The sequence below is a fragment of the Rhododendron vialii genome, chromosome 3a (genome assembly GCF_030253575.1).
Source record: "Rhododendron vialii isolate Sample 1 chromosome 3a, ASM3025357v1".
NCBI lineage: Eukaryota > Viridiplantae > Streptophyta > Magnoliopsida > Ericales > Ericaceae > Rhododendron > Rhododendron vialii.
This window is the reverse complement of record NC_080559.1, coordinates 4,636,407-4,780,585: the sequence shown is the minus strand read 5'-3', so window position 1 is coordinate 4,780,585 and position 144,179 is coordinate 4,636,407. Positions and strand designations below refer to the sequence as shown.

At 37.9% G+C, this 144,179-nt stretch overlaps 8 protein-coding genes and 3 long non-coding RNA genes across 12 annotated transcripts; 5 read left to right on the top strand and 6 right to left on the bottom strand.

Annotated features, from left to right (window-relative positions):
• Nucleotides 1-20,731: 20,731 nt before the first annotated feature.
• LOC131321063 (uncharacterized) lies at nt 20,732-22,251 on the bottom strand. The gene is made up of 3 exons (XM_058352080.1): nt 21,796-22,251; nt 21,306-21,423; nt 20,732-21,120 (listed from the first exon to the last, which is right to left on the bottom strand). The coding sequence occupies exons 1-3, from the start codon at nt 22,249-22,251 to the stop codon at nt 20,804-20,806; spliced, it is 891 nt and encodes a 296-aa protein (XP_058208063.1). The 3' UTR covers nt 20,732-20,803.
• An 18,569-nt stretch (nt 22,252-40,820) lies between these two features.
• On the top strand, nt 40,821-42,377 carry LOC131319393 (uncharacterized). Its single transcript, XM_058349621.1, has 3 exons — nt 40,821-41,297; nt 41,756-41,876; nt 42,019-42,377. The coding sequence occupies exons 1-3, from the start codon at nt 40,869-40,871 to the stop codon at nt 42,258-42,260; spliced, it is 792 nt and encodes a 263-aa protein (XP_058205604.1). The 5' UTR covers nt 40,821-40,868; the 3' UTR covers nt 42,261-42,377.
• Nucleotides 42,378-58,754: 16,377 nt separating this feature from the next.
• LOC131319158 (uncharacterized) lies at nt 58,755-59,495 on the top strand. The gene is made up of 2 exons (XR_009197910.1): nt 58,755-59,322; nt 59,370-59,495. It is a non-coding gene; the product is annotated as an uncharacterized LOC131319158 (long non-coding RNA).
• Nucleotides 59,496-72,841: 13,346 nt separating this feature from the next.
• LOC131319376 (putative invertase inhibitor) lies at nt 72,842-73,576 on the bottom strand. Its single transcript, XM_058349602.1, has one exon. It carries the CDS (start codon nt 73,511-73,513, stop codon nt 72,872-72,874), a length of 642 nt encoding a protein of 213 aa, XP_058205585.1. The 5' UTR covers nt 73,514-73,576; the 3' UTR covers nt 72,842-72,871.
• Nucleotides 73,577-84,979: 11,403 nt separating this feature from the next.
• Nucleotides 84,980-93,635, bottom strand: LOC131319253 (uncharacterized). Its single transcript, XR_009197934.1, has 4 exons — nt 93,443-93,635; nt 91,321-91,522; nt 86,702-86,884; nt 84,980-85,814 (listed from the first exon to the last, which is right to left on the bottom strand). It is a non-coding gene; the product is annotated as an uncharacterized LOC131319253 (long non-coding RNA).
• On the top strand, nt 85,091-91,076 carry LOC131319252 (uncharacterized). Its single transcript, XM_058349426.1, has 8 exons — nt 85,091-86,043; nt 86,326-86,458; nt 86,656-86,871; nt 87,639-87,794; nt 87,996-88,248; nt 89,277-89,677; nt 90,329-90,445; nt 90,532-91,076. The coding sequence occupies exons 1-8, from the start codon at nt 85,091-85,093 to the stop codon at nt 90,865-90,867; spliced, it is 2,565 nt and encodes an 854-aa protein (XP_058205409.1). The 3' UTR covers nt 90,868-91,076.
• A 1,551-nt stretch (nt 93,636-95,186) lies between the features above and the next one.
• Nucleotides 95,187-116,692, bottom strand: LOC131319002 (DNA gyrase subunit B, chloroplastic/mitochondrial-like). Its single transcript, XM_058349090.1, has 21 exons — nt 116,382-116,692; nt 115,516-115,657; nt 113,296-113,376; nt 113,077-113,190; nt 110,296-110,352; nt 109,856-109,957; nt 109,005-109,155; nt 108,193-108,269; nt 107,100-107,210; nt 105,149-105,219; nt 104,649-104,790; nt 103,485-103,583; nt 103,066-103,194; nt 102,771-102,885; nt 98,640-98,707; nt 97,773-97,886; nt 97,549-97,665; nt 97,369-97,422; nt 97,176-97,281; nt 96,132-96,262; nt 95,187-95,696 (listed from the first exon to the last, which is right to left on the bottom strand). Exons 1-21 carry the CDS (start codon nt 116,540-116,542, stop codon nt 95,628-95,630), a joined length of 2,211 nt encoding a protein of 736 aa, XP_058205073.1. The 5' UTR covers nt 116,543-116,692; the 3' UTR covers nt 95,187-95,627.
• A 1,048-nt stretch (nt 116,693-117,740) lies between these two features.
• Nucleotides 117,741-126,250, bottom strand: LOC131319441 (microtubule-associated protein 70-2-like). The gene is made up of 11 exons (XM_058349678.1): nt 125,851-126,250; nt 124,142-124,227; nt 123,796-123,861; nt 123,516-123,686; nt 121,992-122,162; nt 121,720-121,875; nt 121,463-121,609; nt 120,057-120,128; nt 119,133-119,660; nt 118,879-119,027; nt 117,741-118,084 (listed from the first exon to the last, which is right to left on the bottom strand). Exons 1-11 carry the CDS (start codon nt 126,053-126,055, stop codon nt 118,066-118,068), a joined length of 1,770 nt encoding a protein of 589 aa, XP_058205661.1. The 5' UTR covers nt 126,056-126,250; the 3' UTR covers nt 117,741-118,065.
• Nucleotides 126,251-136,884: 10,634 nt separating this feature from the next.
• LOC131319439 (flavonoid 3',5'-hydroxylase 2-like) lies at nt 136,885-138,894 on the top strand. Its single transcript, XM_058349675.1, has 2 exons — nt 136,885-137,823; nt 138,069-138,894. The coding sequence occupies exons 1-2, from the start codon at nt 136,924-136,926 to the stop codon at nt 138,699-138,701; spliced, it is 1,533 nt and encodes a 510-aa protein (XP_058205658.1). The 5' UTR covers nt 136,885-136,923; the 3' UTR covers nt 138,702-138,894.
• Nucleotides 138,895-139,600: 706 nt separating this feature from the next.
• On the top strand, nt 139,601-142,516 carry LOC131319440 (uncharacterized). 2 transcript variants are annotated; one of them, XM_058349676.1, is made up of 3 exons: nt 139,649-140,970; nt 142,027-142,205; nt 142,260-142,516. In XM_058349676.1, exons 1-3 carry the CDS (start codon nt 139,901-139,903, stop codon nt 142,334-142,336), a joined length of 1,326 nt encoding a protein of 441 aa, XP_058205659.1. In that variant the 5' UTR covers nt 139,649-139,900; the 3' UTR covers nt 142,337-142,516. The 2 variants fall into 2 exon arrangements, with proteins under 2 accessions (XP_058205660.1, XP_058205659.1); XM_058349677.1 differs by having other exon boundaries at nt 139,601-140,970; nt 142,027-142,516.
• Nucleotides 141,126-142,020, bottom strand: LOC131319444 (uncharacterized). The gene is made up of 2 exons (XR_009197968.1): nt 141,397-142,020; nt 141,126-141,339 (listed from the first exon to the last, which is right to left on the bottom strand). It is a non-coding gene; the product is annotated as an uncharacterized LOC131319444 (long non-coding RNA).
• Nucleotides 142,517-144,179: the final 1,663 nt, after the last annotated feature.

The following is a 144,179-nucleotide window of genomic DNA, read 5'->3' as shown; positions in this document are numbered from 1 at the left end:
AGAAATTTTGCTCTCAAAGCAATGAGGACATAGCCCAAACAAATTTAATTAATTTTGAACTTCTTTAGCTTAGAAAGTAGACAAAAGGTGATTAAGAAATTTAATATTAGTATTCAGTTGTCTTTGATCTTGGGAAAAAAATCTATAATACGAATTGTACAATAATATGGGATTATCACACTAGCTAGGTTTTAAAGTTAACTGAGATCTTGAGTTGGGCTCTCTCTTCTCCGTCATTTTAGTTTTATATTTTGTCGGGGCAATATAGAGAGAGACTAATTGGCACCCCATCTGTCTGATTGTGCAACGTTGACACTCTATAAAATTTTCGGGTTGTATCTTAGAGTATCATTCAACGGTCGAAACCTACACGAAAGAAGAAAAATGCGACTTTAGGACAATGATATGGGCTTCGTCTATTTCATGGTCCTCACGGGTTATTTTTTTGATTAATTGCGTTCGTGATTTAGAATTTTATGATTATTGTGTATATATGTATATGTGTTTGCAGGTGGTTGCGGTATGGTGGCCTCATGTTGGCTGTGAGTGCTCCTTGGTGGTGCATGTACGTGGTTGGGTCGATCAATCTTTGTTTTTGGTGGAAGAAGGTTTATCTATCTTTTCTTTCTTATGCTAGCTTCCAGTTATGTTTTTTTTTTTTGTTGGTAACTAGCTCCCAGTTTCTAGGCCTTATGCGGGCGTGTCAGGATTGGATTGCTGTCCAACTTTGTGTTAAGGCTTGAATGCCAATGTTTTTCCCCAAATGTAAAAATTGGCCTGGGAACAACGAGTAGTGCAGTTCTAGGTCTGATGTAGGTGTGCCAGGACTAAATTGCAGTCCAACTTCGTGTTAAGACCTGAATGCCTCAAAGTGCCAGGACTAGATTGCAGCCCGAATTCGTACAAAGGCCTTTGTGCCTCAAATCTGATTTCTTTTAGAGCGATTGCATACAACCTAAGGAGTAAGGCATGATTCGTGGTTTGCCTTGTCGGGATAAGGATTTAGAATTTTCCAATCGTGTAGAAAATGGAAAGAAAAAGAAACAAGGTGCGATGAAATTAAAAGAACTTCATTAACGGTTTAACGAAGTTGGTACAAGGAAATAAAAAGAAATAAAATCTAGGCTGGACTAAATTGGACTACAAGATAAAGACATTTGCTGGAAATGTAAAGATAATTGAAATGTAAGTTGGATAAACCGTGGGCTTGTTGGTGCTAGGACTCTTGCCAATGCCTGAAATTCTGGTATTTATAGTTAGAGGTCTCAGGTCTTGAGCTGCTTCAGAATGCTCCAATGGGAAGCTGTCACCTGTCCAAGCCTTGCTCTCCACTCCAAGAAAACGGCTGCAGGTCTGAAAAGGTTCCTTTTTGCCTAAAAACTAGTTAAAGCAAAAGGAATTTGCAGCAACACAACATCCCTAGGCCTTTTGAGCTACTTGTGAATAGCTTGTGCTCATGAATGCCCGTAAAAAGAGATATTTGGGTCCACCAAGGCCAAAAACACAGGCCTAGTTAAGCTAGTTGTGAGCAACTTGCATGCATGCCATGTGTTATTGATCTTGCTTCATCCTGAAGAATAACAGTTGTGCAGGCCTTAAGCTACTTATAATCGTGACTAAGCAGCTTATACAGACCTGATTGAGCTGCTTGGGCCACATGGGCTGCATGAATGCATGCCATGTGTTCTTGCTTCATAACGAAGGAAAATAGCTGCAGGCTTTTAAGTTGCTTGTGAGCAGCTTGCTAAAGAGGACCTTCTAGGCCTTTGAGCTGCTTGCTTTCTAAGTATGACTAAGCAGTTTATGGCTTTCTTGGCTTCTTCATTTTCAAGCCTGTATAAATTCGAAAAACTGGCCCAAACCTAATCCGGACTTCAACTCAATTGGGCCGAATAAGCCTAAAACTGGGCCCAGACCTGAAAACTAATTTGGGCCTTAACTAACTAGGTCATGCTCCAAATATTAATGCGGCCCATAAATTCCTTTCAACCCCTTTTGTGGCCCACTATAAATTCGACCAAAGGCCTAATTCACCCAAGGCCCAAAATGTTAATTTGGGACATTAATCCATTAACGAATTTTCTGCTGATTAGAAAATTCAAAATTAATCTTTAAGGAAACAGAAGTACGGGCTATGGGTTGGCATGGCCAATATCGTATCGTGTTTGTGTTGATTCGGGTTAACAAGTCGACACGAAAGTTAAACGGTTATCTGTGTTCTTTTCGAGTTATGCAAGTGTAATCCATGTTCATTCCGTTTAATTTTCTTGCTGCTGGGTCGTGTTATATTCGTATTCATGTCAAAAAAAATTGCCGACCCCAACCCTCCAATTCCGTATCATGTTAACAGATTGTGTCCGGAATTACCATGGCATTTAAATGGACCGATCGAGAATGCGTATGATAGACGGTGGAATCCGTGGAGTGAAGGGGTCGTAAGAAAACAGGAACACGATGAGGTTTACGTACCCCAACCTTTGAAAGAGGCCAAATTATTCAAGCCAATTTTAAACACTAAAATCCAACCAATCTCAATCCAAATCCAACTCAACTTAAGAGTTTACAAATCCCTTACGAACTCAAAGCCGAAAGAACCCAAACAACAACAGCCAATAAGAGCAATTAATTCAGCAATTTAACGAGTTACTCAAATATATGGAAAAATGACGGCACATGACGTGTTTTGATAATTAATACCCACCAATGACAAGTTAAGAATATTTGTTAATGCTGAAAATATACTTAGCGGGTATTAATTATCAAAATACGTTATTAATACCCGCCAAGAATAGATTTTTTGTTCTTTTGGTTTGGTCTCCTCATCGATGTACCCTTTCGAGCTTTAATATATAGTTTCGTTTGCCGAGAAATTTTTTTTTTATCAAAACACGTCATTGACCATCATTTTCCCCATATATATATATATATATATATATATATATATATATATATATATATACACACTACCCATGTTTGAAGAGAGATACATACATGTGCGTGTCTTCTTTGATCATCATCATCGATATACCCATAAATATTCATCATAAGTCGTTTCTTTTCATCCTTTGTGGGGATTAATTCAGCAATGAATGTTGTCAAGATAATACTCCTACTTGGTCTGCTGCCACTTTCATTCACTTCTTCTCCAACAGATGAGGCCATAGGCCACCCTCTGCCATCCCGATCCCACAAAATCCGATGAATTCCCCGGCGTAATACGGTTCCCAATCCCTCACGATTCCCATTCAATCTCTCTAGAGTTTCGTGCTTTGGTGGGGACCGAATTTGCCCGTCCAGAGGATCACCTATACCCCACCGTTCGCTTTTGCCGGGTCTCCATCCTCGTTATCAATCGAACATCACCCTTCTCGCCTTTTCGAAACCACCCAGTTGACAATGAAGTTCATCGGTTTTTTGGGTTAGTGTATTACTATTTTTGAACTGGATCTAATGGGGTAAGTATCATGCTCTGTATTCGCTCTCGATGTTCATTACCGATAGTCTATTAAGGTAAATATGTTAATTTCGTATTCATGACATTAATTGCATTAGTTTCTTTTTTCGTTTGATTAGCTTATAGAATTATAGACAAGCTTACAAACAAATTCAACTTCTATGTTGTAAAATTTTTGTTAACTTGAATAATATTCTTTCGAATTTTAGTTCACCATAAATTTTTTATAGAAATGCTTATCTTAAAAAAAAATAAAAATAAAAGTCCGCTCTAACCTATTCATCTCAATTTCTTTCAAAACGGTACCAGTAATTTAATACGTCAGCTTAACGTTAGCATAAATAATACTCAAATCGGTACTAGTAGTAATTAATTGTTGGAAATTGTAATGTTATTAGAAACTAACCCAAAGCGTTGTTCCGCTGAAATACACGGATACCTTAGAAACAGATGAACTTCATTGTGAACTGGGTGGTCTCGAAAAGGCCAGAAGGGTGATGTTCGATTGATAACGAGGATGGAGGCCCGGCAGAAACGAACGGTGGGGTACAGGTGATCCTCTAGACCGGCGAATTCGGTCCCCACCAAAGCACGGAACTCTGGAGGGATCGAATCGGAATCGTGAGGAATCGGGAACCGTATTATGTCAGGGAATTCATCTGTTTTTGTGGGATCGGGATGGCAGAGGCGGCCTATGGCCTCGTCTGTTGGAGAGGTGATTGAAAGTGGCAGCAGACCGAGTAGGAGTATTATCTTGCCAAGATTCATTGCTGAATAAATCCCCACCAAGGATGAGAAGAAACTCATGATGATTTAGCGTGGTGATTTCGGATACAACCCGTTAACACGACATGGAGTTAGAGTCTAAGAGGGTTGGAGTCGACAATTTTTTTTGACACGAATACGAATATAAGACGACCCGACAACACGAAGATTAAACGGGACGACTACGGCCAATGCAACTTGAATCGACACAAACACGACACGATTTTGGCCAATGCAACCCATAGCCTGTACTTTTGTTTCCTTAAAGATTAATTTTGGAACTTTTGAAAATTTATGGTAATGAAAATTTACTTTGGCGATACAAGCATATATAGGTATTAATTACAAACCAAACCTGAGTTTTTCTTTCGGTGGATTTAACTACTGTTTAACCACCTTCTAACAATGATTTTTGTGTTTCACCTAATTGTTATCTACCTACCCATACCTAATTTTGTTAGTTGTACCTACTTTTCTATCTACCTCTCTTATTTATTTTTTAATCTACCTCATGTTCCTGCCTAATTTTTTATTTTATTTTTTTATCTATCCTTCCCTACCTAATTTTTTTTAAAACTCTGTAAATTAATAAACAATTCATTTGTTGAATAAAGAACACACAAAACAATGAGCCAGTTAAAAAATGCAATTCTGATAGGAAATTTTGACTCTTCTTCCGATGACAATTCCGAGAGGAGATTTTGCTAGTACTATATGCTCTAGATGTGCTACCGAAGGGCTTAATTCACTGCTTAAGTTGCTGGCTGATTGAAGGTTACTCTAAAGATTTCATCCCTGAGAGTTTGATGATATTAGGAGCTGATAATGAGGTCTTTTTTTTCAACGGCGAAAAAGGATATTATATAAATAAAGAAGAACAATAATAAGAGAGCACTAGGATGGGAGCTGATAATGAGTTAGGTGTTTGTTTGTGCTGGGTTGAGTTGTCTCCTCTTCTGTAGTGGTTTTTTCAATTTCTCATTGATCTCTTTTCTTTTCTTTTCTTTTCCTTTTTCCTTTCTTGTGGCCATCTCTTTGAACCAAGTCCTTCTTGTATTCGGAGTTTGGCCTCCTCAATGTACCATTTGTCCAGTAATAATAATTTTGTTGCCTATCAAAAAAAAAAAGTTCGTCACTATGGTGACATCGGATCCAGAGTATCACATAATTGAAACACCACAATCAAGCCGTAAAAGCAAACATGGTGGCTCTTCAAGGGGTCGCCGACACATCCATCGAGATAGAGAGAGAGAGAGAGAGAGAGAGAGAGAGAGAGAGAGATATCCGTGTATAATTCTCCGTATGATTTAGTGGTCCTGATAGAAATCCGCATAGTATAAAAAAAGATTTACGTGGTCGAGAGAGATAGAGAGAGAAAAGTATATATGAATTATTAGTGTATCTGATACTCCGTATGATTTTGGTTCTGAAAAGTGAATCCTGATTGAAATCAGTATATATCAATACATATGTACACATGTGACATGTGGTCCTACCAAGTACTATTACCTAGAGATATCTCAGAGAGAAGTGGGATATGTGAGCGGAGGGAAATTCTAAGTGCAAAAAAAACGTACCCAGAAATTATCCCGAAAGGATAAGTTAATAGTACAGATACAGTAGAGAGGAAGTCAAATGATACAAGTCCAAATACAAGAGAAAAGAAAAATACTTACTGAGTAGAAGGGAGTGTTTATTGATGGTGATGGGGATCGAGTTTCGGATCCGAACACCTTCTTTGACGGTCCCGACTATAGGGATGCTTGCCCGGTGTGCCACCGCGTCGAACCCGCAAACCATTACTCCGTTGATGGATTGAAAGGCTTGACCATGAGCGTCAACTAAGCGGAGTGGGCCGCTAACGAACAGTTTATGGTTGGAAACTTCCTGCGTACGTAACTCATTAACTTAAACTTCTCTTCCTTAATTTACTCTTCTCTTAGTTATATCAGCTATCCTTCATGTAAAAAACGTAATGCTCCCAGGCATGCCCTTTAACTTTCCGTGACTTTTGTAGTGTTTGTTTACACACAAATCATTACAATACGCGGGAGGTAAGTCGAAGCGGTTACGATACTTGTAATGACGAAAATTTTCTTATGAACGTGACAGAGGGTGAAGACAGTGTTTTTGAACCGACCGAGTCTAAATCTTACTACTTTATAAGTTATAGAGATTACTGCCTCCAAGGTCTTAAACTGACGATCATTGGACATTGATCGCCAGCTTAAGACCTTGGAGGCAACGATCTCTATTACTTAGAATGATTTAGCTTTAACTATTGTTTAATCACATTCTAACCATGATTTTTGGGTTGCACCTATTTTTTTTTATCTACCTCCCCCTCCCTAGTTTTATTGATTGTACCTAATTTTCTATGTACCTCTCCTACCTAATTTTTTATTTACCTCATGTCTCTGCCTAATTTTTTTATTATCCATCCTCCTCTACCTAATTTTTTAAAACTCTATAAATAAACAATTCATATGTTGAATAAACGACACACAAAATAATGAGCAAGTTTAAAAAAAAAATGCAAATCTGAGAGGAGATTTTGACTCTTCTTCTGATGACGATGACGATCGTAGAAGAAAGTTCGTCACTTTGGTGGCATCGGAGTATCACAGAATGAAAACACAACAATCAAGCCGTCAAAGCAAACATGGTGGCTCTTCAAGAGGTTGCCGACACATCCCACGAGATAGAGCCGGCGCGAACGAGCAACTAAATCGAAGAGAAGGAGATAGCACCAGGCCATCCTCTAGCTTAAATCTACAGATGTATTCAGAACAATAGAAGCTGTTAAAAGCAAATCTTTGAGAGAAAGATATAACGATGTGGTTATTTTCGAGAGAAACATATCTTGGTTTTGCTCAAAGCCTTATTGCGTGCATGAATTAATCTTGCTATAGAAAGTATTCAGGAAATAAAATGAATAATCCAGATGACCGTACTAGGCCTCGAAAGAAGCACATGAAAGAAGAATCTAAGGCCACGTTCCAGAACACCCTAAAACATAAGTAATTATTTCACATTTTCAAATTCAAAAATAATGTAAATGAAAAATAATTTTTTAATTTTTTTTGCATCATATAAAATTATTTGATATCTATTAAAAAATATTCATATTGGTAGGAAAATTGTTAAGCACCCGTTAATGCAATGCAGGGTGCACTAGTATCTAGTTTTAGTTAATTTCATCGCTTAATTAGTTGCTTCTTAATTGCGTTTACTCATAAGGTATGTTTTTAGTGCTTTCAGGTAAATCGTGTGAATAAGACATATTTTGACATCATCCATGGCCCGAGTGCGTCCAAGTACCCGAGGAACCAATGAAGACCCTGTCGGCCCTTGAAAATCTGTCTAAATATGGAAAAATCACTTTTCGAAAAAATATCGATTTTCGAGATAAAAAATGGCGGTAATTGATCCTTGAATTTTTCTAAGAGCAATTTCAAAATTGCAAGGTTTTATTCAAAGATTAAGGTCATGTTTTGAGCCATTTATTCGATAGAAAAGTGTGCTGTTTTCTGTTTTACACTAAAAGCTGGGGGTCAACATTTTGATTGGATTGAAATCTCAAAATTCTGGTAATGCCATTGTTTACAAATGGGGGGTACTTCCTTATTTTCATTAAATAAATTAAAGTAAAGAAAAGGTAAAAGAAATGTTTAAAATGCAGAGAATGAAAATAAAATGCTATGAAAGCTGATTTGCCCGAGCAGAAGCTAATTTGCCCGAGCAGAACCAGAATTGCCCGAGCAAGAAGCAGGCAGCCAAGGCAGAATTCTGAGCTATTGAGCTCGGCATCGATGTCAAGGGAAAAGTTCCATCGATGTCGAGCCCCTTAATGGTCCAGCCCCTTAATGCGCTCGGCATCGATGTCAAGTTCTATGTTCCATCGATGCCGAGCCCCTTAGTGGTCCGGTCTCTTATCCATCTCGGCATCGATGGAAGGAAATGTTTTACATCGATGCCGAGCCCCTTAGTGAAGCACTCTAAGGCCGTTGCCATTGATGCCGAAGGACTTCAGGGCGAATTTTCAGAGCATCTAGGGAATATTCCAGGCGCGGATCTTAGAAATATAAAAGCTTATTTCATTGTTTTGTACAAACAAGTAGATTTAGATTTAGATTTGTGATTGTTCTTGTTGTTCTTCATTTTTTCAGCACTTATCTTTTAATTTCCTGCCTTAACTAGTTTAGTTTTGTTGTTATTGTCTTTATTAAAGTTGTTTATCTTTTCCCAATCTATCTTAATCTCTAATTTTCTTCTAGTCTTGTTATTTCAATTATGTCAAGTAGATTTTCACTTGCTCCTATCTCACTAGATATGGGTGAGTAGTTTTCCAAGGTTAGGTCATGGGGTGATTAGCACCTCATGGCTCGGGCGAAAATTGTATTTTGCACCCAATAAAACTTTAATCGTTGATTTGAAAATTGATGTGGGGTTCGGGTTTGTTTGTCAAATTACCGAGGTGTTAACCTCTTTGATCATGTGTAGGTGGGAGCATCGCCTACCCATCACACATGATGCTTAGAGCTCTGTCGCTCGTGGTATTTGCCAAATGAATTCTTGAGCTAGCTTGGTTCTCAAATTATTTTATCTTCCGATTTGAGAACTACAATCAAGTATCTTAAATTGAGTAGTTGGGTGAAGAGTGTAATTTAGCTCGAGTCTCGGGTGTTAATAATTCCTAGACCTAGCCTATCTTTTCTCTAGTTAATTCATTTTTAATTTAGCCTTTTATTTCCACCGTTAAAAGTAAAACAAAGTTGGCTGTCTAAAAGCCGAAAGCCCTTACTTGCATCTACAAATCCGATCAAGCTATATAATTATTTCCTTGGGTACGATCCCGGATTTCCGGTTTATTATGCTTCAACCGACGTGTTAAGCCCTACGCTTGGGGTATTATTCCACATTATCATCGGAGTAAGCGAAGCATTTTTGGCGCCGTTGCCGAGGAATGTTATGAAAGAGCAAAAATGAATTCGAAATAGGGTTGAATACTTTGATAAGAGAATTGGTTGACTTATGGGCTAGCATACATTCTAGATGAGAAAGAATCCGATGGAAATGGGGAGCTTGAGGCACAATATCATGAGAAGCCGGATGAGGATGGCGACTATGTGTGATGGAGTTGGTGGTAGTAGTTTTAGTAGGCCTTTTCTCATAGTATTCTTTATTTTTTCTTCGTAACTTTGTTTGGTGCTTGGCCGGCGTGTGGTCATGTCTTGGGTAGTTTAGGGTCAGTAGTAACCAAGGGTAGATGAACCATGCTAGCATATGGTCACTACACTTTTTGTAGTTCATTTTCTTTTGTATCCAAGGTCATTACAAGCTAATGAAGTCCTTAGTTGATCCTTAGCGCGCATGAATTCCATTTTGATTGATTGTCTGATAGTTGCATAATTAGTTGCATGGCATGCTTTCCTTTCGTTATCCAAATATCATCTGCTAGTTTTCAATTCTGTTGAATAAGTGCTTCGTTGTTTGAGGCATAGTATTTCTTGTTCACTGTTGCCTGTTTGTCAAGCACTTCTTCGGTGGATATGCTTTAGTCTGAATTCACAAGTTTTGTGTCCGGTATCCTCCCATTGTTCGAGGACACAAACTATTTTTAGCTTGCTCTTAACTTGCTTGATACTCAGCCTATTTAGTTGGATGCTGAAAATGTGAGTTGTAGAAATGAAATAAAAAGCCGGGTTGTTGAACTCTTGTTAGTTTACAATGTTGAGCATGTTTTAAGTTATGATAGCGGAATGAATTGCAAGGTTGCTAGTTTTCAAATTTCTTCGTATTTTATTTGCTAGGGACTAGCAAACCTCAAGTTGGGGGGTGTGATAAGCACCCGTTAATGCAATGCAGGGTGCGCTAGTATCTAGTTTTAGTTAATTTCATCGCTTAATTAGTTGCTTCTTAATTGCGTTTACTCATAAGGTATGTTTTTAGTGCCTTCAGGTAAATTGTGTGAATAAGACATATTTTGACATCATCCATGGCCCGAGTGCGTCCAAGTACCCGAGGAACCAATGAAAACCCTTTCGGCCCCTGAAAATCTGTCTAAGTATGGAAAAATCACTTTTCGAAAAAATATCGATTTTCGAGATAAAAAATGGCGGTAATTGATCCTTGAATTTTTCTAAGAGCAACTTCAAAAATTCAAGGTTTTATTCAAAGATTAAGGTCATGTTTTGAGCCATTTATTCGATAGAAAAGTGTGTTGTTTTCTGTTTTACACTAAAAGCTGGGGGTCAACATTTTGATTGGATTGAAATCTCAAAATTCTGGTAATGCCATTGTTTCCAAATGGGGGGTACTTCCTTATTTTCATTAAATAAATTAAAGTAAAGAAAAGGTAAAAGAAAGGTTTAAAATGCAATTTTTACTTAAGTTTAGAGAATAAAAATAAGATGCTGTGGAGATTTGCCCGAGCAGAAGCAGAATTGCCCGAGCATAAGGAGATTTGCCCGAGCAGAAGCAGATTTGCCTGAGCAAGAGGCAGGCAGCCAAGGCAGAAGATGACGGCCAAACATCGAGCTATTGAGCTCGGCATCGATGTCAAGGGAGAAGGTCCATCGATGCCGAGCCCCTTAGTGGTCCAGTCCCTTAACTATCTCGGCATCGATGGGATGTACCGTGTTACATCGATGCCGAGCCCCATAGTAGAGCACTCTAAGACCGTTGCCATCGATGCCGAGGGGCTTAGAGGCGAATTTTCAAAGCATCTTGAAAATATTCCAGGCGCGGATCTACATAATATAAAAGCTTATGTCATTTTGTAAAAAGAACAAGTAGATAGATTCAAGTAGCATATTTTCTAGATCTAGATTAGATTTCATTGCAATTCAAATTGTTCTCGAGTGTTCTTCATTTTTCAGTTTTAAATACTTTAATTTCTGCCTTTAGTTGTTAGTTTTTGATATTGTTGTTTTAATTAAAGTTGTTCATTTACTCCCGATCTATCTTAATCTCTAATTTTCTTCTAGTCTTGTTATTTCAATTATGTTAAGTAGATTTTTGCTTGCTCTTTTCTCTCTAGATATGAGTGAGTAGTTTCAAGGGTTAGGTCATGGGGTGATTAGCACCTTATGGCTCGGGCGAAAATTGCATTTTGCACCCAATAAAGCTTTAATCTTTGAAAAATTGATGTGGGGTTCGGGTTTGTTTGTCAAATTACCGAGGTGTTAACCTCTTTGATCATGTGTAGGTGGGAGCATCGCCTACCCACCACACATGATGCTTAGAGCTCTGTCGCTCGAGGTATTTGCCAACTGAATTCTAGAGCTAGCTTGGTTCTCAAATCATTTTATCTTCCAATTTGAGAACTTTAATCAAGTATCTTAAATTGTGTAATTGGGTGAAGAGTGTGATTTAGCTCGAGTCTTGAGTGTTAATAATTTTTAGACCTAGCCTATCTTTTCTCTAGTTAATTCGTTTTTAATTTAGCCTTTTATTTCCACCGTTTAAAGTAAAACAAAGTTGGTTGTTTAAAAGCCGAAAGTCCTTACTTGCAACTACAAATCCGACCAAGCCATATAATTATTCCATTGGGTACGATCCCGGATTTCCGGTTTATTATGCTTCAACCGACGTGTTAAGCCCTACGCTTGGGGTATTATTCCACATTATCATCGGAGTAGCGAAGCAAAAATTATTTGCGCAAACACATTATTTTTGAGCTTGAAATTGTCTTATTAAAAAATAAATACTTATATCGAGTTTCGGAACAGGGCCTAATTATAAATTATAAAGAGCGTCTCGATTCCGACTGGACCCAAGACTGTACGACCGATAATCATACAGGCGTTGATACAATTAATGACCAGAACGATTAAGTCTGGAAAAGCAAAGGAAAGAAACCACCTCTGAAAAAGCCCAATAGAAATACGGTTCTGCTAACAAGTGCCCTTAGGGCACAAGTTTAGGTGCAATAAATATGAAATAGTTTTCAACATTTCCTAAAAGAAAGTCTTACAATAAATAATTTTCTTTTCCCTCCACTGCATTTTCTACTTTTTAATCTCTTTCCATTTCCCTCCCGCATTTTCCTTTTCCACTTTGTCTCTAGTTTTGTCGTGGACCATTTTCTCGACTTCATCATGCTCTAAGATTTATCAAGTATAGCATTAGCAGGTGACTAAAAACCAATCCACGCATCTAACATAAAAATTAAATGACAAAAAAATACCATGGAAGGACATAAATAAAATGCGACATTTATAATTTAATTTTTCGCAAAATCCTACAAGAAAAAAAGTTCCTCTTATTGATCCAAAGCAAGGTGATGTTTAAGAAAAGAAAAGAAAATACAGTATTCAAAAAGAGTCATCGTCTAATACTTCAACGAAAATATAGGATTCAAATAAGATGATTGTATACGTGGAACCCCCTATCGGTTAGTCATTTTATGTTGGAAGATGTCATGGGGAGGGTTTGTGACGCGGCGGAATTCACGAGAGACTAATTAGCGTACTAGTCCAAACGAAATAAACAACTCGTTGCAATGAGCAATTCTTGCGCACAAGAAAAAGAGAGAGAATCTCTGCAATATTATTGATAAAAGTTTAAAAGTTGAATAATTGAATAGGTTACAGCCCTTTTTATAAGACCCTAACTCTAGAAATCCTACTGTAAAAGAAATAATAAATCATGCCAAAACAAGCGGCATTAAATAAAACATATTTCCTAATTAATTATAATAAAATATTAATTCTTGTAGACCAAGAATCCTAATAAAGGCAAAAATCAAAATCAAACCGAATACGGAAAGTTAATAATTCTAACCTAAACGAAAATATTCCTAGTCAAATTCTTATTCTAAAACAATAAAAATAAAATACAAAAACTCTCCATTTTTGTCCTACATCAGTCTCTTTTTCTTCAAAAGAACTCGCCCTCGAATTCTCATTAGAAACTTGCCATCTGCCTTTCCAAATAAATAAATATTTGGAATACTTCAACTTCTCGCTCGTCTTCCAATAAAAGTACACTTGCCGAGATAGTTTTTCTGCACACTTCAATTGATTGACAATTTTCACAATACGAGAATTGAGTGAAAACTCAAACTGCTCCAACCCAAGAAAATCAATAAATTGAACGTCATGCAGAAATTCCAATTTCTCTTTATGTTGATCCATCGCAGAATTAATTGGTACATCATGTATGAATGATGTAGCATTAAGAGATCTTGTACCAAATTCACCATTGGGACCACTCATACTTCCGTGTGGCTCACAAGGCTCAATATTAGGGAAGACATCATCATGTCGAGAAATTATAGGTCCTGATTTATGACTTTCCTCTTCCTTTGGTTCTCGTACTTGATACAATGTTGCGATATTTTCATCTTTGCTTGCAATTACCTCATTGGTTGCACCTCCATCTAAATCCAACCGATGTTCGAGCATAGGGGCACTCAAACATTCCTCTTTGCCACCAACTTCTTCATCACCAGCTTCTTCTTCGTCACCAAGTTCAATCCGATCTCCCTCCTCTTTTGCAACTTCTTCAACATCTTTGACAATAATGGTTGTATTCTGTTGCTTTGGCCCATATTTTTCCTTCAGTAATTCCTCATAGTTCCAGGGCAAAAATCTCTCCACCAAAAGTTTTTTAATTCTCGACCATGCATGAATTCGACGCTTGCCCAATCGATCTCTTGACGATTGTAATTTTAACCACCATTGTAGCGCCGGGCCCGTAAGCTTCAATAATAAAAACCTCCACCTTTGTTCAAAAGGAGTTTTCGTATACTCAAAAAAATCATCAATGTCCAATATCCAATCCAAACGATCTTCAAAAAATTCAAGACCACTAAATTTTGGCAACTTATTGTAATACCTGAAATTTGTTTGTCGCTTTATCGACTGATAATCATCATGGCCCTCGAATAACTCGCCTTCAAATTCATTCCTACTATCGTAGTGATAATAAGAATATCCTCCGGAGACGTTTTGGTGAATAGGTTGGTTGCGGGCAAATCCCTCAACGCGGTTCCTATTCTGGTTAAGAGGTTGGCGATGGGCAAATCCCAACGCGCGATCCTTCTCAACCCTTTCTGGCCTTTGGCGAATTTGTAGAGTCAACCCATGCAGTAAATCACGGATCTCTACAAACTGAGTGCGAGTATCTTGACGGATTTCGGCTAACTGAGTGCTTCGATCCTGCATTTGTGTTCGGGTATCCTCCATCATCTTCCTTAGGTCAGCACGCCCACGACCAACGTCAATGGGTGTGTCTTCAACTTTGTTTGGTGACATCGAACCAGGCAAAGCCTTGCTCTGATACCACTTGACGCGGCGGAATTCACGAGAGACTAGTTAGCGTACTAGTCCAAACGAGATAAACAACTCGTCGCAACGAGCAATTCTTGCGCACAAGAAAAAGAGAGAGAATCTCTGCAATATTATTGATAAAAGTTTAAAAGTTGAATAATTGAATAGGTTACAGCCCTTTTTATAAGACCCCAACTCTAGAAATCCTACTGTAAAAGAAATAATAAATCATGCCAAAACAAGCGGCATTAAATAAAACATATTTCCTAATTAATTATAATAAAATATTAATTCTTGTAGACCAAGAATCCTAATAAAGGCAAAAATCAAAATCAAACCGAATACGGAAAGTTAATAATTCTAACCTAAACGAAAATATTCCTAGTCAAATTCTTATTCTAAAACAATAAAAATAAAATACAAAAACTCTCCATTTTTGTTCTACATCAGTTTGGTTTAGGAATTGTCCTAGTTAATTCCTAAACAAAGTTGATTCTCTAATCTACATCGGACTAATAAGGGCATATGAGAATAAAATACACAAATTAATTACATGAAATACTCATTGAATAATGTTTCCTTGTGATATTTGTGCATATTCCATATTTATTACATCTTCCATATTTATTATACCAAAACTTGTAAATATTCTATACATATCGCATGTTAACTTGTGCCCCGGAAGCATTGGTTAGCCTTTGCCATAGAAATATAGAACTACTTCTCACAGGGAGACATTACACAGTAAGTGAATTTACCCTAAACAAGAATTAAGAAAGAACCAACCAATATAATTTAATTTGGAAAAAGAAAAAGACTACTACTACGAATCATAATCTAAATACAATCCATTACTAATAATAACTGATGAGTATATGAATTTTTATCACTAATTGCCATGCTTTTCGGCAGCCGGCGGTACTGCAGGATGGCAGGCTCCGTCCGGACGGAAGGGGGCAAGTTATGGTTTATAAGAAAAGATCATTCTTACTTGTACAAGGCCTTTTAAAGCCGTGAGGACAGGTCAAAGCGCATAGGAACTTTGCAGTTAAGCGTACTCATCCTATTGCAATCCAAGGATGGGTGACCTCACTGAAAAGTCTATGGGCTTTGAGCGTCCAAAGCGGACAATATTATACAAAGATGGAGCGGGTCGTTACACAAAATGCTTATGTTTCTTTTGGCTTTTGTTTAATTTGGTTGGGTCCGCGTTGAGGGGATGCTTATGTTTCATCGTTGGGTTGTGTTAGCTAGAGTTTTATGAGTATGGTCTTGTTTGTATAGACAAGTATGGATGTTCTTTATAGTTTGATATAATGGGATGTTTGCCGGAAAAAAAAAAATGATGGGAGAAACATGTACAAGAGCTATCCTTCGTTTTTAGGAGACAAATAATATATAGGGGTGTATTACATATGAGTCTATAGACTGTAAAGGAAAGTGCAACGAGGGCTGGCCCCTGATACTCACATGCCAATTCTCTCCGAACTTTTAAACTCCTTTTTTTTTATTTTTATTGTAGTTTTTCACGTAATGCCATTAACTATTCAAATATCATTATTATGCAAGTATTCCAACAAAAGTTAGGTGTAATTATGGTCTTATCTAAGCCTTATGTGAGCCTTTTTAACTGTTAATAGATCTTCTGGGTTTACTGAACAATTTATTTCCTTTCTCCATTCTTTGGTTTCATAACTACTTTGCTAATATTGGGGTTAGGCCTAAGCTATCTTGCGATAGCTTTTTCCCAAAATGGACCGTCTTTGAAGTTATGAAGCTAAAAGTGGCATACCGGAAAACCGCCATCGTTTCTGTACCGCAGCATGTCATACAATGATTATGAATTTAACTGATCTTTTCTTTCGATCTTGGGATGTGTGGGGGGCTGAAATCACCCTTGACCCTTCTTCCCCTTGTTGACTGATGAGGGTGCTTGCCGAGTCTGGAGAGGTTTCCGCCTAATCTGGAGAGGTTTCCACCGAGCCTATGGAGGTTGCCACTGAGCTTGGGAAGGTTGCCACCGAGCTTGGGGAGGTTGCCACCGAGCCCGGGAAGGTTGCCACCGAGCCTGGGAGAGGAGCTTGCCGGGCCGTGGAGAGGAGCTTGCCGGGCCTGAGAGGTCTCTACCGAGCCTAGGAGGTCTCTATCGAGCTTGGGGAGGTCTCCACCGAGGTAGGGAGGTCTCTACTGAGGCTGGGAGGTCTCTACCGAGCCAGGCCACTGAACCTGGTACCTGCAAATCGGAGGGGGGTGTTCCTCTGGGGAGAAGCTCCGATGAACAAGTCAGTAAGTAGAGAAAGGACAAGTCAGTAAGTGGAGAAATGAGAAGTTTAGAGAGAGAGAGAGAGAGAGAGAGAGAGAGAGGCGTGTTCCTTTTCTCTTTTTCCAGACCCTTTCACATGAGGGGGTGGTCTTGTATTTATAGGCAAGCTTTGGAGTGCTGAACCGGTAGGCGGTACGCCCACGTGCATCGTACTGTTCGGATGACGTAATATGTCAAGAGATTTGCTTTATCACACCTGTTCCCCACCTGTTCACAAAAGCTTATAGAAGCTTCGAAACCGACCTTTGGATATTTGTTAGATCTTTAGGGAGCAAAATTCAGCTGAATGTTAGGGAAAATGATCGCCTAACATTAGGGACATGACCGCCAAACGTTAGGGAAATGACTTCCGAACGTTAGGGAAACGACCTCCGAATGTTTGGAACGTTAGGAAAAAGACATCCGAACGTTAGGGAAATGTCAGCCGAGCGTTAGGAATGTTAGGAAAATGACCTCCGAACGTTAGGAAAACGACCTCCGAACATTAGGAACTTTAGGGAAAAGACATCTGAACGTTAGGGAAATGTCAGCTGAGCATTAAGAACGTTAGGAAAATGACTTCCGAACGTTAGGGACGTTAGGAAAAAGACATCTGAACGCTAGGAAAAGACCAGCTAACTTTAGGGAAAGACCTGCTAACGTTAGGGAAACGACCACTTAACGTTAGGGAAAGACCAGCTAACGTTAGGGAAACGACTGCCTAACGTTAGGGAAAGACCTGCTAACGTTAGGGAAAGTCTATCTAACATTAGGGAAAGACCAGCTCACGTTAGGAAAAGACCGCCTAACGTTAGGGAAACACCAGCTAACGTTAGAGAAACAACCAGCTAACGTTAGGGAAACGACCAGACCAGCTAACGTTAGGGAAACGACCAACTAATGTTAGGGAAACGACTGTCTAACGTTAGGGAAAGACCTGCTAACGTTAGGGAAAGTCTACTTAACGTTAGGGAAAGACCAGCTAACGTAAGGGAAACGTCGCCGAACGTTACGCCTCCTGTAGCTCTTGATGCGAATGGATCCACAAAGTGACGTGTCTGTAGCAAAGACTGAATTGGTTCATGACCCCTCTGGATGATCCAAAATTGTGGATTTTTCGGCCCCCTACGGGATGCCATTTAATGAGAAGATGATAATTTCAGCCATTTAATTGTGATTCTTTATTAGTTAAAGTTAAGACTCGCAACAGCCAAATTTAATTTGCCGGAGTGAGTTGGAATTTTGCGAGATTCCAATGCTAACATGGAGTATTTTGGATGGTTGTTTGGAATAAGAGTAATGAAGCAGGCCGATAATAAAAACTAGCAAGATATTCACCTTACTTCCAACATAGTTTTTCATCTTTCCTATTCTAAATACACAGCATTTTCTATGAGGTGGCGCATGGCCGTATATGATAGGTGTGTTCTGCTGTCCATAGATTGAGTGGCTCTGTTTGCAGGTTTATATGGCCATCATCCTCAAAGGTACCACAGAAAAATTCCAGGCACCTCCTAACAGGTGATTGTGCGTGATTGAATATGGCTTTACATGACATAGCACTCCTTGAGATGTTTTTCCCATTGTCTGCTCCTATGTCTGCAAGTTAAGAATAGCTTCGATCAAAATGGTTAATTGTCCGAGTATAATTAATATTTTTGAGCTTTATGAAAATTAAAGCATCTTTGCTGTCAGACTTTGGTACATTTCTCTGAGTCCTTTACAAAGTAGCAGAATTCAATTCTGGGATTACTGCCAAGGTTGTTAACGAATTGCACTACTTCTGCAATCTTGTATCTCAGAGAAGTACTGCATCCTAAGGCAATGTTTCTGTCTTATCCAGCCATTTCTCTAAGAGCTCAGAACAAAGCAAACGGGCATCACATAAAATCTAAATGCAATTAAAATCATTAAAAAAAACAGATCATGAAATTCGCCTTAGGATCGCCAAATCTAAATAATGGCATTTGGTTTTCTCTAACTCACTGGAAAAAATGAGCTCCCACCAATAGTTATCCAACGCATACTCCAACCAATGAGCACGACACTAAGCAATGAGCACAAGACGACATGCTACGCACATTGCAAAAAAGTGTCTACAAAATGTCGTTGTTAAAGACAGGACTCCATGGTATGACATAACAACTACGAAATAAGCATGGCAATAAAGAAAAGGAAGGGTAAAGTTCTCCATCAAATGGAAATATGAACTATCTTAGATGGATGAAGATGCTAAACATATTCAGTCTTGATACTTCCACATAGGAAGGAACTGAGGCTGTCTATGAAGTGTACCCTTCCAAAGTTCCAATAGTAAAGATGCTATGTGATGCCCATAAAGCAGTATTCAGAACAGTATTCAAAGAAGTGCCAATTCCTATTTATTGACGCGATTTTAGGAGTGCAATTTTGTCCACCCTCTCTAAAAGAGGGTGAACAAAAGAGGGTGAACAAAACCCTCTCCCCTACTAGCTAAGAGGGGAGGGAGGGACCACTCTTAACCCAACCTAAGTTTCTATGCCTAATTTCAAAAAAACCCCTGAACAAGTTAGTTTTTACTACTACTCCCTCTCCTGAACAACACTTTACCCTCTCATTCATAGTTATGAAAAAAAAACTAAGTAAGATCACAAAATTAGCAATTTTTTGATGAAGCAATTTGATGCCGATAAAAGATGTACAACAGTAGAAGGTAATCAAAGGCCAAGCTCTGTGGTTCGCACCTTACTTAAGGACGACTCTAGTTCACCTTACAAAGAAGTTAGTCCATCTGCTTCTAGCAGCAGATTGGACAGTCAACTCTACCATTTTGCTGAGAAGTTCCCTATGGAGAATGAGCTTATTATGAACGAAGTTCAACATGAGCAACATCATACATTTGCAGATAATTTGAATGTCACTTCTGAAGACCAAAGCAGGATGAAGGTTAGTGAGTTGTTGTGATCATTAAATTTGAATCAGCATAAGTAAATGACTGTTGCCAATACAAGCACCATTTGTAGTCCTCTGATCTCCATTCCAAAAGCTGAGATATGTCCATTTCCATAAAAAGCAAACTTGTTTACATTAATTTTCAAATGCCGAACCAGCTGGCACTGGTTTTGGTTGAGTCGTTGAGAATGGAATTTTGCATGTTTAGAAACCGATAGATAGCAGAATGGGAAGATGGCCTACTGATAGAAACATAAAAAATAAAGCGTTCTTTAGGAGAGAAAAATAAAGTGTTGATCAGGAGAGGGAGTTGTAGTAAAAACTAAATTTAAAGAAATAACAAAGGTTCTAAAAACTGAAAACGTATCAGAAATTTAAGTACATATATCACACACGATTAAATTTTTGTTAATTATCGAAGTGCAGTGATCAATACGAGAAAATGAAAGTATCACTCTTCTTAATTGCACTTTTAGCAGCAAAAGTAGTGATTACACTAGCATAATCAATCTTTTCCTGTCTAAAATAGGCTTTTTTTTATTTTATATGTACGTAGTGTGCCATCCTATAAACAAAAATGCTATGAACATATCCAAGTGTACATCAATTTGTACATCTTTTTTCAAAAGCGATTGTGGAACGTCCCTCTCCATGTTTACTTTTCGAATCTCTGTCATGTGATTCCCTTCTTATGCTTTCGAATTCCATCCTTTTATCATTTATGGTAATGAAAAGTTTCTTTGGGGATAAAAAAGGGAATTAAGATGAGCCAAATATATTAAACACATAATACAAGCATTGGAATGAACAAAAAGAAACTAATAATACAAGCTTATATAGGATGAACCGGAGTCGGCATGCATAGATATTACAAACAAAAATAACCTAAATTGTGTACTTGCATAAAATTAAAAACCAAGAAATTATGGATGTGGCTCCCCAACAACATAACTGGGAGGCCGAGCAAAAAAAAAAAAACAACATAACTGGGAGCATAAGAAAGAAAAAGATAAGATGTTCTTCCACTGAAAAGAAGGATTGATCGACCAAACCTACTGCACCAAGCAGCACTGATCAGTTGAAGACCCCAGCCCACAGAATCAGGAGTGAAGTCAAGATCATGTTTAGGATGCATGTGTTTGCAGATGAGTACTCCGTCTGTGGAGTTGGAGGTGGAGGAGGAGGAAGCGTATTCACATTGATCGCCATCTTAAGACCTTGAAGGCAACGATCTCTACTGCTTATAAAGTAGTAAGATTTAGCTTCGGTTAGTTTAAAAATATTGTTCGCGTCTTCTGTCACGTTCATAAGCAAATTTTTGTCATCGCAAGAATCGTAACCACTTCGACCTACCTCTAACACGTCGTAATGATTTATGTTGTAAACAAACACTGCAAAAGTCCCAGAAAATTAAGAGCATAGGAGCATTGTGTTAGAATGATTGCATAAAGGATAACTGATATATAACTAAGAATCTTCACAATATATATATATATATATATATATATATATATATATATATATATATATATATATATATATATAACTAAGAAGGTAAAGTTAATGAATTACGTACTTAGAGAGTCTCCAACCATAAACTGTTCGTTAGCGGCCCACTCCGTAGAATTCAAGTTCATGGTCCAGCCTTTCAATCCACCAACTTGGTGATAGTCTATGGATTCGAGTTGGACAGACTGCGCAGGAAACAGAGACATCGTTAGCATCCCTATAATACAAGCAGTAAGGTACATCTATATATACTCAGTCACCCAGGGATATATTACGCAGTAAGTGAATTTACCCTAACTAAACACTAATTAAGAAAGAACCAACCAATATAATTTGGATACAAAAAACGACTACTACTACGTACTATGAATCATAATCAAAATACCATTACCATTACCATTAACAATCATAATAGAATCAATTAAGAAAAGTTTTTTTCCCATATCAAATTCTGATGTTATGCAGAATTTTCCCCTCCGAAAAACTTCCAAGACGTTGTTATATATAGGAACTACCTTTGGGAAATCAGGAGATCTGACTTTAGGCCGGACACGTACCTGAATTACTGCTGGAAAAGAGTTATCAAAGAGTTGTTCTGCTGAAATATACGGATACCCTAGAAACTGATGAACTTCATTGTCAACTGGGAGGTTTCCAAGAGGCGAGAAGGGTGATGTTTGATTGATAACGAGGATGGAGACCCGGCAAAAGCGAACGGTGGGGTATAGGTGATCCTCTGAACGGGCGAATTCGGTCCCTACCAAAGCACGAAACTCTGGAGGGATCGAATGGGAATCGTGAGGGATCGGGAACCGTATTATGCCGGGGAATTCATTGGTTTTTGTGGGATCGGGATGGCAGAGACGGCCCATGGCCTCATCTGTTGGAGAGGTGAATGAAAGTGGCAGCAGACCGAGTAGGAGTATTATCTTGACAATATTCATTGCTGCTGAATTAATCCCCACAAAGGATGAGAAGAAACGACTCATGATGATCAAAGAAAACACGCACATGTGTGTATCTCTCTCCCAACATGCATGGGTAGTATATATATATTTGAGTAACGCGTGCCACGGGGATTCCATATTCCATCAGGACCTGGTTTTAAAAAGATGGAGTAAATTATTAATTGCTCTTATTGGCCTATTGACTGTTGTTTGGGTTCTTTCGGTTTTGAGTTCGTATGGGATTTGAACTCTTAGTTGAGTTGGATTTGGATTTGGATTTGGATTGAGATTGGTTGGATTTTAGAGTTTCAAATTGGTTTCTTACAACTCCTTCACTCCACGGACTCCACCGTCTATCATACGCTCTCTTGGTCCATTTAAATGCTGTTAATTGGCGTGGTAATTCTGGACACAATCCGTTAACATGACACGGAATTGGAGGGTTGGGGACAGCAATTTTTTTTGACACGAATACGAATATAACATGGCCCAACCGCACAAAGATTAAACGGGACGAACACGAGTTACACTCGCATAACTCGAAAAGAACACGGATAACTGTTTAACTTTCATATCGACTTGTTAACCCAAATCAAGATGAACACGATATGGTGATGCCAACCCATAGCCCGTACTTTTGTTTCCTTAAAGATTAATTTTTTGATTGATCCGTTGACGCATACGTGGAGGGTGGAACTACTGGAGCTAGTGCTACTCCCAGATGATGCTCAAATGGTTAAAGCAACAGATATGGAGGATCGATGGGTTTGGCATCACGCTAATTGGGGTGCTTATATGGGATTTTGTTATATGCATGTGGGAGGCAAATTCAACGTTGTGCGCGGAAGCTTTGGCACGGAGAGCAGCTTTGGACTTCTCAATAAAGTTGTCTGAGATCAATTGTGGTGGAGGGGGATTCTCATCAACTGGTTAGGATTTCAGCCAGAGAAACTGCATGTATGTCCGGCAGGGGTGGATGGGATTGCATGTAGAAGATATTCGAAGGGCAGTGCCTAATTTTATGGGTTGTGAATTCCGGTTTGTTCATCGAACGGCTAATTCAATTGCTCACGTTTTAGCTAGTTCGGGTTTGCGAGGTCCTCATATTAGGATTTGGAAATTAGCTAGGTCTTCTTTTTAGTTATTCGGTTCTCTCGAGCACGCTAATCACTTACGTTGATGTATTATTGTTGATTATTTAATAAATGCCATTTTGAAAAAAAAAATTAATTTTGAAACTTTTGAATTTTCTATTCAGTAGAAGATTTGAATTTTCAAAATCATGCTTGATCGATCAACATGCGTAGTAAAAAATTAAGGTAATTATAGAAAAATAAATAGTGCACCCGTCCTAAGGCTGAACCACGCCGTTTTGCTGTTTTCATACCACCCCTTTAGTTCAACAACTTTACCGTTTAAGAAAGTGTACGTATTGGAATACGATTCGTTTTTAAACTGAAAACATATTAGAGACTTAATTACACTACACGAGATTAAAAGTCAGATTTTCACCTACTCACATCAATTTGCATAACGGATCAACCGTGGTCCTAGCACGCCCGTGCATTTTCTCGATCACACGCCAACTATCGTTGAGTTCTCTTTCTCTTACTTCTTGGAGAAAAGTGCATCAACAGAAGTGCATGTGTGTTGTGAGTCCGAGTGTGAGTCAAAAAGAAAAAGGGTGAGAGTGCAGCCCCTTTGGGAGTTGCCGAGTTCGCTTGTTGTGAGATGAGAGGAGAATAGATGGGAGGAAAAAAAATAGAGATATGGAAGGTGAGTGGAAAACATTATAAAGAGCCATGGTGTTAGGTGCTTGATCGATTTCTAAACCTAAAATAATGGGTTGTCCCGAGTGTAAAGCTGAGACTGATGTAGTACAATACCCAGAAAGACCGGAATCGAATCCACTAAGGACGGTGAAATGTGTGCTGTGAAAACTCGAGTTGTAGTATTAAAAATAGCTCTTAGGTAGCCACCCCTTGTTTTTTTTAGTTGATTAATTAACTAATATTAACAGATAACTTGCTCAAATGATTAAAAAGAGAGGCACGGTCGTAGGGAATCTGGCGCTCACTACCCAATCAGAATCCACTCGCTTTTCAAAGTTCTAAAATGGTTAAATTTTAGGGAGAATTGGAAACTCCGAAGAATGCGAATCCTAAGGTTGTCGGTCCCGTACACAGCGACGAACAGATTTTGGTCTCCCGTTCCCGCTCACATGAGTCCCAACAATGCCTCGGATTCGTCCAACGGACGTAGTTTTCACTAACTAAAATTATTTAATTAAATTAATGTACTGAAAAATTGCGAGACAAATCCTAATTGGGTCGCGGCGCGCCTTTACCTAGCGACCAAACCTCAGAAAAATTACTCACACATTATTAAAAATAAAAAGAATAAAACCCTAGAATTAATCATGCTTTTTAATTACGCGAGATAAAAATAAATAAATAAACAAAAGATAACAACTAATTGAATACCGACAAACAACTTTAATAAAGAACAAAAATCAATATGAATTACCGGAGTGCGAAGATTTACACAAAACTTCAAAAACTTGAAATAAAAAGAAAATCTGAAAAGAAGAATACGAAACTGCAAAATAATATTCGAAATAAAAAACGATTTGCGAAGCTCTCGTTCTCTGTTTCCCTTGTCAGCCCCGTTCTTCGTTTGTATTTTACTGTAAAAAATGTGCTCCCCAAAAAAGAGATCTCTGCAGATCCCTTTTTATATTTTTTTCCGTCCGAAAAAATTCTCTTCAAAGCTGCTGCTGCTGCTGCCTTCCTTTATATAATAAAATAAAATATAGGAGTAAAACCTATTCCTCCTTTTGTTCCAGCCGACTTCAACATTTTTTCATGGCCCACCATTTAATCAAACCAAATCTAAAATCTGGGGCCATCTAATACATATATATAAGTCCAATTCTTTACTTTCCCTGAACCAACCTCGGCCAATTACTTCCGAATTATTACTCGGATAGCAGCCCATACCTTCCACTTGATTGAATTCGAATGGCCCAACTTCAAACACCGTTTAATATTTAACTTTGCATATTTTCGTATCCAACTCTCCAAATACTTACAAAACAACAATTAAGCATTAAATTTCAAGTAACAATATTAAAAAGACTTAACAAAAATAAATTAAAGGGCGTTTATGTGAACATTTATGTGCCTATCATTAGGAGCATGGAAAGGGTTTTTTCATTTCACTTTGTTGGTCCTGAGCTGACTCCTATCAAAATTAACAAGCAAACAAGTACGTACTATGCACCTTTTTGTTTTTTTAAAGAGAATAAATTTTTTACACCGCCAGTGTAAACATGTGTTTTCTTCAAATCAATTGCATTGCGACACGTATCAAAACAATTATCCAAATTAATAAAACATAACGATGTGGCGTAATACATTGATTTAAAGTAAACACATATTTACATTTGACGGTGTAAAGAATTTATTCTCTTTTTAAAAACAAACTTACAGCCTGAAAGTTAACCAAATACTCCTACTAGTTGCTAGAAATTTTCTAACGAACCCATCTATGGATACCGACCATAGATGCACCAATGGTGCACATATTGGTGTGTGGGGACCCATTATTGGGTCACGCACAAATAATCTGAACTGTTTATTAAGTTTAAAATATTTCTTTGAGTGGTGTTGTGAAAAATTAGATCAATCAGATCTCTGGAAGCGCTTAATCCAATGCAAGTTTGTTTCATTCCAAGATAGGATCTTGAATTTTGAACGAAAAATTGGTATATTAGATCGATCACTTTTAGTTATCTTATTGAGCTAATTTGTCATGAAGCTACTTAAAAAATATTATAAAAATTACTGATTGGTAAGAAATTTGTGTGGAACCCAAAAGTGGGCCTTGTTCGCCGACTTATGCACTATTTGTCATGATCCGAAATAGGGGCTAGAAATCGTGACCGGCCAATGAGTGCATCTCACCACATGCCAGACCAATGAACCGCATAACCAGATCAAATAAGACAGTTTTGTCCGGACGGATTTGTTTTGCGGTTAGGGCGGGTTTTTTTGAACAACCCTGCACTTACCCATCAATTCATAAACTGAATTGAAGGCCTTGTAGTCGAAAGGTCTCCCTCATGCATGTATCGAAATGCCAGAAATTGCAGAGCTTCAAATTCTCCTGTTTCTAAATTTTGCTTTGTGCGTTTCTATGTGAGAGATTAAGAAGTCGGTTCAGTTTGCCGAAGCATTTCCAAGTGGTGATGACACAAAATCTTAGACAGAAATATATTTTACATTAAAATCGACAAGTTTTTAAAAAGGATGATGATGGTCTTCTTATGACTTTCTTAATTTTGAGATATTTCTCCACAACGATCAAAGCAATTAATACGTACACACGTTAGAAGCAGTATTCTTGAATTTTGCAAAGAAATTAATAAGTCTCATTCAGAAGATGAGTTCCAAAAGGTGTTTTAGTTAACATCAAATGGAGAAAAATATGGAATTCCTCTTTATGAAATTCCTCAATGAAATTTCTGACAGTAAACTTACCTCATCGTTGGCATATTTCATTGTTTTTTTTTTTTTGCTCGGCAAAAGGAAGTTTTATAAATCTCGAAAGGATACATCGAGGGGGAAGTTGAGGAGCATAAGTGCCCAAAACTCAACCGGGGGAGGGGGAAACGTAAATCATCCAGCACGAAGTTGAATGATAAACGCCAAAACATATTTCATTGTTGCTTGGATTTGTTTTTCTATGATTAAGCTTATCAAATATTTTGGGTTCTACGTGTCCCCGAAGTATATTTACCGTCACTTTTTCTGCTTTGAAATGTGATATATATATATATATATATATATTGATATATTTCCCTTGGTTCTTTGGCAATTCTAGTAAAATATGGAAGAATAGGAGACATGATACTCTACACCAGGTAATACAAAGGTATCAATTAGTCATCTCAAGGTGGCGGACCTGGTGGTTCTTCTTCTTCTTCCTCTTTTTTATATAACCGAGGAACAGCCCTACCTGGTGGTTCTTTACTGTCCTTCTGCTCTTGTGATGGTTTTCATAGCCATCACATTCTATTCTAAAATTGGGCCAGCGATCCAATTTCATATAATCAACATAAGAGTTGCCTTAGCGGTTGCTCTCGTGTTTATTCCTCCTGTAGAAATATTTGTAGTGACTACAAATCATGTGACCTACTTTGGCCTTCTAATCCCATCACTTTCAGATTATTGTAAGGTGCCACAATCAATTAATACTCCCTCCGTACACATTTATTAGTCTCTTTTTGAAATTTGTGTTATTTTTGATTGCTTAAAAATAGTAGTGCTTCAAATTCTCCTAAAAATTAAATTAATCTTCACGACACAATTACGTATATAATAAGTCACACTATTCCTGAAACAAATTAGGAGGTGCATGTCACAAATCTTATTGCTCCATGTAATCATGCACTTCTGTTATTCTATATTGAAATAACTTTAGTTTATGGCCTTCATCAGCTTGTTGGAACAATTGTCGCGGGGATTGTCAGCTTTGAGACCGTATGGATTGAAGTAAATAAGCACCCAATTTGATTGCCCATTAGTGACAACATATACCTATACGACTATGTGGGGACTTTTCAGCTTCAAATAGATTATCCCAGATGGGCAAAATCTTACAGTACGTACGTGTTGGGATTATCTGTTTTCGTCACGACAATATTATTTGAAGTTTTCAAGATTCGATTTTTCGGGAGATGGCCCTTTTTCTGTGACAAAGAAACACTCCGGTCATATTGTGCATGACGTCTACCACCAACTAATCCATCGTACATCAATTTGTTGTTGGTGATTGGGATTTTGGCCCCAAAGACTATATGCGCTGGTGCCTTAATGATTTTAGCCCGTCACATCAATTCCTAGTTGGTGCTGCAATTAATAGATGTAGGCACTACCAGGTGTTCGGAAGCCTCTTCAAGCTTTGGTTTAAAATGCCCAAATGGTGGGGAGTGGAAGTGGACCATTGACCATGTGTCCCCATCGCGCCAGGCGTGGTGGTTGAAGGCTGCATGTGAGGTGTTGTGTGGAGTGGCGCCGTGTGCTTTTGTGTTGGGGGTGTGGAGTCACACAACCATCTATTTTTCCAAAGCTCTTTTGCTGTTATAGTGTGGCATGCATGAACTCAGAATTAAAAGTGGCTGCATTTCTCATTCTTTGGATCTACAAATGAACTGTTGTGGGGGTCAAATATCTGTAAGGAGTCATTTAGACAGTCAATCTATAAATTGTGTCTAGGATATTTAGCATCTGGGTATTGATTTTGCTACACAAGTGCCCTTGTTGTGCGCATGTCGAGCACGTTTCGTGCTCATGCCCACGTCGTATCTAGATTGTGCCCTTGCAACACCTAGATTGGCGGGTGCTGCTCCAAGATTCATATTGTAACCTCTTGTAATTGAACTATGCTTAATAATTTCTAACTCTTCTAAGAATGTAATTAGCTCTGACATTCAACAAATTATGCGTACACTAGATGCCTGCATGTTTGTGAATGCCAGTTTTTATAGGGTAAAATGTGTCTTTCAAGGTGGACTCATGTCTAGTCCTCCGTGTATACTGGATTTGCGAGTGCGAAACACCCATTTATGGTTCCTTAATTAATTAGTTAGGCAAATTTCAAAACAAAAAATTAGTTCGGTATGTTTCAATTTTTCGTAAAGCATATATACACACACGTACCTCTGTGTCTATATACCTAAATGATCAAATGCCTACGTGCATGTTGATGAATGCCAGTTTTTAGTAACAATGTCTTTCAAGCTAGCCTCATATCGAGTCATCCAGATATACTTTGCATGCGACATCAAGCTATGGTTCCAAAATGGTAAGAGAATGTTGGTGGTAGGTAGCTTTTCACTCTCAGCTTCCCTTAATTATCGCATCGGTATTGCCTCTATATATAGCTTTCTCTAGTGGAGTAGTATCTCATTTCTATCTTTCTTTTGACTCTCCCCTTGATAGACGCATAAATGTTCACATACGTGCTTTCTAATTTATCTTTGTTAAGTCTCATTTATATTATTATTCGAAGCGTAATGCTTAATTTGTGTATTGTAGGTATTTAGAGAATTTGGTAAAAAAAAAATGCAAAATTACAATATTATACGGTGTTGGAAGCAAGTTCGTTTGAAGGTCATATGTTTAGCACGAAACTAATTAGTCCACAGGCTGATAGGTGGCAAAACAATTCTATTTACTTTGCACAGATCTTGGTGGGCTCAGAACCAATGGATTTATTAGTTAGATCAAAGAAAAGAAAGGCCCTGGAAAGGCAATTGTGGCCGGGCCCAAGTGACTGAGATCCCTAGGTTTTTACAAGTGAAGTCGGCAGCAGCTTTAAAAGGAAGTTGCCGTGTAACGGACAAATGAGGGCGGAACGAAGAACGGGACGATGACAGAAGTTCCGAAGTAATTATTTTACAGTTTTAGACTAAGAGTCATCATCGGGCCGGGCCAGGCCGGCCCAACCAGCAAAGTCGCTACCAAGCCCGTTCACGGGCCGGGCCGATCGGGCTTTTTCTTTTTGGCGGGCCGGGCTATCTACCATAAATTGAAGCCCAAGCTTGGCCCACGGGCTAGCCCAATTGGCGGGCCGGTGGGTCAAAAGCCGGGCGGGCTTAAATTTCCTTGGGCAAAACTAAACCAAGGGAAAAAAGAAAGGATTTTGGGGGATTTTGGGCTAATAGGCGGGCCCGTTGGTGGGCTTTTGGGCGGGTACCACGGGCGGGTTGCCGGGCGGGCTCACGGGCCGGGCCTACATTCATTTACTTGCATCCTAGTAACTTGTTTTAATTTCTGTTTTGTGGGATTTTAGACTTACATTCATTTAGAGTTTTCTTTTCCTTTCAATTTTATTTGAAATTTAGTTCAATTACTTGCATCCTGGTAACTTGTTTTAATTTATGTTCTTTATAAAAGTTGTTCGTTGGTTCTTGTTTAATTTAAATCTTTTATTTATTTTTCATCTTGCGTAATAGAAGCATGTTTCAAACTAGGATTTCTTTTGTTTCTTGCTTAATAATGAGTGAGTAGTCGTATAGGTAGAGTTGCAGAGTGATTAGCACGCCGTGACCAGTTCGGGCACTGCTCTTATTTTCAAACAATAAAAGAAAAGCAATTTTAGGTTAATAAAGAACATTCGTTAGACGAATCTGGGCATTGTTGGAGCCCATGTGAACGGAGGTCCAAAACTCATTCTTCGCTGCGAATGGGTGAATGGAGACCATAATGATTCGCATCTTTCGGGGTATCTTTTTCTTACTAAAATCGAACATTTTAAGAACACTGAATGGAGCAGGCTAATCCAGACTGGTTGCGAGTGCTACGAACCTTACGACCGTATCTCCTTTTTAATTATTTGAAAAGTACAATCAATTTTTTTAGTTTTTATTAATCTCAACCAAATCGACAAGAGTTGGCTACCCAAGAGTCAATTTAAATAACAACTCGAGTTTTTAGTCGGCACACATCACCGTCTTTGTGGATTCGATTCCGGTCTTACCAGATATTATGCTAAGTCGGTTTAGCCCAACGCCTGAGGCAACCCATTAATTTAGGATTATGAAATCATCAAGCACCCCTCCCTCACTCTTTGTGTGCATCACATCATTGCTTTCATGCAATCAAGTGGGCGGCCTAATCCCAGTACTCTTTGTGAATTTTTTTTTTTTTTGAAATGAAGTACTCTTTGTGATTGTATTCCCCTAGTGGGCGGCCTATTTTTGCTAATTCTGCGTCCTTGTCTCTTTTGTCCAGACACTGGATTTACATGGAGGTTTTTCTTTCGCCAAGTTTCGTCCAGACACAGGTTCTTTCTCTCTTGTCCATTGTTTCCTTGTCAGGTGCTCGATAAGGATTCCAGAGCTAGATTGTTCTTTTTTTTTAAAAAAAACAAAAGCATTTGTGGGTAGGTATCACAGGTGTTGGAAAAACTGTGCATTGTGTCACTATTTCCTCATAGGAAGTGATGCATCAACATTCAACCATGGTGGTTCTGTTCTTCTATTGCGTGGTAACAAGGGAATTCCCATTCTTTAAAAGTCTGACATTTTTGGAAGGACCTGATTCCTCAATTAATGGATCATACTTCATAGTCTATAATTTTCACTGGTGAATTGTCATGTCTACCTTAAATGACGAAAATATAATAGTCATGTATGCATCATTGTTGGCCCAACGATGTCGACTATGACAGGAGACAGCTTAATTAACTTCTGTGACCCCTCCCCCCCTCTCTCTCTCTCTCTCTCTCTCTACCCTAGTGTGTATCGTCTCACTCTCTCTCTTCAGTGAGTTTCACGCTTTAATTGTCTTCAAGATTTTTTGATTGAAACTTATTTCTATTTAATTTTTCATCATAATTATTTTTTGGTTTATGGTACATGAAGATCTTGATTGAAACTATGAGCAGCTGTGTTGGATTTTAGCCACATTCGAATGGTAGGTTAATGGGCTAAGAAAGCAAAGATGTGGGAAGAGGGAAAAGGATTAGGAAAGAAATTAAGGACTCCGCAAGCCCATAAGAAGTTCAGAAAGGGTACATGCTCCTCTAAGATGTTGACATCCAAAAAAGCAAAGGCAGCCAATAGTTCTTTGGCTTCGTTGGAGTCAGAAAGATGGCACATGGAGTAGAAGACTTTGGCCTGAGATAGAGGTGGATCAAACCTCAAGCTGCCCAGCTCCTCGAACTAGTTAGATTCTTCTGGAAGAGGACAGAGGGAAGGAAAGTCGTCAACAAAGCCCTCTGGGTAATCAGGCCTTCTAACTTCATTCACCCAGTGAGAGAATTGACTTTAGCCCTCTTTCAAAGGTCACCATATCCTGCAAAGCCAGGTTTTTCATCATTTTCTTCAATTCTTTAGAATGCTGGGCGAAGAGAAGATGAAAGAAGGGAGTTCGGAATTAGACTCAGATGAGGGTAATCCCTAATGTAGGAGGGATAGTAACGTCTCATGGCTAGCGAGCGGTGATGATGGAAGCCTGTTTGAGCAGGAGGCTCACCCATCACCACCAACATCTTCTCAGAAGGAGAGTACGAATGCCAGCTCTCCCAATCGAAAGAGGAAGAGTCAGAGTGGGTATCTGTTCTTGTTTCTTGTTTTTTAGAAGTTGGAGAATCATTTGAAAAACAAATTGTTTTGATTTTATCAAGGTATCTTATTTCTTGTAATTGAACTAACATTACAATCGCCTGATGCTTCGTCACAACCTAACCGTTGAAATAGGTTGATTTACCCCGAGCGTAGGGCTAGGTCGTTGTCAGCATAAATACCGGAAAGTCCGGGATCGTTCCCACAGAGATAATCTTTATAGCAATTTCGGATTGTAGATGTAAGGGTTTCCGACGTTCAGACGGCCAACTTTTGATTTTACTTTGAAAGATGCGGGAACACTCTTATGAAAAAGATTAGAAAATGAGTTTGAACTAAGAATTAAAGGCGGTAAGACAATGAAGTTACTAACACCTATAACTTAAGTCATCTAACCATTCTCAACAAAAACTTGGTTGAATTGCACGGCATAGGCTATCAACCGGAAGATTTAGCTATGAAGACAATAAAACTAGAAGTGTAGTATGGAAAATAAGTGAGCTCTTTCATTCTTTTGGCAAACACAAACCGAGATATTGCTCCGAAACCATATGAGCAAGCACATGATCACCGGAGATTAACATTGACAAATTTGTTATATAAAAGGCGAACTCTTCTCATTTTCCATACCTAACCTCAAGCCATGAGTTGAGAAAGGCAAGATAAATATAAGTCACGAGGTGTTAATTACCACATGGCTGAGCCTAATCGACTACTCACACATAATCAAAAAGCTAAGCATAGCAAAAAATTTAGCCATAAGATTTAACCGATAAACTTGAAAATAAACTTGATATTGTAAAAAATCCGATGCATACAAACAACTTTAATACTTGAGAAATTAGCGAAACGTAAATACCTTAATGAGTTCTTGAGGAATTACAATTTAAAAAGCTTGAAAAGCAATGGAGGAGCTCTTAGATCTAAAAGACTTAAAGTAGTTTGTATCTAAGTAATGAACAAGAAAGAGTAGTATTTATACAACTCACCCATTCTATCACAATAAATATCCCAAAACTTGCCAAAAGTGGCAAATATTTCATAAATAGAAAGTTGAAAAAGTACACAAAACGTGAAAAATTTCTGCAGGCAGTACCGGTACTGGCCAACTCCCAGTACCAGTACTGGGTTTTCAATTTGCTGCCAAAATGGAACTTCTAGAGAGTGGGTACCGGTACTGGCCAAATTCCAGTATCGGTATTGGGTTGGCAAAAGACTGCTTTTGGCCTCGCCTTGGTCTGAACGGCCTGACAGTGACCCGATGTCCACTCGACACTCATTTAATCACCCGATTGGGACTTGGTATGGAGCCGCCACACAGCCTTGGACTCTTGGATGCTTCTGTAAGCGATCCTTGACGATAAAAACTGCCTTTAAACCACGTTCTACCTAAAACTTAACAAAAACAACATTCCGCGCAATATCAAATAAAAATAATAACTTAAATACTAAAACACTACAAAGCGGAAACTTTAAGCACCAAGATTGTGCAATCTTAGCCGCTTATCACCTGATTAAGTTTGACTTTTAGAAGTGAAATTTGAAACGGATAATTAAAAGTCTTTTTGGCACACTCGCATACAATTATATTCTAAAGTAGCTAAAAATCTCAGCCAAACAACCAGGCCTCAAAAGAAGCACATGAAAGAAGAATCCTTGGAACGTAATACTTCAAAGAAAAATTCTCTTCGTTGAGGTAATTAAACCGACATCACAATCGCCTGATTAAGTTTGACTTTTAGAAGTGAAATCTGAAAAGAATAATTACAAGTCTTTTCTGACATGCTCGCATACAATTATATTCCATAGTAGCTAAAAATCTCAGCCAAACAATCAGGCCTCAAAAGAAGCACATGAAAGAAGAATCTTTGGAACGTCTCGATCCCGACTGGACCCAAGACATGTACGAACGATAATCATACAGCATTGACACTATAATGAACAAAAACGATTTAGTCTAGAAAAGCAAAGGAAAGAAACCGCCTTCCCAATAGAAATAGAACTACTTCTCATAATGTATATCTATGCTCACCCACCTAGGGAGATATTACATAGTAAGTGAATTTACGTACCCGGAACAAGAATTAAGAAAAGACTGACCACTATAATTTGGAAACAAAAAACGACTACTACGTCGGATCATAATGTAATATTCCAAAAAAAATTATAATTAAATATTTTGTGATATTGTTTTAATCGCATGTTAATTAGTGTGACTAACCTAATTTCGTGTATTATACATATGTATATAGGGGCGGAGCTATGTTGGGGCTCGGGGGACCCTAGCCCACCGAGCATCTGACTTTTAAAATTTTTATTTTATATACTTAATTTTGAATATTATTGATAATTATTTGTGTATAGCTACTAAATCTCCCGAAATTAAAATCCTGGCTCCTCACCCTTTCCACACCAGCCCCTCCCCCTGCCTCTCCTTTCCTAAAATAAAATTCCCATCCCCACCTCATTATCCATCCACCCTCACCTAGAATAATTACTCCCATATTCATCTCCCCATCTCTTATGTATACACACGTAACACACCATATACACAGGGTTGGTCCTGACGTTTGGGTTGCCCAAGCCCGATCCCAAGCTTGGTAGCCCACATACAAGTCAAAAAAAAAAAAAAAACAATGTGCATTTTCCTTTTAACTAGCTTGATTTACATTAAAAAATCAAAATCAAAATATAACTCCGATTATATTGCTTTATGAATATACACCCACGAAATTCACACATGCACACCTGGACTATTGAATAATTTCATGCCACTGGTACTAGGGAGGAGAGAGAACGCATGAGATCAGGTTAGGAGGAAGAGGAAGAATGCATGAGAGGATTAGGAGGAAGAGGAAGAACGCATGAGGCTCAAGGGTTAGGAGGAAGAGGAAGAACCCATTGCTTTCATTCTTTCTCTTCCTCCTAATCCATGACATGCATTCTTTCTCTTCCTCCTAACCCATGAGCTTCATGCGTTCTTCCTTTTCCTCCTAACCCTCTCATGCATTCTTCCTCTTCCTCCTAACTTGATCTCATGCGTTCTCCCTCCACCTTAGTACCAGTGGCGTGAAATTATTCAGTAGTCTGGGTGTGTATGTGTGAATTTCATTGGTGTATATTCATAAAGCAATATAACCGGGGTTATATTTTGATTTTGATTTTTTAATGTAAATCAAGCTAGTTTAAAGCAAAATGGACTTTTTTTTTTTTTGACTTGTATGTAGGCAATCAAGCTTGGAATCGAGCTTGAACAACCCAAACATTAGGGCTAACCCTATGTATATGGTTGTGTTACGTGTGTATACATAAGAGATGGGGAGATGAATGTGGGAGTAATTGTTTGGAGTTTGATTTAAACCCTTTGCTATGGTCTTAACTACTACATTATACTTAGGGAGAATGGGAAAAAAGATATCTGTCTTCAGTTTTAGGTTCGAAGTGGATTTCGAAAAAGTGGCGAAAATGGACGGAGGTTGAAGATGATGATGGTGGAGTGGGTTTGAGGCTTGTTTGGACTCCTGTTTTTTTTTTTTTGGCTCAGCAAACGATACAAATTTATTAAATCTCGAAAGGGGTACATCGAGGATAGAAAGGGGTGAGCAAACTAGCTCAAACCGAAAACAGGAAAAACAAAAGAAGAAATGAAAACTCAAACATCCAGCCGGAGGTTGGATGCGCAACTCCTCCAAGCTAAAGCTTCAGCTTACGGATACCTCCTAGAAAACATTTAAAATCCTCGACTGAGTACACCTTGATTACGAACTTGGCTTTCATCCACATAGCCACTCTTGTCATAATCTGGTCCCCCACCTCGCAAGCTGACCGTAACACATTGTTGAAAACAAGGTCGTTCCTTGCAAGCCGTAGCAAAAAAAGTCACCTCCCAAATGTGCCTTTCCAAACTCTTAAACCTGTTGTCAAACCACCAATTCGTTAGGTCCACCAATTTGTTTGGACTCCTGTTGGAGGTGGAAATGGATGGTTGTAACACCTAGGTGGTGCTCTGGAACTTGTGTGACCCGAATTTATGTGTGGCTAATGATTATGGAAAATCTGTGCGTTTCCCTCTTTCTCTCTCCCTCTCTGGGAACGAATTCCTCATATTTAGCCAAAGAACTGATAAACGAAGACAATGATAGAGTTTAAAATTTAACATCTCAACATTGCAGAGGAAACGAAACATAATCTGAAATACTAATTCCTTAGAACATTGATCCTCATTTATAGCAAAACCTTTGGCTGCAAGAAACCCCGCCTGGCCACAACAGATTCATGCATTCTTTCTCTTCCTCCTAACCCATGAGCCTCATGCGTTCTTCCTCTTCCTCCTAACCCTTGAGCCTTGTCCATTCTTCCTCTTCCACCTAACCCTCTCATGCGTTCTTCCTCTTCCTCCTAACCTAATCTCATGCGTTCTCTCTCCTCCCTAGTACAAGTGGCGTGAAATTATTCAATAGTCCGGATGTGTATGTGTGAATTTCGGGGGTTTAATAGACATATATTTTTTATCAGAACATATATTTATTATATCATTAGATTTTTGCTTTTCAATTCATTACATTTGTACATTGAAATAATTTTTAGGCTACATCAACTATCACGTGCTTTTTTTTTATGCAATAAATTGAGAAATGACAAAGTAAAATAACCGGTTTAAAATTATGAGTATTTTTCTGTGCTTGTGTGAGGCTTGAAATGGGCCCGACACGTCACAAGGTGGATATATTCGGTGGTCCTAGACTTTTGATTAATGTACGTGTGTGGGTCATGCATGTGGGAGAGAGAGAGAGACAGAGAGAGATGAGAAACCATTATATATTATCTTTATCCAGCTACTAATTTTTAACCAAAATCTGGCCACTTGGCCGGTTTAAAAGGCCCGGCTCACAGAGGAAGTGCATAACAGAAAATTGAAAAAAATTCTACTGATCAGAGTAGAAGGAAGAAATTAAAAAATACTACTGAGAGTAGAATTGAAGGAGAGAAAGTTATACTGATGGCGATGAAGATTTTAGCAGCACCTTGTTTGACGGCCGTCCTCACTATAGGGATGCTAACCGTGTGTGCCACGCAATCAAGCGGTGACACAAATTATCACACCGTCAGTGGACTGAAAGGCTGGACCATCAACGTCAATTACGCGGAGTGGGCCTCGAGGGAACAGTTTATGGTTGGAGACACCCTACGTAATTGATTAACTTTACCTTCTTAGTTGTTACATATCAGTTATCTACTGTATTATTTAAACATCTAGTATGTTCTCATTCTAACACAATGCTCCCATGCTTTTAACTTTCTGTGACTTTGTGGTGTTTGTGTACGATGCCAACCATTATGAGGTGCTAGAGGTTGGTCAAACTGGTTACGATTCTTGCAATCAGGAAAATCTGCTGATGAACGTGACCGATGTAGTAGCGCTCTTTGCCTCCAAGGTGATCTTAGGCTGGCCATCCATGTCCAAGGAACATCCATGAACACACCTCCACCTCCTCCTCCTCCTCCTTCACCCCCACAGACTGAAGAGTACTCATCTGCAAACACCTGCACCAGGCTAAACATGATCTTGACTTCACTTCTTAAGCTGATCATTCTGTGGGCCGGGGTCTTCAACTGATTATAATAAGGCAGGTTATTAACTTTCATGTTATTTCTGTCACTTAAAGCACGCAAGAAGAGGAGTATGTACTAAGGGTATTTTGTGAATTTCGAGAGCTGTAACCGTATAAGCTCGTAGTAAATATATAGGGTTGGAATTTAAGTTTGGAATACTTTAGGTTATTTCAATTGAACAGTCATGCCCCTTCATTTTAAAGAGTACTTCAAATAAAATTAGTTTTCAAGAGACGTGTTTGTTCATAAACATGCATGTTTTCAATTCCCTATGAATGTGGGATTATCACACTAGCTAGGTTTTTAAGTTACTGAGATCTTGAGTTCTGCTCTCTTCTCGGTCATTTTAGTTTTCTATTTTGTCTGGGCAAATATTGGAGAAAGGCATATTGGCACTCCATCTGCGAGCGATTGTGCAACATTTTGACACTCTATATAAGATTTTTGGGTTGTATCTTAGAGTATCATTCAACGCTCGAAACCTACACGACATGAAAGAAGGAAAACGCGTCTTTAGGACAATGATATGTGCGTCGTGCATTTCATGGTTCTCGCGGGCTATTTTTTTTATTAATTGCGTTCATGTCGCATATTTGTTTGCAGGTGGTCGCGGTGTGGTGGCCTCATGTTGGCTGTGAGTGCTGCTTGGTGGTGCATGTACGTGGTTGGGTCGATCAATCTTTGTTTTCCTGGATGTTGTAGGCCAGGGAGCCACATCCATAATTAATTTTCTAGATTTCTAATTTTTTATGCAAGTGCATTATCCACGGGTACGGAAAAACAATTAAGGTTAATTTGGTTTGTAATATTATCTATGCACGCTTGACGCTGGTTTTGTATTATTATTATTATTATTATTATTATTATTATTATTATTATTATTATTATTATTATTATTATTATTGTGATTATTCCTATGCTTGTGTATTTTGTGTTTTATATATTAGACTCATCCTAATTTCCTTTTATATTGTCAATGAAACTTTTCATTACCATAAATGATAAAAAGATGGAATTCGAATACATAAGAAGGGAACCACATCACAGAGCTTCAAAAGTCGTAAACATGGAAAGGGACGTTCTACCATCGTTTGTGAAAAGATGTATTAGTTGATGTACACTTGGATGTGTTCATAGTATTTTTGTTTATAGAGTGGTACACTACATATAAAAATAAGCCCATTATAAACGGAGAAAGATTGATTATGCTAGCGTAACCTATATAAAGGCATCTCAGGATTACGTTTTGGATACAATCAATATGTATTACACATCATTGAAAGCAAGGTTCTTGTCCATTCACGTTTCTAACAGTAGTTATTAGAAATTTTGCTCTCAAAGCAATGAGGACATAGCCTAAACAAGTTTAATTAATTTTGATCTTCTTTAGCATAGAAATTAGAAAAAAGGTGATTAGGAAATTTAATATTCAGCTGGCTTTGATCTTGATAGAAAATCTATAATACGCATGTCTTATTTTTGCATAATTACATTCATTTTTACTATACCTGTTGATCACCAAGCATGATTTTAAAAAATCAAATCTTTTACTGAACCAAATCAAACCAAACCAAATCAAGCCTTACGTCCCAATCACTTAAGGTCGGCTACATAAATCCGTTTCCTCCATTGAATTTTGTCAAGGCCGCCACTTATTCACACAAATCCATTATACTCATATCTTTGTGCACTACAATATCTAATGTCAATTTAGGTCTATCCCTCCCCGTAACATTGCTATCTAGAGCTATTCTATCAGCTCTCTTAGCTACTGTATCTTCTAGTCTATGGTAAATATGTTCAAACCACCTTAGCCTATTTTTCCTCAACTTCTCCTCTATAGGTGCTACACCTACCATCTCACGGATTGTTTCATTTCTAATCTTGTCTCGTCTAGTCTTATCACACTTCCACATCAACATTTTCATTTCCGCTACACTTATCTTGATTACATATTGTTTATTAATAGGCCAACATTCTGTCCAATAAAGTAACACTGGTCTTATGGCAATTCCATAAAATTTTTCCTTCAAATTTGTGAGTACCCTCTTGTCACATAGTACACCAGTAGTGCTTCTCCACTTGAGCCACCCCACTTGGATTCTATGGGTCACATCATCAGTAATCTCTTCATCTCTACTAATAATTGAGCCTAAATACCTAAAATGATCACTATTTGGTATCTCCTGGTCTTAGATAATCACTATTTCTTCATGCGCACTACTGATTAGAAAATTCAAAATTAATCTTTAAGGAAACAGAAGTACGGGATATGGGTTGGCATGGCCAATATCGTATCGTGTTCGTGTTGATTCGGGTTAACAAGTCGACACGAAAGTTAAATGGTTATCTGTGTTCTTTTCGAGTTATGCGAGTGTAACCCGTGCTCCTCATGTTTAATTTTCATGTTGTTGGGTCATGTTATATTCGTATTCATGTCAAAAAAACTGCCGACCCCAATCCTCCAATTATGTGTCATGTTAACGGATTGTGTCCGGAATTACCACGCCAATAAAAAGCATTTAAATGGACCGAGAATGTGTATGATAGACGGTGGAGTGAAGGGGTTGTAAGAAAACAGGAACACGAGGAGGTTTACCCCAACCTTTGAAAGAGGCCAAATTATTCAATCCAATTTTAAACTCTAAAATCCAACCAATCTCAATCCAAATCCAACTCAACTTAAGAGTTCAAATCCCTTAAGAACTCAAAGCCGAAAGGACCCAAACAACAACAGTCAATACGCCAATAAGAGCAATTAATAATTTACTCCATCTTTTTAAAACCGGGTCCTGATGGAATATGGAATCCCCTGGCACGCGTTAGTTATATATATATATACACACACACTACCCATGCATGCTGGGAGAGAGATACATACTAACATACATGTGCGTGTTTTCTTTGATCATCATCATCAATATACCCATAAATCATCATGAGTCGTTTCTTCTCATCCTTTGTGAGAATTAATTCAGCAATGACTATTGTCAAGATAATACTCCTACTTGGTCTACTGCCACTTTCATTCACCTCTCCAACAGATGAGGCCATAGGCCGCCTCCTCTGCCATCCCGATCCCACAAAAACCGATGAATTCCCTGGCATAATACGGTTCCCAATCCCTCACGATTCCGATTCGATCCCTCCAGAGTTTCGTGCTCTGGTGGGGACCGAATTCGCCCGTCCAAAGGATCACCAATACCCCACCGTTCGCTTTTGTGGGGCCTCCATCCTCGTTATTAATCGAACATCACCCTTCTGGCCTTCTCGAAACCACCCAGTTGACAATGAAGTTCATCAGTTTCTGGGGTACCCGTATATTTCAGCGGAACAACTCTTTGATGACTCTTTTCCATCAATTCAGGTACGTGACCGGCCTAAAGTCAGATCTCATAATTTCCCAAAGGTGGTTCCAATTTAGGTCGTCGTCTTGGAAGACTTTCAGAGGGAACAATTTCTGCATAATATCATCTTTGAAGATTTGATATGGGAAAAAAACTTTTCTTAATCGATTCTATTATGATTGTTATTATTAGTAACGGTATTTTGATTATGATTCGTAGTAGTGGTCGTTTTTTTTTTTTTTCCAAATTATATTGGTTGATTCTTTCTTAATTCTTGTTTAGGGTAAATTCGTATCCCCCCAGGTGATTTAAAAAAATAAAAAATATTTTATTTCAACTATCAAAAAATCACTTTATAATCTTTTGAATAAAAATTCACCGCAGAATTTTTATGACTTATTGAGAATATATAGATATACATTATTGCGAGCTTTGTATTATAGGGATGCTAACCCTGTCCTGTGTGTGTGCCGCGCAGTCTGACCAACTCGAATCCATAAACTATCACACCGTCGGTGGTGGATTGAAAGGCTGGACCATGAACTTGAACCCTGCGGAGTGGGCCGCTAACGAACAATTTATGGTTGGAGACGCTCTAAGTAATTCATTAACTTTACCTTCTTAGTTATATAATTAGTTATCCTTTATGCAAAAATGCAAAAAAAAAAAAAATACATCTAGTTATGTTCTCATTCTAACACAATGCTCCCGTGCTCTTAACTTTCTGCGACTTTTTTGTAGTGTTTGTTTACGAAAGGAATCATTACGACGTGTTGGAGGTGAGTCGAAGCGGCTACGATAATTGCGATGATAGAAATTTGCTTATGAACGTGACCAAAGATGCGGATATGGGGAGTATTTTTAAACTGACCGAGGCTAAACCTTACTACTTTATAAGTAGTAGAGATCGTTGCCTTCAAGGTCTTAAGCTAGCAATCGATGTCCATGACTACACCTCCTCCTCCGCTGCCGCCACAGACTGAGTACTCATCTGCAAACACATGCACCCTAAACGTGATCTTGACTTCAGTTCTTAAGCTGGTTGGGTCGATCAATCCTTTTTTTTGGTGGAAGAAGGTTTATATTTTCTTTCTTATGCTCCCAGTTATGTTTGGGGTCGACAATATTTGATCCTGGATGTTGTAAGCCAGGGAGCCACATCCATAATTAATTTCTAGATTTCTTATTTTTTTTATGCAAGTAATTTATCCATCGGAAAAACAGTTTAGGTTAATTTGGTTTGTAATATCTATGCATGTCGACTCTTGTTCATCTTATGCTTGTATTATTATTATTTCTTTTTGTGATTATTCTTGTGCTTGTATAATGTGTTTGCCCTGTTCCCGGCCCAAAGATTTTTATTTTTTAAGTATTTATTTTCTGCTTTACGAGATAAGTCATTCTTTCACAATCTATTACCTTTAATTCAACGAAAAAGTAATTATTTTTTAAATAAGTACTTATTTAAGTGAGCGGAATGGGGCTTAATATATTTGAGTCATCTGCCCCTTTTTTTATCGCCAAAGAAAATTTTCATTACCCTAAATGATAAAGGATGAGATTCGAATAAATAAGAAGATACCACATGTTTGGTTTGTCTATGTTTTCGGTCTAAAAACGAATTGTATTCCAGTACACTTTCTTTAAACGGCACTTGAATGGAGATAAAAAAAAAAAAAAAACACACAAAACACACATAAAAAAGCGATTTATTATTTTATGTGTCTTTCTCCATAAGTTCTTCAACATATCTACATGTATGTTTGTTCTTTTGGGGGAGTTTTGTCAGGTGTCGTTCCACATTCTCAAAAAATGAACTTTTTGAAAAGAAAGGTAATTTTAAGCTCAAAAATTATGTGTTTACGTAAATAATTTTCCTATCAATTGTTTGATAGATTTCATTGAGATCTTTTAAACGGTGTAAAAAAATCAAAAAAAATTATTTTTCATTTTATTATATTTGAACTTGAAATTGCCTTATTTTTGGAAAAAAAAAAAAAGGTTTAAAAAGAAAGCGGAACGGCCGCTCAATGACTCAATTTTTAGAACAAAAAATAACTTATTCTTGTAAAGAATTTTTTTTCCACAAAAATTGAAAGTTCTATTTGAGATCTTTTGAATATTGAAAATTTAAAATTTACTTGCGCTAAAATTGTTTTTATCCGAATGTTGAGCAGGCTCTCTCAAATGGGTTACATTTGAACATGGACGGAGTATAAAATGTAAGGCTATATAAGTATTGTTGTATACATAAAACAAAATTAAGACATTATTTCAAAAACAATAAAAATGAGTGGACAGAGAGAGAACAAATTTACTATACAATACAATTGTTCTAGTTCACTGACTACATAGCTAGCCACCTGGTAAGCACAAAGCATGCGTAGCCTAGCCAGTGAATGGGCAGTGAGCAAACATGGGACAAAACAAGATAATGTTGACTTTTGTCAAGCCAAAGAGTTAAAGACATGCTAGGTGCATAACTATCCAAACACAACACTAAACAGAATCCTCCATATGCATGTGGGTTCTACACGTACGTATTTAATCAGCGGAATCCACGTGTATTCTATTCTAGTATATTGGGAGTTTTATAGCAAATAACGCTATCTTTTGCTCAGGGGATATGCATCATCTACCTCAAAGCGAGAAGGTCGGACACAATCTAATAATAAAATATTTGTATGATTAAGCCACGGGTCTGATCTAAACGACTTCCATATATCTCTAAGAATCTTAAAAGTTGCTTCATATCTAGTAAAAAAACATTCTATTCATTTCGTCTCCTTCAAAGGAGATACCTGGGTGAAGAGAATCAGTAAGACAATCGGGATAGCGGAATGCCCGTCTAAGGGCTTAAGTTTGATTTGTTCTCTGAGTGATTTCCCTTGGGGACCTAGCTTCCGACTTCCGAGAGAGGGGTGGGCAATAAACCGTCCCAACGGTAGTGCCAGATCCCAGATATATACAGTTCCTTCTTTTTCTGTGCTTCCGTTTGAACCGGAGATTTTTTTTTTTTGCTCGGCAAAAGAAAATTTTATTAAATTCGAAAATTTGAACCGGAGTTGATATTCTGCATCTCCACAAGTCCTCAATTCTGAGGTTCCACGTCCAAGACAGGTCTGATCATCCGAAACCAAGTGTGCTCCTACCATTTTGAAAACTCTCACGACTCCCACATGCAATTAGTTGTGAAGAAGCTGAGTTTTAGTTACAGAACAACCACCATATAAGTTTTAATGGCGTACTATTATTACCATCACTCAAACTTAATTGGTATTATCATTGTCTGCAAAGTTCCACGCTTCTTCAAGAACCAGAAAGGCGCCTAAAGAACTTCTGTTTTATTTCGTCTACATATTAGGGGTGGCAACGTTAATGGTCCCTCCTTCTCGCGCCAATCATTCTGTTGGTTTGTCTAGAGACTTACCTAGGATCACGGCTCTAGCCTTCTCACCATCGATCAGAGAACAAGTCAGCAAGATCTGTTTTTTTTTTCCTCGGCAAACAAAACATTTTACATACTAACTTGAAAGAGAACATCGAGGGATAAACAAGAAAGCATAAAAAAAGCTTAACTGCACAAAAGAAAAACAGAAACACCCATCCAACCAACAATTGGATGAAAAAAAACACACCTCAAAGCTACATTACACTTTCACCTTTCGAATACCATCTAAACAACCCTTAAAATCCTCCACTGTATAGATCTTAATATTAAACTTCGCTTTCATCCACATTGTCACTCTGATTTTGAGTAGATCCCGTACTTCCCATATACCTGAATTGATGCATTGTTGAAGACGTAGTCAATCCTTGCCAACCAAATGGACGTAGTCATTCTTTGGCGGATCTATTGTCGAATGCAATCTCATTTTCCCTACCTCTCATACATCAAACATCACCCTTATCATCGTCTATAATCCCAATGTAACTAGGGAGAAATATTCCGAGAGAATGTGCAAATAAGTAGGGAATGAACGCAATACATGTACCATAGACGAGTGCCGAGAACATTGCTCTTCCAAATCCCAGTAACTCATGATTTTGTCGTCCTATACTCCATTGGACTCCATCGATTGAAATCTACCACTAGAGTCCCAATGGAGTATACGACGACAAAATCCCGAGTTACCAAGATTTGGAAGAGTAATGTTCTCAATGCTCGTCTAAGGTGTATGTACTGCGCTCATTTCCTACTTATTCGCACGTTCTCTCTGAATATTTCTCCCTCAATAATATTGGGATTATAGAATGGTGATAGGGGGATATTTGATGTATGAGAGGTAAGGAAAAAATGAGATCTCATCCGACAGCGGATCTGCCAAAGAAAGAAGTTGCAGATTTGTTCGCCAATGGTGAGAAGGCTAGAGATGTAATCCTAGGTAAGTCCCTAGACTAACAGCAAAATGATTGGCCCGAGACGGAGGGACCATTAATTCCAACGATATTTTGGTTACATCAAAAATTTTGTGGGGCCGGCACCACCTGACGGCTTTTTAGCGGACGGTCATTTGTTGGTACAAACAGGTAAATTCAATTTAAGAATCCAAGTATATATATGTAGATCGTAGAGATATTAGAACTGAACATGTTACGTTGTTTCACACTGGGGAAATACTTGAGTATTAAATTGTAAATTCTTGGGGCCTTCGATGAGATCTTTTGCAGACTTAGGACAACTTCATAGTTTATTATTCGCCAAATGTCATACTTGACACTAAATTTTCCTCATCGAAGTCATTAAGTATGACTAAAATTCTTTTACTTTAAAATTATGATAAACGCCTGACTTTTATTATTTAATTTTATTTTTAATTTTCCATCTTACTCTGGCTAATCTCATAAGTTCAAAATTACTCTATTGACCAATTTAAACTACATTTGCTGCTAGAATATATTCTTATAGTTTATTTTCTTTTGTCTAACAACATTCATGTTATATACACACACAAAATTACTACTCCCTCCGTCCCTTTATTATAGTCCAGTATTCCATTTTGAACTGTCCCTTAATAAGTGTCCATTTGGTAAAGTTAGCGGGTAAAAATTGGTACATTGTCTATTTTGTTCCTAAAAGTAGATTCTATTTTGAAAAGTTAGTGAGTAAAAAGTGTAATGATGATGGGTAAGTAGAGAAAGTGGAGGAAAAAATTGATGTGAAAGGTATAATGATGATGTTTTTTTAATAAGTTGGAGTTACGAAATAGGACATTTAAAAAGGAACGGAGGGAGTATGTTTTTATACTTGTCTTAGTTGTCTGTCCTTCAAAGAATCTAGCTAAGTATAAAAACATGTCTTTTCCAAAAATATTGAACTACGGAATAAAAAGTCCCGATAATTGTTTCTTGAATTATTCTAAGACTAGTTGTAAATTTTCATAGTTCTATGTGAAGCACAAGGTGGTGTTTCATCCCATTTTCTTCGGGAAAAAAACGTGCAATTTTGTGTTTTGTACTAACATTGAAAATTTAAATTTTTATGCACTTGAAATTTGAAGTTTTTGACATTGCTATTAGTTTCAAATGGGGGTATATCTAATTTTTATTAAATAAATTAAGGTAAAAGAAAATTTTTAAATGTAGTATTTACCTAAAGAAATGAAAATAAGTTTACTGAATCTGTCCAACACATATATAACAGTTAACAAAAAGAATATATATGTGATCACGACAGATCATAACAGAAAATCAACACACGAAAACACATATTCTGTTTTTGTACCAATCTTGCGGTTGCGAGGTGGTACCCTGCGTCCGTAAGGTACATTTTGGTTTTGGGTGGTTTCGACAAAAACTGATTTTTCTTTGTTTGGAGTTGATTTAAACCCGTTCCTATGGTCTTAACTACTACATTATACTAAGGGAGGTGGGGGAAAACATATCTACCTTCGGTTTCGGGTTCGGAGTGGATTTCGGAAAGATGGCGGAAATGGACAGAGGTTGAAGATGATGATGGTGGAGTGGGTTTGAGGCTTGTTTGGACTCCGGTTGGAGGTGGTAATTGATGGTTGTAACACCTAAATTTGTGTGTAACACATAATCTCCGATACTAATTCCTCAGAACTTGATCCTCAAGGACCTCATTTATAGCAAAACCTTTGGCAACAAGAAACCCCGCCCGCCTGGCCACAGCAGACTCACGCATTCTTTCTCTTCCACCTAACCCATGAGCCTCATGCGTTCTTCCACTTCCTCCTAACCCTCTCATGCATTCTTCCTCTTCCTCCTAATTAACCTGATCTCATGCCTTCTCTCTCCTCCCTAGTACCAGTACCAATGGCATGAAATATATTATTCAATAGCCCGGGTGTGTATATACGTGTGAATTTTGTGGGTGTGTGTTACATGTGTATGTATAAGAGATGGGGAGATGAATGTGGGAGTAAAACAAAATCACAAAATGTATGATTTTCGTTCGTTCATTTTTGGGTCCAGTCGGAATCGAGACGCTTCTTTTTTTTTCAGTCAAGCGGAAAATTCAATAAAACTTAAAGAGAGTACCACATAAGAGTACAACCAGAGTTTTAAATACTAGAGCACAAGAACTCGCAACCTAGTCAAGCACTTGCCTGATATTCAGGCTATCTCTAATTACATTCTTCTTTCATGTGCTTCTTTTGAGGCCTGGTACGGTCATTTGGACCATTCATTTTCTTTTGGGGCGTATGTTTCCAAGTTTATTTTTTTTAAATTAATTTTTTTTTTTGCCTATTAAGAACACTATATTGTATTTTGTTTTGGGTGTTATTTAGACATTTAAATGATTTAAGAATGTGTTCGTTTTGGATCTCGAAACCCAATTACTCTCTTTACACACGGACTCCCATAAGTTTTTACTTTAATTATTAATCTCATTTCTCTTTTTATCTCTCTCTTTTCATTTTTCCAAAAAACCTCATTCAAATCTAAACCAAACAAACTATTAGATTCCCGAACCTTAAAATTTAAAAATCTTGTTCATAATTCGGTCACCACGTATACAAAATCCTGGTTTCGTCCCTGCCTGGATCCTAACACTTTTGGCTTCTTTGAGATGGACGTTTTTCATGTTTTTCTATAACAAGATTAATTCATGCACGCGATAAGGCTTTGAGCGAAACCAAGATACGTTTCTCTCTTAAATAAGGACATGATCAAACAAGAATCTCGTTATACCTTTCTCTCGAAAATTTACTATTAACAGCTTCTAAATTCTAATGCGGTCCCGCTAATAGGTGCTCCTGGGGCATAAGTTTGAGGCGCACGTTTACGGTTCTTTAATGCTTTAGGTGCAATAAATATACCTCAATCCATGAGTTGTGTTTATGGATACTCATAAAAGCATTACTTTTCACCACAATTCTCTAAACTACTCATAAATGTTTGTAATACTTTTTTTAATGACCCTCATTTCCTTTTAAAAATTAGTTAGGTAGGTGAAAGGTTTTCAGGGCAAATAAGAAGATTACGTATGAGGAGAGAGATTTTTTTTTTTTTGGTCGTCTGGTCTTCTAGCTACAAGGAGAGGGATGCTAATGCTTGACGGAGAGGGATTTTCAGTGCAAAATCTGTTTCGGAAAAGCATTGCCTTATTATTATTATTTTTTGCACTGAAATCCTTTTTCCAAACAAGTTTTTTTTTATTTTTTATTTGCACTGATAACCTTTTTTTTTGGTTGGAACAACATAAGGCAAATGCTTGACGGCACCTATTTCCTTCTTCTTTTGTTCCCATAACTTGTTTTCCAAATAAAATAATGCTTGACGGCACCCATATTCCAAACAAAACAATGCTCGAAAAAAAAAAAAAACTATCAAACAGAAGAATATCTTTATAATATGAAAAATTAACAATTGGATAATACTACAACAAACAATTAAATAAAAATTTAGGAGTTCCAATTTTTAATGTCTAGAAGAGAGGAAAAAAATTTACAGTTGTATAACAACAATACAAAACTCGAGTGAGATAACAAAAATAAAAAACGCATTCAAGAGTAGTATTATGCTGGGTTTGGAACTCATGAATAGAAAGATAAACAGAGAGTCTATGGTCATATGGTCAATTATGAAGTCATATGGTACTTTGGTCCCAACCGCACAATTTTTTAACGTTTTTTTGCCATTCTTATGAAGACTAAGATTTTACTCTAATAGTTGACTTTCTCACCTTAAAGATTGAAGAGTAGGAAGAGTCGTATGGTCATTTCTGCCATTTAAAATATTGTTTGACTTCTTTTAATGAAGTGGTTTATATTTTCAATGTCATTATTACTAAATGTTAGAATGGATATAAGAAAATGTAATTAAAGCATTAAAAGAATCGTAAACTTCGTGCCACAAACTTATATCCCAGGAATACTTTGTAGCATTTGTCATTCTAATATTGTTCCGAATCCTATATCTCTAGAAGCTAGAGGATGGCCTACTACTAGCTCCTCCTCCTCGATTTAGTTGCTCGTTCGCGCCGACTCTATCTCGAGGGATGTGTCGGCGACCCCTTGAAGAGCCACCATGTTTGCTTTGACGGCTTGATTGTTGTGTTTCCATTCTGTGATACTCCGATGCCACCAAAGTGACAATCTTTCTTTTACGATCGCCATCGTAGTGAGAAAGAGTCAAAATCTCCTCTCAGAATTGCATTTTTTTTTTTAACTTGCTCATTGTTATATGTGTTCTTTTTAAGTTATGCGAGTGTAACCAATGTTCGTACCGTTTAGTCTTCATGCTGTTGGGCCGTGTAATATTCGTATTCGTGTAAAAAAAATTGCCGACCCCATCCCTCCAATTCCATGTCATGTTAACAAATTGTGTCCGGAATTACCATGCCAATAAAAAGCATTTAAATGGACCGAGAATGCGTATAATAGACGGTGGAGTCCGTGGAGTGAAGGAGTTGTTGTAAGAAAATAGTGCGGAAAAACAATACACGATTTTACTAATTTCTAGAAATTTCAACATGAACATGAATCGCAAAATTACAGAATATGAAATGTAGACATAAACTGTAAAAGAGAATTAGCAATTTCAAACCAAGACCCGTTTTGTTCAACGGGGCCCTTAAGACAAATTCACCGCCTCACCGGTGCTGGAGGTTGTGTCAGTGTTCGTCTCCCAAGGTTGACTCGGTTACCACTCAGCCGCCAGAGCACCACCGTAGGCTGCTCGTCGAACCAACTTGTGTTTATACTCTCTCTCAAAGGAGGAACGATATTGCAGAAGCTGAAAAGCTTTGGATTTTCGGTATGTTTAATTTGGTGTGTTGAAACCAAAGGAAGAGGTCTCCTTTTATAACTGAAGGAGGAGCCTCTGCCATGAATGCTGCAATGATGGAGGAGCCTCTCAATCAATAGGGGAATTGATTCTGCAATTCAATTATGAAATAAAACTGATACAGTTATTATTTCTGAAATTGAATACGCAATCATGGATAATAACTTTGGGTAATCAACTCAGTTTTGACCATCCAACCGTGCACTGTTGTTGGTCCGAAACCTACTTTGAGAGACAATTTCTCATTCATCTCTCAATGGAGTTTGTTCATTCTTTCACTGGTTTAAAACTCCTAAGCAAGGAATATTTAAAACCCACTTGGGCCCACCTCCCGCGGTGTTGTTCCCATTAAATTCTCTTTAGTTAAAATTCCATTTTTCCAACAGTTGTAAGAAAACAATTTTAAACTCTAAAATCCAACCAATCTAATTCCAAATCCAACTCAACTTAAGAGTTCAAATCCCTTAAGAGCTCAAAGCCGAAAGAACCCAAACAACAACAGCCAATAGGCCAATAAGAGCAATTAATAATTTAACTTTTTAAAACCAGGTCCTGATGGAATATGGAATCTCGCTGGCACGCGTTACTCAAATATATATATACTACCCATGCATGTTGGGAGAGAGATACATACATGTGCGTGTTTTCTTTGATCATCATCATCAACATACCCATAAATCATCATGAGTCGTTTCTTCTCATCCTTTGTGGGGATTAATTCAGCAGCAATAAATATTGTCAAGACTGCCACTTTCATTCACCTCTCCAACAGATGAGGCCATAGGGCACCTCTGTCATCCCGATCCCACAAAAAACGATGAATTCCCCGGCGTAATATATAAAAGTGCTTCATTTGCCGAGCAAAAAAAAATACGGTTCCCGATCCCTCACGATTCCGATTCGATCCCTCCAGAGTTTCGTGCTCTGGTGGGGACCGAATTCGCCCGAGCAGAGGATCACCTATACCCCACCGTTCGTTTTTGCCGGGTCTCCATCCTCGTTATCAATCGAACATCACCCTTCTGGCCTTTTCAAGATCTTCCAGTTCAGAATGAAGTTCATCAGTTTCAAGGGTACCCGTATATTTTAGCAGAACAACTCTTTGATAACTCTTTTCCACAAATTCATGTACGTGTCCGGCCTAAAGTCAGATCTCATAATTTCCCAAAGACATTCAGAGGGAACAATTTCTGTATAATATCATCTTTGAAGATTTGATATGGGAAAAAAACCTTTCTTAATCGATTCTATTATGATTGTTATTATTAGTAACGGTATTTTGATTATGATTCGTAGTAGTGGTCGTTTTTTTTTTTCCCAAATTATATTGGTTGGTTCTTTCTTAATTCTTGTTTAGGTTAAATTCCTATCTCCCTAGGTGATTAAAAAAAAAGAGACTTTATTTCGACTATCAAAAAATCACTTTATAATCTTGTGAATAAAAATTCAATGCAGAATTTTTGTGACTTATTGAGTATATATAGATGTACATTACTGCAAGCTTTGTATCATAGGGATGCTAACCCTGTTCCTGTGTGCCGCGCAGTCTGTCCAACTCGAAACCATAAACTATCACTTCGTTGGTGGATATAAAGGCTGGACCATGAACTTGAACTCTGTGGAGTGGGCCGCTGACGAACAGTTTATGGTTGGAGATGCTCTAAGTAATTCATTAACTTTACCTTCTTAGTCATATAATCAGTTATCCTTAAAAAAAAAAAAAACATCTAGTTATGTTCTCATTCTAACACAATGCTCTCCCGTGCTCTTAACTTTCTGCGACTTTTGTAGTTTTTGTTTACGACAGAAATCATTACGACGTGTTGGAGGTGAGTCAAGTGGCTACAATAATTGCGATGACAAAAATTTGCTTATGAACGTGACAAGGCTAAATCTTACTACTTTATAAGTAGTAGAGATTTTTGCCTTCAAGGTCCTAAGCTGGCGATCGATGTTCGTGAATACACCTCCTCCTCTTCTGCTGCCGCCACAGGCTGAGTACTCATCTGCAGACACATGCACCCTAAACATGATCTTGACTTCAGTTCTTAAGCTGGTTGGATCGATCAATCCTTGTTTTTGGTGGAAGAAGGTTTATATTTTCTTTCTTATGCTCCGAGTTATGTTAGGGGTCGACAATAGTTGATCCTGGATGTTGTAGGCCAGGGAGCCACGTCCATAATTAATTTCTAGATTTCTAATTTTTTTTATGCAAGTATTTTATCCACCGGAAAAACAGTTTAGGTTAATTTGGTTTGTAATATCTATGCATGCCGACTCTTGTTCATCTTATGCTTGTATTATTATTTTCTTTTTGTGGTCATTCTTGTGCTTGTATAAACTGTCATATTCCGCTAAGATTTTTATTTGTTAAGTACTTTTTTTCCACTTTACGAGATAGTATATTCTTTAACAATACATTACTTTTAATTCAAAGATAAGTTATTATTTTTTAAATAAGTACTTATTTTAGTTAGCGGAATGGGGCTTCATATATTTGGCTCATCTGCCCTTTTTTATCGCCAAAGAAAATTGTCATTACCCTAAATGATAAAAGGATGAAATTCGAATACATAAGAAGATAACCACATGTTTGGTTTGTCTATATTTTCAGTTTAAAAACGAATTGTATTCCAATACACTTGCTTAGTTAAACGGCACTTGAATGGAGTTAAAAAAAAAAACACTTAAGTGCATGTCCAATGAGGAGAATGGACAAAGAATCCAGTGATAGACGGTAGAGTCAATGGACTAAAGGAGTAGTATGAAAACTGCAAAACGGCACGGTTTAGCCTTTAGGATGGGTGCACTACAAAGGTATGGTGTGTGATCCTAGCCATCCATCTAGGCAATTAATGGTTTAAATTTGGCAAAATTTAGACCATTAATTGCAAGGACGGAAGAGCACAGTAGTCCAAATTGAAACGAGAGAGAGAGAAAGAGAGAGAGAGAGATGTGAGGCATGAGTGTATCCGTGTATGATTCTCCGTATGATTTAGTGGTCCTGCTAGAAATCCGCATAGTATAAAAACAGATTTACATGGTCCAGAGAGAGAGAGAGAAGTATATATGAATTATTAGTGTATCTGATACTCCGTATGATTTTGGTTCTGAAAAGTGAATCCTGATTGAAATCAGTATATATCAATACATACACTGTGACATGTGGTCCTACCAAGTACTAGTACCAAAGAGAGATATCTCAGAGAGAAGTGGGAGTTGTGAGGAATGAGTGCTGTATGATACTCCGTATGATATAGTGGTCCTGATGGTATATAATATATATGTCCGTGTGTGGGTCATGGACTCATGCATGTGAGAGAGAGGGAGAGAGTATGGTAGTGAATAGTGATCCAACAAAACTACTACTACTATATATAAGACGGTAGAAAGGAAGTCAAAGGCTACAAGTCCAAATACTGTACAAGAGATGAAGAGAAAAGAAAAATACTTACTGAGTAGAAGGGAGTGTTTACTGATGGTGATGTGGATCCAGTTTCGGATCAGAACACCTTCTTTGACGGTCCCGGCTATAGGGATGCTTGCCCGGTGTGCCACCGCCGCAAATCATCACACCGTTGATGCCATGGATTGAAAGGCTGGACCATGACCATGAGCGTCAACTACGCGGAGTGGGCCGCTAAAGAACAGTTTATGGTTGGAGACTTCCTGCGTACGTAACTCATTAACTTTAATTATCTTCTCTTCCTTAATTTACTTTTCTCTTAGTTATATCAGCTATCCTTTATGTAAAAACGTAAAGTATGTTTCCGTCATAAGTTTTTTATAACGTAACGCTCCCATGCATGCCTTTTAACTTCCCGTGACTTTTGTAGTGTTTGTTTACACACAAATCATTACGATGCGCTAGAGGTAAGTCGAAACGGTTACGATACTTGTGATGACGAAAATTTTCTTATGAACGTGACGGAAGGCGAGGACGGTGTTTTTGAACCGACCGAGTCTAAATCTTACTACTTTATAAGTTATAGAGATTGTTGCCTCCAAGGTCTTAAGCTGGCGATCCTTGGACATTGATCGTCAGCTTAAGACCTTGGAGGCAACGATCTCTATTACTTATAAAGTAGTATGATTTAGCCTCGGTCAGTTTAAAAACAATGTCCTCCCCTTTCGTAACGTTCATTAGAAATTTTTTGTCATCACTAGTATCGTAACTGCTTCGACTTTCCTCTAGCACATCGCAATGGTTTGTGTCGTACACAAACGCTACAAAAGTCATGGATGAGTAAAGGCATGCAGGGGAGCATTACGTTATAGTAATGAAAACATACATGATGTTTTTACATATATAAAGGATACCTGAGAAAAGAGTAAATTAAGGAAGAGAAGGTAATTAAGTTAATCAATTACGTAGGGAGTCTCCAAACATCACTTACTTACTCTTGCAATATTTTCTAAGCGACAGAAGTAGTTCATGGATCGATGGAGACGCTCTTATAATTATCAGAAGTAGTAGTTCGTGTTATTTTTCTTGGGAGAGGTGGTTTCTTTCCTTTGCTTAATTTGTGGACTTATTTAATCATTAACCTTTTCATTAATTGTGTCAATGCCTGTATGGTTTTCGTGTTCGTACATTCTTGGGTCCAATCGGTATCGAGACGCTCCTTAGATTCTTCTTTCATGTGCTTTCTTTTAGATGGATGTCTTTCATGCTTTTCCGTGTTAGAATCAAACGCTTACTATCTCACCAAAACCAGCAAACAAGATTAATTCATGTAAGCAATAAGCCTTTGAGGGAAACCAAGATACGTTTCTCTCGAAAATAAGCACATGATCAAAGAATTGAATCTCGTTACACCTTTCTCTCGAAATTTACTTTTAACATGCAGCTTCGAATATTGTTCTTGATATATCTGTAGAAGCTAGAGGATGGCCTGGTGCTAGCTCCTCCACTTCGATTTTTGTTACTTTTGCTCATTTGGGGTTATGGTCCTTCTCATCAACGGATCACTTAAGCCAAAATCCAATTCTCGCTCCGTGGGAGCTATCCATTTCGTTACCATCGAATTCATTGATTTTGTCAAGTCTTGATGGGTTTATTAAATACTCCTGTAATTGATTGTTTCTGGTTGTTGCAACAAATGTAATGACTAAGGATTTAACTATCGGCCGCTACGTAGCGGTTTTGTCGGTCCTCTGGTACAGCTACCCATGCTAGCTACCAAAAATTCACACCCCTATTGGCCTATTCTCACTACGTATCGCTCGTTACCCAATTTTTCGCCCACTTCACGGCCACTACATGACCGCTATGGCCACTTCAGTTGATCTAGCGCCAAAAATAATTCAGAAAAATTCATGGTCATGACTCCCCATTCTCGCTACGTATCATCCAATATTCCCAAGCTACAGTTACATAATCCGCTGCCGGTATTTAAGACCTTGGTAAAGACCCTAATAGAAATTCGTGATATCCGTGAGCAGGATTAATTCTTTTAATCACCTCCATTATGGCTATAAGCTTGATTAATCACATCCATTAGCTATAAACTTGAGTGGATCCATACGGGGGAACTTGCATGGTAGCTGCTGTACGTCTGTAGGATTCAAGCAAATAAATTATGAAATTTGATCGGTCAAGTTTTTGCTCAACATTCACGGCTATATCCCCACCGTTTAATATTCACCGCTCTTCCCACCATTCTCAATCTCACCATTTAAAAGTGTCTTGGCACTTTTTGGACGGTCCGAATTTTAAATAACTATTTCCAAAAAAGAGTTAAACTCTTCTAGAAAAGAGTTTTCTCAAAGTCTGAATTATTGATTGTCGAAATTGACGGTGAAATATTAGACGGTGAATGTTGAGCGATGGTGTAGAGTAACTATTTACTAAAGACACGACAAAATCAAGCTAAAATTGGATCGGTCAACTTTTTCGTCAAAACTGGAGAGCATCCAATTCCTGAAATTTGTGCCCCTTTGACACATACTATTCCTATACGAAAAGAATATTCAAGCAAGTGAATAATTTCTCGAGAAATTTTTCGGTGCGTGGGACAGGTACCACACACGTGGTACTCCGTTTGCGATCCTCAGCCTTCCAAACACGTTGTCAGCGATTCTCAACCATCCAAACGGCACTTGAATGGAGTAAAAATGAAGAAGAAGAAGAAAAGGCAGCACTTAAATGACTGATGAGGAGAATGGACAAAGGATGCAGACAGTAGAGTCGTTGGACTTAAAGGGGTAGTATGAAAACAGCAAAACAGTGCGCGGTTCAGCCTTAGGACGGGCGCAATATAAGCCACTCATCTCGGCAATCAATGATCTAGATTCAGAAAAATTTGGACCATCGATTGCAGAGATGGACGACCCAGAATGCACACTAAACCTCTATAGTGATCCCCAGTACCTCCAAAACTGAACCAATCTCAATCCAAATCAAATTAAGAGTTTTTCATAGCGAACTCAAAGCCAGCCTAAACTCCCACACCACAATTCATGTGGGATTCATACAAATGTGTGATGTATTAGGCTTCTTTACTCGCTCTAAATAATTTTTCTAGAACAAGGTCCCAATAGGTTTCTTCGTCTAATATATATACACAACTAGATAACCGACTTGGAGGCTGCTGCAGCATTCATCAGCTCTCAATTTCACCGTCTGTATCGGTAACCAATGGTCTTTTAAAATTATGACCGTCGAAAACACCTTTGGACCTATATAAGAGATACGCATACACTTCACCATCCTCAAATACAGCCGTCATGGGTTTCTTCTCATTCGTAAATACTTCATCCATGAACAAAACACTATTAACGAAAAAAATACATTTTTTTAAAAGCTTAGATTTGCGGTTGAACAGAGGGAGTATATAATTTTGAGTGGCGTGAATAGTGGTTTTGGCTATCCATTTTGGAAGGGAGGGAGTAAATTTTTTTTATCATATTCTCCACTATTAATTTTCTCTCGTCAAGACTAGTCGGAAAAAGCAATTGGACAGGTGAGCCCAACTGATATGGTATTCTAGACCTGTGATAATTTCTCCATGCTTGCAATTAATTTACCTAATACTAAAACACAAGAGCATGGGGACCACACAAATACAAGTTGAAAATATGGTTGAGATTTATTTGATCTAAGAATTGACAAGGAACTTTGCAAATGTAATTAATGTAAGTGCCCACATTCTTTGTAGTAATTACGCCAAGGAACTTTGCAAATGTAATGTAAGTGTCCACATTCTTTGTAGTAATTACACAAATGCCACCGATCTTTCAATTTCAAAACCTTATACGCAAATTGATAGTTCTTTGTAGTTGGCTTAAAAGTTTAATTAGGGAGTGCCGTAAGCACGAATAATTCTTTTTCGTGCCGCTAAGAAGAGGATCCAATACTACACACTAATGAATCGATTTAGTGTTTAAGCCACTAGCTAATAAGTGTCTTAGGCACGGACAATTCCAACTGGGAAGCGTGACAAGCACTAATACCTTGATAACTATGCAACATTTTTATGGCTGCCTATTTGATTTTCCCATTTGTTTTGGGATAATGCTTACCAATTAAGTAGCCTAAATGGGTAGGGCCAACATCTAGCCAAATCTCAAGAATATTTTGACCAAGAATATTTTTCCTATTATCATTTAAAAGAGTTAATAATTTTGGTATCTCCTCGGAACATTCGAAATAATACTTCCACCTCTTTATTCCTTATTCCACTTTTCTTTGCACAATAATTGTATCCACAATTGGAAGCAGATTTTTTGCCCCCGAAGATAGACAGGAATATATCTATTTGGCAAAACCCATATATGGAGAGGCCACCGAAAGTAGATCACAATCAATTTGCTCAGATTAGTACCATAGGGATCGGCTCTTGTCCATATTCCTAACATCCTCTAATTCTGTGGGCTTATCTCAAACCACAAACATGATCGACATCGTTTAACTCGCAGAACACATTGAGAAACATATATTTGCAAAAGATTTACTTGATAATAACCGATCAATAGCTACATGAACAACGGTTGATTGTAATATTTTAGTTTTAAAATATATTTGCTATTCGTTCATACGTCTGTCAATGTCCAATCAAACTAATATTTTAGAAACGTATTCTTTTTCTCGTGTTTTTCAAGATGAACAATTGGAATCATGTTTTTTTTTGTCGGTCCTGGGTGGACTCACAAAATAAGAGTCGGAAGGGTATCGAGGGATGAGGTATATATAAAGGGGAGGTGATTCCAGCAGGATAAGGTGGGATCAGAGGAGCACCGGTACTATAAAAGGGCAATTGCGTACATGCTTTCTGGTGTATAACACAAAACAAGGCAGAGGCTAAAATGTACTGCTATAGGCGAGGTCAAGAGAAAATGGCGGCACCAGTTGAGCAAGTTAAGCTTGGGGTTGGAGGCTTCAAACTGGAGGATTCCAATTATAAGCCACAACGGAATCCTCCTTCCAATACAGCTCAAGTTCCCCATCAAGCAAGAGATGATCAAGTTATTGATAGCAACATGGCTGCGAAAAAATACAATGGCATCTTGATTGTTGATTATCGCACAAGAGATGATCAAGTTATTGATAGCAACATGGCTGCGAAAAAATACGGTGGCATCTCGATTGTTGATTATCGCGCAAGAGATAAGCCTATTAATTGTTACAAGGCGGCGAATAAGTGTGATGGCATCTTAGTTGTTGATAATCCTGTTAGAGATCGAAACCGCAGCTGAAAAGTATGGCGGCCAGTTGATGCAGTATCCGGCCACAAAAGTACCACCACGTATGCCGTTAACTCAAGAGTACTATTTTTAATTATAACTCAGGTGATCGGACCATCTTACAAGGAGTACTATATTTAATTATAACTCAGGTGATCGGACCATCTTACACGAACACGCTCTATTTCCTATGTATAAGAACAAAGATAATGATGTAATGTTGTAATCTGTACTGTACCAAAGGAATCATCTAATGCTACATATAGTCTGCCTATTTACATAATAGTGTGAAACTGCGCATCCCTTTAGCTTCCCTTTCCCCTTCCCTTTGCTGTTGAGTGTTTGACAAGCAAAAGCTAAAGGTGCGTTCAACTCGGGCAAAGTTCAGAATAGGTGTCTTCAATATTTTTATGGTTGTCTTATCATAATCTTTTTCAACTTCAATTCATGTTTTTCTATTTCGGTGATCACCCTTTTTTTTTTTTGAAAGGCAGTGATCACCCAAATTGAGATGAATGATTAAACCCAATTTTTTTTTTACAAAAAGCTAAAAATACAGTTCGCTAATTAACCACTAATAAGATCGACTATCGTTTAGAATAACTAGGAGCAACAGAAGAAGGTGTCGTGGTTCATGGCAGATCCAAGAATTTCATATAGAGCTAGAGGTCACCCCTCTCTAGCATAACTTCAAAACAACATTCTCATACTTCAATATAAAAAGAGAACATCTACCTAATAAAACAATCTAATAAAACATAAGGTGTGGGAACCACATAAATACAAGTTAAAAGAAGAGCTGAGATTCATTTGATCCAAGGGTTGACAAAGAACTTTGCAAATGTAATGTAAGTGACCACATTCTTTGTAGTAATTGCGCAAAGGAACTTTACAAATGTAACGTAAGGGCCCACATTCTTTGTAGTAATTGCACAAATGCCACCGATCTTCCAATTCCAAAACCATATACGCAAATTGATAGTTCTTTGTAACTAGCTTAAAAGTTTAGTTGGGGAGTGCCGTAAGCACAAATAATTTTTTTTCGTGCCACTAAGAAAAGGATCACATACTACACACTAATGAATCAGTTTAGTGTTTGAGCCACTAGCTAGCAAGTGTATTAGGCACGAAAAATTCCAACCGGGGTACATAGTGCCGTAGACACGAGCAAGTATTAGTTGGTACTATAAATGAAGAAGATTTTATATAGTATACTATTAGTTTGGCTGGAAAGAGATTCAAGAATTTTCAATAGGGAAAATGACGGTTAAGGACGTGTTTTGATAATTAATACCCGCCAAGGACATTTTCAGTATTAACAAATATTTTTAGTTTGTCCTTAGCGGGTATTAATTATCAAAATACGTCTCATTTTCCCTTTTCAATAATAAGTCCAGAGATCACAAATGGCCCAAATCAATTGAGGTCAGCCTACAAATGGCCCAAATCATCCTTGCCCGTCGTCTCTACTCGGCTGGGTTTCGGCCCAGAATTAGCTCAAGTTTGATCCAAAGGAGCCCGTCCCCTAAATTTTTGGTCTGGCATTTTTTACTTTTCGTTAATTTTATTTAGTTTTACGTTGTAATTATAGGGATTAATCATTCATTTTGGTGAGAAAAATCTAAAAAGCATGAAAATGTGAACCAAATAATTTTTTGCATTTTTGTTTGTCTTTTCTCATTTTTTTTTATTAAATTCATGTTTTATTCTTCAGATTAATCATTCATCTCGATGAGAGAAACAAATCAAAGTTCACTAAAGACAAAAAAAAAAATCAAACAACGAAATATTATTTTTTTTACGGTATCGTCTTATTTTAACTTTTTTCAACTTCGTCCCACATTTTTATGCTCTTTTATTCTTCGAGATGAACAATTAATCCAAAAAATTATGACAAAAAACTAAACAAAATAAATTTCAATCAAAAAAAACTGAAGATAATTTATAGTGTGAAACTCACTGAAGAGAGCGGGGAGTGACTGATACACAGGGGGGGGGGGGAATCACAGAAGGTAAGTTGTCTCTTCTCACAGTCGACATTGTTGGGCCAACAATGATGCATACACGACTATTATATTTTGCGTCATTTACGGTAGACATGACAATGCACTAATGAAAATTATAGACTAGGATCCATTGAGGAACAGAACAACCATGGTTGAATGTTGATGCATCACTTCCTGCGATGGAATAATGATACTACAATCCACAGTTTTTTCAACACTTGTGATACCTACCCACAAATGCATTTTTTGTCAATCTAGCTCTGGAATCCTTATCGAGCACCTGAGAAGGAAACAATTGACGAGAAAAAAAACCTGCGTCAGGACAAAACTTGGCGAAAGAAAGATAGAAATGAGCTACTCCACTAGAGAAAGCTATAGAGGCAATACCGATACATAATTAAGGGAAACTGAGAGTGAAAAGCTAGCTACCACTAACGTTGGGCCCGGAGACCGGAGTATCCCAATGGATTTAGTTACACAATGCCCCACTCTCTGTAACCGCTCTAAAAATAGACTTGCAGGTAGAGACGGATTCAGGAATGTTATTTAATGGGGGCACCTTGTTAATCATAGTGGCGATTATTTATTTTTCTAGTTAATCACAATAAGATCATATACAATTAAAACATGCCTTACAAGCTACAAAAATATATAACACATACTTTCGTTTAAATTATGTAAAAATGAGTACAAAATTTCAGACAAAATTTGAGAGTGTTTTACATGAACATTGACAAGTTTTAGAATGATCGATATAGTTTTATTAATGATATTATTTTAAAATATTACTCTTAAACAGTTAAAAATATGTACAATTAAAAAAGAAACGATCTAAATAGACAAATTGTTCAGAAACCAACAAGTATAAATGCCCCATATGACGAAATTGAAACATAAAACTAATAATATAAGTATATTTTCGAGATATATGCAAGTATGTATGTGTAGTAGCACACTTAATTTCATAATTACGCTAAATATACGAAAATATAACAAAATTAGTTTAGTTTCGAGTGGTGGCACTTGCCCCCCTTTCCCTCCGTCCCTGCTCGCGGGTGCTATGTCGAATGTCATAAAAGTTAATTAAAACTCTCCCTAACACCAATTGGTTTCAAGAGAGATAGTGAAAAAGCGGTCTGACATGCTTCGGTCACATAACATCACATCCCTGGGAGTACACTCAGACTATTCATATATCAAGCACAAGCATCAATACATGCATATATACTCAATTTGCGTCTCATCACGAACCCTTGCCTCCCAATTACTCAGAGAAACATGCTTCGGCTTCTCAGTACAAATTCCCACTTCTTCATAAATTCAGACCCAGGTTTGGAATGAAATCATATCGCCATCGGCCACGGAAGAAAAGCGTACTATGTGTCTGTGATTGTTAGCCATAAAGCAGTTGGCTCTAATTTGCAAATTTCCCATACCACACCACTTATACTATCTTCCTCGGAACAAAAGATTTACCGATGGCGTTGGAGTAAACTAGTGATGCATACACACGAGTACTATATTTCGTTTCATTTAACCTTAAATATGACAACCTAATAATAAATTGTAGCCTAGGATCTGTTGAAGAATCAGGCCCTTCCAAAAAACTCTGCAATAAACAATGGAAATCCTATTATCATATGATCGAAGAACACAACCACCATGAGTAGCTAGCGTATCTCCTCGTCAATGGTTGAATGATGAGGTGGACACGAAAATGAAATGTTTGAAGGTATTTTGATGCATATCACCATTCTTATATTATAGGAAAAAATGACACATGCATATTGATTTCAACACGCGTGATACTACCAATATACATGCCTAACAAAAACAACAATCCAGTTACGGAATCGTTATCCGGCACCAGACAATTGCAGAAATTGTGGCTTGAAAGGTGCAGAAACGTAGCCAAAGAAAAAGATGCATATAAATACTTCGCATGAAAGAAATAATGTGAACACACAAAGAATGAGGGGAGGGGGAGTCAAAGAAAGATAGAAACGAGCCACTGAGAAAGCTATCGAGGCAATACCTATTCAATAATTAAGGAAACAGATAGAGAAAGCTAACATACTATTTTGGAAAAAAAATGTAGGAAACAAGGCACCTGATATTAATTTCAGAATATGGGGACGATAAGGGGATACGGCTTTCACACTGATCTCTCCAAGTGGGAACTACCTGTATACATTAATGTAGGCATTCATTCAGGTATATAGACACAGAGGTATGCGTACGTATATGCTTTACCAAAAAATAGCAACATGCCGCACTAATATTTTGTTTTGAAATTTGCCTAACTAATTAGGGAACCATAAATGGGTGTTGCATGCAAATCCAGTATACATGGACGACTGGACATGAGGCCACCTTGAAAAACACATTTTACCCTATAAAAACTGGCATTCGCAAGCATGCAGGCATCTACCATCTAGTGTAAGCATACTTCTTGAATGTTAGAGGTAATTACATTCTTAGAAGAGTTAGAAATTATTAAGCACAGTTTGATTTCAAGAGGTTACAATATGAATCTTGGAGCAGCTCCTGACAATCTAGGTGTTACAAGGGCTCAACCATCATTTGCTATTGTTGCCCCAAGGAGGCTTTTCACTTCTCTCCACTTTCATGAAAGGTTGTTCCTTCGCTCACTCATTTTTTCAAATGTATGAGTAGATGCATATGAGTTAGGCTAGAGTTTTGCATGCATACTAGAAACACACGCAATAGTTATTCTATACGAACAGTTAACCCGAATGATTTACAAAAAGCTACAAAATGAGAGAAGGTTAGAGCGAGAAGCTAGACTAAATAGAAAACCATGTTTCCACAACTAATCTATGAATCTTCTGAAAACTCCAACGTTTTTAGGATAATTAAATATAAAATTAAACAAGTCAGGTATAATAAAGTCCTCCCTACTCGTGTTAGAGATGGAAAAAAATTGCTCTTTTTGTGCATAACTGTCAATAAATGGCTTACTGAGAACCTATCTTTTGTGCCTGATTGCTTGCCAAGTGAGCTCTTGCCGAAAAAAGAGAGCAGAATATTGTCAATCCTTCACATTATATTGCATTACTCAAGCCTTTTGAAACTGGAACGGAAGTCATTAGAAAGTAAGAAACCTCAGTTCCAAAAAATCATATCTTCTACCAAAACATTCACCGAGGAACAGAAGCCCGGTGCAAGATCAGTAGAGCTGTCCGTTCTTATTATTAGCAGCCATTAAAAAACAAAGAGCGTCAATTATCTTCTCCTCCGATTGGAGAGTGCTAAAATTTTAAGGGGTAAAAACTAAAGATGTAAATGTGGCTGTGGGGTGAAAGCATCCATGTTGTCTGCAGAATGAATGTGGGGTGGATAGCTATTGGAAATTTAAAAACTGTGCTTCCTGCTATGAGGTAAAGGTATCCTACACATGCAGCAAGTTCTTATTGCTAAAGAATTTTGTGTGCAAGGCGCATCAAGGCTCACTCTTGGCACCTTGACAAAGGCAAGGACTAGGTGAGAAAGGCGCATTACCTTTGGAAAAGGCACAAAGCATGCGCCTGGTGAGCTGCTTAAAATTCCCACCTAATTTAATTTTACAGGGCAAAAATGATATTAAGGTATTAAACTAAGGGTAAACAATCCTCAAGTACAGTAGTACACTACGTCGATCTCCATCTCTCAATCGAACGACTCAAACCAAACAATGCCTCAAAACCTCAGGCTCAAATATTGGAAGCTTGTCTTTCATTGACTTTGACATTTTAGTTCTTCTCTATGCAAAAATTGTTGACTATTTGCCATAAGGTAGATGATTGTATTGATTCTTACATTGTACACTTTTTAAACTTCATTGTCCTGGTGTATTATTTGAAAAATTGGTGTATGCTATTGAATTTTGTTATTTTTTCTTGCCTGAGTGTGCCTCGATTTAATAAGGCCCACACCTCGCCTCGTGCCTAGAACCCAACAGACCTTTGCGCCTCAATGCGCCTCTCACCCATAGTAACTATGCCATGGACCACAACATACGAATACCATCCGGATTTAGGTTTGTTCAACATAAATTGTAATTATGTTTGTTTAGCATAAATTGTAAATAATTAAAGGGGATGAGCAATGAGGACCATTGTTGCTCAACCGCTAATTCTAGGATTTCAGATTCTTTCTGTGACACTAGCCACTTAACAAGAGGAGGAGGATGGATCCTATTTTTTGTCTCGTTCTTCACCCATTCAAAAAACGTCTTTTGAAAAGGAAGCGAAGTCTAATAAAAAAGAAGAAAGCTTCGGATGCTTCCTCGGCCGTGCAGAACTATGGTAAATCCGTCATTTATTTACTCAATATCGCAAAGGAAGATGGAAATTGGATAACAAGTAAAAAATCACCCAAGAGATTCTACAATTCCAGTAGCAATCATAACCAATTTTTGGACCATGTCGTTCTCCGCTATAAAAGGTGATTTACGCTTTCTATTTGGAAGGTCAGTAAATATCTCCTCACAACTTCGGGCCTCATCAACAACATCATCGGCTTTTTTTCTAAATGCGAAGTTATGTGAGCCAACATTCTGGATGGCTACAGGGATATCTTCAATAGCATCATCATACTGCTCGACACAAACATTGAGGTATTCTCTTAGAACCAGATCACTTGTCTTCTTCAACAAATCCTTTATTTGGTTGAGAGTAGCAGTCGCTTTAGCAAGTGCAACATCAAACATGATGCGCGCAAGCCCTTCCGCATCTGCAGCCACGCTACGAGGGTCTAATGTTAGAGTCGATATGCAAAGATTGGTATACTCGTCTTTCTCACAGGTGCTGCCGATTAAATCAGCATGTGAATGGTAGTTTAGAGTGAAAAGGATCAAAAGAAAAAGAAGTGACGTTCCAGACATGGTGAGAGATGTTTTCATTCCTTTACAAGGGAGGGTTGCTAAGTGTTCGAGGAAGGATTGAAACGATAATCTGGAAGGATAGCAGAACATACATGGACACAACCCATGTAATGTAGATGAGTACATGGTCTTCTAAAGAGGAAAATATGGAATTAATAGCACAATCTCATTACAATGCACTCAGATTACATGAATTTACCTGCACTCAGATTACATGAATTTACGTACCAAATATGCAAAGAGAATATCCTTGACTTTCACCATATGCAAAGAAATTTGGAAATGATTTGGTAGACACAGCTAACTCCAACATCTATGGCAAAACCCCACTTAAATGAAACAACCCTAAATTGCCCAATAACTTCCTCATGCAATACCTTGAAAATAGATTTTAGTTAGTTTTTCATACATGTCTTTATTTTTGCATATATTTGAGAGAGGGAGAGAAAACCTCAAAAGTCGAACGTCAAGTAATTCATAAGGCCACAACAAGTTAGGTGAGCTCACCCCAACTTATGAAGAGACCGACGGATGGAAAGCATATCAACTGCGCATGTTTAAGAAAGTCGGCAATAAAATCATTATTTTGATTCCTGAATCCACCGTAGAGGCAAGAAAAAAACCTAACACACTCTAGATACGGCACGTGCACAAAACGTGCATGGCATGGGCACGACACAAGCATGGGCACGACACAAGCACAACAAAAGCACGGGCACAACATGTTGAACAAATGGGACAGACTAGGTAGGACACGAAGCATGCTTGGTGCATAAATAAAGGCTCGGTTGACACAGCCCATTTGACACCTATATTCATACTTTATTAAGATACTAATCTCTTTCTTCATCTACAACGATAGAAGGCCCAAGATTTATGGTGGGCCATATTAGTTTTCAAAACAAATCTGGACCAAAAATGACCGGTCTGTAGCATTAAGAGTTGAAGCATCCTGTTCTACCTTCTACAAATGCTATTTCCAAGGGTATCAAGATACCCTATACTTTAAAAACACAATAACCACCCAAAAAAAAAGGAGACGATAAGAGGGAAAAACTGATACAATCTATTCTAATATATAAAGGGATCATACATAATTGCACAATAATAGCTTCATATCATGGGAACTAGGCCGATAGAGTTCACTTTAAAACATTTTTGGGAAGGCCGTGGGGAAATTTCTCCAGAAAGATTATTTTGAAAAAGTTCAATACGCTTGGGTCTCTAATTAGGACAAACTTTTTAGAAGGTTTTTGTCACAGTTTTTTTAAATTTGTTTTGTCTTAATTTTTACAAAATTTGGGTCAAAAATTAACGTCATATTCTTCCTCTTGACGAGAGAAATATAAAAACTATTAAATGATAGATCAGACTTGAAAAAAACTCATATAAAATGACGAAAAAGTCGAAAAGGTCACATTTTTCAACATTCTATGGAACAAAAAAAAAAAAAAACCTTCTTCGACATCTTATGTGAATTTTTTTTTTGACTATGGTCTATAGTTTTATACTTTTTCGAATTCTCTTGTCGTGATGAAAAATATGATGTGAACATTAGACTCAAATCTTGTAAAGATTAAATGAAGACAATCAAAAAAAAACCGTGCCAAAGAGACCCTGGGTGGGGGCTAATACAGTGGGTAGGGTCAATAGCTCCAGTGAAGCAACTAAGTTTACTGTCAGAAATTTCATTGAGGAATCCCGTATTTTTCTCCACTTGATGTGAAACACCGGTTTGGAACTCATCATCTGAATGAGACTTAATTTCTTTGGAAAATTCAAGAATACTTCTTCTAACATGTGTATTGCTTTAATCGTTGTGGAGAAATATCTTAAAATTAAGAAAGTCGTAATAAGATCATCATCATCCTTTTTAAAAACTTGTCCATTTTGTGTCACCACCACTGGAACTGCTTCGGCGAACTAAACCAACTTCTTAAACAGAGAAACACACAAAGCAAAATTTAGAAACAGGAAACAGGAGAATTTGAAGCTTTGCACTGCAATTTCTGGCATTTCGATGTGTTAAGGTGTATTGAAGGTGTGTGAACAATCAACCAAGGAAGCGGTCTCCAAGTCAAACTGGCAAGGGGTCGTGGTGGAGTCAGATTGTAAGGAAGCCATCCATCTTAGCTCTTCAGAAATTGTTCTCCCGTGGGAGGTTGCTGCAATGGTTTTGGACATAAGGGAGTTGGCCAGAGCAAGTGGAATCACATTCAGTTGGGCTCGTCGCATAGCCAACAAAGCTGCCCATACCGTTGCTGTATTAGCTAAGTCAGGGAATTTACCTTGTAATTGGGTGTCCAGTCCCCGGTTATCTCTTCTTTCTGTTTTAGAGTTCGATTCTCTTTTGTAAGCCTTCAGGCCTTGTTAAATGATCAAAAAAAAAAAATTCAACCAAGGAAACCAATTTATACATGCGTGAGGGAGACCTTTTGACTACAAAGACCTTCAATTCAGTTATAAATTGATGAGTAAGTGTAGGGGTGTTCAAGAAAACTGCACTAACCGCAAAATCGATTCAATCCGGACCAAACAATCCTATTTGGCCTGGTTATGCGGTTTATTGGTCAGGTTATGATTCCAAAAAAATAAAGACTGTTAAAGATCAATTCAGACCGTGTGCACCCCTAGGTAAATGCTGGAATTAATCCAGCCTCTTCAGTTTCTCAACTAGTTTTCCATCATATGCAACATGTGAAGCCCATCCAAGTCCCCATGCAGACCCAAATATCAAACCCAATTGCAGCCCAAGCCCAAATCATTCAAGGTTCTTGACTGATAAGGCTATTGGGCCAAAGCCCAAGCACAGACAGGCGACAACAGGGGCACGCGCTAGCGTGGTAAATGGGTTAAAGCCCAAATTCCCTTGGTCCTCTGCCCACTGTCCTTACAAAACTTGGGTACCCCTTTGGGGCGCAAACTCAAATACAACTTGGGACTTATATACTCAACATTCTCGACCATGCCCATTTTGAATTATGTTCATTCTTTCAATCGTTTAAACCCTTTCCACAAGAGTATCTAAACCCACTTAAACTTACCTCAAACAGTGTTCAAGTCCCACTTTAATTTGGACTCAAAAATCACAAAAACCATCTTAAACAAGCTTCCATTTTCCAACAGTACGTACTATTTAACTGGCACCATTTCCAAAAGTTGGGTGCTTAATATTGAAGCACAACTCACCTCCACGAGCGGAGTGTTGAGTCCAACATCGGAGCTAAGCGGCCTTTCTTTTTCGTTTTTATTTTTCTGTGTTTTTTGTTCTTGTTTGTTGTATTTGTTGTTTTTCGGCCAATGAACCGTGCAATTTGTATCAATATAACTTATGTTTTCTTTCTTGGTCAAAAATATATATATTGAAGCACAACTCTAGGACCAAATGTCTACCTCCATCTTTGTAGTTTGCCTCGTTAACTCTAGTCAAACAACAAGAAAAAAGTATAGCAATTTTCAAAGATTTTGTTGGATAATAATATGAAGGGTAGAATTGGTATTTGAACCTCATAACCCCTTTCTAGAAGTTCAAAGAGAAAGTTGGCCAAAAGTGAATATTTCAGCGTATCTGCATCGAGAATTGACTACTCCGGCCAAAGAAAATAAGAACGACACCTAGGTCAAATTCTTGATTAACAAAACCAAACGTATGTAGGTCCAACTCTATATTTTTTGCCAGTATTTGTATAAATCAGCGGGGGTTAGCGATGCGTTAATAGGTTAGTCCAAGGTTTCAGAGGCTATCCATAGCCCTGAATCCCAAAATCTCCCGACGGGGCTCAATCCTTGGCCTCTTACATGGGAAGGACCAGGAGATGCCAACTGGACTAGAGTCCATTGACTCCGTAAGTCAAACTTTGAAATGGTCACTTGGAGGCTTGGAGCAAGCAATAAAGATCAATCAACTGGTAAAGCGGAAGCAATTTCATAGTAGTGGGACCATATGGTACAAGGGGCAGCCAATGTGATCGCCCCATATAAAGCTCCCAATGGGCCAGTACTACAGTCACATTAGAACAAGTATGCTAGGTTAGAATGAACAATATATTCACTCAATCATCACTCTTCCAAGAAAATCAACTTGTTTCTCTGATTACTCAAGGGCAAAATACATCAACGCCCGTCCACAAGTAGTTTTCCTACTTTGCAGATACTTTACTCAAGCTATTCAAAGAGCTTCATGACTTCACAAGAAGAAGTGGCTAAAGGATTTTCTCAAGGTTATCGAGTTGACCCTATTTAGATACTATAAGTTTAGATTTGTGCAAGGTTGCTAAATTTCCATCATACATGCCTTTCAGAAAAAATAAAACAAAAATGGGTACGCATTGCAATACAAATGAATAACAGATAACAACTTTAAATCTTTTTCAGTCAATCATGCAAATACCAACAGGATCCGGAAAGCAAGCCCAAAACCAAAGGAAAGAGAAAAAAAAAAAAAAAGAAGAAGATAAAAGTGGAAATTATAGAATTACGTAGGCTCTAAGCAAAATAGATAAGTAAGGATATAGGAGAACAGGGTGAAAAAAAAATCACAGACCTTCTCGAAGGGAGCACAATAGGACAATTGGGAGGTCTACGACGCTCATAGACCCATAAGCAAAATTTAATGCTTTCACAGCTCAGCAACATTGGACATTGTCCCACAATGCTCATAGGACATTGGAGGAATCCCCAGTAATAAAAAAACCAGAGGGAGTTATACAAAACTAGGGGGCAAAAAAGCACAGAAAATTCCATGTGAATCTTTTGGCATAAGAAAAAGGAAGAAACTTGAGACATTGAAGGTTGAGGGAAATGGTTCGTGTGGGTAGCTGGGGTATGAGGGAATCTGCGTGGACACTGCCATGTTGAGACTCTCTTTTCGAAAGTGAGCCCCAGTTCATCCATCTCATGTGATAGGTCCTAACCCGGTTGGAAGCCAACCGGCGGTCGGTGCACTGAGTTCTTAGAGATAGCTGTAGGATCCATACATGCTTCTAAAAACCTTTTTTCAAATGAAGGATGTCATGCCAAACAACAGTTTTTAACTACGGATGACTTGATTTTTCGTTGGACTAGAAAGAAGTAGGGAGGAATTTTCGGTGAGGAATTTGGTTTACACTGGAACGCAATTTTTCTAAAAGGAGAATATTATGGCTAACATTGATAACCTTAAACAAGAAACTTTTATTGAGGGAATCAATAAACATTGATGACCGTATTCTATTTTTCGGATGTTTCAAAATGTTAGTCTTTTTTGAAAAGTCAAAGTTAAACTTTCTAATTTTTCAAAAGTATCCCTCATAAATGACCATTAAGTATTGGAAAGTAGCTACAATACAAGGGCAATGATGGAAATAATGTCATCAAATAAGAATTTGAGACTTTTTAAAAAGTAGGAGCCCCCAAAAAGGAAGACATTAAGGAACGAAGGGAGTACTTAATTGTAGTCTGCGATTCACGATAAAAAAAGGGATTTGAATTCACGATTTGACCACCATGGACCATCGTTGTAAAAGGTGCGTCTAGGTGCAAGGCGCATCAAGGCTCACTCTTGGCACCTTGACAAAGGCAAGGGTTAGGTGACAAAGGCGCGTTGCCTTTGGAAAAGGCACAAAGCATGTGCCTGGTGAGTAGGGATGGCAATTCAACCCGCCCCGATTGGGGCGGATTTTTGCTGTATTTTTCGGGGGTCGAGTCGGGTCGGGGGAGAATTGGTGAACCCCGGTCGGTTTCGCGTTGTCGTTACCCCGTTCGGGTACCTGCCCAATCCCAAAATTATTTTATGCATAAAAAACTATTTTTATTCTTGTATTTTTACTCTTACAACTAAAATCCCATATAAAATATTAACTATTTCTTCCATTTTGCTTTTAGATAATAGATTTTGTTTAAATTATAATAGTTATTTCGTAAGCTTTTATTGTTTGTGCTCACTTATTTTAAAATCTAGAACATATTTTCTCAATGAAAAAAAAATTTGAGCGGGGGCGGGGTGGGGGTACCCATAAATTACCCGGTCCAGGTTTGGGGCAGGGTCGAGGGCGAGGCTAAATTTTCGGGTTGGGGTTGGGGTGAGGCAAAACCCGCCCCGCCCCGTTGTCATTGCGGCTTAAAATTCCCACCTAATTTAATTTTAGAGGGCAAAAATGTTATTAAGGTATTAAACTAAGGGCTAAACAATCCTCAAGTACAGTAGTACACTACGTCGATCTCCCATCTCTCAATCGACGACTCCAACCAAACAATGTCTCAAAAGTCAAAACCTCATGCTCAAATATTGGATGGTTGTCTTTCATTGACTTTGACATTTTAGTTTCAAAAATTGTTGACTATTTGGCATAAGGTAGACGATTGTATTGATTCTTATTATTACATAGTACACTTTTTAAACTTCATTGTCCTGGTGTATTATTTGAAAAATTGGTGTATGCTATTTTGTTATTTTTTCTCGCCTGTGCCTGCCTTGATTTAATAAGGCTCACACATCACCTTGGCCCTTGCACCTTGCATTTCGTGCCTAGAATCCAACAGACATTTGCACCTCTCGCCTATAGTAACAACAGGAGGAGGATGGATCCTATTTTTCGTCTCGTTCTTCACCCATTCAAAAATGTCTTTTGAAAAGGAAGCCAAGTCTGATAAGAAAGAAGAAAGCTTCGGATGCTTCCTCGGCCGTGCAGAACTATGGTAAATCCGTCGTAGAACTACAGTAAATCTATCATTCATTTACTCAATATCGCAAAGGGAAGACAGAAATTGGATAAAAAGGAGAAAATCAGCCAAGAGATGCTACAATTCCAGCAGCAATCATAACCAATTTTTTGACCATGTCGTTCTCCGCTGTAATAGGTGATTTACGCTTTCTATTTGGAAGGTCAATAAATATCTCCTCACAACTTCGAGCCTCATCAACAACATCATCGGCTTTTATTCTAGATGCAAAGTTATTTGAGCCAACATTCTGGATGGCTACAGGGATATCTTCAATAGCATCATCATACTGCTCGACACAAACGTTGAGGTATTCTCTTAGAACCGGGTCACTTGTCTTCTTCAACAAATCCTTTATTTGGTTGAGAGTAGCAGTCGCTTTAGCAAGTGTTGCATCAAACATGATGCGCGCAAGCCCTTCGACATCTGCAGCTGCGCTACGAGGGTCTGATCTTAGAGTTGATATGCAAAGATCGATATACTCCTCGTTTTTCTTACAGGTGCTGCCAATTAAATCAGCATGTGAATGGTAGTTTAGAGTGAAAAGGATCAAAAGAAAAAGGAGTGACGTTCCAGACACGGCGAGAGATGTTTTCATTCCTTTGCAAGGGCGGGTTGCTAAGTGTTCGAGGAAGGATTGAAACGATAATCTGGAAGGATAGCAGAACATAGATGGACGCAACCCATGTAATGTAAATGAGTACATGGTCTTTTAAAGAGGAAAATATGGAATTAATAGCACAATCTCATTACAATGCACTCAGATTACATGAATTTACCTACCAAATATGCAAAGAAAATATCCTTGACTTTCACCATATCATCTATAATACTGTATTTTTCCAAAAGGCATACATTTTTTTTAGAATCACCTTTTTTTACGGTGTCGCACTTCATAACATTCACCACAAAATGTCACACCGGGATACCATAGATTCTCCCTATATATGGATATGTGACTGTGCACAACATAAGCCATTCAAGAACTATGCTACGCATTTAAAAAGGAAGACTACGAAGCAAACAATCGTGGAAGTGAAAACATAAGCCAACCCCAAGAGGTTGGTCTAAGCGGTTGAGGCTTGGGACTTAGAGTTTGTTCCCTCCTATGTTGTATGTTCGAAACCACTTAGGTGCTATCAACTCAACTTTTGGGACCAGTCCACACAGAGCTTTTCTCTATCTTCAAGCTCTCCATCTCCCCACAAGTGGGCGGTGGATTTGGGCCCAAAAATAGTTGAGGTGTGCGTAAATTGAGCCAGATAATTTTCAGGAAAAAAAAAAGAGTGAAAACAGAAGTGGAATTTGGCACATAAGATTTTCAAAGAAGAGAAATTAAAGCGATATTATATACCAAGAGACATACCCAGAGAACGTCATGAGGACTGACGGCGAAGAGATCATCCGACTGCGACGGTAGACGGCGGAATCCCATCGGCGAGACGAACGAAATTACCTTCTTTCCAAAGATACGGCAATCTTTCGACTCGTTAGCGGGACAAGTTAGGTTGTCTTTCTTTTTTTTTTTGACAAGTTGGGGGGTCTTTTGAACAAATTCTTTTGGATTTTTTGAAAAAATAAATTTTAATAGAAGATTTGGTATTTTGTAGTCTCTGTTTGGAACTTAAGAAAAAAAATCGGTTCAAAAAAAAAAAAACTTAAGAAAAAATATTTCTAAAAAATTCCCTTCTTTTGTTTGAGTGGAAGAAAAAAAAAAGAGAAACAAACATAAATTTCAAGTTTAGTGAATACTCCCTCCGTCCCTAAATAAGTGTCCGGCGCGCAAAACTAGGCTTTACAAAACATGCATATTTTTTATTAAAAATTTTAATTTTTTTTCACAATATAATAGAACTCATTGCCATCTATTGATTTGTAAAAAAAATTTGATTTTTTTAACGAAACAAATGCTTCATTTTTAACGCCTAGTTTTGCGCGCCGGACACTTATTTAGGGACGGAGGGAGTAATAAATTTTTTCTCCCATTTTCTGCTCATTTTCTTTTCCTTTCCTTTTTTATTCTCAAATTCCAAACAGAGCCTAAAAAGTTTCTTTTAACACTCTATCTTTTTTATTATTTTGCATAACGATAATCTTAAGAGGAACGACCACTCCCATGCCGAAAAAATGCCGACGGACATACGGAGCACCAATAGCAGGGTTCTTTACATAATTTGCCTTTTGAGTAGTCTTTTAGCTTGGTCTAAAGGACTGAAAATGTTCGTCCAAAGGCAACCTCAAAGGGATGCGGGAAGATTTAGTAAGAGGGAGATGTGCTAGGAGAGGAAAATATTGTAGATACTAGATATAGTGTACAATTATAAATGGACGGAGAAAGTACAATATTGTAAAAAAAAAAACTAGGTGCTCGTTGCGAACTTCAGCAGGAGTTTAGTGGACAATTGGTAAGTTAACATTCAAAGGGTGTTCGACATATCTCCATAAACTCAAATTCCAAACCTCTTCTTTGGAAGTCAATGTGTACAATTAGATGGGCTAAGAGTCATATCTATAACGAGCACACAGTTGTAGCTTTTTGAGAAAATGATGGCCAAAGACGTGTTTTGATAATTAAAACCCGCCAAAGACATTTTCAGCATTAACAAATATTCTCAACTTGTTCTTGGCGGGTATTAATTATTAAAACACAACCTGAGCCGTCATTTTCCCTAGTTTTTTTGTCCGGGTTTCCCAGATTGATTTGGGCCTTGGCCCATGAAATGGGCGTTGGGACAAGGCCCATGTATTTGTTCAAAATATTTTTACATTTTAACAGATTGTCTAACGAAGTTAAACAAATAATGCGTCCCTCATTACTAACAGACGTTTTCGAGCTTTCGACCTTGAATAACAAGTCATGAACACCATATCATCCAATGCTTTGCATGGGCTGTAAATTGGGATCCGGGGTGCCTGATGTGAGCATAGCTGCGTTGCAAAACCACGTTGTTCCGGGGGTTTCAATTATTGGACTCACCCGTAACCGAGATCGTTCTTTTCAAAATGGTTTTCATGTCTCTTGTTCGACCCCATTAAAGCAGTAGTCTTTTGATTCATGCAGCGAGAGTTTCTCGTAAATTTTCTACACCCGTGCCGCGTCGATTGTCTGTTTTTGATCATATTAAAATGGGGCCAAGTTCTGCATAAACTAGCACAAACCAAACACTTGTCCTGACTGAAATGGGGCCAAGCTTGTTCTACGTAAACTAGCCCAAACCAAACACTTATAACAGCAAAATAAAATTAAAAAATCACAAATATTTCCTTGTGTCTATCATCTTGACTATGTTGTCTCAATGACTTGGTACTCTTTAACTGGTCTGGTAGTACTTCCAAATTAATGTTTGGCGTAATATTGAAGTACTACAACTCTAGGACCAAAAATGTCTGCCTCCTTGGCTAACTAGCGAGAAATTTTTCGTGCTAGGTGGGTATATCTCATGTGGTATCTGCTCGGTACATTCAAGTTATCTAATATACTTTTGAACGATTCAGATTGAAACATTCTCTCTCCTCTCACCCAAACACTCTCTCTTTCTTTTTTCTCTTTTCAAATCCGAGACGTCCAAAAATGCAATGAACGGCTCGAATGCGCCGAGTGAGCACCAAGTGATACCCAGTCGGCACTGAAATTTTTCCCCAAGCCAAACAACAAGTTGAGGTTTTTATTTCCGGTTTTTAAGATTTTTCTAACCCCTAATTTCGAGAAGGTCAAAGAGAAAGGTGGCCAAAAGTGAATACTGTTTCAGCGTATGTCAAACTTTGTTGACAAAACCTAGGTCCAACTTTGACATGGTCATGAGAAATACTAACAGGTCATGAACGAAAGTTCTATATCATGTTTTTTTTTAACGGAGGAAAGGCACTACAGTCAGGCCACTAAATAGATCAGACTGCGCACCAAAGCTCCGGAGAGCTAACGTGGTCATACCAGTCACGGTCCCCACCTTACTTCACTATGTAGGAAATCGAACCCCAAACCTTAAAGAGTATTTCCAAATAGTGGCGGAGCCAGGATTAGGACTCCGGGAGGGCCAGTTTAGTAGACATATACTTTTGATCGAAAAGTATACTTATTATGTCATAAGATTTTTGCTTTCTAATGCATTACATTTCTAATTTTCTACAATGAAATGAATCAAATGATTCTAGCCTAAGGATGTTAAAGTATACCAATCCTTTTATTTTTTTCTTTAAGATATTTCAACCGTCACGTGCTTATTTTTTATTTGTGAAATAAATTAAGAAATTAATGAAAATGTAAAATAACCATTTTTTATCGAATCAAACCAAAATTATTAAAATTATAAGTAGCTATATATGAATAATTACGAATAATATTCAAAATCAGGTATATATAAAATAAAATTTTAAAACTCAGACGCTCGGACGGTTGGGGTCGGGGCCCCCCGGGCCCCAACATAGCTTTGCCCTTGCTCCTAAAGTCTAGACATCTGCCCAAACCACTGGAACAATCCTGGACGTGTATATCATGTTTTTTACATTCCTTAAAATTTTAAAATTGCATTGTCTTCAACTGTTGATATTCTTGGGTAGTCGTGTCCGGTGTCCACAGTTGGAATAATAAAGGGTATAAACTGTAGAACTTTTTACACCATCAGATTGACAGATAGTAATTTTGAACAGTGTAGAAAAAGAAAAACCCTAAAGAGTTGGCCTAGTGGTAAAGGTTATCTCGTAAGAACATTTTATATTTAAAATATTTTAGTTATTATCAACTATTGTGCATTAATTCATACAGGATTTTGTCCCAATTTTTAATGAGTCCCCCGTTAGTACTAGACGGTAGAATTGGTCACTTAGGAATTAGTCGACCAGGCGCCGACCCGAACCCCTGAAACGTTAAAAGGAACATATAAGAAAATTAAATCATTATTCTGAAAATCTTTTTTTTTTTTATTCGAACTAAGTGAGGAGCAGCTGCCAGCCTGCAAGGTGGCATCTGGCAGGGCTATAATATTATTTCATTATTTTGGACCGTTTGAAAGAGCAATAGATTATTGATAAACAGTTGCATTTGTTTTTTGCACAAGGCCATGCATTCTAGGTCTAAGACACGTGAGTTGCCATGCATGTAATAAAGAAAAACATAGCTTTGAATATTTTGGCTAGACTGATGGCCACATGCATAATAAACTCACACACACACATGCATATACTATAATATATGATATTGGTAAGAATTCGATCAAAAGCAATTCAGAATATAAGCTCATTTTCTGGGAAGACTCAAATTTATGATGGATTTCAAAGTTTTCATGTATTTAGGCTCAGTTTTGTTGTCGAGAATTTTGCATCGTGGAAAAGAAAATTGATTTATTTTTTCTGTGCGTGTTCTGTTAATTAACACGTGAATGCGTGTGAATTATTTTTAGGATAGTTTAGACTTTTTCACAACAACGACAACATAGGAAATGAATCAGTACAAAGCAATCAATCTTTAAGTCAAATTAATTAAGCAATTAGCAACGTACACTAATTAAAGACCTTGTATTTATCCCCATGCATGTTTCACTTTGTTAATTACCTCTATTTTCGAGTACATCTTCTTTGTGGATGCGAAACACAACTGAAGGTGACGACGACGGGTGACTACGTGGATATCAAAGTGATCAATGTGTAGGGTGTAAATCAATCATGAGCTTGAAATAACATGGACAAATGTGAAATCTAACTAAAACTACAAGGACCAATAACTGTTGATATATTATTTTGTTGAATTCAAAATCCTTTGACCTTTCTTGGAAAGTCCAAACACTGTATTGGTGACCAAACTTGAATATTTCAAAGTGCGATTGCCTTGACCATGCAAGCCGATGCCACAAAAATAAGCCCCGTCAAATTCTGAAGGTCATTGATATTGACTTAAAAGTTGTAAAAAGTTGGTCTCGTGATGAAGAGCTTAAGATTTAGGATTTACTTTAAGATCTCATATTCGAAACATATAATCTAATTTATTTCTATCAATTACTCTTGTGGGCCAATCCATACAGGACTTTACTCCAATTTCTAATGGGATTCTTCATATATAGTATAGCGTGGAATTAGTTTCTCGTGATTAGTCGACCAATGCACAAGTTGACCCGAACTCTTGAAACAATAGGACGATATGAGAAAATTAAAATATTATTTTAAAAAACCTATTACTTTTTTTGTCGAACTAACTGAGGACGGATCGGAGGGAATTAGGCCCCGTTCCGACTTCTTAAAAAATGAACTTTTAGAAAAGGAATGTAATTTCAAGCTCAAAAATTATGTGTTTAAGCAAATAATTTTTCTACCAATATGGATTTTGTTTGATAGATTTCATTGAGATCTTTTAAACGGTGCAAAAAAAATTGAAATATTATTTTTTTATTTTTGCTATAGTTGAATTTGAAATTACCTTTTTTTTGAAAAAGAAGGTTTAGAAAGAAAGCGGAACGGGGCCTTAGTTGTCAGAGCCAACTACCCAATATAAGGCCTTGTTCTCTAAGGTTCGTATTTTTTAAGTACTTATTTTCCATTTCACGAGACATGTCATTCTCTCACAATAGATCACCTTTAATTTAAAAAATAAGTTAATTTATTTTCCTTAGTGGAATAGGCCCTAAGTTTAGTGGCATATCTGGTAGTTAAGAGAGCAGATATGATAGCTTTGGGTAGCAATACTACAGGGAGGGGTAGACCTAAATTGATATTAGATGCTGTGGTACGCAACGATATGAGTATAGTAGGTTTGTGTGAAAAAATGGCTCTTGACAGAGCTCAATAGAGAAAAATGATTCATGTAGCCGACCCCAAGTGATTGAGACTTAAGGCTCGGTTTGGTTTTGGTTTGGTTTGGTTTTATTTTGGACCTTTTAAAGGGCAACAATATATATAGCCTGTATATAATAAACAGTTGCATATTTGTTTTTGCATAACGCGTACGTGAGTTGTCATGCATGTTACAAAGAAACGTAACTTTGAATTTGGCTTGAATTATGGCCACATGCATAATGGACTCATATATCGGGAAGAATTCGAAATCAATTCAGAATATAAGCTCATTTTCTGGGAAAATGATTATGGCCAGGTGCATAATGGACTCATATATATGGGGAAGAATTCGAAAGCAATTCAGAATATAAGCTCATTTTCTGGGAAGATTCCGACTTATGATAAATTCAGACACACTTGATGAATTAGTACATAATTCTCAAAGTTTGAATTGATTTACTTTCGAGATGATCGATAATCTTTTCATTCAATAATCGTTTACCATGTTTAAGTAACATGTACCAATAAACATTAACACGTCTACAAGGAGTTTTGCTCCGACTTTAATTGGACTCTTCGCAAGCGGGCAATGCGATTGGGCCCTCGGGATTAATCAATGTGCGCGTAAATTGGCTCGAATACTTGAGTTATTAAGAAAACATGTTAAACGTACACTTGATATCAAGAAAACATGCATTATCTGAATCTGACTGCAATGGTGGCCACATGCATAAGAAAAAGATAAAATCATAAAATCCGCAGTAGGAAAGTCATATAACTGGCAAGATCCATAAACAATTCAGAACGCGAACTCACATCGAGGGTAGGCCTGTCAATGGGCCAGATTCGATCCGGATCCGACAAATTCGAATCCGATCCGGATCCGATAAGATCCGGATCCGATAAGATCCGAATACGATAAGACTCGAATCCGATAGTGGCAATCCGGATCCGGATCCAAAAATTTCGAATCCGATCCGAAAACTTTTTTACTTCAAAAATTTTCTTTTTTCAGAAAAAAATATTTTCCGAAAAAGAATTTAAAAAATTTAAAATAAAAATACAACTTCTTAAACATTTTTTTTCAAAATAAAAAATTTACTGTTTTTTTTAAAAAAAATTAAAAAATTAAAAAATAAATAAAGTTCGGATTCAGATTGATAACGGATTTAATCCAATCCAATCCGATCCGTATTTAGATTACCGGATTAGGATTTTCAGATTATCGGATTGACATTATCGGATCGAATTCGGATTCGAATCGGATTTTTCGGATCGAATCCGGTCCATTGACAGGCCTAATCGAGGGAAGATACATTTTTTGGCTGTTGGCGTCGTCTAGACATTGCGATTGGACCCTCAGGATCAATCAAGATGCGCGCGTGTAAGCTGGTCCAATCACTTGAATTATCAAGAAAATATGCATTATCTGAATCTGACTCCAATGATGGCCACATGCATAGGAGAAAGATAAATCCACACGTGGTACGAAGTCAAATGTAATTGGCAAGATCCATAAGCAATATTTCAGAACACGAACTCACATCATGGGAAGATTTATTTATTTTATTTTATTTTTTTTGGGCTGTGTGTCGTCTAAGCATCCATGTTTGAATGTTTCTACCCAAATTAAGATCGGGGATTTTCAAGAGGAAAAAAATAAGCACTGAACCTTGCTTGTTTTTCCGTACGTCCAGCTACATCACCAGTGTAATTCTTATCAATTTTTAGGTACTAAAACATCATGGACGTGTTAACATGGTGGCGGTGTTTGCGATAGCTATATGAGATTTTTTTTTTTTTGGTAAATTAGCTGTATGAGATTAGGATTGGCCCACAGGAATTATGAAGAGTGTATCAATTAGAACTTTTGAACAGTACTGTAAAAGATCACCGAAAGAGTTGGCCTAGTGGTGAAGATATGCATGAGATTAGGAATTTGCTTCCTCATAAGATCGATCATCGATCTCATATTCTAAACATATTGCTATCAACTCTTGTGGACAAATTCATATAGGCTATGAAGCACGGATACTCCGAAACTAGTCACGAGTATTGGATACGCGCCTGATACGTATGAACTAAGTGAGGACGGAGGAAATTAATTGTTAGAGCCAGCTGCCAGCCAGTATAAGTTTAGTGTCATCTGGCAGGAGTACTAGCCAGTATAAGTTTGGTGTCATCTGGCAGGGCTATAATATCATTTCACTATCTTGGACCTTTTGAAAAAGAGCAACAGATTTTTTTTTTTTTTTTGTAAGTAAATTTTATTTTACCAAAAATCGCACAAGAAGCTACAAAATCTCACAGGAGCATACCCCTGGCCCAACTATACACCAAAACCAAAGAAAATTTTAAAGCTCTCTATCTACAATTATTTATCCCAAAAATTCGAAAATCAAGAAGCCAATCTTCACACAATTCCCTGTTTTGGGCATGGAACGTACGTCACCGTGTTCCAAGAACTGAGCTTGGCACAAATAGCATCAAAAATTTCATTAGTAACCTCAGTAACACTCCTGGACGTGCCCTGGAATATCCAAGAACAGATTATTGCCTATACTATTAAACAGTTTGCATTTGTTTTTGCGTAAGGCCATGCATTCTAGGTCCAAGAAGAAGTACACGTGCGGGAGTTGCCATGCATAATGTAACAAAGAAACGTATACCTTTGAATTTGGTTAGAATGATGGCCACATGCACAATCAACTCATATATCTATATTGGGAAGAATTCAAAAGCAATTCAGAATATAAGCTTGTTTCCCGGGAAGATTCAAATTTATGATGGATTTCGAAGTGTTTCATGTATTTAGGCCACCACATATAACAAAAGGAAGTTAACTAATACGTCACGTTAACTACTATGCAAATAGCCAACCGGGGCTAGCTCAGTTGGTCAAGACTTTTATATCTCACTCGAATGTCAGGAGTTCAAATCTCATTCTATTTGCATGTGGTTGTTTTTTCATTTGTATTTGTAGGGGTGTTATTTCCTCCCTTAATGGAGTTTGTAGTTGAGTTGAACTTATAGTGATTGTGGTTTATTTGATGGGTTTATTTATCCCGGCCTGTAGGTTCAGTTGTTGGATTTGGTTATCTCATGAACTCTCACACAATGAATATAGTGTCTCATGATTTGTATTTTGTACATCATACATGATGTAATGATCTCTTCTACCGATTGAAAAAAAAAAAAAAACTATGCAGATACGATATCTCTAATACATGTATATGCTCAATTCCAGTAAGTCAATGTTGCATTTGGCGCATCTAGTCACCATATTGAATTTGACACCTCACGCAAGTGATATATATTGCAAAGAATATGACTTAATATTGCGTTTAGCACAGCTAGTCACCATATTGAATTTGGCACCTCACTCAAGTGAGATATATTGCAAAGAATATGATTTATCTGAAGTTAAAGTAATTGAAACCATTCTAAAGTGCTTTAAACGGTACATACAGATTTGTCAATAGTATTTTATCGGTAAGATATTTTAACAAATTTAAATCATTGATTATCAAGATGAACAACCGAGATTCAACTGCTGGATTCTATTGCAAATTGGCTAAGTTAATTCATGTTAGAGTTCACGCTCTGGTCCCACAAACTCCCTAATTATCATATGTGATGTCCTTGTCTTGTTTATTATTAAAAGGAATAAAAAGGTCAACATTGTTGGGTCGAGCACAGTAGTGCCTAGTGCAATAAGAAAATGTGGTGATTTTCACAGTATCCGCAATTGTTTCCGGTGAATACAATGGATTGCATGAACTTTCGGATGAAGATAAGATAACAATGCGCAAGTTGCAAAAATATATACTACCACTAAAGGAAAAGAGAAAGAAAACTTTTCTTTGGGCGGTGGAAGGTTTTAGATTAGATTCTCATCGCCACCATAATGTGAATTGATTGTAATGTCTCCAACATAGGATTTTAATATTTGCGCCCCACTTTTTATTGATGACGCTCTATTTTGTTCATAAAATTACTAGTAATTTCACGTTAAAAGTTGAGCGCCATTAGTAAAAAGTAGAGCGTGAAAATCAATTTTCCCGACATATTATCCTGGAAATTGACACTTTGCCGCATCCCCTCTCTCTCTTATCTGAACCACTCAGGGTAAGTTGTACTGGTGGAATGTGAACTAAGAAAGGTGATAGATTCAGGTAAGCTGTACCGACGGAATAAAAGAAAAGGAGAGCACCACGTGGTCTGGATCACTCTCTTGTTCGGTTTGTTAAAAGATGATTTTTTTTAGAGTACTGAGTAGATAGAGATAAAGAAAATTCATATGAGATTCACACACTTAGTCGCGAATCCTATAGAAATGTGACGTTCGAGTGATTCGATGCACCATGTGGTAGCACTTCGACGAATTGAAATTAGACTGGAAGAAGAGCCCGACCCAACCACTTGGATGCCAAGAATTAATTTTGCAATTAAACCCCTATAATGTGGTAGACTACAGTTTCCTCCACAAATTCAACACTTTTCCACGTTGGATTGCACACCAACCAACTATCAAGAAACTCACCTAACTAGCGAATTACTAGCTAGTAACGTAAAAATGGTTTTAAAGAGCTAATCCATTAAAGATTTCTAATATAGATTAAAGGTACAGGAAATTTACCGTATACGACCAAGTCCAAAATGGTCCTACAATGAAAGAGTCATTCATGGAGACATATTTTGAGCCCAAAAAAGCAATCTAAGTTGTTCATTAATTCAACTTGTCGAGTTGATCACAACTTAAAAATTACACTAATTTGATATTGATAGAGACATGATTCTTCACGTTTATAGCACACGCGAAAAAGTCAATTCGTCAACCAAAATAAACCATTTGGGTCACTTTTTTGGAATCAGGATTATACGTGACTTTTGAATCTGTTGTGCCCCAGTCACAACAAAGCCTCAGTCCTTTTCTCAAATAAAAAAAAAGGATTGAAAAAGCTTCCGAGCTACGAGGCCAGAGTGGAGCAAACAGTCAATTACCTATAATTTAGGGCACAGCTGAGGGGGGAAAAAAATTCCTTTCATAGGTGTGGGTAACTTGGTCAATTTAGCACAACCGTTCAAACCCCCCTAAGTTCCAAAATCAAACGTGTTGAAAACATCTTTGTCAACAAGAAAGGGTTTTTTTTTTAAATAACCACGTCTGAACAAGAAAAGGATGGCACATATTCTAAAAATGATACCAACAAGGAAAATCAAAAGCTTGTGTGTACGTATTTGTTTTCATAAATTTGTATGATTCGAAATAGTCCAATATACTTACACACCATAAAATGATACGGAATTATGTGCATCGGACGATTCCGAACACATCTATATTGCCATATCTGCACACTAATTTGTATGTGTAGCACTAATCAAATTGAAAAGAACAGGTAACATCAAATGAAATAAAAAGGACTGCCCTTTGAAATTCTTATAAAAGTTCCACATCTGAACCTAAATAATTAGTACAAGGAACCTTCACGAGCTATCTAGGAGGTGTCAAGACTCTAACATGGAGGAAACTCTCAAAATCACCAAAAACCACCACAAACATCTCAACAATCCTTTCCCTTCAACCCCAAGATCCCTCCCTTTGGTTCAAGGGACTCTTTCTTTCAATCCCCAAACAGTCCCTTCACACCAGATCTTCTCCATTGGAAAGGAATTCCAATCAACATGGCTATCAAAGAATGGTGGGTCCCTCTCTATCTCTCATCAATCAGAACCCACCAGAGCCATCTGGTCCACCAACCCTGGACAAGCCTTTGTCTCTGCAGCATTGGCTGAAACAGAGGTTGAAGAAAGCAGGGGATCATTTGTTATCAGAGACGGAGATGTTCATTTTGTATGTAATCATCAGATTATTGATGAAATAAAGGTGATAAATCGATCTGACTATAAACTATATTCGGAATCCCATGATTTTCCATCTGGGTATGACGAAAAAGATCAAAAAACTGAGCCAAAGGGAACCCAATTCCCTGTATTGCTAATTTCAGGCAGGATTTTCGGTGTGAACACAAGGAAGAAGAAAATTCAAAGTTTGGGAATGTATTCAGACTTTGTGGAAAACGAACCTTCCATTTCTGCCAAGTATTGGGTTTTCTTTTATCAGAAGAGCAGTAATCAGATTGGGTTCCACGTGAAGATTGGAAAACCCAATCCTCAATTCCACCCAACCAGGCGTCGAATCGGGTGGCCCCGGTATTTTTCGAAGAGAAGAGCCATTGTCACTGCTGCATCAACAGACGAAGAAGATGTATTAGTGAATGGTGATGGACACAAAGATTTCAACCGAGTCTGTCTTACGTATACGAGTGAAGCGAATGAGAGATTTTATGGTTTTGGAGAGCAGTTTTCTCATATGGATTTCAAAGGCAAAAGGGTACCCATTTTGGTTCAAGAACAGGGAATTGGAAGAGGAGATCAGCCAATAACCTTTGCAGCCAACTTGGTTAGTTATAGGTAAGACAAAATGAAGCTCTTCCGTCCCTATTTTTCGTTTATTTCATAATTCTGGATAGTGGATATCTCAGAAAGGTTGTTAATTTTTTGGTTTAGAAGGTTTTGAAAATTTCAAGATTTTCTACATTTTTTCCTAATGAAAGCACATTATTTGTTGACCCGATTAATGGCCACAACTGCGGGGAAACAGGGAAAACAAATGGCAATGGAGGGACTAGTTCGGTAGTTCCTAATCCACTAAAAACTGGGAGTAAAGTACTTAAAATGAATTCTCTGGTGCAGGTCTGCCGGAGATTGGAGTACTACCTACGCTCCGTCACCATTCTATATAACATCAAAGATGAAATCTTTATACCTCGAAGGATACAACTATTCAGTTTTCGATCTAACAAGACATGACAGAGTTCAGATACAGGTAAAACTTCATAAAATTTGCTAACATATCAAATTAGAATCTGGAGTTGTATCTGCTGATTAAATTAAAGACGTAATGTTTCGAAAATTGTCATGAAAAATATAGCAAAAGACAAACCAATACGCGATTAAAAAGATATGGGCTCGTTCATATAGCAAAGTAGCCATTTCTCAAGTTAAATGTTGGTAAGAATGCAGATGCATGGAGATTCTATTGAAGGAAGGATATTGTATGGGAACTCACCTCTGGAGTTTATTGAAGGCTTCACTGATGCAATCGGAAGACCGCCAGAGCTTCCTGAGTGGATTATATCTGGTGCTGTGGTTGGAATGCAGGGTGGCACAGATTTCGTACGTGGTGTCTGGGATAAACTACAGGCCTATGATGTCCCAGTTTCAGCATTCTGGTTACAGGTAATGCATGTGCCTACATAAAAGACACACGGGTTACATCTCCTTATGCTTTGATTCTATCTATCTTCTTTACCGTATCAGGAAAAGTTTAGGAAATCCTTGTGCTGTTTCTGTATCAACCATATCCAACTCAAAATTTGCTTCTCTCAAGAGACTACAAAATATTTCCAGGCATCAATTGTATTGCCTTCTCAAACCGATGTAGCAATTGAAAACTAAAACTTTGCCCACAAACACTATCTTATATGGACTCGTGTATGTGTCAGACTCATCTAATTCCATGCATGGACATGGGATACAACGAACTGTTCACACTACATGTAAGTGGATTGTAGGGTTATGATGTTACAGAGCATTTTGTGCATATTATGATGGTTTGATGCATAGCTTTAGGGGAAAATATTAGTCATGCAAGGACATGGGATACAGTGAACTATTCATACTACATGTATGTGGATTGTAGGGTTATGATGTTAAGATGTTACAGAGCATTTCATGCATATTATGATGGTTTGATGCATAGCTCTAGGGGAAAATATTATGACTAAATATGTTCTGTGGAATTTTAGGTTAATGTCAACTACAATGTCTGATGCATTTCTCATACCCTCACCAAATTGGTGACCTGAGTATATTATACATTTAGAAGAGTCCATGTAACATAGCATGAATATAATCAAGAAAGGCGTAAGATAAAGTAGAAAGAAAGAAAGGAAGCAACCACCCAACAGGCCTAATGTTAACTGCATTGAAACTGTCATATGCAGGATTGGGTGGGTCAGAGGAAAACAGTGATTGGATCACAGCTTTGGTGGAATTGGGAAGTGGATACAACAAGGTATTTCGGGTGGCAGCAACTAATTAGAGAATTCAGTGCCCGGCACATTAAAGTCATGACTTATTGCAACCCATGCTTAGCTCAGGTACTTATCTGCAACCCCCCTAATTCCACTGTTATTATGTTTTCAGAAAATCTGATATCTGAAAACCTCATTTTTCTGAAAACAGAGGATTTTGTTTTGGATGTTGACATGCCAATGTTCGTTGGCAGCAATGTGTACAAAGCATTATCAGAAATGATTGGTAGTAGACTGAGATTTTCTTGTGTCTACTTGTTATGGCAGGTGGATGAGAAGCCAAACAGTAGGAGAAATCTCTTTGAGGAGGCAAAGGAGCTGGATATATTAATCAAAGACAAGAAAGGAAAACCATACATGGTTCCCAATACGGCCTTTGATGTGGGAATGTTGGATTTGACACACCCACATACTGCAAGCTGGTTCAAGCAAATTTTACAGGAAATGGTGGATGATGGTGTGAGGGGATGGATGGCTGACTTTGGTGAAGGCCTGCCGGTGGATGCCCTTCTCTATTCAGGTTTGTTATGCGAAACTCCTTTCTCGAGTGTACAAGTATTCACTTATCAGAAAACCAGTGAACTTGCCTATACTCATGGGAAGCTGGGGGTTTGGCTCAGTTGTCACCTTCAGTTTTCCTCTTTCAAGTGCGTGCACAGACCTTCTGGGCGATGTGTTTCATTAACTTGTCAATAAAAGTGTTTAAAATTGCACACCACGAGGCAGTAGAACAACAAAACCTTCTCTCACTGAGAATAAACCCAGCACAGAAGGATGGAATCATGAAAAGTCTTAATGTGGACACTTCTGAATAACTGAGAAAAGCTACAATTGTTATTGACACGCTACGAGTTTCTCACAACTTGAGTCATCATATCTTTAGTTTGTAAGAAAAAATGGAATGCTTGAACCAAGATCTAATAGGAGAAAGCTTCACCTTTAAGTGTTGAGCCAAATCCGAAAGATTCAAAATTTTCCTGAACTATGGCTTCATTCCGCATGTACCCATACGCACATAAGGCACAAGTGCTCATGTGCACGCACAAGGGCGGCGGCACCTATGTTTGAGGGGGTTCAAGCGAACCCCTGGACTCGAAAAATGCACTAAAATTTCGTATTTTTTACATATAATTTGATTATTCTTTCATACTTTTTCATATTGTCGGCACTGAATTGTTCATGAGTAGTCAAAGTTAAAAAAAAAACTTCACTTAAATTTATGATTATGTAAATAATACTATAACTCAACAAAACAAAATAAATTAAGCACAATTCATTTTCAATCATAATAAAAAATTTCATTTTATATAGAGCTTTGTATACAACAAAAATTCTTTATGTTTTTGACACCGCTGAACTAAAGCCCCGGAGCCGCTGCGCACGCACCTGCTTGTGGATGTGCAAACAGGAGTCTGTGCCATGATTGCAGGCTTCAATATTTATCCATGTTACGAGGAATAAAAGGGAACATGCTGTGCCCTTTTAACATCAGTTTAATCTGATGTAAAATTACCAAACTGACCAAAGTGATGTTCACTTTCCCTCCAGGTGAAGATCCTATCGCAGCCCATAACAGATACCCGGAATTATGGGCCAAAATAAATCGTGACTTTGTGGAAGAATGGAAAAGTAATCGAGTGGGTAAAGAGAGGGAAGATCCAGAAGAGGCCCTGGTTTTCTTCATGAGGGCTGGTTTCAGAAATAGCCCCAAGTGGGGAATGCTATTCTGGGAAGGGGACCAAATGGTTAGTTGGCAAGCTAATGACGGCATAAAGAGTGCCGTAGTTGGCTTGTTGAGCAGTGGACTTTCGGGATATGCTTTCAACCACAGTGACATTGGAGGCTACTGTGCAGTAAAGTTACCTTTTTTGAAGTATGAAAGAAGTGAGGAGTTGCTGCTGCGATGGATGGAACTTAGTGCATTTACCACTGTCTTCCGGACTCATGAGGTAATGCACAAAGCTGCTGTGTATAAGCATGTAAATCCATACTTCATCATCATAACCATGATATCGTAAGTAGCAACTAACAATCTTAGCCTTATAAGAATGGAAGCAACTGGCAGGTCAATACCTAAGATTGCTGTGTTGCGTGAACAAGAGTAGGTGTATTGAGTGTCAACATGTGTCTAAGATGTGGAGCTTTTAAGTCCCATTGTTTAATACTATCTAAATCTACATTGTACCACGTTCTTAGCATTGTATATTGAAAATGAGCCTAACACTCTTTTCGGAGTAACTATGTGGAGGATTTAAAATGAGAGATGAATGTACCATTGACAGTAATTTGAACTTCACCATACAGGTTAGTTAAATCTCCAATCAAAATAGTGAAACATAGTCTATATCAATTTCCAGGCCCCATGTGTAAGAAGAGAGCATCTTGCACTTTTATGAGTCTTATCTAATATTATTTACATTTGGGAACAAGAGGAAACATTCAAACATTAGTGATTATGCCGTGAGTTGCTTTATCAAATTCAGCATTGATATTCACGAATAGATATTTAGCCATGAGTTCAGTAGTAAATGCCTTTCTTGAATAAATTATCCTATTCGATTCTACAAGTCTCTGATGTTTGTTAACATTTTGCAAATCAGGGTAACAAGCCATCCTGCAACAGCCAGTTTTACTCAAACCACAAGACTTTTTCACATTTTGCACGGTTTGCAAAAGTGTATAAAGCTTGGAAGTTTTACAGGATCCAACTAGTCAAGGTAAGCAGCAATTAACATATAAATTTTCTTAGCCATGAAGTTTGGATAGCGTCACTGAAGAATCTAAGATTGCACGTTTTATGCAGGAAGCTTCACAGAAAGGCATTCCTGTTTGTCGCCACCTATTCCTTCACTACCCACATGATGAATATGTGCATAACTTGAGTTATGAGCAATTTTTGGTTGGGGAGGAGATACTAGTTGTGCCTGTTCTTGACAAAGGCAAAAAGAATGTGAAGGTCTATTTTCCTTTAGGAGAAACTTGCTCTTGGAAACATATTTGGACAGGAAATCTGTACACAAAGCAAGGTTCTGAAGCTTGGGTGGAAGCCCCAGTTGGTTATCCTGCCATTTTTGTGAAGGCTGGATCACTCGTTGGAGAGACATTTCTGAAGAACCTAAGAGAATATGATGTTTTATAGGGCATAAGCCCTCTTGGAATGCTTCTCAACATCTCAGGTTATCATTTTTGTAAATAACTTGGTAGATAGTCCCTGTATTTTATAACAAAGTAGGTATATTTCAAATAGCTAGTCATTGTTTCAGTTTTTTGGGTGGTAAAGTGCCACCTCATTGTGCTAATAAGCAACATTTAGAGAAGCCTAAACACGGGTTTTTGTTTTTTCCGTCACCAAGTAGGTTGCAAACAACAATACACTTGACCAAAAGCAGAAAATGGCATGATCTCACTAGACTTCAAGTAAACACAAATAAAACTGGAGGGTCAGCTTGCTGGATTCTTTTCACAGACTCTACATGGGTACAAAATCATACTCTAATCACAATCCTACTCTTATATAGTTGGTCAAGGGCTATTAGCAGTACTCTACAAAACTGAATAAGAAATGAAGCAACGAATTGGGTGAAAAGAATACCTTTATCAGGATCTGAGGAAATATCTACCGCTTGTTGTATCCTCCCGCCATGACATGGCAATGGTATGAATAAAATTTTTGGATGAGGATTACTTTATGCGTTTCATTTCCAGGATAACGATGACGAGCAGACCCTTCTAAGAAAGCATCAAGTATAAGTCTTCTTCCCGTTGGCCTTCCTCTCCATGTTTAATGGTGTTACCTGCAATTGTAATTCATTCATATTGAAATGATTGTGGAGCAGTTGAAACAGTTGTTTTGGTTTCCACAAAAAATTCGAGGATAAGGAACAAAAGGTCAGAGCAGATTTGACTAGAGAAAATGAATGTCATAAACCAAATAAATCCAAAACATCAAATCTGGTGAGTAATTTAGTAAAGCTGTAGCTGTTGCAATCTTCACTGATATCCGAATATTCACAATTTCAACTCAAGAAAAGCCGGCTAGGGAAAACTTATTACTGTATTTGTTTCCAAATTACAATTACCACTTCGGGCGGTAAGAGTACTAAGTCTTAATGTGGTAAACCAAAACTTTGGTTGTCGTGGGCCCGGTGGGATTACAAGATTCCCATGGAATCATTGTTTGGAGAAAACGAATACCAGGATCTGTGATGTCATCTTACCGTAAATTCCTCCTCAAAAAGGATTTTGGGGTAATTACTCAATACTCGCTCATAAATCTCATGCTTGTCCGAAGAGTGAATCTTTAACCTGCGTTTGGTTGCCCTATACCTTGTGTTGAATGAGAGGAACTTGAGAATTGTCCCGCACAAAAGTGCCTGGATCCGGACTCTATTCTTTCTGAAATTGCTAACAATATTAAACCTAGAATGAGCTCTTCAAGAATTGTAAATTGCAGTGTTGAAATAGGTTGTTTTCTATAGCCAGGAACATCTCCTTCAAGATTTTGAAACCCAGAATATTGGTAACTCAGAAGATTTTTCATCTCTCTTGTCAGATATGACTGATTTCCCTTGATGAGCTGTTTGGCCCATAGTTTTGATTCTCACATAGATTTACTTGAGTTGATCTCTTCTATTTGTCTGTGTTCTCTCTTGTTGGATAGGATATACCCAGTTTAGTCATAAAACTCGTAACTTTTGCTTTCGTCGTATGAAGGTACTTTACCCAAAAGTTATTAATAGGAATGTGCAACCCAGTACTCTAATCCTTAACCTCACAGTTTTCAGCCCAGGGAATGCTTCAAAACAGCCAATGAAGAGGTTAAACAATGGGAGCAAACTTCATCTGACTTGATGCTTAGATGAAAACCATTCAGCTATCCATTTCTATGTGAGGGGTTGATATTTGTACGAGACGGGTAGCTTGATCAAAGTTCCATTTCAATGTCTTATTATTTAACATATTAAACGTGGGATGCGCCTAGTATAAACACCATTACTTTTTAGGGTTTTCTTTGGCAGGGAAGTGGATTATTTCCTTATAAATGAATATATCATGATGAGGCTCACATTACCCTGAAAGGCATTCCAGCTTCAGGAAAACCAGACATAAGCCACCGGCCTGGACAGGAAACGACAATCTAGCTAAAGCTAGGCGAACCAAACTCAACCTAAAAGGTTGCTTACTGCTACTGGGCACGAAATGAATCAAATTTATTTTGCAATCGAAAGTACCACGCAATATCTCCGAGTAAGGAACAGGTTGATAATAACAAAGTCGACCAACCAAATGTACGACAACGAGGATGCTCTGAACCCAAATTGAACCAACATAACCCATTTAGACCTAGCATCAAACAATGCTTGTGCACCAACAAAAGAGAACTTTTCTTGCATTTCCATACCCAGGAGATAAACACCACAAAAAGATTTTCAACTTCTGCTCCTAAATTGTAAAGATATTTCAACTGAAGGGATCTAAATAGTCTAGTTGTATACGATCAACAATATGATGGGTCAAACAACTTAAGAAGTAAACGCAAAAACCTCTTCATTTCTGGGCAATAACTGAAAAGACAAGGAGATATAAAATTGTAGCAGTACAGGGTTATGTTTTTTCCAATTGAAATTCATTACAATTGAAAAACTAGCAAAATGAAATTTACTCAAGAAATATGATGAACAAAGACAGGTTGAAGGCTTTGAAGAGAACTTTACCTTTGTGAAAAGAGTTGAATGCATTTTAAGTTGCTTAGCTTTTGATTGAAATGGATTTTGGAAAATCAAAGAGGAGATGTTAGAGATTATGTTAAATTTGCTTAGCTTTTCAGGGGTCTCGTGTTCCCTGTCCATTCCTTAACTGATTCGAATACTTCGCAGGATATTCTCTCTCTCTCTCTCTCTATCTCTCTCTCTCTCTCTCTCACAATTATCCAATGATTGGCATATAACCAGCATATGCCTTTTTGATGTACTACTAATTTGAGTATTTTACGCGCGATTATATGTAACCTCCCCTAAAAACAAAAAACGAAATAAAGGATTCTGGCACTCTCCTATTTGTTAATATCATTTCCCTTCTTGTTTTTATTAGATGAATTTACTAAAACACTCTTGCACTTTATGATACCAAATAAAGTGTAAAGGTGTTTTAGTAAATGCACCTAATAAAATACAAGAGTGTTTTAATAAATTTACCTAATAAAAACAAGAAGAGAAATGACATTAACAAATAGAAGAGTGGCAAAATCAACTGCTTAAAGAAATCTTTGTCCATGTGAAATGGAAAGGAAAAAAAAAAGGGGAAAAACTTGCACTCGTCTACTTGAATTTTTTTAGTAGGAGGGGTGCATAAGATCAGGATTGGGGTGGTTAAATTTATGGACTGTTCCAATGGTGCATGAGATATGATTTTGGTTTGGTTATAGATTCTACTTTAATCTTTCAACAAAAATATGCATTCATATAGAAGTTGAAAGACTTAGTGGCTATTTAAATAAAACTAAAAGCTAAAATTGAAACTGAATTTTTTAAGTTGAAAAACTGTTTGATAAACCTAGAGTATTTTTACATATATAAGGAGTCGAGCTTGATTGGGTAAAACAAAAATTTACAAATAAGTACTCAAAATAATACCCACTTTACTAGTCTCAACTCTCAAATTTTAAAATACTTGGTAACAGAAAGTAGGTTGGAGTATTAGTTTCGTCCTTCTTTCACACCAATCAATTTCCCCGTGTATGAAATTTGGGAGAAATTTTTCGGTGCTGGTCCAAACACTCTCTCCTTTATTTCTCTCCAAATTCAAGCCGTCCAAAAACGCAATAGACGGCTCCGATGCGCCGAGCGGACACCACGTGGTACCCACTCAGCGTTGAAATTTTTTCTGAAATTTGGATATAGAAACGGAAAGTTGGTTGGAGTATTTTGTGCGCTGCAGTTTGACATGTTAACTAGGTTAAATTCAAAAGGCCAGTTCTAAAGATGAAGGGTGTTATTAAATGATAAAAGAGTGACAGATGAGAAGGTGTGTCTAATTTTTACCCTATGCTTTTTAGTTTATACAGGGGAAAAAAGCTATTAAGATGAATCGTATTTGTCTTTGATGTTCTTAACACTAAAAAATACGAAAGTAAAATCTAGTTATACGAGTACAACAATTAACGTTTTGTTGAAATAGCACTATACGGTTGACAATTGAATATAGTAACTTCGCAGTCACCAATCCTGCAATGTCACACCAGTATGTCGCGCTACTATACTTAGATACGATTGTAATTGACCGATTGGAACCAGATCAGACATCATTTGCAGATTGGCAGGTTTCTATCTCACCCCCCATTCGATATCTCTCCGCACCCAAACTTGAACACCAAAGATGGTGAGTTGGACAAGATAGTAGCATCCGATCAAAAAAAAAAAAAGGCAAGACAAGAAAGTAGCAGGAAAGGAGACAAGGACAGAGTAGAAAACGAAGAACTATACTTGTCACATATCCCAGAAAAATACAGGCATAACTTAATCTTGCTGCTGTTGCTAAACGATTTCCAACTCAATCGCAACTTGGCAAGCTATTGCGACTGGTCTCTTCGAATATGGAGATTAATACATGATTGCATTCTGTACTTACAGGAAATCACATGCATGATACACATCAAGTACCCGCTCATGGTTTGAGGACTATGACCAGAGGTATTGAAACCCTCCTCCCCATCTATCCAAGCATACTTTGGAAGGAAATGGACCGACAAACTAAAGAATCATCTGCTTCAGTAGTAAAAATGTTGACTTCCTTTTGGGGGAGATATACAAACTTCATCAAAAATGGTGAGAACAGAAACACACTTAATTGCCGTCTTGGTCTACAAAGAATACCTCCTTGTACATTGGATGATGATATGGGTCATATGTCCAGTTGTTCGATGTTGATCATGTTAGCAGAGTCCTGTATAAGTTGCTTCCGCACATCCACCTGAAACAGGAAGTACGAATGAGATACTTGGTTGTCTTGAATCCAACAAAAAGTAACTGCAATTATCAGCACCGTACGTCTGGTGTGGCAATTTAGAGGCTGGCCTCTTTGTTATTTCGGGGGTCTTTTTTTCCATTTTTCTGGGAAAAAAAAATTATCTGGCAAGCAGTTTTCAAAAAAAATCCAGTTGTATAAGAAAACTACTTATAGGGAACACCAAAAACATATTTTAGAATGTTTGAAAGCGAAGAGTGTTTTCAAACTTTTAAATGTTTTTGTTCCTGGCAACACGTTAAACTGAAAGGAAAAACAAAGACGATATGAAAACATGAGTGCTTTTGAACTTTTAAATGTCTTTGTACTGGCAACACATAAAATGCAAAGGGAAAACGATAAAAAAAACCCCGAAAATACTGGTATGCCTGATCTGCTTACCCGGGCACCCATCAGAGAGGAGAAAACTACATTTGCTTCAGCGGCATCCTCAACGATTAACTGCTTTAGCAATCTTCTCTCTGGATCCAATGTCGTCTCCCATAATTGTAAAGGCATCATTTCTCCCAAACCTGTGTTCCATTAAGATTTACACGTGAAGAGAAAATGGAAGAAAGGGAACATAAGTGTACTTCAACAGCAAGTTAAACGAAAAAATAATTTCATCAGGTCATTAGCAGAAGACTATATTATATACGAACGAACATGCGTAGTAAGAGTTGAATGCTCAAATTTAAGAGGCTGCAACAATTGGTGGACAGCCTCAAAAAATGTGTCCCCTGGATGACAAGCACAGTGAACCTCACATTATTAAACCTACATATTTCCAAACAGTGGCACGAATTGCTAAAGATGACTACAACTTGCATTTGCATGCATTTCCCACAAGGGATGGACTCCAAATCAAATGGAAGATATAAATATGTGGATACCCACATGAAATGCGTCAATTCACCCAACACAAAAACAAATGGAAGATGAGAATCATATCACGTCTTTTCTGCTAATGCTTCCCCCCTGTATCTTGGTATGAACAATCCAGACTGATGGTAAAAGCACTGAAAAAGACAACTAAAACTTTAATTGATCGGAAAACTTCATTGAGAGTGTTGAAACTGTATGGGCCTTTGAGATCATCAACAACATTTACACAAAAAGGTTCATGGTCGCTAACAAATACCACAAAGCTAAAAATTAGGACAATTGCTTCCTTTTTCCTCTTCGAGAAATGGCATAAATGATTGCACATCATCACCAAATGAATAAACTTGAATCATGGCACATAAGGCCATCATCACAAAACAGTTGCTTTTGATTAATCAAAACAAAAGAAGTGGAGTAAGGTAAGTACTATGAATGTACGATAAAAATACAAACTAGCAACATTCAGAATACGCAGGCATGCACAATACATATATGGTATCCTAGCCTATTTTTTTCTAAACCTGATGTGGAGAACCCAAAACATCTGAGTATTCATCTTACCTTTAAACCTCTGAATGTTATATGATGCATTTGGAGGGAAAGAGCTCTGTAGCTGTTTAAGTTCTGCCTCGTCATAGCAATAATGTGCTTGCTTTCCCCTCTCAACCTGATTAATTAAACATATACAAACTCACGGCATTTAATGGTACGGATTTCAGTTGAATTCTTGGACCTATGAAATTTGAAGGCATACCTTGTATAAAGGTGGAACACCAACATAAATGCAGCCTTCATCAAATAAAGCCCTCTGAAAGGAATAGTAAATCAATTAATCAAAATGCATTTGTCTTCCTCAAGCGCTTGAAGATCAATTTTATAGGTTCTTCTCTTTTATGCTTAAGTATTTTGAATGAGGCTTATGTCAATTATGTACCTGGTATCTGAAAAAAAAAGTCAAAAGTAATGTTCGAATATGGGCCCCATCTACATCAGCATCAGTCAAAATTATTATCTTATGATAGCGGAGAGCATCTTTTTTAAAATCTTCTCCCTGAAACCAGGAAATTTCAGTCAATGAAACAGGTGAGTATTGACAGGAAAGAGTGTCCATTATTTTCATATAGGACCAGAGAAAGAAAAAGAATATCATGAGATGACCTTTACTCCAAGTCCCAGAGCAAGGATAAGATTTTGGAGCTCTTGATTCTTGTACATAGCAGCTTCATCCTTTCTTTCAATATTCAAAATTTTGCCCCTTAGGGGAAGAACAGCCTGTAGGAAGCCAACAAAATATTCTCTACATCCACCCTCTTTACACGTGAAAATTAGAAGTTCTAGAAGTACAAAGATATACGTGTCCTGTAAATCTTGATCAGTGAATGCCAGAGTTTGACCCTTACCAAGAGAAAGAGCAAAATGAGTGTTGCGCTTATTGGGTAATGAGTGTACTCTCTCTTGGCCTCTTTCTAGGCACCAAAGAGCCATGGAACTTGGTGTGAAACACAAACAGGGACACCAGTATTCTATAATTTGACAAGTTGGCTGTTGCATGCAGGTGTGGTGGCTCTATCACTGGACACAACTCTGCAATCACTTGCATACATGTTGGGACTCGTAGTTTATACATTCACAATCTCGAAAATTTGAGCCTAGGCCTCTTCAAACTCCTTTACTTTAGATGAACCACAGGAATTAGCCTCAAGCTCGAGGTTATTATCCACAGAAGCCACTCTTCATAATTTTGTCATGAGCTGAGACTCTGAGCTCAATCACTTGCAAATTTTGAAGACAGTGGGCACACCCATCAAGCACCCAAAGAAAGCCGAGTTCACTTATCACTACGTCATACCCTGTTGCATTAGTGAACTTAATATGTACCTGCATCATCTTACACTCAAATCTTCCTGAACTGTTTCTTTTATTTTCCTTTCTACCCTTTTAAAGGAGTTACATTTTTTCATCCACTATATAGTATACTTTCATTTCATCCATAAGAAGCATCAATTACAACTTGCAAAATTTCACCTGGAACCGCCTGTCACGACCTTGCTTTGTGCTACCACCAGCTGAATCTCCTTCGACAATGAATATCTCTGCCAAAAAAAAAATATATATATATATATATGGAATTCAAACCCTAACAAAACCTTTCAATAGCACAAAAAATTAGGCGATCCTAAGCCAAGTGGGGGCTATGTCAAATTGCTAGGTACTACAAAGTTAGTTCATGGAATCACACAATATGGAAAGATCCCAGAGCATGCTCATTAAAAATTATAATGACCTGTGATGAACAACTAAGATTTTGATTGTGTTTGGGCACTCAATTTTAATTACGTGACCCAAGCAGTTGAGTAAATTTACTATACCTCGGCTACTTTCATTTGTTTGGAGATAAGGAATACTTGAGAAACCAACTAAAGTTTCTGCTTCTTCTAGGCTTTATCAATTTTACAGAATAACAACTACAGATGTTAGTTGGAACCAATTAAATTGATGCAGCTGTCAGCATCCAAGCCCAGCTGGACAATTGTTCGGTTATCACCAATAAATCGATAAAAAACAAGTGACATGGATAAAACTCAACATTAACATAACTATTCAGATTTCGATTATTCTAAGAAGCATTGAATTCGCTTCATTTTCTAAGTTTCCTAAGCATATGTTCCATGGCTGTTGAAATAGCCAATCTTTAACAACAATTTAGCGAAAATTAATCGTACTTCCCTAATTATTCGTAGGTTCAGTAAGCCAGAAAATTGTCAAGTCAGACACACGCAGACGCGCGTGCACGAGCGCGCGCACGAGAGAGAGAGAGAGAGAGAGAGAGAGAGAGAGAGAGAGGTTAGGGTACAATTATTGGCAAAACATACTATTATAACTCATCCCATACGTCTGTTTATTAGCATCATCCCGACGTCCCTACACCCTCTTTCCTTGCTTCTTCAACTTGTTTTCCATATCTCAGAGGGATCAAATATATTTCTCTCGGTTAGGGTTTTGAAACCACCAACCCCCAACCTTTTATTGTGAAAGGTATTTGAATGCCACCTTCCATCAGTCTTCATTAATGGTAATCGTTGCCCATGAAGGACAAAAAACTTGAATTCCTTGAACGTTGGAACATTTTATGTTAAGTCCAGACTAAAACAACTTCCCTTCTATGGCAGCATGCACATACATGATTTCCACCTTTTTCCAATGGATATGTAGGGCACTTCACTTGAAAGTTGGAATTATCTCAAGACATAACATTTGTAAATGCAATCTATGTAGTACGGACACAGATACGGATACGGGACAATTCTAAAAAAATGGGGATACGGACACAGCAGGGGACACGCCACGTGTATAAATAAATAAATAAATAAATATATATATATATATATATATATATATATATATATATAGGGCACTTCTAATGCGGGCGCCCGCATTCAAGCAAGTTGCGGACCACACCATTTCTCCCTTTTCCAGATTGAATTTTGATGATCCGAGCCGTTCAATGTGTTCAGAACGTGATTTTAAGAGTACCCGCGGGAAATCGGAAAAAAAAATGACCGGGAAGGGCTTGATTTAAGCAGTTTTTATTTAAATCGTTCAATAAAAAATAAATAAAAACAACTCGAATGAAGCCCTTCCCGGTCTTTTTTTTTGCTGATTTCTCGCGAGTACCCTAAAATCATGTTCTAAACACATTGAGCGGCTCGGATCATCGAAATTCGATCGGGAAAGGCAAAGTCCGCAACTTGCTTGAATGCGGGCACCCGCATTAGAAGTGCCCTGAGTGTATATGTGTGTGTGTGTGTGTATATATATACACATATACATATATACATATATTTTTTCTTTTCTTCCACTGTTGATGAAGACATGTCCTATATGAATATATAAGATTACTATGGTCCAAATAAAGGCATAATTACCGTTTAACCCAAATATTTTTGAATAATTTCATATTAACCCCTCGAAATTAAAAATATATATTACATTTTGACCCTCAGCATTGTCCCCAGCGTGTCCCCAGCCGTGTCCCCTATCAAAAAATAATAAAAATTATTGGACACACCACGTGGCATGTCCTCGCCATGTCCCCGTGTCCAATACATGGACACGGTGCGCTTTGGAGTGTCGGTGTTACAGAGAATGCAATTTTGGTTAGTTAAAATCAGCTCAATATTTGCTAGGACTTTGACTAAAACCCCTGTAGTTAACTTCCATCTCTATATGATCCCTCCTTTTATAATTGCAATAGTCCACCACACAAATCTGATGGCATTGGATCATGCAACTACCACAATGAAAGGATCGACTACTTTTTACCATTACATTGACTTGGTTAACTCACACATTGACTCAGTCATTGACACATAATCACGCCTGAATTTTATGTGACATCATTAAATAAAATAAACAATTTAATAACCCACTCACACAGCACATCACAACCTCCCCACCTTGATGACCATCCCTTTCATTGTTCTCCTTGTAGGTTCCGCTCCTTTGATCTGAAGCAACAATCCCATTCTGGTCTCCATCTTATTAACCAGTCATCTCTACATTGTTTCTCTCCACACCTTTATTCACCTCAATGGTGGAGATCTTCACACTGTACTCTCAATTTTCTGCTATCATTATCTTCTCTCCCTCCTCTGAAAGCTCCCTACACCTACAATCCTGACCTTTTCTCTCCCAATCTACATTATGTTCTTATGGGTCGAACAGAATGAAAAGACACTTTTTGCATATTAATTGTGTTGAGGGTGAGCAAAATCACTAACTATACGTATACCACCTATACACATCTCAACAGAGAAAACATGCCAGAGGGGATGATGAGGACAACAAAAACTAATAAATTGCTAGACAAGGGTATTTTGGCTGTAGCAGAGACTCTAATCAAGAGCTGCATGGTTCGTACAAGGATTAGTAGATCAAGGGTCATCCATAGTAGTTTGGTAGTTAAAGGGTCATCATTAATTCTTGCATTAATATTCATCTAGATGCATTAAACACATGTTAGTAGGTACAATGTATGCATTTATATCTAGGTTCATTCACATATCTTTTTGAATGTATTTATTAATTAGGTTCATTTCATTTAGAGTTCTAGGAATTAGAAGAGTCTTTCCCATGGATTATAAATTGAGATGTAATCTTTCATTTGGAATAGAGTTGATTAATGAATTTGAGATTTACAAGGCTAATGCCATTGTAATTGGGGATTGGGCTGCGGTCCTTCCTTGCAGAAATCGCCTAACGCTTGCAAGGGTGAAGCACCTCTATCTCTCTTTCTCTCTCGACTTCTTCTATTCTCTCATTTCTTCTACTTTGCGAGCTTATTCAAGTAATATTCTTATTTACCCACCCAAAACCACCACAATTCCAATTGTAGGCAGCAATACGCTAAGGGTTCTAAATCTGTCCTACATCAGGGGATTAGGATCAGCATGCAACTGGGAGAAAGACCCAATCAACTACCTTTATAAGTATAAGAAACATACTGCACTCATTGACACAACAGTCGGCCTCCTAACAAATCATACCAAACTCTACCAAAAATAAATCGCCTCTTTGTTCTTATTTTGCCAATGTCAGTTGTTTGTTCTTATTTCCGAACGGCTCTCATACCGGGACCTCCCTTTCATCCTCCACTTCATAGTATGGCCAATGTTCCAAAAGTCGCTAGGCGCTAGTCAGGCGGTTGGCCACCTTCAAGCTTCGAGGCCTAGTAATTGGCAATTAATCGGCCCATAGCAATTAGTAATCGGCGATTAATCAGCGCATAGCAATTAGTCAAATCTAGTCGGATAGGCCCCGCCAGCGATTAATCGCAGATTAATTTCTACTTTTAAGAACACCCAGTTTGGAACATCAAACTCCCCGTTTGTACCCCTCCTTCAAATGGTTTGGTTTGTTTGACTGATCCTCTAATTGTTGCTCCAATTGGATCTTAGTCATCTACTACACATTGCTCTCTCAGTTGTGGCCTTTTTTTCTTGGGTCTGAAGCTTTTTAATTGCAAACCCCTGATTTTGTATTTGACGAATTGTATTGCACTTTGATGATCTTTTCATCCACTGATGTGACAGGGGGAAGTACCATGTCATACATGCAACGCTTGTGCGCACTTCAATAAACGAACACAGAACATACCAGATTCCTCAGGATCTGTGGCTGAGCAATCAGCAAGCTTTCCGGGAAGAGATGAGGATTTTAGAACACCCTTCTGTCTCACCAGTTCCCTTGCCCTCTTTGCCGCTAGAGCTGCCTAAATAGTGATTAACAAGGCATGAATTGCAAGAAAAATGCATCAATTCTATAGCTGAAGTTATACCCACTTCCCCCTCCCCCTCCCCCTCCCAAACTAAAATGCAGATAAAGGCTAATGGAAATAAAAATTCAAGTTACGAATCTGAATGAACCACAAAAATCTGATGAGTTGTTGTACCTTTAGCGCGTTAAGTGACTTCGAAAGGATTGAATCCAGGACATCTGGGTGCAACTCCAAGTACTCTGTGAGGAACTCTTGGATAGATTGATCAACGACTCTCCTCACCTCTGGGTTTCCCAACCTTGTCTTTCAAGGACAGACAGAATAAAAAGTAATACAACATTATCAGCAAAAAAAAGGGATGGTTTGGCTATCTTAAACTGCTAATTGATGAACCAAAGCATCAGCTATCGTGAACGTGAAAATGACACTGCAATTACTTTGTACTCTTTTTAACCGATTCTCACACATCATAGAGCATTTAAACTATCAGGGTATATGGCCTTTTGAAAGGAGGCCTTTTCTCATAAGGATGACATTCCCTTAGTACCTTTTCTTATCATATTTTACTTTCCAAAAAAGTAAACAGGGAGTACCTTTGTTTGTCCCTCGAACTCTGGATTTTGTACTTTGACAGAAATAATACATGTCAAGCCCTCCCTTACGTGTTCACCACTTAAGCTGACATCTTTCTCCTGCGATGGAAAAACAAGAATCAAAAAGTCATCCTATTTTTTGGTTTCTAAAATAAAAGGAGAAGGAGGAAGGACCCAAGCACCACTTCCAAAGGGGAAAAACTAATACACTATGCCTACAGCAGTTTTATAATATCTGCACAGAGTATGTAAGGATTAGGGGTGAGCATGGATCGGATTGGTCTGGTTTTATAGTAATCCAATAACTAAATCACTACTTACGGATTATGAATTTAGAGAACCAAATCAATCCATAAAATTCATAAAACCAAACCAATCCAAACCATTCAAAGGCGGTTTGGTTTCGGTTTTAAACCACGGTTCGTTTAAAATTGAGATATCATTACTATAAACTATTTTAAGTACTTAAAATTGCATAGATAACTTAAACTAAAAGTTATATTGAAATTAATATATTAAAATCATCAAAACTCACTAACATCAATCAACTAAATAAGAATAGAATACATTAGAAAGTAAGTTACCGAGATAAAAGAGTAGGAAATCACTTTACTAAGCCCAAACCATGTATGTAGCGTAATGAAATTGTAGGAATAAGAAGTTTAGGAAATTAATATTGAAAGTGAAAGAAAAGAATAGGGTGGTGGAATAGAGTATTAGATAAGGAAATTAAGTTTATTAAGTATATCTAAACAAATTATATACTATATGTGTGTGTGTCTATCACACGGTTCGGATTGGTTTGGAACCAGAACCATTAACGTAAATCCATAAACCAAACCATTTAACACGGTTTTTATTTTTTTTAAACCAAGACCTAACCACATCATTAAAAAACCAAACCAAATTATTCGGTTTGGATTGGTTTGGACTGGATTCACGGTTTCATGGTTATTTTGCTCACCCCTAGTAAGGATCCACGACCACTCATGAACAGATTTTAACGAAAAAGAAACTGCTTTCCTTGCTGTTTTACTCAATGAAAATGTCAACGACCAGGTGATTTGTGGCACATATAAACAGCCAAAAATTGAAAGGGAAATATTTAACGACATTGGTCTAAAACAAAAAAACAAAAACACAACAGGCCAGAGCCCTACGCACCTTGAAAATTTTCATTTTTTTCCCGAGGTTGTTGAGGGTTCTTGTTAAGGACGCCTTTACAGCATCAATGTGAGTACCACCATCAACTGTGCGTATGCTATTAGCATATCCCAGCATGGTATCCGTATATGCATCAGAACACCTATGACAAAGATTGAGAAGAGAACTACATTAACTGACAAGTGACAACACAAGGGGACTCTCAGCTTTGAACGTAACACTGGTTCAATAGATCAAGATGTAAACAGATACAAAATTGTTCTGGCATTTAACCAGCACGAACAATATGTGCTCTCCAACTTTTAACGAGCCAAACCCAAGGACGATATCAACAGAAATCTAATGACATAATAACTCAGGCAACTTAAATGGGAAGTGGTTTTAGTATTCTTGTGGATCTGAAGTCCAAGAAAGAGCATTTGAAAGAAGTATAAAGAAAAAAATTACACAAACTAAAATCAGAAAATTAAAAAAAGGAAGAAAAGAAAAGACATGTTTACCACTGCAGAGCCACATCAATTGTGATTCCATCTGCTTCTTTTCTAAAACCCACAATATCATGAAGTGGTTTCTGGATCAAAGAACTGTCAGTCATTATTGAGCAAAATCATAGTGCAAATGTCAAACCAATAGTGGCCACAGAAAACACAAACACCAGTTATCAAAAATAGTTCAAAAACCTTTACACAATCATAAGAGCCTTTAGATATCCTGATATCCAAAGGAAGCAAACATCTATAAATCATTTAAGTATAAGCCCTGTGATGTGAATCATGTGAGATGTGACCAATATTTGAGATCAACCTTTGGGCACAAAAGGTGGATGATCAGGATTTAACATAAAGTGTTCTGCATTTCAACAGTGCTACTTGCACATATTTTTGTGCACATATCATGCACATACATTTTTGTGGGGCCCATATCGGGGTCCCACAAAATGATCCAAACCGCTCACCTTTTTTAAAATATTTTTTGGAGGGTTCCTGTAAAAAATCAACTCCAACGGATATCGGTAAGAGCTTTCTAAAAAATCGTAGGGCAAAACAGAATGATTCGCCCTACGATTTCTGAGAAAGCCCTTACCAATATCCGTTGGAGTTGATTTTTTACGGGAACCCTCCAAAGAATATTTTAAAAAAGATGAGCGGTTTGGATCATTTTGTGGGACCCTGATATGGGCCCCACAAAAACGTATGTGCATGACGTGCACAAAAATCTGTGTGGGAATCATTATAGTATTTTAATTTGTCTGCATTGTTATACCCCTACCAATACATGAATGTTGCTGTTGTAATCCTATCTTTCCTAGACTTACCATTTCTCAACCCCTAAGAAGCACGTGTAGGGGTACGTCGTTATGGAGAAGCCTAAACCTGAAGAGTACAGGAATAGTGCAGGGTAAAACTATAACAAATAAATTTTTATAGTTTAGAGTAATGTATTACACGTAATGATTACAGTTCGCATGAAAGAAATAGGTAAAAGACATGGGCATTAAGCATCTAATATCAATGACAGTTAAAAGCCCAACCTAACAAACAGATAGTTTAATGCAATGACGTTAAAGAACCTATGGACCAAACTCTTTATTCTACAATCATACTAAGCATTGAGAAGAAGTCTTATCAACTTAGCTTCATTTCTATGTTGAGTACGGCCTGATATATATTAAGGTCCTTTTGGGGTACGGCAAAACCATATAGAATATTTAAGTATAAGTTTCGTGTACCCGGTACGCTACATGTACAAGTATGACAAGGTTTTAGAAATGCTCATACTTCATAGCTCAACCTTAACATTCTCATTTCAGCTACATTCATCTTATTTATGTCTTGTCTCTTACGCACTCAGAGGCATTCTATGAAAAAAATTCTTTTAACTTTGTACGTAGGCACCAATTACATAATATGTCAGAAGGACCTCCACTTAATCCAATCTACTTTCATTCTTATGCTGCATTATCTGCAATCTCTCCATAGTCCATCCTTGTTAATAACAGAACCTAGATAACAAAAATCTTCATGTTGTATGTATGTTACTACATTTAAGTTCTATGTATCCTGTTTCATTTCTGCTTAAACTTCAAACCCTTTTGACTCCAATGCTTCTCACCAAAATTCTAATTTAATCAAGTTCCCCTAGAGTTTCATCCGCGAAGACATCAGCATACAACATGGAACCTCTTCCTAGATATTATGTTTCCATTATTCCCATTGGGCCTATTGAACCAAGTTGATACTCAAAACTCTGTATTTCCAGAAAGATGCAAGCCTTGAGATCTAAATAGCTACGCTTGATTGCGCAAACAAAGGAAAAAGTAGAGGGAGGAAAAAGAAGATCTCCATACTTATATAAGAGAAGTTAACCAGTAATATTAACACTAGTGAGCTGTAAGAATGGTAAATGAGAAGTGCGGGGGTGCGGAAACTTAAAACGCAGGAACTAGCTTGCCTTATCAGTATTTAGCCACCTCACATATTCAACCAGTCCACCAGCATAGCAGTATTCATTGTACTGGCTCTTCTCTGGATCTGCATCCTCTTTCTTGAGGACAATAGTAAGCTGAAAAGGTGGAGACAAGATGGATTGTGAATCGTAAAAACACAAAAGTCAAAAGATTTTGACAGAACGTGAAGAAGATGAACTTCATGTCGAAACGTAATGCTAAATGCTACTCTTTGTCATAATTTGTCTATCGATTTTGAGGAATACAACATTTTAAGGAAACACAACCATTACACAGTTTTGAGTTTACACTTACATAACTTCAACTTTCTAAATAATTCACTCCAACTTTTAAAAATAATTACTCTGATTCAAAAGAGAAGGGGCAAAAAGGAGATTGTATAGAAGTTGGTTCATTAACTTTTCAAAGTACAAAAATATTTTGGACTACCAAAGGTCAAAAATTGGACAAAAAATATTGGAATGGAGGGAGTAAAACCATTTCACAGGGAAAAGCCACGTCAGAATCAGCGGTTGTAACTGAACAAAGAAATTAGAAACGTTACTGCTCATCAGTAAGAAGTTGCAAGTAAATTTTCTTTTGAAGAATAACCAACTTTTTCCACAGGAACTGGTTCTAAGATGACTAGCCATCAATCTCCAAGTTCCTACAACATGCTAGGTGGGAAGCAGAAACACAATCAGATACTATGATACAGGACAAGTATGACCATTCCGTCAAAATCTTGTATAATCACCATCAATTTGATATTACCTCATTTGGCAGCCTGGCATTAAACAATCCTCTCACTTATCAGAAAAGTTATAGTATAATCCTATAATGCATGCAAGCAGTTATACAGCACATAATTTAAGAACGACACGCATTCATCAGATTTCATATTGGGACATATTTCCACATTAAAGAAAGCTCCAAAAGAAGAAAACCGTTTAAACAAGGTCCACAGAAATCCTGGAGGGTTGGAAGTACAAATTTCAAATCTATAAAGCAAAATGAAAAGCGCGAGAAACATGGAAGGATATAATTCAGAAGTTTGGGAAATGTAACAGAACAACAAGAAGATTCTAATAAATCTACCTCTGGGTTTAGAAATGCAAGCTCCCTTATGCGCCCAGCTATGGTGTTGTAATCAAACTGAATGCCAGTAGTGAATACTGCATAAAAGTTCAGTCAGAAAAAGTATATGAAAACTTTGAATGCAGTTATCAAAAGCACAAACACAGACATGAATACACATACGGACAAGGATACAGGCATGGCACATGACAATTTCAAAATAATATATAGGACGCCCGCATACGACAAAACAATATTTTTTAATTCAATATGTATAAGGATCTTCTATCCAAAAACGACCAAAACTAATGGAAACTTGCCAATCAATAATAATAATAATAATAATAATAATGGAAACTCAACTATTTCTACAGAGCTAATACATGATTTAAATAGTTAATGGTCACAGCTAATCAAAGGTGGAGATCTGTTGGCAGTGCCAGATCTAGGGCAGTTGAAGAACTAAGGCAGTCATCGGTCAAAGAGCTAGGATTTGAAGATCACCTTGCTATATATATGACTTTGTTTGTAAAATCCACCCATACATTTTCAATTAATTCAAGACTCCCAAATAAGTTCTATCAAACCCTAGAATATGCCCCGTTGTGTCCCTTATAATGTCTAAATTAGAACAAGGGTGTCCCAATGTGTCCAGCTGGAAAAAAACAAATCAAATTAAACTCAAGCATGTTTAGGCATGTCTCACGTGTATCTGTATGCCATATGTGTGCAACAAGGATGTGACAACCAGTAATGAGCACCTGCACTCATAGGGTATCCTAAATGATTGAAAGAAGTCTTTGAATGGCACTCATAGGGAAGTGAAGATCAACCTTCTTTGTCAGGCCAAAACCTAATCAATGTCCCTTGATGATCCTTTGATTCATCTGCAAGCTCGTGACACATTAAAGTTGATATAGGCTTGCCACGAGCATATTTCTGCTGGTATTCCTTCCCATCGCGCCAAACAGTAATTTCTAATGCCTGCAAATCAATTCATTACCCAAGTTCAAGGCTCAGTCCTGCTAAATAGAGACGTAACCTTGAAATGCCAAGTAAGAAGATGAGAGATAACAAGTTACACAAGTGTTTCTGGGCCATTGATATACCATCACCTTTAATTTGCTGAAATATCATGGCTACTTGGGAAATTCAACAGTAAATCTTTTAGTAGCATTGTCAGGAAGCTTGCTTGGGCTGATATGGTTTTTACACATGGCAAGAAATGAGCCGCAGATTTTTTCAAGGCATTCAAAGGCCTTTTCCAGTTTTAGATAAGATTTGTATTGATGTTCTCGTCAGAAGTTTTACATTTGTGTCTGTCAAGGAAACACCATGATTTTTAGCCTTTGAAAAATTCCCCATAGTTTTTCTTCCTGGCGAGCTGAATTCTGTTGTTTGAAGGTATGCCTTTCGTTGTCCTTTGCAAGATGTTTTCTTTTAATGAATCCCCCATATACCCCCACCCCACCCCACCCCCAAAAAATATACAAAACAAAACATTGAGTAACTCATCAAAATTGGAACATGAAGCATAATCCCCTGCCCAAGTACAAATAGAAACTTAAGGCTCTGCTCTATGTCAACCATAAGAGAATAGCAAACGAATCACACACATGCACGCATGCACGCGAACAAGCACAATTCAATGGAGATAAACGCACAAGAAAATGAAAGAAAGCACCTCAGATAAAGCATTCACAACCGACAAGCCCACCCCATGTAGCCCTCCTGAGACACGGTAACCACTACTTGACCCACCAAATTTGCCACCTGCATGTAAAACCTGCACAAGTTGATTGTCATATATTTGCAGCGCTGCTTGATAATTAGAAAGATTGTCTCCATCAGCTAGCCAATAACAGATATCTATGCCATTACATATGTATCAGCACATTTAGAGGAAAACTAGTGAAATACATGCCCATACCGAGCATGGATTATGTACTAAATTGATTATTGATAATTTCTATTTTAATTTTTTTTACACCTGTTCCCCTGTTTGTTTATCTTCCTATACAACTATACAATAATAGAAGTTTACGTGGCTGGTAGTGCAATCCATGTTCACCGTATATATTTCCTAGTTTAATCTTATTTATAAATATACGTTAGAGGCAATACCGTCAAGACAGTCTCCAAAGAAGATTTTTTTGTCGCTGGATGCAAATCAGTTGGAATCTGCAATGCACAAAGCATGTAACTTGTTAGTAACTTAAAAGCTGAAGTTAGACATCAGAAACCAGCTTGAAGCCTTAAACAAGATGTAGCCAAAAAAACATCCAAATGCGATCCTTCTGGTCATACTACAAAAGTAGCATTTTAGCATTGACAAGTTTTTTGTTTTCGATTTTTGTTTCTCTTGTTTTGAAAGTCAGGTACGACATTAATGTACTGCAACCCAAATATTCATCTCAATTCATAACTATCAACAACCCAAAATACATATCCAAAAAGTTCAACTAATGTTTGTTGTCATTTGAAAATAACATGCTATTGTTGTTCTCGGAATTTCTGGAAGACAAAAAATTAGAGAAGCAATAGAGAGAATAAGATACGAGGAGAATTCAACACCTCTTCCAGCCTCTCTCATCATAAGACAATAAGAGAGACCAAAAAAGAGGACGGGCACACAAGCGTACTTTTATGACCCTCAACCCAAGGAACCAATTCGAGGCACATGCAGGCAAGTGAAAAAGGTGCGAGACTGTGAGGCAGCAGGTCATCATTAACAAAAATGCTGTGTTATGCATGGAGTCAAATCTTTCATAAAAGCGATCCCAAGCCAGAGCAAGGAGTGTAGAGAGAGCGTAGGTTGCAAGACAACCGCCCATAAAATACGGTCAGTTCAGTACTTCAGTTACTAACATGAAATCCTGGAAGAACATAGCCGGGAGAAATGGCAAATGGATGTAGCCTAATCAATTGATTAGGACCCAAGGCTTACATAGCTGCCGATCACATCTCTTCACACTACATTGTAGGTTAAAATTAAATTCCAAACAATCACACTACCATCTTTTGGTCGAAAAGCAGAAACGCTTTATTTACTTATGGTTACTCGTTTGTCATTCCAGTTTCCAATACCAAACCATTTCTAAGAATTCTAGAAAAGAAAATACAACCCTGGGTTCTGAAAAACGCAAGAAAAGCATATAACATTAAATTGTTGGCTGATAATAGAATTTATTTCGGATTCAAGGATGTCACCATTTGAGTTCGAGGATATAATCGAATTCTCTTTCAGGCCAATGCACAGATTGGAGAAGGATATGGACCATACGGTTACATAGTAATAGTCCCCAAGAAGGGTCAGAAGCAAAAGAACAGACATACAGATATAGATGGATAAGCTCATAACGGATCATTGGAGTCCTTTGGAGAAACAACTCTAAGGCTTTTCCAGTAGCCATAAGTTTCCTAAGAAGCAGGAACAGTTCGAAGAAGGCGACCCATTTGTGTCTGTTTGAGTCATACAGCAACACTCTTAAAACACTCAGCCACATGACATACAATTGTCCCATTATTTATATTCCGAAGAATCGGGACACGCTTCACACCCGATGGAAAAACGTGTCATTCACTTAAACAGACATAAATGAAGCACATTACAAGTTTGGGACAAAGAATTGCCAATGAACAACCGATCAGATCTGTTAAGAACGAGCTGAAGAGTACAAGACAGGGGAAGCAGTGCAGCCCATGAGCCCAGTTTGTAGCAAGCCATTTGACTTGAACCAAATTTCCTTAGAGAGAGAGAGAGAGGGCAGAAAGCAATTCCTCTCCCTCTAACTAGCTTTGGGCTTTCCCCACGATTTCCATTAGAATCTTAGATTTATACTTCCTTACCCCATCTTTTTTATTCTTTATTATGAGTTTGAAAACTATGTAAGTTATTAAAATCCTTTGATTGGCATGGAAACTTAATTACTTGTTGATCCGGTTAAGAACATGACTGAAAATGGACCAAAAAAAAGTGGGCAGATGGAGAAAATTCTACAAATCTCGTCTATGAAACAAACTTCTATAATAGATAAAGGTCGTGGAGAATGTCAAAACGACACCTCAATTTTTAGTACGATAAATTATCTTTAACCTACGTTTTGAATGTTTCTTGGAAAACATGGGTGCGCTCGTGTAGTATCCGTGTCCAAGCTTCTTGGGTCACTAGTATCCAAAAAGATCATAAGCCTACCTTGTGTTCCCCCAAGAAGCTTATTCATAGTCCTCACAGGATAAAAGAAAAAAAAACACAAACAAAAGTACCTTCTATAATTACAACTACCTCCGTACTACCAAAAAAATGAGATTCTCGCCCAGCTTTCTTTCGGCTAAAATAGCTGCAGTAAGAATGAAGATAATCTAAACACATATAGTATAATCCCCGTGTAGGAGGTCTAAGACACTCGGTTACGTCAAATACACCTGGCAATAACAAGCACTTAGTTAATTGGGGTTGAATGTCAAATCTACTATCCCAAAAACCTTTTTCAGAAAGAATACACATTGTTAATTGAAATAAAAGCACGTGAAACCAAAAAATCTATTAGTTTTTAGAACATCATTTCTCACCATCAAATCACATGCCTAAAATTTGTATCACGTGGCCCATAAAATAAAACAAACTACTAGTACATTCAACAGCATGCACTATGGCTAAATAGGGACTGTGCTAGTTGACTCAGAAACTAAATGCAATCATGTGAAGCATGATAACATTAATCAACAAGTCAAGGATATAAATACATACCCCACAAATACAACAGTCTGGTTGTTACCAAACCAAACCGAGCCTTGTGTCCCAATCAATTGGGGTTGGCACAACAGTCTGGTTGCTCTATCAAAAAAATATTTACACCAGAGAGAACTGCCACTTGGCTACAGAAAGCAGAATACAAATCATACCCCGCGCCCATTGTCAGTAATGCTCACTGAATTGTCTGCATGTAATATGACGTCTATCTTTGAAGCAAATCCTGCTTGCGCCTCGTCAATAGCATTATCTAATATTTCATAAACCTAAAAGAAATCAACATCAAAACGTAGGAACGTCAAGCTAACTTAAAGTACACTGGACATATGAAAAGCGTTGGAGCAGACAAGGTAAAAGAGTGAATGAGATACCAAATGGTGCAAACCACGAGGACCAGTGCTTCCAATGTACATTCCCGGTCTTTTCCTGACAGGGTCTAAACCTTCTAGCACCTGATTAAACCAGGAATGCACCATAAGGAAACAAAATTACAGGTCCACCACTAAGCCAACAAGAGAGCTAAAAGCTAAACACAAAATTAGTATATAAGTAGACGTCTTCTATCACTATAAATGTGATTTCAGAAAAGCCAAATCATTTCGAGAAACACAAAACTACATTGCATTGTACCAATAAAGCTTCTTCTATCACTATAAATGTGATTTCAGAAAAGCTACCATCAGAATTTAAATTATAATTGTCATCAATGAACAACTCATGGTAATTTCCATAGCTTACTTCTTCTCTCTTTCACATTACATCCTTTTCAGAAGACGTGCAAGAGAGCTCATGAAACACTTTCTTCAACTTGAAATTAAGACCCTAGTCAGGAATTTTCCACACATTCATAACAAATAATGGATCCATACTCCAAAAATTGTGGTTCTAAGATTGATAATAGCAAATAATCATCCATGATACTCCTAAAATGGTGTTGGTAAGATTGTGTTTTTCCATTGTTAGTTTGAAGAAGACTGAACCAGGTTTTATTAGATGTCTTATTATGAATAAAAATTGCTCTTACGTTTACAACAAACTTATCTATTAAGCGAGGCCTACGCAAGCATATGTCATATCAGCTTTTGAAGTTGGGAAACCACCAAGATTCTAGAAAGCAGTTGCAGCTGCAGTAGTGGTAACAGTGGTGGTGATGTGGTTCCTGAGTTTAATAGGCTAATTGCCATAGTTTAACAGTGGCGGTGATCAGAGCTATGCATTTATTCCCCTTTTTGCACAACTTCAAGAAAACATACTGATATGCACATTTTTGTAGCAGAGCAATCAACCTTCCAAGTTACTCTCTCCATCTCAGACTCTCCGTAAGAGATGAAGTGACGTATGAACTAGCTATATGGCTGTTCGAACACCCTCACCCGGTCACCCCCTCAAGCCTCTCCTTCGTAATCAAGACGAACGAAGGCATTAACGGTTTGAAGCCAGAAAGCTGTCAAGCTGGACGAAGAGCTGCAAGCCAAGAGCTCTACTCTAACGTGAAGAAGGAACCCCCACTAAACATGGGGAAAAAGGTGCAAATGCAATTAATGAGGCCGGAGAACTCCCACTTCAAATGACAGAAAAGAGCTGGAACAAATCATTCCTATCTTTTCTTTGGCTTATCAAACGATCAAGTGGCCATATGAAGTATAATTTTACCACTCGAAGCAGGACACAGGTGAATACCAACTTTAGAAAGCTTGATGCATACTTAGAGCCACCCGTCCCCCTATAAACAACCTAGTATCCTATTGTTTTGCACACATAGGCAGCTCCTCATAAGTAATTGAACACCTTGAAATATCACAAAACTAACTATAACGTATATATTTTGTGGATGGTATCTTAAGTTGAATATATTTGGTGCTTAAGCTAAACACCCCCTACACAAATTTTCCCTTCACTTCTTTTCTGTGATACATGTGTTGCCGTCAACTTCTTTTACCACCTGACAAAAGCAACCCTCTAATAAACTCGTTGTAATGCTAGGATAGTAGGATGTACAACATCTTTCTTATCACCACTAGTGTTCCATATTTTTTTTGTCTTTCTGTCAGCATTGTGCTTTAACGGAGAGATTCCCATTCATCGCCCTATTGTATTGAATTGCGCCCTTTCTAGGGATTTGATTTTGAAAAAAGCAATCTAGCATATGAGGCTTCCCCTAAGGTAATATCAGCAATGGCGGGGGATGAGATATGTGTAGTCATACCCCTACCCTGTTCCGAGGAAAGGCCCTTCCGTGACTCAAAACCTTTTGCATAGGGGTCGAGGATGCCAACAGCAAGCCTGTCATTGGAGTTGGACTTATAAAGTTCATGAAATTTTAGTGACAAGTAGCCATTGATCACCATGGTAAACTTAGATAAAACTCAATGATATCTGACCTTTTCAATTTGAGGACTAGAATTTTGAAGGATAACCCGGCCCAAAATTTGTGTAGCCACCACTGCCCACACTCCACTAAGGCCAGACGTGCGAACACCTTAGGCACTGGTTAACTATTGCTCTCATGTTAATTTTCCTTACTACGTATAAATAATGGTAACGTATGAATTCCTTCCAAAATTACCCCAAATTACAAGCCATAAATTTACCTGAATTTGTTCGGACCCGTAAGTTGAGCTCGTACTTTCATGAGAAGCTTCAGTCGCAATGCCTGACGACATGGAAGCCATCGGAGACACGCCATATCTTGTCAACAAATGACTTGAAACCCTTGTTGATGGAAAACTACTCCTGGAACAATAATACAGACTGTCAACTATCTCCATTTAGCAAGTGGCAAAGACACCCCAATTTCAATCCTTAGAGTCTTAAAATCTAGGACAAAGAGAAAAAAGTATTCAAAGTATACTAATCTATACATAGCATTGGTACTTAAAACTAGTTAAGCTCTGTTTGGTTCTAGAGAAAATAAGGAAACCCCGCAACCGTTGGTCTTACTTCGACAAGGTAATTCAATAAAGTAGCTTTATAGAGATGGCATCAGTAATTAAGTCATGTTGCTGTTTCAGAATCAGATTTCCCGGATATTGTTTTCGAAACTCAAATTCGATAAACAAAAAGATAGTTCGAAATAGTCCCTTTCTACAACAAATACCAAAAAGAATGTCTCCGGTTCTCAAAAAAAATTTTAAAAACAGCTCGAAACTAGGTTTTAATGAAAACACCAAAAAATAGTTTCACATTCCAAAACAAAACCATGCTAAAGACAAAATACGAGAACGACGAGGGTCTGTGCTTTCCTAAAGAATTTACAGTAAGGTGTTTCAAATACTGTCTTCGAAAGCAACCACCAAATAGGTCATTGAACAATCTATTACACTCCTTTGAGTACATTCAAACAGAAACCCGTATCTTATCCCACTTTTCTTCTTCACTAGGCGTAACCATTTTTCTTCTTCCAAATAAAAAAACAGAAACAAACCAAACAGGGTAATAGAGATTGAAAGGGGGGTACCTGGGTCTGAAGATGAGCGAGGAGCGAGAGAGAGAAAAGGGTGAGGGGAGAGAGAGGTTGCGGGAGCGAATGATGGCAGTAGATGAGGAGGAGGAGGTGATGAAACGGGAGCCCATTACGCGAAGAGCGAAGAAGTTGAAAGGAGGTCTCAGAAGCGCCATTCAGGCGTTGCTCTCAGTGTTGGTTTCTTCTACTTGTACTGCAGTAGTGGGTGTAAATTTGGGAGGAGGAAGATAAACCCTTCTACTCTTTTGGTTTCTGATTTTGCCCCTAAACCCTACTGGAGAGTACTACCTTGTTTGAAACTTGGGAAAAAAGAAAAGAGGAGGGGGGAAAATACCTTATCTTATTTGGACGAGCAAAAATAAATAAAAAATTTACTCCACTAGGGTTAACAAAAATTCAAATTTTTTTTGTAAAGTAAAAGAACTCGTCGATATTTAGTCAATTGTTGAAAAAAAAATGAATTTTCCAAGCAAAAAAGTTTACTATTTTTACGTCATCGTTTTGCACACCGGACATACATTTTGAGATTGAACAAGAATCTTATTTAATGTGAGAAATGAGTATACTACTACCTTCGTCCTAAAAAATAATGAGGCTTTGTCTGGAAAAATTCCAGGAGTACATCTAGTGGTTTGTAAATATCCATCTTTGGATTTTTTTACAACAGATTTAATTTTCTGTTGAAAAAATAATTCTTCTTTTAATTCTCGTTTTACTGATCGGATAAATTTTTTAAGACGGAAAGTATAACAGAGTTTAGGCACAGTAAACTTTTTCTCTCCACTTCCGTCACACTTTTCTTCTTAAGAATTTTCTTGTTTAATCTTCTCTTCTTTTACATTACATAACGGCCATAATTTTTTGTATGTTTTCGAAGCAATCTAAATCCTATAATTGTACTATGTTTTTTTATATATAAGTATCTGAGATGATCTGATTTGTCGAAGAAAAAAATCCTAATTTCTTTCTTAGATACTTAAAAAAAATTGAGCCAAGAACGTTGGATTTCTTGTGGTAGTAAAATGATGAGATGAAACCCAGCTGGAACTACCATTTGAGTTTAGCCCAGATCGCAAAAAATACGTGAGTTCGATATACTCATTTTCAAATGATATTCGTTCAATTCATAAATATATAATTTATGAATTAGAAAATGAGTGTAATAATTTAGTGCGCACAAAGTGAAATAAGACCATAAAAGCCTTCAGTAAATCCGTAATCCCATTTTTGTTCAGATAATTTTGTTGTTGATATAACAAATCAATGATTATCAGCATAACTAAGGAATTACGTTCACAAGCAATTCCACGAAGTATAAAACATTAGTTGTAGACATTCACAGTGACAATCGACTATCAGAACTGAGCTTCCCTTGCGTCTCGTTTCTATGGATAGTGCAAAACCAACTCTTAAAAATAAATTCGCAGCACACTTGCGGATACGTTTGAGAGTAACATTATAACACTAAAATATACAAGATCAATATAATCTCCTAGAACACCTGAAGTCAGTTCTTTACAAATCGGCTGATGGACCGAGACAACGGAGCTGTAATAAAAAGCTGACAAGAAGTTAAGGGAGAAAATTCATGGTAAATACACACAACATTTGCCTGCACAGCTTAACTTCCAATATGTTGATCTCTGGCATTGTAAATAGTCCATCACCCATCTGCTACCTACGGATTTCGTGTATTCCTGAAAATTAAGGAAAGTTGTCAGTTCCGTCACGCTATGGCCATAAGTCACTTTGAATAGCTACTACAGAGGCATACTGTTGGTGATGAACCACACACACAAGCACGAAGAAACAATCAATCACAACTAAGAAATCATGAGACATACATGATCCAGCAAAATTGCCTACATCGAGATCGCATCAGTTTTCACTATATTACCGAAGGAAGACGAAGAGTACGTTGGCTGCTAGGGTAGCTTAGCATTACATATGCTAGGACTAGGACTAGGATTAGTGTAAAAGAAATCCAACACCACCCTTAGTACTCAAACGAAATATACCTAGGATGCAATTGACCTTAGTATTTATCAGGCACCACAAACACAATAGGCCAACACATACAGGTATCAATGAAATCAAGGCGAGTCTTATAGGAGTCAAAATTCAATGGTCTTATCCAATATGTATAAATATTTCAAACACTTTTGTAAATGCTGTACTCCACAGATTTTGTTCCAGTCATTCACGCCCCAAAATTCATATGGAACAAAGATAAATTTATCGAATCAAGCTGGGGGGAAGATTGAAGTAGTCAGAACTCAGAAGACTCAGTAAAATCCTCTGCATGAGATTCTGATTATTCCCATTCTACTATCATATTGAGTTTTCTACCCCATTGCGGAATTTTTGCTGCGTCACATTTGAATATATCAAATACTTTCTAGGAATCAAAATCCACCAACTGCTGATATCTAAGTGTGTCAGATGTGGAAGCACCTCAAATTAAACCTAGAAATGAAAATAAAGAATTCACCTTGATGAATGAGACAGAACACCATTTACAGCTCCGCGGGTACCACTGAGGCGTCCAACTTCCTTTTCCATGGCAGCTACTTCTCTCCTCATTTTTTTGGCCTCAACTTCCATTGCCTTATTTAATGTTTCTACCTTCTTCGCCAACATCTGCATGATAAACATCAGACCAATAGAATTGATGTACATCTTTACACGTGTGTATAGATGAGAGAGAGAGAGAGAGAGACTCGAACATATACAAAAATCTCTCACCTCAATTGCATCATCTTTGTCTTTAAGGCTCTGATCTTTCTCACGGCAAACTTTCCGTAAAGTTAGCACCTCTTTCTGTATCATATCGTACAACATTCCAGAAACACAATCGTCTCGTTCTGTTTTTGTTTTATCAATAGAAAATCCATTCTCCTCGTGTGGTTTAATCATCTTACTGTGGATTTGATCAGCAGCATCAGGGAGTCCATCATATTTCTCAGTTGGATTTGTAACTAACTTATCTCTGTCCACTGATCTACTTCCACCGTCAAATGACCCAGATGAGATAGTTGCATGTTGTAATAATGCACTAGCTTTAATGGACTGAAATGACCCACATTGACTATTTGTTTTCTTGGATAAAAAGCCATTTGACGTAGCTCTGGACAGATTTTCCACTCCACCAAGAGACTGGCGGCGCAAGTGTCCATTGCGTATGCTTCTTTCTTCCTTGGGTGTGCGGGAAAAACCGTTAGGAGATGCTTTAAGTTTTTCCTCCAAAACTTTAAATCGCAATTGGTATTTGTCCTGCACAATCAGTCAACCGGCAGACCATCAACCTCAATGAAGTGAAACTACAAAATGACCAAAATACCCATTTGCATGCCCAAATACCCTTCTATAAATGACTGAAAGTACCTGTGTATCAGGATGCCTACATGGGAGGGGTAATTTTGTCTTGACTAGAAACAAGAAAGGTATGACATGTTCATTCCTTAGCCCTTCCAAATGGCACTTCTCCTATTTTGGTGAATGATGAGTGCCTTCTTAATGGTCAGTTCTCATTTAATGGTGAACAGACATCGCAATGGGTATTTCATTGGAATGACCATTCCACTCCAATATTCATTCCATTCAACCACAGATAGAAGGTCTCCAATAGAAAAAACAAAAAGCAAGGGATAAAAGCAGTTAGCTACTCACTTTCAACTGTGCTTCAGCCTTTGCAGTGCGCTCTGCTATTGCTAGCTTGTCTCGAAGCTGTTGCATCTCTCCCTACAGAGATACAACATACAATATTAGGAACAACTTGTATGACAAGAGAAGGGAAAAGTCGAAACAATTATAAAGTAAATTCTTGAAAGGCGTTCATTTTGGTTCTTCAGGAACATTTTTTGAGCAGTCTCACTTTATTCTATCAAGTCTCAAGCAAAATTGAGAAATAGCATTGCACAAGGGAAATATCAAAGACAATTTCCAATGATATGATCCACCGTCCACACTACAACAAGTCTTTCATGAAAAGCCTCTAATTCACCTCATGAGGGATTTAAACGAAATTTTCATGGATTTGTGGAATGGTGTAACCGTGTTGGATAACTATTTTGCAGAGAACATTTTTTAAGGTTCCAGCTTCTGTTAGTATGCAATTTTTAAATCAGAAGCAACAAGGAAAGCAAATTGCAAAGTATATTTTTACTCCATGTTGACAAGAAACCATTGGCATCTAACTTGTCACCAATGGATACAATTACAATCATACATACATGGGTGAAAATTTATCAGAGCCAATGTTAATCTGTATATTTCTTAGGACCATATAACCAGCAAAGAGAACTTAAAAGGTAATTTGCTGAACTGATGCTCTTCATTGAAAGATCCATACAACCTGACTTGTGGCTGTGGTACTAGGCTGGGAAGTGAGAAGAAAAGATATGCACACGGAACACGAAAATGACATGATAAGGACATGAAGACACGGATGTATCGAACACAGCACAAGATAAATAGAATTTGGAGCTATATCATGATGTCAACGATAAAACACAAGTATCATTCCATCAAATAAGGACTAAAATAGAAACAATATTGACTCAATGAACATGTAAAAACATTAGTCACATACACCCGATAATCATTCAGGAACCAAGCATCCATGGCAATTTGGACCAGCCCCAAGCTCTTTAAAATTGCATTCCCATTCCTAAACACCCCTGTCTAGGAATTCAATGAAGAGAAGTGCAGGAAGCACAAACAACGGTGGTGTAAGATTGGTTATCTAGAGGGGGGACAAAGCTGCAAAACTGGGGGCTATGACCAGAACCCATTGGTTGACATTTATACAGGGCCCAGACCCTGTTGTCTGTCCCTGACATGTTCCCAGCAAGTCCTACTGTCCGATTAAAATTTATCATACAAAAAATCGGCAGATAGTTGGCCCTGTACGACACATGTTAGGAGTGTGTCCCGCGTATGTATCTGAAATGTGTTGGACAAGGATACATGAGGCTGGTAGACCGTCGACGTGTCCATGCCAAGCCAGCCCTTTCAATAAGGCAAGGAAAATAGCAATTTCCAACCACGGAAAGAGAATTAGAACGATAACATGCCTGAAAGAATCTTCTTTCTTCAAGCCATTGCTTAACAGGCATTACTTTGTCGTTGGCATCTTTCCACTCATTTGCAACTACAACAGCAACCCTATTTGCACTGATCTTTGCTCGAGCAAGTTCTCTATCCAAAATTCTTTTCTCCTCCTACACCAATTTGCAAATAGAACCAGATTCGTCGGTTAACTCTAAATTAGGAATAGCCCCTAGTTAATTCAAGGACCAGTCAAGTATTACAACGCTTAATAGCTTCTTACATTCATCTCTTGCACTTTTCTCTGGTAATCACGAACAGCGTTCGCAGCAGCTCCACCAGCCAAAACTGCTTCCTCAAGCTCACGAACAGTTTGGGTTAGTTTTTCAACCTCTGCAACCTTCTGCCGATTCATTTTGTCCAAAATTCTATTTTCCTCCTGAATTGAGAGGAATGTAAATACCTCAGATTTCAAACACTAGCAAATAGCCAAAGTACATGCATTCACTTGCATGGCTAGTCAGCAAAAATGGAACATTCAAACATATAAAAAACCTGGCATATTTCTATCTGCTTCATTAGCTCTTGGTTTTTGTTTAGTAGATCATCGACCAAGGCTGCTTTTGCCAAAGCCATCTGAACAGTTTTCTCAGCCTCCAACAAAGCAGCCTCCTTAGATTTGGTAAGGCGATCCAATGCTCGGTTATCATCCAGCAACTTTGCCACCTAACAAAGCACAAAACTCACACATAGTTTAAACACTTACCGTCCATACTTAATTCTACATTTTTCAAATAATAAATTCTCAGGTGGCTTTAGAATTTCAGAAGCAGGCCCTAGAAAGCTGGAAGACTAAATGAGAAATTTAAAGAAAGAAGCATTTGGAATTGGTTGGGCTTGATGATAGGAGCACTTCTAGGGCTCTCCTTGATCAAGCTCCTGTTTGCTATATGTTCTTTTTGAGTGAACATGCTGTTGATATGTCTTTAATGAAGCCTTTCATTACTTTAGGAGTCAGGAGCACTTCTCCAATTTATAAAATACTTACAAATGGAGTGTTACTTTTGGTCTTTATGTCCTACTTCATGCCATTTTTTATGCTCTCTATGCGGAATCATTGTTCTAATGCTTTTTATACCGACAGCAGTTCCCGAATCTCCACGTTCAATTGTTTGAGATTCAGACTTTGTAGATGCCTGTAAGATAACTGCATACAGGTTCGCAAAATTTTAGATTGAACAAGAAGTTAATCTTTAGTGCAATCTCAAAATATTTTTGTGCATTTTTTGTATCATCATGATGCAATTCTAGATCAGAAGCTGACTCCCAAATTTCTGTTGCTGGGAGAACGTATAAAAGATTGGTAAAGGAGCACATTCTTTGACCGAAAAATGGCGGCACAGTGAATATTTTCATGCATGGGAGTCCTGCAGGAAGTACATATGTGATGGAACACTCTAGAATAAGATGTTTGAAAAGTATTCAAAAATCGCAAAGAGCATTAAAACAATTCTCCAAACTTATGTCTCACTTGATATGTTGAGCTTCAATTCGGTGTGTGATGCCTAAGAACTCATAAAGGGAAGTTTCTGGGAACTATGCAAACTTTCTTATTTCTGTTTTACAGCTTAACCTTCAATACCCCAACGGGCCCAACAGGGTCTTGTTATATTCTACTTAAAATTCCTTCCCCTTAACTTTAATCAATCACAAAGAAGGAATCGATTTTAATATACATTCTATCTGTTCATACAGTTTGCAGCCTCAAAATTCAGTCTCCCTTTGCCTAACAGAAACCCTTTCTTCGAAACTTTAGACCCTCAAGTTTGTAGCTCGCTAACCTTCTCCCACCTTCTTACAAAATATTAGCCACAAGGCCAGTCCACAATCCCATCCTACACCAACTTTTATGCCAGAGAAACTACGAATTTTCCTTCACACTTTCCTATCCCTAGTGATAAGTGGGAACTTGTTAAGGTAGGTACATTAAAATCATGCTTATTTGCAAAAGATGAAACGAGTAAACCAAGGCAATGCCTTATGAGCAAAGAAATAAACAACAAATCCATTTATATCTACCTCCAAGCGAGCTAATTTCAGCTCTGCCTCCAGTGGAGCAATAATGGCCTCAATAGGCGGCATCTCATCATCTTTCTGGGCAGCATGGACTCTTCGAAGGGTTGCTTCTGCAGCAAATTGTGCAGCCAGAGCTGCTTTTTTCTCCTCATTTATCTTCTTAAGCTCTAAGTTCTAGGAAATTATGACAAACTCATCAGTGCATTGAGATTGGAGATTACATCAAATACTGGATGTGGGATGAAACCTTTCAACTGGCAGGGAAAATCACTATACTCAGTACCTTGCTTTCTAGATTATCTTCAGTCGCTTTTAGCTTCTCATCTACTTTCTTCAGCTCTTCACTTAGCTGAAATCAACCAAACTAATCAATCTATTAAAACAAGGAAATCAAAGCAACCTCACAGCAGAAATTAAACCAGATGAGAAATCTAACATCTAACATTCCGACCAACTTTGCAAAATGAAATTCAAGACCATTCCATTCCATTCCATGTTTATGGACTCAAAGAAATGCCAAATTATGATTTCCATCAACCCATAAAGTAACCTGGTTCTCGATACGAGGAAAATAACTGCAGAAGGTGCTGAAATAAGCAAACTCTTAGAGCTAAAATCAATTGAAGTACCTCTTCTACTGCCTTCTCCTTTAGACGTTCAGAGTACTTCAACGCCTTGATTTCTGCATGTGCATCTCCCAATTCCCTGTCCTTATCTGCAATGTGGAGAAGCAATTTAATGCTATGAGATAAACAGACCAACTCCAAAAATTCGAACTAGACACTGTAAGATACTAACTACTTAAAACAAGAGAGAGAGAGAGAGAGAGAGAGAGAGAGAGAGAAAACGAGAGAGAGAGAGAGAGAGAGAGAGAGAGATAGTTTGATAACTTGAGCTTTTAGATGAGTTGGTAGCTAATAATCTAATCCTGAACAAAACAGGCAATAGAATTTGTGTTCCAACCTTACCAACCCACCTGAAAAAAACAACACTAGTATGTACTTGGCCCGCTTATAGAAAGGGGCCTGGCAATAGCTGAGGTGGCATGTAGGATATATAAAGCTTCCCTCTTCCTAACCACTCAAGGCTTAGTTCAAAAGATACGAAACTTGAGGGGGACTTGGAATATGATTTCGGATCAATTCTTCGTTTAAAGCAGACTAAACAGGAAAATGATTTATGATAATCTAACCAACTTGGAATCACATTAACAAACTAAATAGGAATCTGATCTCCACCCATGGAGCAGCCAACCACTAAGTGGTTGAGCCGACCATCTAAGACCTCACCTTTTCAGGGCCTCTGATTTCTACTCAGAGTCCAAATACCTTATAAAAGTACTGCATCCAAAGATTATAATCTCAGTGCCTAAAGATCAATGCAAGAAATTCAAAAGCCCTGGAAAATTTCCAGTTCAAGCACAAGTGCTTATTTAGTGGTCTTAGGGCACCACCACGTATCCACCACACATTTTTGCAATAAGGGTGTTGGTGCAGGTGCGCAGCACGTGGCAATACCGCAAGACCACCAAATAATTTGTCATTCCAGAACCCCTGATGACGCCACAAACACAGGAAACTGTCAACTATCGCACCTGTCTCCACCCTTCCTCGTGACTACCTTATGTTCCAGTCTCAGTTGATATAACAAAACAATTAACATTAAATACAGTCAACTTCCTAAAAAATGATAATCTTAACATTAAAGTAGAATTACGTCAGGTCTTAGATTGTCGTACAATTAATTAAAAAGTAAAGAAATCATTTTAGTTTTTTTTTTTTTTTCCCTACGGAAAGGCTGCAATCATTTTGGTTTCTGTTTTTTAGTTGAAAAAATAATTCTTGGATGAGGACTGAGAAATTCCTCGAACCACGCGTGAGAAAGGGATTCACCCGTGCATATTCCGCCTCTACTAATATGCTTTTTTAGACGCATGAGTGGCCGTAATTTCTAAAAAGAAATAGAGCAACTCAAATCTAAAGTCCTTGTTTATTATCTCAAATCTAAAGTATAGAAACACAACTACATCAATAAATGCGTCTAGGCCGTTCGATATACTTGGACTCATGAATCCAAACGGCTTTGCCCGAAATTGTGTTCCTATTATTGCTCAAAAAGAAAACACCCAACACCTCCAGTTCTTTGTTTTGTGAGTGAGTGTGTGTGCGCCCTAAGTCACATAATATGCGCGTGCATAGTTCGCGAGCTTGAAAACGTCTTTTAAAATATACCGAAGTACTAAATTCGCAACAGAATAATTGAGAGCGCGAGCGATGATTGAACGCGGGAGCGATGATTGAATGCGATTAATTGCGCACACACACACAGAGTATCTGACCTCGGACATCGTTCTCGAGGCGACTGAGCTCGACCCGGACCGGATCGGAGCCGTGCAAGAGGTTGATGAAGTCGTCGACCTCAGAGCCGGCTCGGGAGGCAGAAGAAGCCGGCTTCCTCCGCGACTTGAACGAAGCAGACTTTGTCAGCGCCGTCGGCTTCACCGGCTCCGCCTCGCCGTTGCTGCCAACGCGAGTGTTCGCCATCAGATAACTTTCACCTCAGTAGTCGATCGTATTATATGCGCTCACAGACCCACACAGAATCGTTGAACCCTAATAAACTTCTGAAAATTATTGTACTATTGTATAGATATAGAGGGAGAAATAGCGGAGAGAGAAACAGGGGAGGGAAGGAAAAAGGTCAGTGACGGGCGAAGTGAAGTGGAGAGAGAGAGAGAGAGAATGGGAGGAGAGAGAGTTATATAGTGGTAAATTAAGCAGGGATTTAGGCGGGGTTTAAAATGAGATGAGAGAGATTAAAGTTTAAACAGTAGGGAGATAAGTATATTCTGCATCGCGGGTTCTCGTTTATACTCCGTGTAATGGTATGACGACATTTTATATTCGGGTTGCAATGTTACGGGCCCGGGTGCACGTTCTCGGGCAATGAAACCGATACATGAGGTAGGCCCAACTTAATTTTTTCTTAAAGACTCTGGGTATTATTAAATATTTTAAATAAAATATTTATTCATTTTTAGTTAAAATTTAAAAAAAATTAACCATTCGTATCAATGGGAGAAATTCAAAGAGTATAATTACATGAAAAAAAAAACACAAAAAAAAAGTCCAAATAAGATCAAAAAAGACAAAATTATCGACCTTTTTGTATATGTAGTCAACTTTTTAGGGATTTTTTTAGTCATCTTTTTAGACTATTTTCGTGAAGATGAATAATTATATAAAACATTTTACACAAATTTGATAAAAAAAATTTGACAATATTTACTGTAACACACTCTTTATAAACATGACATGCGTGTCACTACAAAAAGCCATTAAAACATTTATACAACCTCGGCTTAAATTTAAAAATGTCAAATCATTTCGAAGGCTCGTGTAGCAAGTTAGCGTGCCGACATTTTAGAGAAAACACAATCTAATCAACCTGTTAAATTAAATATTCAGGCTTTGTTCGGTTGAGAGTTTAGTTTAGTTTAGTTTTAGTAATGGGTGGAGAGAGAAATAAAGTAATGATTGAAGATAAGGATAATGATTGGAGAGAAATAAAGAGCAATGAGAAAGTAATAATTGAAAAAATAAGGTAATGATTAGATAAACAAATAGTGTAATAATTAAAAACTAAACTAAAACTAAGGTTGTGTTCCAGAAACAAGTTAAGAACTTATTTTTTGTTGAATAAGAAGGGTTGTTCCAAAAAATAAGAAGGGTGGTAATTATTTTGGAAAAATTTATATAGGTAATAATGGGTGCCGGGAGGAAAATCGTACCGGCGGCCGTGTCGGGCCGTCTCCGGCCATCGGACAACCGATCCGAGCCGTCCAAAAATTCTAAAAAAAAAAAACCAAGGGGACCAACGCGGGAATCAACGACATCTGAGGTGTGTAGAGTGCTTGATCCGAGCACCATTTTCCGTGTATATATGAACTCGGTTTTTTTTTTTTAGAATTTTTGGACGGCTCGGATCGGCCGTCCGGTGGCTCGAGACGGCCCGGCATGGCCGCCGGTACGATTTCCCTCCCCCGGCGCCCATTATCATAGCAACAGTCTTATTTTTTGTATAAGGCAACTTCAAGCTCAAAAATCATGTGTTTACGCAAATAATTTTCCTATCACTATGGATCTTGTTTGATAGATCTCATTGAGATCTTTAATACAGTGCAAAAAAAATTGAATTTTTTTTTCATTTATATTATTTTTAAGTTTGAAAATGTGAAAAGAACTTTTTATTTGGATTTTGTGGAATGACCCTTCTTATTTTTTAAAAAGAAGTAACAAAATAAGTACTTATTTTTTAAGAAGATTTTCGGAACGGAGCCTAAAACTAAAAAGTTAACCGAACAAAGCCATTGTATTTTTAATTTAATCCTTTTGCTAGTTTTGATTTTATCAAGCCATGCTGAATAAATTGATGGGAAAACTTTTTTTTAACATCTCACTTCTTCCACATGTCCATATTCGAAGCAAATGCTTTGATCTTCAATCAGATTTTGGGTGGGTCCATCTACAGTTCTAGCATGTCCTGTGGGACCTCTTTAGAGTTCTCTAACTTTAAACTCATCCAACGGCTAGATTTGATTTTTGGCTTTAGTTGTAACGGTTGTAACGGTGGTGGGATCCACAGCTTGGAAACTTAACCGTTGTATTGTTTGATTCACATCCACTTTAACTCCTCTTCTTCTTTTGGTTACAAAAATGGGGGAAGTGCATGCACGGTGCCTTGTCACTTTTACTACGAAGTATTGTCGCGACACACAACACTACATTCAATGGCGAAACTAAGATTAAGAAATTTGGGGGCCGAGTTAAAATGAAAAAAAATTTCAACCGTCATACATCTTTTCATCAATTGCTTACCCAACAGATAAGTAAAATAACAACTACTGATAATCTTGCATTACATAAGTCAAAGAGAAAGCAAAAACATATTTTTCTTGATTGATCATCCATGAAAATAGAAAAAATAGAGTTTCACAATCTATCAAAGCGGTACCTGATGTTCTTTCAAATCTTAAAATCATCTAACATTGGCTCGGAACTAAATGTCATCACAATTTCTCTTTCAATTAATGTACATAAACGAAGAGTCCGAGAGAAAATCATCTTTCATTTTGTTCCGAATGCTTGTTTTGATAATCTTCATTGTCGAAAATTTTCAAGTACAGAGACTTTTTTATGGCGACCGGGATGAGGTTAGGGTCCGACCCACCTGCAAATTTCTCTGAAGAAATGGGGTGGCCTTGGCCCCAGGGTACGTACCTTTGCCACTGACCGCATCTATATCAGGAGCTAAGCCAAGGTCCCATTACGCGGGGAAGGTATCAAAAGTATGTTTAGCGCTAATGAGGAATTATAAGAATTTGCACCTATGCTTTGTCCAACCAAGTGCACCTTTCCAACCACCAAACTAACCCCTCATTGGTGATACACATCCACTTCCATAGTGGTGCATCCACCAAACCCAAAAAAAAGCTTAAAAGATAAGCATTATTGTCAAGTTTTTGATTAACTGAATCAAGCCTAGACTTTTCGATGGTTTGTCGGATTGAGGTTGAAAGTTAGGAAAGGCTATTACTAGAGTGATGTTTCTCTTGGAATGAAAAAACCTCGGACAAGTTGAACCAACAATCTTAGTGCACCTAAATATACACAATTGTCGGATCAACTAATACTTCTAATAGAAGCTTGTTTGACTTTGTTTACCTTCAGACTTCGATCGGTAAAAATAAATGATTCTACCGCGCAAAATTTATGCAGCCGCCACTGCTGATTATACAATTGCGACCCGAATTCGATGGAGATGACTTGGTTGAGTTTAATGTTTTTAGTTTTGCCAACAAGTTTAAGAACAATGCAAGACAATATGCGGAGAGAGAAAGCAAAGATAGAGAGAGTCAGAGAGAGAGGGACAAGAGCACATGCGAGTGGGCTTATAAGCCTTAAAGCGAAAGAGAGAGCACATGCGATGCCTTGCGATGCAAAGCGTGTATCACCCACTCCCACTGGGTCCTATGTTTTGATTCTGTAAGACTGTAACCCATATGCACATCCACTCCACTCCACTCACTCTCTCTCTCTCTCTCTCTCTCTCTCTCTCTCTCTCTCTCTCTCTCTCTCTCTCCACGCGGTGTTTACAGTTGTTTTTTCCATCTATAATTCAAGTGTTCAAAATATCTTACGCACATTTCGATTAGTTCTAAGAGATCAATCCCACCACTCAGTCGCTCACTTGCGAGGAATCCTAATATGAACTTATTAAAAAAGTTGATAGAATATGAGAGATTTCGAAATTGAAATTTCAGGAAGAGCAAACTCACAAGTCTCAAACTCACGCTTTGGGTTTGAGTGCTAGTTGTTACAAATAGAGTAGCTATGTATGTTTTTGGAATCATATCTTGATAATCATATGCGTTTGTCTTTGCTTACAAACTAGTACATACTTATTATTTGAACTCTCTCCACATGGCAAGTGTACGGTGAAGGACTTGGAACGTACGTTTCCCCTAATTTTTTGGTTGAATTAGGCTTGTCTGCAATTTACATATGGACTGCAAAGATGCGGTTAGAAGGTTGTGAACTATCGGATGGTATTTTTGACGGTCGAGATTGAAAAGTTAAATTTTCTTCTGGAAAAGTTTTATAAAGTTTGGACCGTTGGATATAAAGATGAACGGCTAAGATTGAATGCAGAGAATCCGCCTCCTTTTTATTTTGATATTTTGCCAAGAGATGGGTCCGGATAGAACCGGTCTCAGTTGGGTTGTGTCATGTATGGTTGGTTTTTTGTTACAGAAATGGAAGTGTAGTATCCGTCACGTCTGCCATGAAGTATTGGTCGGTCATACTACACCGCTCTCTATATAGAGAATCTCTCATGATACCTATGTCGTGACCGAAGCTAAACACAGTGGAGAACTTGAAGCTGAGTCTTGTCCAACTAAGTCCGAAGCTAAACATGGTGGTGTTACTAGTATGTTTAGCCCCGATAAAGAGCTATGAGAACTTAAAGTTGGGTCTTGTCTAACAGTCCAAGTTTTCAACTACTCCATTTTTTTTCTAAAGAAGTTTATTATTGTATTAGTATTTTTACAATGAATCCGAAATAATAAGGGACCCGGCTTCTCTGCAGTCTAGATTTGAAATGCTAGAAGTAGTGGCATCTCGACAATAACTAGTCCAAGTTTGTGAAAAGCATCTTATTGGTAAATTGATAATTTTCTAATCGGTTAGAATCTGTCAGAAAATTTAGATCATCAATACACTTTTGGCTGGTTGCGAATGCGCATGCTTCCCTCTGCAAGCCAAAACCGGATTACGAAAAATCTAGATTTAATTACAAGTAGGGGCGGATCCAATGTAGGACTGGAAAAGTAATCAATAGATATGTCGACATATTGATGTATGGTACGTTTAGTAGTTTGGCACCCAGGGCAAGCTAGGAAGCAGTGGTAGCAGGTTTGAAACCTGCTTCACCTGGAAACAGCATGTTTCTTTGTTTTGTTTAATGCTCCCAAGTCTCCATAATATATTAATATGTTTTAATGACATTGCTTCAATTTTTCTCTCTTCCTACATATAAATATTAAACATCATTAAAAAGATTATAGGAGTAATTCAATTCTAAAAGGACTAGCATGGATTTTTGAAAATTTGTTATTAGTGTAATCAAAGCATGTCATATTTATTTATTTATTTTGTACTCTTATCAAGTTTATATTTCTTGTCTTTTTTTTATAAGCTCCGTTACATGATCTTAATTCAAAAATATCGTTATTATTTTGAGTGATTTTATAGTTTTCAATTATTGTCGAGAGCCCAGATTTAAGGTTTTGCCGCCCTGAAATCTCAGGGCTGGATTTGTACTCGAAAAGTGACTCATCTGTATGAAATTACTAAATCCGCCACTGATTACAAGGGTTCCCCAAGGTCGAATCCTGAACCCTGCTTGCAAGATTTCCTCATCACCCAAGAACGAAAAAGAAAAAGGATAAAGCAAGCAACAGAGAAAAATAAAACACAGAAGTGAAATCACAAGCAGCAGCAGCCTCAGCACTGCCAAAGCCAACCAAAATCCACAAGATCACAGGGTGTAAACAGGACCACTACAAGTTCTCTTGAAAGAGAAAAGCTAACTCCGATCCACAAGATCACAGGGTGTAAACAAAACAGGACCACGTACTACAGGTTTCCTTGAAAGAGAAAAGCCAAGCCTTCTCTAGTTTGGAAACAGGGACAGCCCTTTGAATATGTGGTACCAGAAAGATCTTTAACACGAAAGGGACATGTCAACGTTGTATATATCCATACTGACAGAAATTCCGAACTGAGAACTTTAGTGGTGCATTTTCCCAAGGGCGCAAGCGAGAAAAATGGAGATCGATAAGGAAAATTTTATTCAGCAAAGTTTTGTGGCACACACCTCATTTAGATAGGAACTTTTTATATTCTTTATGAAATTTTGACAGATGCTTTTGCATGGAAATGAAAATTTTATGCTTTTAGGTCTGGTCCTTTCAGGTCGTCTGAAACGGGGCTGATGGCGCTTTGTAACGGTGTTTTTGTCCGGGTCCAGCGGCTCTCTTAGAATTTAATGTACCAGTATCTGCGCACAATACCTTGAGTTGCTATTCCTGCCAAAAGAGGGTGTGCTACGAGCTTACGATATTTCAGTCTCACCATTTCCATGTGAAGAAAATAGATATGTGCGCCAAAGTTTCACCCCTCACGTACAGAATATTGTTGCAGCACGATATATGGGCTCTTACTGGAACTAATCCTCAACATCTCAAATATAAAAGTTTTGTATTCAGCTCATCAGGATAGAGATAGGCAAAAAAGAAATTCTCGTTACGCTTTCTAGGTACGGTCACTAAGCCAATCTTGAATAGACATGATTACATGAAAACAATGACCGGTTATTCGGGAAAATTTGTTTCAGAAGTGATATCTCGATCGATATGTACTAGAATTTGCAGGAGTATATCACAATCCCTCCAAGTCCGAACTATGAGATATACGAGGACAGAATTCAGAGGAATTTAATAGGCAAATAAAAATGTATTTAATAGGCAAATATCTTATTTTTATCTCATGTGACCAGAAAGTATATTTGAGAAATTTCAAGTACTCTCTTTTAGAAGTGACAAAATAAAAAAATGGAAATATGGTGCTCATTTGGAAGTTTTCAACAAGAAATCACGTTTTGATGCAGTAGAGAAAAAATACACTTTAATTATGTGATTCTTGAAATTTCCTATTTTAGCATGCAAAATAATATTCTATCAATTAACTTAGTCATGGTGTCCACAATGGTATAACCAAATTAAAAGAATTCTAAAATTAGCAATGTTGATCTAAATTTTAGCTCATAATGGCATATCCAAACTTAGCAAGTAGCAACCCCTCAGCAATAACCAAATTTTGGATTTTGAGTAACCAAAATCAGCATTTTTTAATAACGAATTTAATGGAGGTCACACACATTCTCTCTTTCTTTTCTTTCTTTTTTTCTCTTCTCCCATTACTATCAATGGATCTATATACATACATTTATTCCCAACACTCTCTATCTCTCTACTAAAAATGTATTTCTTATTATGAAACCATTGTGTGGGACTTCACATTGTTAAGATTAACAATCTTTTAAATGGCTGCAAGTTTAATTTGGATTATTCAAATTTTACCCTTTCATTGGAGATAGCCTAAGATTATACTGCTATATTATTTCGGACTAAAATTTCTAATACAGTAGTAGTGAGATACAACACCACCACTTTAATACATGGACCCATAAATAAATACTTTAATATTTAAAAATATTTTTGTGGGACCTGAAATAGGCTCCACATGGCTTGCGGTGGCCTTAAGCTGTGGTTTGGTGAGGTGGCCTTTGACATAACGTTAGACCTAAACATTATATAAGTACACGAGAAGCTCCCTTGTATTAGTGAGTAAAATATAATAGAAAGTGAAGTAAAAGAAAATAAGAAAATTAGAGTAATTGTTGTTGATTCTCAAAAGAAAATAAAATCTCCCTGTACTTTTTGTGAGAAAAAACAAGGCAAGCTCTCTAACTTTAGAAGATTGTACGAAAAAGTTTGATTTCTAATATTTTCTAAGACATTCTTTTTTTTATCAGCAATTTTCTGAGACAATATTCTTGCTAAGTGAATACTAAAAAAGTATAAATATTTTCTCTTGCTCCCATTATTTCACTAATCAAACGATCCTCTATGGCCTAGGTCCCTCTCTCCCTCCCTTTCTCTCCCTCACACACCCTGCATGTTTAGATTTTTTTTGAATCCGAACGAGTTCTTTGAATTCTTGTAGATGTGGGCTTAGAGCATTCCCATTGTAATAAGCAAATGAGTGTGGATAAGCAAACTTAATAACAATACTCAAAAAATACCTCACATTGTAATAAGCAAAGTTACAAGTCTTTTAGCAAATAACCAAATTCCACACATTCCATAATCAAACTTAACAACTTTTACCAATAACCAAAACTCAATAACTAAACCCAATAACCAAATTTAAAACTCAAAAACTCAAAAACACCCCACATTGAAATCGTCTCATCGAGACGAATAATTTGGTGTGGTCGGATGCGTGATTGAAACTCGTTTGCAATTGGACATAGGTGCATTGCGTATTATGGGGGTTTTTTTTGTTAGGAATGCAAAAATAACTAATGTGGAGGTAGAGGTTGTTAAGTTTGATTATGAACTAAATAGATAATTAAATACTGACGTGGCGCATTTTAGTTATTGATTTGATTATTCCCATTGCGAATTCAATGAATTCATTGGATTCGTATAGATTTGAAAGCTTTGGGGTTTGTTCCAGAGAGGATTTCGTTGATGCTAATACTTGGGAGGATGCTTTGATTCTCTTGTGGACAGAAATCCTTGCTCGTAAGGTTTGATCGGACTCAAATAATTTTTTTTTGCCAGCATAATTCAATTGGATTTCTGAATTATTTTCAGTTTTCACATTTGTTTTTTCTTATTCAGATCGCGATCCACTTGATGGGCTTACTCAAGCCCAATATTTGGGGGGCAACAAAGGGGAGAGCCCGACCCGACCCGAAATAGAACAAAACCTCCCAACTAGGCTGTAAATGAACGGAGCCGAGCTTTGGCAAGCTCGAGCTCGGCTTGTTTATTAAACGAACCAAAAATTCAAGCTCGAGCCTTAACGAATCGAGCTTAGTAATTTACTAAACGAATCTCTTTAATCGAGCCTACCCTTCTTAACGAGTCAAGCTTTTGTCGAACTCTCAGCTCGTTTAGCAAATGAGCTGAAAACTTGAGCTTGCGCTCGTTTACTAAACGAACTAAGCTGAGCCACAATGAGTTGAACCAAATCAAGCTCGCGAGCTGCTTTAAAGTCAACCCTACTCCCAACCCAGGGAATACAACAAAAATAAACAAATCCATGTATCTCCATATCAACGACCTCCTAGTTTCTCAAACGTTTGAAATCTCTCCCTCTTCCCCATAGCAGTTCGTAGCCATTTTTTAGCTTATCCGACGCCGGTCTTTGACGTATGTTCTCCTTCTTCAATTTGCTCATTCCAGATTAGTGCCCTTTTGGAGAAACCTCATTCCCGATCGATCTGTGCCTTAATTGATTTCTCCAAATGAAATAGTTATTTTTTTGTTTGCTCTTAATAGATTAATAGGTTTGTTCTTTCTGCAGTTTAGGAAATTTTCCTTTTTTTTCAAAGTACCTTGGGTTCCTCAAGATTGGTTTATGCACTGTTTCGGTGTGTGGTGCTACCTCCAGATCCATTTCCTCATTTTGTGACAAAATTATTTCCACGTAAGTATCTTTAGATGGTCTAAGAAAAGTTAATTAACCGGCAGCTTTGTGATCATGGATATTGTCCTCATTGTTTTGCTCCTCAAATGTGTTAGATGCTTGCCCTGTATGTGCTAATTGCTATGGTAATTAAATTTCGAATGTCGTTTTTCTTGTTGCTATTGGTCTTCTCCCCTCTCTCTTAACACCAGTTTTTGCTAAGATTCTTCAGCCAAGGTTATTGGTTCTTTGGGATAATTGATCATCTTGTATATTTGGGGGGTACTTCTTGGCCAACTCTTAGGGCCTGTTTTTTATTTTTGATCCGCAACTCTTAGGGCCTGTTTGTTGGAGGAGGGAGTGGGAGTGTATAATAAGGGTCGATTTGAATATTTATTTTTCTAAGTGGTCTATCTGTTTTCAAATTTAACTTCTTGTTTTTGTGGGGTTATTTTGTTGTTGGTACTTGTCCTATAGGGTGTGGTCGCTTTTTATATAGCAAAAATTCTGGAAAATGATAGACCACTCGAAAATCAAAGCGATTGGCACAAGTACAAACACCGATATTTATTCGAAAAAGGTGGATCAATTAAAATAGGGAGATATTCAAAGCGAAATGGATAAGTCTAGAACATCGCATTACATAAATATTTTTTCACATTCAAACTTCAAATGAATGAAAGATGACCCACAAGAAGTACACATATTTTAGGTTTAATCACTTATAGTAATAATAATAATAAAGCAGCTTTATGGTTAATCAAGAATAAAAATAGTTTAGCGACTTATCAAAATGAAATTCTCATTTTTTTTCAATCCCGAAAACAAGGTGGATTTGTATCTAGTTTTTCAAAGAAAGAAATGTGGGACATTAGGAAGGAGCACGTCGGAAAATAGAGGCTTTCAATATAAGATTTAAAGCAGGGGTTCAAAAAAAAGCTTCGATTGTTTCAAATAGGGATGCCTCTATGATTCCTCGTGTGACAATTCCTATTCCCATAATCGGACCAATTGACAAATCAAATCGTTCGTTTTGTAACGCTTTATATGTATATATCATTCATGCAAAACAAAATCAAGTTGATGAGACTGAGAAGCTGCTCAATCAAATCTATTCTTCTTGAAGACAATATATATGGCATTATATTTATGAGATTGGCTTATCCACGGAGGAGCCGTGAATAAGCCATTTGCGGAGCTGAATGGTCACAGCCGTCCATTTTGGCATTGTACGGTCCGGATTTAAATGAAATTTTTTCGAAGAAGAGTTAAACTATTTTCCGGAAAAAATTCATTTAAATTCGAACCGTCCAAACTGAAACGGACGGCCGCGATGCACCTCCTCCGTAAACACTATTCACGGAAACAACCATAATAAAGTTTTTTCTCTATATTTATACGTGCATACATAAATATAGGTTAGACCGTTAGAACCGTAGATGAGAACTAACACTAGGTGGCCCATGTGACAAAGCCCTACCTACCTACTCTATCTAACTCTGATCACATGTTTTGATGACCCAATTCACGAAACTTCTTAATACAACTACCCAAGCAATTCTAGGTCTAACACACTGCAATTCCAGGACATGGTACTCAGCATGAGTGTAACTCTTGAGCTCCTCTCTGCAATTTTCCTCTTTTTCATTACTCATTTTTTCATAAAGTACTTTCTGTCAAGCCTCCCTCGTCCCAAGTTGCCACCCGGCCCTGGAGGCTGGCCGGTGGTAGGTTGCCTGCCGCGCTTGGGGACCATGCCGCATGTCGCCCTAGCTCAACTGGCCAAAAAATATGGGCCCGTCATGTACTTGAAAATGGGCTCTTGTGACATGGTGGTTGCGTCTAGCCCAGGGGCGGCTAGAGCATTTCTCAAGACGTTAGACCAAAATTTCTCTAACCGCCCTCCTGGTGCCGGTGCAACCCACATTGCCTACGGTGCACAGGATTTTGTTTTTGCGGATATTGGGCCGCGCTGGAACTTGTTCAGGAAGTTGAGTAATTTGCATATGCTCGGAGCCCAATCATACAAAGATTGGGCTCTGATAAGAGAAAAAGAACTTGGACATGTGATCCAGGATATGTTTCGATTGAGCCGAAATGGTCAACTGGTTGTGGTGCCCGAAATGTTGTTATGTGCCATGGCTAACCTAATAGGGCAAAAAAGTCTAAGCCGCCGCGTGTTTGCTACGCAGGGCTCAGAGTCTAACGAGTTCAAGTACATGGTTGTGGAGCTCATGAGATTAGCTGGATTATTCAACATTGGTGATTTCATACCATCAATCGCGTGGATGGACTTACAAGGGATCGAGGGGAAAATGAAGCGCCTACACAAGCAATTCGACGGTCTATTAACAAAAATGATCGAGGAACACTCGTTAACAGCCCATGAACGCGAGGGAAATCCAGACTTTCTTGATATTGTTATGGCCAACCGGGAGGTTTCCGACGGATCCGAGCTCACAATGACCAATATTAAAGCCCTTCTCTTGGTATGCATCTTTAACTCCGTGGTGATGAGTGGGGAGTGGTACCATATGGTCCAACCTTTAGTGCATGATTAGAAAGGGATAATAATTTTTGCACTCTTCTTTATTCACTCGCACTCCCTATTTTCGGCCTTGGACGATTTTTAGAGTGCATTTTTCAAGATTTGAAGTACAAAAATTGTTTCCCTTCCTATGACTCCGTTAGATTTCTTAGTTTTTCTCACTATTCTTTTGTCATCTTTGCCCAGAACTGGTACATTGCCGGCACCGATACATCAGCTGGCACGGTCGAATGGGCGCTAGCAGAGATGATCAAGAACCCTAGAATTCTTAAACGCGCACAAAAGGAAATGGACCGAGTAATCGGCAGAGACCGCCGGCTGGAAGAGTCCGACTTGCCTAATCTTCCGTATTTGCAAGCCATATGCAAGGAAACACTTAGGTTGCACCCACCGGTTCCCCTGAGTATTCCTAGAGTATCCGTTGATCCATGCGAGGTCAACAGTTACTACATTCCTAAAAACACAAGGCTTTTTGTCAACGTATGGGCGATTGGGCGAGACCCGGAGGTGTGGGAGGACCCTATGGAGTTTGACCCAGATAGGTTTTTGAAGGAAAATATAAATGGGAAGATTGAACCATGGGGGAATGATTTTGAGCTCATCCCATTCGGCGCTGGGAGAAGAATTTGTGCAGGAATAAGGATGGGAATTGCTGCTGTTGAGTACATTTTGGGCACCCTTGTGCACTCTTTTGACTGGAGGCTTCCGGACGGGGTAGAGCTCGACATGAGCGAGGCATTTGGCCTGGTGTTGCAAAAGGCCTTGCCGCTATCGGCAGTGGTCGTACCAAGGCTATCGACAAGTGCTTATGAGTCTTGAATTGGAAGTAGTCCTTAATTGTCGGTCCTTTTTTGGGTTATTGTGCTCACACTTAGATAAAACTTGATAGACATCAAGCTTCAATTTCGTTTCTACAAATTATAAATGTCCGAGTCCCTATGTTCAAGATTTTTTTGGGGGTAAATCCCTATGTTCAATATTTTGGTGGCTTTAGTAGAGATTCTCGTTCATAGTTTTTTTGTCAAATGATATACACGTAACATAATTTGCTGATTTTTTTTTTTTACACAGCTAAAGGTTCTAATTTAGATATTTCGAATGGTATAAAAAAAAAATGGGAAATCTATTTATGAATAAATGTTTACCCGAATATTGGCTTGGTTACCAAATAGTAACAAACAATGATATATTTGGGGGGATAAAAGTGATAATAACGCACCTTTTGTCTATATATAAAACTCATTTCGTCCTTACATTATCCAAATCTCAACCATTGAGTCCTTTTTTTATCCTCACATGTTGAGTCTAATTAGTCCTTTAATGAACTAATTAGCTCTTTAATGAATCAAATTAGTTCTTAATGAGTCCAAATCCCATTCTTTGGATTTACTAATAGGTGAGATTAAGATAGTTGGAGAAAGAAATATGTGGTTTGGTAGTTTAAGAACAAAGTAGTAAAAAATGGTGATAGTTTGAGTCATAAAAACATTAAAAAAAAAAAAAAAAACCCAAATAAAAAGCGCAATTGGGCTAGGGTTGGGTTTGGTCTATGTTTTCTATGGCCCTCGCTTTTTATGGGTTTGGGCTGAATTTATTTTATCTGGGCGTGTTGAGGTCCTTAGAGTGTTTTCGGGCTTTGCCTACAGGTGTTTGGGTCTCGGTCCTTTAGGGTTCTGTTTTTTTTTTAATCTAATCCCCTTGATTGGATTTCCCACAATTGATCTTTTCTCAAGTTTTATTAATACGGAGTAAATTTTTTGCCTGTAAAAAAAACCCCTAGGCAGGGAAGAGGGTGCGGGAGAGGGCGACATATAACCAGAGACACAATTCAAACAAAGATCGGAATCGTTTAGCTTTTTTCAATTTTTCCTCGCAGTGAGTTCTTGTGTTGGTTTGAATTTTGCTGCTTGTTTATTTTCTGAGAGATAATAACAGTAATCATCATCATCATCTTCTTCTTCGCAATCGTTTAGCTTATTCATCCTCGGTTTTATATATAAAGAAAAGATAAAGAAAAGATGAACAACAACAGCACGATAACTTTTCGCCAAACCCTCTTTCCAAATCCACAACGGGGCCGATGTATCTGTTTTCGCACTGTTAATTGGAAGGCGGGTGCATATGGGATGGCGGGTGCAAATGGGACTGTCAGTTTCTACTCAATTCCATTTGATTTTTTTGGTGATGGAGGAGACGACGACGACGACGTAGTTAACTCCTCAAATCCAGATGTAGAAGGTCTCTTGCCGTTTTACGAGGGCACTGATTTCCCAATATCTTCCACACTTTCTTCCGTTGGGTCTTCTCTATTTGTTGTCGGAGATAGTAAGGAATGTATGCGCCCCAGCTTAACAACATTCAAGATTTACCAGTTCGATACAACAGCACCTGCTGATGGCTGGCGTGCTATAAGCATGCTTACCCCCAGAACATCTCCTCAAACCGTAGTCATGGATGGGAAGCTTTATGTCTTTTTTGGTGGTCCTTATGCTCCATTCGCTGAGATGTTTGATCCTTGCTCGATATCGTCCACTTCTGTGCCATTGCCTCCACCCCCAGTTTGGCTGACCAATGGTTGGTGGCACATGGTAATTGCGGCCCTTCAGCCCTCCAAGAAGATTTTAGTGGCGTCATCGGATTTTGCCTTAGTGTACAACGTCGTGGATCATGTTTGGGAAGATTTTGATCATGTAATTGACTTCTCCGACGCACAAGTTCAAGGTCAAGCAGCTGTGGTTCGAAACAGTACCCTTTTGTGTTGGTGTACTAAAGACAGAGCGGAGGTTCATGCCTATGATTTGGTTCTCAGAAGGTGGTTTCAATCTCCTATAAATGGGTTGGACAGGCTAGGACCAGATGAACCGAGCATCTATCTCCCGCTGTTCCCGCTTGATGACAACCACCTCTGCTTCTTGTGGGAGAAGATGGGTTACGAGGGTACTATTTTGCCTCTCGTCCACTGTACCAAAATTCAAGTTTCACTCTACAAGGGTGCTGGGGGTGAATACAGACTTGATGTTGTTGTTGTCGCCTCCCAATCTTATGTGCTGCATGAACGAAATGAAACTATCCTCGATGCCCATGTTTTGTGAGTACTATTTATCCTATGCTCTTGTGCTTTATAAGCTTTACTTCTTCTTTTTTCCTTTTATTGATAATCGCTGCTGTTATATTCTTGTGTGTGTATGCCTTAATCCCCACATAATAGTTTATCTAAGTTTCTTATCTGCTAAGAATCTGCGGGCTATCATCTGATAGACTAGTGGATGCCAACTATTAGTAGTTGATTATTTGACAATCAATGCTCTAAAAGTCGCTAGGCGTTGGTCCGGCAGAGGAGGGGTGCCTAGGGGCTGATTAGTCGGGCGGCTAACACCTCAAAGCCAACTAGTTGACCGACTAGGCGGATTATAGTCCAGGTGTTGGACCCCCACGGCCCCGACTAGCGCCTAGGCACCTAACCTACTGGTTGCCACCTGTACCGACTTTTAGAACACTTCTGCCAATATCCAACCTGTTGATTGCCCACCGTGATACAAGTTATTGTATCTTATGTCACTTTGAAGTTATCAGTTACATAGCAGGGTACTTCAACCATCGTCATCATTCAATCTCACCTCAACTGCAAAGTAAAGGTAAACTGCCCTAAGGCTACATGACACAGAAACTATCATCATAAACAACACAAGGGTTGTTCATTTAAGACAGAGGCTAGTATGCTACCTTATTCTTGTCCAATTCTCATCCTTTTAGACAGGAGAACATCTGCAAAGAGTTTTCCGCTGATGGAGCGTTTTCTTATTTTTGGTCCTGGGGAGGACATAATTTTGAGAACTTCCGCAATTGGTGGCTGGCTTTTTTCTCCAGACTTGCATAACTCAATCATTTTATACATGTAGTCGTGTACAAAAGCTTTACATATTTATGTTTGGTCTAGTTTATAAAAACGGCAAGGAACTTGAGCAATCCTTTCGATTGGTCAAAGAATACTGAAACCATCCAATTGTTGTTTCTTTCTCTCTTTCACTTTTAAATTCTGGTTTTATTCGTTTTTCTGGTTTGAGAAAATAGTTGACTGTTTTATTTGTTCAATGTGTGTTAAACCACGAGATCATTCCTTTTCTTTGTGTTGTTTTAATCGTAGTCTTGGAGAGGAGGATGAAGGTGGAGAGAAGGGCAGTGGACTGGGTTGTCATGACCATGGTGGAAGGACTTTGGAACGTTGCGGTTATGCGGGCGGCGGCAGAATTGCTATAGGTATTGCACCCTTCAAGATGTGCTTTAAGTGCTGGCTTCCAGGACATATGGAAAAGGACTGCAAAGGTCAACCTTGTTCCAAGTGTCGGGAATTTGGACATATGGGAAAGGACTGCAAAGGTATACCTTGGTACGTTGGAGGTGGGCAGAATGTTAGCAGCAGTGGCGGCCAACCCTCCTTATTAAGAAGTGGGTGAAACATGTTTCTTCGCGTTGTAACTAAGTATTGCTGTCTCTGCTTAGTTTTGTTAGTAGGTGAACCTGCGTGATGGTACTTTGGTTTTTGAGGATTGCTATATAAGGTCTCCTCTCTGGTAGGGTTCGGCATTGAATGTTTCTGAACGTCTTATGGAAACCCCTTTTTTGCTTTGATTTAATTTGTGCCAACATGATATGGAAATCCCTTTTCTTTCTAAGCAGTTCAAATAGGTCTTTTCTTATAGGTTTCTGTGTGTTGATGATCTTGTGTTTTTCGAGTTTGCCCTCAGTAATTTGGTATTGGTACATGTCACAAGAGTGCAACCACTGGGTTAGTGCGAAGATGTTCTGGGCGCCGTTATGGGGAAACTAGAGTGTTTTGGTTCTATCCCAATTTCAAGGTGCTCCTTAGTTATCTTAAAACATTTTTTTCTTGTCGTTAGTATCGTCCTTGTAAGATGATTTTAGCACTCTACTGGTAGAGATACATCTTTCTTGGTAAACAGTTGCAAAAAGGCCTTTGCATTGTTTGCAAAACGATATCCTGTGTAGAGTACGTGTCCAAGTTTTTTGAATAATGTAATGGATTACCGTCTGGTGCCCGAATGAGTCGGGTTGGTTAACTGATGTCATCAGGTCAAATATGGATGAATGTCCTATTAAGTTGGTTTGTATTACATATGGATGAATTTACGTTACGCTTTCCAAGTCCGGTCACTAACTCGCTCAAACGATCACTCAAACGGTAGACATTGATTATTCTACGAAACACTAAACCATGCAAAGAACAATTCACATAGCAACTGCGATTTAGATAACTCGCTATAGAAATTGAACAAAAAAGGTGATCCTGAAGGGTTCAACTCTCACTAAGAGGGTAACGCTGCTCCGAAATGACAGATTTCCTGCCGGCTGCCACCCACATCAATTTGGACAGATTTCCTTGTCTAGCTCGTAGAATCCAAATGAAATAGTAAAAGGGATCTAGCTGTCATGTCATCTACATCTGAGTCTGTTGCTCTCAAGTCTCAACCCTTTGCCTGATGCGGATGGTTCTTAATAGTTCACCTCGTCAATCTCTCAAATGTTGTTCATTTACTTGATCTCAATAGCTCCCTCAAGAAGGTTTCTGCTTATATTACGTTTGAGGGATCAATGAGTACGCCTTTTCCACAGACTTCTTCTCCATCAACTAATTCATGTTGACATCGAACGAATACATTTGTGGTGATATTTAATCGGACCTAGTGCATGCCTTACTCATCTACCATCGACTTCAATACTTCAGTTTTCACATGGAGGATAGCTTACTTGATTGAGGCACCTCGGACTCCGGCAGGCAGAACCTCCTGTTTTGCCATCATTATGGTTTACAATCAATGCCGGTCCCGATGTTTGGGTTATCCAAATCCGACTCCAAGCTTGGTTGCCCACATACCATTAAGTCATAAAAAATAAAATGACATACAAGTAAAAAAAAAAATTTCAACATCACATTGTGTTTTTAGCTTGAAAACATCAAAAAATTAAAATCAAAATGTGACTCCTGTTATATTGCTATATGATTACCACAATTCAATTCAAAGAAAGCCACTTTTCCTTGCATTTTTTGAAGTAAAATCTTCAATTGAGTTATCGTGCTTTAACTTATCTATGTATACTCATTTTCAATTGAAATCATAGCCAAATACTTAATCTTTTGTGTGACATAGTAGTCCGAAGTTAAATTTTTATGCGAGTTCAACTAAGAAAAAAATACTCTCTGCCGAAGCAACTATTTTTACAAATTTTTTAGCAAAAAAAAGAGGCCTACAATATAAGGTTAAAATTAAGGGATTAATA

Excerpts from the sequence above, each read along its gene's own strand:
- LOC131321063 (XM_058352080.1), bottom strand. The coding sequence starts at position 22,251 with ATGTGCGTGTTTTCTTTGATCATCATGAGTCGTTTCTTCTCATCCTTT. Across the intron at positions 21,424-21,795 it reads CTTTTCCAGCAGTAATTCAG|TCTGTCCAACTCGAATCCAT; the intron begins GTACGTGTCCGG and ends TTTCCTGCGCAG. Across the intron at positions 21,121-21,305 it reads TATGGTTGGAGACTCTCTAA|TGTTTGTTTACAACATAAAT; the intron begins GTACGTAATTCA and ends GGACTTTTGCAG.
- LOC131319393 (XM_058349621.1), top strand. The coding sequence starts at position 40,869 with ATGAGTCGTTTCTTCTCATCCTTTGTGAGAATTAATTCAGCAATGACT. Across the intron at positions 41,298-41,755 it reads ACTCTTTTCCATCAATTCAG|TCTGACCAACTCGAATCCAT; the intron begins GTACGTGACCGG and ends TGTGCCGCGCAG. Across the intron at positions 41,877-42,018 it reads TATGGTTGGAGACGCTCTAA|TGTTTGTTTACGAAAGGAAT; the intron begins GTAATTCATTAA and ends ACTTTTTTGTAG.
- LOC131319376 (XM_058349602.1), bottom strand. The coding sequence starts at position 73,513 with ATGTACTCATTTACATTACATGGGTTGCGTCCATCTATGTTCTGCTAT.
- LOC131319252 (XM_058349426.1), top strand. The coding sequence starts at position 85,091 with ATGGAGGAAACTCTCAAAATCACCAAAAACCACCACAAACATCTCAAC. Across the intron at positions 86,872-87,638 it reads TTTCAGCATTCTGGTTACAG|GATTGGGTGGGTCAGAGGAA; the intron begins GTAATGCATGTG and ends TGTCATATGCAG. Across the intron at positions 90,446-90,531 it reads ACAGGATCCAACTAGTCAAG|GAAGCTTCACAGAAAGGCAT; the intron begins GTAAGCAGCAAT and ends CGTTTTATGCAG.
- LOC131319002 (XM_058349090.1), bottom strand. The coding sequence starts at position 116,542 with ATGGCGCTTCTGAGACCTCCTTTCAACTTCTTCGCTCTTCGCGTAATG. Across the intron at positions 113,377-115,515 it reads ACGGGTCCGAACAAATTCAG|GTGCTAGAAGGTTTAGACCC; the intron begins GTAAATTTATGG and ends TGGTTTAATCAG. Across the intron at positions 105,220-107,099 it reads GGTGGCTAAATACTGATAAG|AAACCACTTCATGATATTGT; the intron begins GCAAGCTAGTTC and ends TCTTTGATCCAG.
- LOC131319441 (XM_058349678.1), bottom strand. The coding sequence starts at position 126,055 with ATGGCGAACACTCGCGTTGGCAGCAACGGCGAGGCGGAGCCGGTGAAG. Across the intron at positions 123,862-124,141 it reads AGGAGAAGGCAGTAGAAGAG|CTAAGTGAAGAGCTGAAGAA; the intron begins GTACTTCAATTG and ends GGTTGATTTCAG. Across the intron at positions 121,610-121,719 it reads GAAAAGTGCAAGAGATGAAT|GAGGAGAAAAGAATTTTGGA; the intron begins GTAAGAAGCTAT and ends AAATTGGTGTAG.
- LOC131319439 (XM_058349675.1), top strand. The coding sequence starts at position 136,924 with ATGGTACTCAGCATGAGTGTAACTCTTGAGCTCCTCTCTGCAATTTTC. Across the intron at positions 137,824-138,068 it reads ATATTAAAGCCCTTCTCTTG|AACTGGTACATTGCCGGCAC; the intron begins GTATGCATCTTT and ends ATCTTTGCCCAG.
- LOC131319440 (XM_058349677.1), top strand. The coding sequence starts at position 139,901 with ATGAACAACAACAGCACGATAACTTTTCGCCAAACCCTCTTTCCAAAT. Across the intron at positions 140,971-142,026 it reads ATCCTCGATGCCCATGTTTT|TCTTGGAGAGGAGGATGAAG; the intron begins GTGAGTACTATT and ends TTTTAATCGTAG.